The 144,179-nt window shown below is 38.0% G+C and overlaps 1 protein-coding gene and 1 long non-coding RNA gene across 8 annotated transcripts; one reads left to right on the forward strand and one right to left on the reverse strand.

Annotated features, from left to right (window-relative positions):
• The first annotated feature begins 7,045 nt into the window (after nt 1-7,045).
• LOC135321307 (uncharacterized) lies at nt 7,046-9,600 on the forward strand. Its single transcript, XR_010380968.1, has 3 exons — nt 7,046-7,113; nt 7,532-7,642; nt 9,278-9,600. It is a non-coding gene; the product is annotated as an uncharacterized LOC135321307 (long non-coding RNA).
• A 110-nt stretch (nt 9,601-9,710) lies between these two features.
• On the reverse strand, nt 9,711-80,318 carry DDHD1 (DDHD domain containing 1). Of its 7 annotated transcripts, XM_031453749.2 has the most exons (15): nt 79,303-80,318; nt 58,441-58,614; nt 57,785-57,805; nt 50,963-51,064; nt 48,540-48,668; nt 47,308-47,455; nt 41,909-42,015; nt 36,881-36,987; nt 30,671-30,933; nt 29,222-29,297; nt 25,466-25,615; nt 21,096-21,348; nt 19,909-20,100; nt 17,253-17,336; nt 9,711-12,278 (listed from the first exon to the last, which is right to left on the reverse strand). In XM_031453749.2, exons 1-15 carry the CDS (start codon nt 80,129-80,131, stop codon nt 12,097-12,099), a joined length of 2,817 nt encoding a protein of 938 aa, XP_031309609.1. In that variant the 5' UTR covers nt 80,132-80,318; the 3' UTR covers nt 9,711-12,096. The 7 variants fall into 7 exon arrangements, with proteins under 7 accessions (XP_031309609.1, XP_031309611.1, XP_064342035.1 ...); XM_031453751.2 differs by lacking the exon at nt 57,785-57,805; XM_064485965.1 differs by lacking the exon at nt 50,963-51,064.
• Nucleotides 80,319-144,179: the final 63,861 nt, after the last annotated feature.

The following is a 144,179-nucleotide window of genomic DNA, read 5'->3' on the forward strand; positions in this document are numbered from 1 at the left end:
GCATTTTTACTGAGGTTCCATCACATCAGTAGATTATTTAGGGATACTATTACTCACTTGTTAAAGCTTATCATTGAAGGCTTAGCATTTCTTGTCCATATCTTTTGAATAATGTCTTCCTTGTGCTTATAACAATGTCTTAAATAAAATGTTTTCTTGTTAATTCTTCACAGCATCTTTGGAAATAGGCAGAGAAGATAGAATAAGAGATTAGTCCAAGATTATATTTGATAGAAAATATTAACTCAGTTTTATATCTACTATTTAGTAATGCTTCACCAGTAGATTTTAAGAAAATTCAAAAACAAATCTTTCTACCAACAATTAAATTTTCCTATGGCAAAAAGCCTTCAGTATGGAAGCACAAATCTGCAGTCTATTTCTTGTGTAATGATCTGTGGCCAAGTACTGTGGAATGCATTCCAATCATGGAGTAACAATCTTAAAAGGATTTTGAAACCAGAGTTGGCTTGAATGCTGTACAATGACACCCAGGATCTTGGCCTGCTTCCCAGATTTTCCCTTTTTGGTTTTCCAGCAAGTTTGGTCATGCCTGGGAATTTGCTGAATATGGTACTTGGATCAGTGACTTCCTGAATGTTACATTGGGATCAATGGCATTTGTCTGCCCAAAGGGCTTTAGACTATAAATTTTAGATAAACCACTGCTGTAAGTAAATTCTCTACTGATGTTCTCAGGAAGCCCTGGCACCAGGGTGCAAACAGGAAGGGCAGTGTGTGAATTGATTATGGAAGGCAAAGATCCTGAGAAAGAATGTTTTACTGTGAATACTACCGAGTTGCCTACCTGGGCACACTGGTGTTCCAGCTAGAGGACTATCAAGTTTTAAAATAAATATCTAATATACTTAAAAGCTGTCTTTAATGCCACCGTTGCCAAATGGCCACTCGCTAAAGGTCAGCCAAGACTTGGAAACCAGTTGCTTATCTGCAGTAACCTGGGCATTTCCTCCCATCACCCTGGTGTAACTAACGTGGGGAGAGCTGAGAAAGAGCCTACATTAGTTACTGAATTAATTAGGAGACAAATATGTGTTGACATATATCTGAGTATATTTTTGGATTACATTTCCAAGTACTGTTTTCATCATTTTGTTTTAGTCCGCACTTTTCTCAATATCGTGTGTAATTAAGAGCTGATTCATGTAAAATATTTAAAACATGTATAGCAGTATGATACACATATCTTGCTCACAGCATAAATGAGAACGTTCTTTAGCCCGTCCCTCTGCAACAAAAAGACTACTGTGTTCTCAACTAGAATGTTATGCAAGAATTTGAATAGCATACAGTTTACTGAATGCTCAGCCTGTTTAGTGACATACCAAAGAGTAGGACAAAGGCGAAAAGCGAAAACGTGGGGCAAGTTTTAAGCAATGGAGTTAAAGGCACATGGATGACGAAATGTTTAATTATTAAGGCAGAGACCCGGCTGTAAAACCTAGTTAATAAAGTATAAAGATGAGCTGTGAATGGGATTGTTGTTTGATTCAATGATCTCACTGGTTTGTTGAGCATTAACAGTGTTGCCAAAATGATGCAATTAGACCTCTCTGAAGAGAGAATGGCGACAGAGAGATGGTAGCATGTATCACTTGCCTTTTATTCCCATTATAAAGGCAACTTCTTAGATCATAAATATTAGCTATTTATACATGAGAAATTAATGAAAGGTGAGGCAAAATGGGAAGCAAAGGTAAATTCTTACAGCAAACTAGGTAAACGGCCTATAAGGCTAGGAGAGCATTTTCAAGTCTAAGAAAATGATGTGACACGTTTCATGACTCTCCTTATATTAATAGAATTTGTGTGAAATAAGTCGTGTGAAGAATACTTTTTACAAACATGACCATGCTCCCGGGTCTTGAAATTTGCCGTAGTATTCTTAAATTCTGCGGTTAGAGGACTCAGCAGATCTTAGGTAAGTGGACATCTGAGTCTGCCAAACCTCTTAGGGAAATGCAAAACATGATTTAAAGGGAATTCTAGTTCCTTTTGATGACAGTTTTCATTTAAGATTTATAGTTCCTTAGGGACCTCTGTAGGGCTGAGACTCTGAGTGCCTTTATACATGTATGTGGAAGTTCTAGGGAACTGTCTGAAAGATTTCATCGTCTGAATTCTGCACATGAGTTCATGCCATTAAAAATGTGGTTCCAGGATGATTATAACAGATTGCAAAACAGGATATCTTCAGCCTTCTTAAACCTAGGGAATGTGAATTGACCATTCCCAGGATTATTTTATTCCTGGGTGAGAATATTTACCTGCAGCACATACTGAAAGGAATACAGATAAGGCTATCCTCATCAGGCAGCTCACCTGTCAAGATGTCAGTCATCAGCCCAGAGCCTTGAGGGAGGCAAAACAGGGTGTGATCACCTTGGTTTACTCTTCTAGGGAAATGTGCTCATTTTTATCCTACTTTCGAGCCCTGTGGCTAATTTTTACCAGCCACCGAGACCTCAAGCAGGGAAGAAAGCTAGAATTTTGGCTGAGTTACAATCCTCAGGCTCTTACCTACAGATAGTGACATGGAGTCTGGTCCGGAGGCCCTTCTTGAACGTTCTCCGACGCATCGCTGGGGGAGCGCGCCCACACACCGCAGCTCCACTATCATCCTGTAGCTGCGTGACCGGGGTCTGGTTACCTAAATCGTCCGTGTCCTGACTTCCTTGTTGAAAAATAAGGCCTGACAACTCTGTTTACCTCAGGAGGGCATCGTGAATTTTCAGTGAGGGAACACACCTAGAGCACCTGGGACAGCGCCAGGGAGAGAGCAAACTGGTAAATGTTAACAATGCTTGTAATAGAAGTCGCACGATTGAGGACTTAATAAATTCGGCAAGCTAGGGAGGTTCCACTCTTATGCATACAGACGTATCCTTAAGTCTTCTTACAGCTGAAAGGAGAAAAAATGAGCAGAGAAACCTTCAAGATAGGTGGAGGGAGCAAATCTTTACAGCCCTAGATCTAGCTGAGAAAAATTCCCAGGCTTTGATGTGTCAAACTGGAATGTTCTCCATCTTGGGGCTACTCTGAGGAGTCAGACAGCCCCAAACATGATGCCTCAGCTGTTCCCACCGCCTACGTCACTTTGAGGATCCTTTCCTGTGGGAGTAGCCCCTCCCCTTGGCCAGTCTGCGGCATCCCGTCCCCACACACGTCATCCTTAGTACTGCATGTGGTTGGTCACGCATCAGAGGCAAAAGCTTTGTGTAAGGACTGACACCAAACTTTGTGCGTTTACCTATAGGTATAAACTGGTGCTCCTCACCCTCCTAAAAATCTGTGGTCCCAAAGCTGATAGCTATTTACATGAAACTTGGAATACATCCCCTTCTATATAAACAAAACACAACAGAACTTTCCAACGTCTCTCACAAAAGCAAATTAATTGACCAACTACCATTTCCCATTAAGCCCGTCTTTTCCTCCTTTGCTTTTCTCTTCCTTATGTTTCAGCTGCTGAGTGTCAACTGCAAATGACTGTCTGGTATAGAGAGAAAACACTCTGCAGGTGGAAGGAACTGGGAGAGCACTGGAAAGTTCCTTCTCCTAATCCTAAGGCAGTGATTACTGACTTCAAACTAACTGGAAGTTCAATAAATGGGAAAAAAGTAGAACATGTCCTAGGGTGAGGGGACAGCACGTGCAAAGGTGGAGAGATGTGAACATGCACTGTTATGTTTGGGGAACAGCGTATGAGTCTGGGGAACAGCATATGGCAAGGAGGAGATACTTTCTGGTCTCCATAGGAAACACCACTGAGTCACTATGGGGTAAAAGTTGGGGAGAAGTTAGCAAAATCTAGTTCAGTATTTTTGTTAGATACAGTTAAATACAAGTCTTTTAATAAAGTATACCCAAGTTCTAGTTTCAAGTCCACCCTGACATACACATCCCACTCTTCTTCTGCATTATAGGAACTATTGACTTTGCTTTCTTTGGTTGTGGAAAAAGCCAAATCCCTTCTGTCGAAGCCCCTTGGTTCCAGGTAGTTTGTTTTTTCTCAGGGCCTCTCCCAACTCTGTAATTTCCAGGAATTTTGGTCACATAATTTTCCTACTAGAATGTATACACCATGAAAGCAAGGATTTTTATATTTATAAATTCATGGTTATTCCTAGCAGTTAGAATAGAGCCTGGTAGAGTATGAGTCATTAAATTTAAACCCCTACAATGTGGTGCCCTATGGAGGGTCCGATGATTAAGGTACATTCTCTACCTTTCAAGAGCTTGTAAACAAATGAAAAAGACATAGGTAATCAAACCCCAAATCAAGGCAAGATGAAATCCATGCAACTATTGAGGCACACATTATTAAAGGGAGTGCTATGGACTGAATATGTCTCTCCTAAATTCGTATGCTGAGACCTAGTCTCCAATGAGCTAGTGTTTAGAGGCGAGGCCTTTGGGAGGTGATTAGGTCATGAAGGTAGAGCCCTCACGAATGGGAGTAGCCCCCTTATAAAAGAGACCCTGAGAGCTCCCTTGTCTCTTCTGTCCCTTCTTCGTGTGGGGCTGCAGTGAGAAGTCGGTGCTCAGTGAGGACATGGACTCTCACCAGACACTGAAACTGCCAGTGCCATGATCTTGGGCTCCTCGGCCTCCAGAGCTGAGAGGCGTGTTCACTGTTTGTAAGCCACCCGGCTCATGGTATTTTTGCTACAGCAGCCCAAATGGACTGTGACAGGGACTCACAGTTATTAATTTCAACCAGAGGATGGAGGAGAGTCTTCAGAAGTCCTCAGAGACAGAAGGATGTGAGGATTATATTTGGTCAAATGACTAATCTGAACTCTTCTGGATCCAAGAGGCAGAAACCCATCTCAAAGCTGCGTGAGCAAATACAAGGAAAGTGGAATGGGGAAATGCGGAAGTGGCGTCTGCTTCAGTTCTCCAGGGCCCTTGGCTCTGCTCCTGTGTGCCTGCTTCCCTCTCTCCCACAGCACATGGACATCACCCATGCTGCAGGAGGAAGGGGTGGAGTCTGACTGCAGGTGGTTGCACGCTCACATCACACCACGTGCCACCAGACTGTATTTAATAGCCACAGAAGACTATCTGTGCTTACAGGTAAATCCTATGGAAGGCCTCTAGTCTGGGGCACGTGCCTAACTCTGGGCTAATCCCTGTGGCTCATGAGGCGGGAAATACGGTCTGACCTGAGACATGTACCCATTGCCTGGCCATGGTACAGACAGTGCTGTGTTAATAACAGGGACTCTTATGAAACAAAATAATTTTAACCAAGGGTGGGAAAGGTTGCAAGACTTTTATAGGATTAGCAACTTAGAACCATAGGCAGCGCAAGGACAGTACTTCATAAGGAGATGGGGAGGAGAGGACACCAGAGGAGGAGAAATAGGATGTTGAGTAGACAAAACCAACAGGGAACCACTACAGTAACTAAGATGCTTGTCCTCTTAGGTGAATGGTGTGTAGTTTGCTGTGACAGAAATACTGAAGATACGTATCAGAGACCAGGCCTGAGAGTTAGGCTGGGCTGGGTTGTAGGGAGCCTCCATTGACAAATGGCGCCATCACAGGGCTTCAGTTGAGGAAAAGTTGTGATCAGAGCCATGCCACCCTCTCACCCACCTTTCTCAGAAGATGAAAGGTCTAAGCTGTCAGACTTCCATGACCATGCACCAAGTCTCTTTCCTTCCCCGCCTTTGCCTTTTCTTTTTCCAGTTCACACACTGTCCCATCTCAAAGCTAAATGCAGTCCCTACATCCTGGCCATTTAGTTCTCAATCTAAAGTCAATACCGTTTGAGGGAATTACTTCTGTCCAGCACTGGAATTTTGGATTCTTACAACATACACCTAAAACCCTACTTTTCAGTCAGTCTGGCACCAACCAAAGGGTGAGGAAATGGGAAGTTAAGTGGAAATGTAGTAGTTGTTGGTCCCAGTTTTCACGGGTTCTTGGAGTTAATTTTCTATCAGTTATCATGTATTCAGATTAGCCTAAAAGCTTGAAAACTGTGGTCATCTCTTGAACCCTGGATCAACAAATGTGAATGGAGGGTACTCTACAAAATCAGAACATGCCCATCTCTTCCTATACTTGTACTTTATCCTCTCATGTTTGAGGGAGCCAGTGTGTCACAGGGGCCACCAACCCTCCTAGTGTGTGGTGTGGTGGCCACTGCTCGTGAACAGGTAAATACTTTCACTCTTCGTAAACTTTTTGGATTACCATAAACAAAGATCAGGACTGCGTTCCCAAGAACGCTTAGAAAGCCCACTCGCTGAGGTTGTTTGCCACAGGGCACAATTACTTGCTTTCGGTGAGTGAGCTAATGAATGGATCAGTTCAGCCAGAGAAACAGTGTAATCCAGGGGAGAACAGCATTTACCTCCCTTCCTTGAAATGATTAAACGTGCATCCACTAGTTCCAAACGAGAAAAATCAAAATTGGACAATTCTAAAATGAAAGTTACGTGTTTTTTTTTTTGCCATCCAAGCTGATCACTGCAGAGATAAAACAGGAAAAAGGCTTCAGTAAAATCGACCTTTCTGAGAAAGCTAATCTGCCTTGACTATTGAAAATGAGAGGTGACACAGGAAAGGAAAAAGAAAGGGGCCCTCTTCTATGAGTTGTTACTGCAGTCACTGGCAGTACTTAGTACTGCCGGGAGGGTGAACACAAGAAGAGGTGACAGAAGCTAACAGAAAGGAAACAATGTAAGGTTCTCAAGGGCGTCATAGTGTTTCGCCTCTGAGAAATGTACCTACAAGCAAAAAGCAAAAAACTCCCCAGACTCTTACTGGCAGAGTTTGGATTTACCACCACAGCCTTAGAACCAAAAAATGGTTATACCTTTCTCTCACAAAGCTCACAGGGAATCAAATATTTTCAGAGACCAAGGAGATGGCAGCGGGTGTGGGTGTAGTCAAGGGAAGGTATGAATGACACCCATAGATACTTGATGTCTTCCAGGAGAGGGCATTAGAGGTGAAGTATTAACATACTTGTTTCTTGTCTTACTCCAACAGGTCAGATGTAATCTCCCTGAAGAATAGCTTCCGAACACATCCTGACACTGTAGTGGGAAGGAAGGAAGTCGCACCCTGTTACACGTAAGTGAAAAACCGTAAGGTAACAGACAATACTAAGCGAACTCCCACCCCTATTCAAACACAAAGGCAGGGGAAAAGCTCATCCTATCTGCCAAGAGACTGTTTGGGGGGAAAACACACATACATACCAGCAAAAACTCTTCTTCTATTCTCCACATAGTACTTACATTTAGAAATGTGTATTAGTTAACCAATGTTGGAACAGTTTTAGAAGGGCCGTACTTGTGAACTGATAAAGGGCAACATGTACAATATGGAAAGGAAACAAAAGGAATATTAAACATTATTTAACACTGTGCAACTTGTTTCCCTACCAAGTTTGCCTTTGTCAACAGAGTGGAAAACTAACACAGTGCTTCCTGTGCATTTTTTAAATTTAATTTTTTTTCATTTTTTTGCTTTTCTTTATCCTGGGTAGTTTGAATCTGAGACAAGAAAGGAAGTCTGTCCTGCCCTGTACGCCTGGGAACAAAGGGGACCAATCGGGGAACTCTCAAGCCTACAGACACCCTTCAAGAGCTTGCAGCTTGTAACGCATCAGGTTACACTAGAGGGCTGGGGGAGGGGATGGGAAGACGTACACACGACCAGAGACAGGGAGTTTCTGCCCTTTAGGTGCTCCCTGCGTATTATGGGAAGGAAACGGGTGAAACAGGCAGTATGGCATAAGACAAAAGCTGAGAATCCGGGGACTAGGTCCTAATTTGGACTCTGCCATTGGCTGGCCACATGATCTTACACGGTAGGAGCGGTCACTAGTAAAATGAAGGGGTAAATCTCTGTAAAATACAGGAATTAAATGTGACAGTATTTCTCTAAGTATATTCATATAAAGAAAGTCTGGTTAAATGAGTCTGGAAACCACCCCCATCTTCCACCCTCACAGCACCGGAGAGATTCACGATGCATTTAATGCACTGAAGTCCCCTGAAGTCCTGCTGTAAAGGAATCTCCTAAATTTGGTATTTCCCAAACTTATTTTTTGAACGATCTGCAGAACATGTTTTGGAAAATGATGCTCTCTATACCTCGTCTAGCTTTAGAATTCTATCGTTAATATCTTTCTATAGAGACTCCATCAACTTCCCTCTTCTGCTGCTGTGTAGTCTTTCAGTCTTTGGGCTGAACCAAACATGCCACCCCGCACTTTACTTTTCATGACCTTTATGCTATTTAAACAAGCTCACATGAAACTAAAACAGCAGTGGACTAGCTGACCTCTAAAATCTGCACAAACCCAGAAATTTTAGGATCCTTTGAAAATTATCACAAACATCCAATGAAGACTAAACAGGCTGCACATAACCCAGGCGGTTATCCTGCTGGCACCAACGTTCACTAAATGAGACCTTTGAGATGAAGTTTTATATCCTGCCATTCTGCACACTGCTTCCAGCTCAAAACTATAAATATTTCCTTGGCAACTTCCTTCCCCCTCAACTAATGCAAAAAGAGACTGTAGGGAGACAGAGTGAGTTGTACAGCCTTCCTAGACCCATCCTAGGGGTTGAGAGTGCAGTGGGGGTGCCTCTTTGCCAAGTCTGCTGTAGATATAGCCGTAGTTTTCCTATGTAGGTAAATTATTATAAAACATTAGGAAATTGTGTATATTGCCCATACCTAACCATAAAAATATTTAATGCATGTGTTTTAAATTCAGCCAGAGTACCATCTGATTCCTGGCAGAGGTTTGAGGCGCAGGGATGACAGCAGAATCTGGATAAGAGATGCTTGAGAATAACCACAGAATTCAACTGTTAACACTCAGACTGTTTGGTTAAATTCTAGTTCTTTCTCCAGTAAATGATTGCTACATCCTCTTTCCAGCTCTGCCTTGACCTTTCTTTAATTATCACATTTCTTTTTTAGCCCCGTTTCCATGCTAACAAAAGATTATTCAAAAACAATTGTAAGATATACACTCTGATTAGTTTTCTCGTGTCCAAGTGCCTTATTCATTACAGCTGAGGAGATAGAAATGTTAACAAACCTAATTAATCAGAAAGCAATTTAATTATTTTTTCCTCTATGGTAGTCCTTATGGTGACCTCTCTGGGTTTGGTCTGACTCCACTTTAAGGGGCTCAAGTGCCATCACTGGGAGGAGGGGTGGAATTGGCTCTGACATTCCACTGATGGTTTCTTTCCCTCTGTCTACTCTTCAGGGGAAGGCAAAGCCAGGATACAGTGTGCTAAATGCCGTGTAGACCACAACACTCCAGTCCCCAACAAGGAAACAAAAGAGGGAAAATGAGAATGAGGATGAAGTTTACATGTCACTGTCTGAGGGCTTCTACAGAACATGTTCAGTGTGAGAATTTCCAAAGCTGACAGATGCATTTAATGGAAGTAAAACTTAAGATTCTTAAGGCTTGCTTCAATACAAAGTCGTTATTGGGAAACTGAGGGTATTTGTAATTATGTTCTAAAATGCTGCAACACGGGATTATAACATAAGCATAATTACTACTGAAAATAAAGTTAAGAACAAAACATTCTTATTCTAAATTTAAATAACCCTTGGGAACCTAACTGGATTAAAGTTGTTTGAACGATCTGACCAATACTCAGAAGAATCATCATAGCATGTACACAAAATAGAGAATAAAATTTTAATGGTATCAAAAACAGAACTTTTTGGCCAATTTAGTGCTTGCTGGAATAAAGTTGCAAAATGTTACTCAGTAACTGACTTAGCTTCTAAATCAAGCTAGAATTACACATACTCTGTATATTACTTGAGTATAGTACATTCCATGATAACATGCAGAGACATGGAAGCAAGAGTACTGCAAAATCAAAGTCACCATCTCTATTGACGAAATGAGCTAAAAATAAAACTAGGTCCAATAATCCAGAATGTTTCATTTTGTAAAGGGGGTTTTGGATGTTGTTCTTTTCAAGAATTCAAGTAACTTCCACGTGGTTAAATTTGATCTTTTTCCTCAATATGAAAAAAAAGGGAAGGTGACATATTCCTATAGCCATGGGAAAGTATTTCTTTTTATGAGTGTCATACCACCCACAGCAACACATGCTCAAGTACCTTTGATGAGATAGTCATAGGAGACATGAGAACAGACCTACAAAATAAACAGGGTATGAAAATGACCTGAGTTCACAGGAATCTCTAAATTTGAAAGACACAGCTTCAGCTTTGCTAGGACCGCATCAAAACCTTTTATAGCAAGGGTTTCTTAGTGAGTCACATATTTGGGCATGGAGCCTTGGGATCTTTTTAAGCACAAAAAATGAGTGCTTTATGTTGTGCAAATTCAATGAAAGGCCAAAACAGAGGACTGACAGTGCTGAGCAGAACCTACAACTAAGCCAAAGATTTTAGTATCTTATAAAGAAAGGAATGAGATGTGTGACTGACCCACTATGCTTCCAGTTTGACAGTGATCATGGGGAAGCTAAGATAAGCAAAGACAGCACCTTCAGTGGAACCTAGTGGAAGCCACTCGAAAGTGAGGGGTGGTTGTGGCAGCGATGGTTACTGACCCCCTCGAAGTAACTCCTTTGTGTGAGAACCCAGGAATGTATATGACTAGGAGGGTAAAGTACTGGCTTCACAGTCATTTCTCCAAATTAAGAACTGCAACTTGCTTCTGTTATTACTGTTTGAAAAATAAGAGGTCACATGTGAATTATTAGTCAATGAACAGCATCTAAAAGAATATGGCCTGTCTTCAATCTGAGTTCTTCTGACTTGCTCTGTAATCTAATTCAAGGCACTTTAAATGTTTTGGTGCCTTAGTGTATTAACAAGTAACATGAGAATAACACTTACTTACTTACCTCAAGGAGTTACTACATACATTATTGAATCTTAAAGCACTTTGAGCTCCTCAGATGAAAAGCACTGTGGAAAAAAACTACAGCTAAGAAAACTCTTCCAACGCCTCAATCCTGAACTATTGCTATTGTGCCTGTGTCTCAATTGCGATTTCTTAAAACACTTACAAATAAAATTTGTTAGTGGCACTCCATCCCCCTTTAATATGGTAATTGCTTGGCACATAGATGCTAATATATTTTAAATAGTTGTCATACTCCCTACTCCAAAGAAGTTTACTAATTTTCTAGTAGTTAATTAAATGTACCTATTATGGGGTACTTCATGTCAAAGTTAGAAAACTTTAGCTTTCTCTGAGGTTACGTGACATAATAAAAAAGTTCACTTTTTTCAAAAATAATTGAACTAGTGTTATTTTGTGTGAAACTACATGTTTTTAATGAAAAAAAATACTGAAAGTATGCCACAGTGTCTATATATTCATCTGAAGAGTACAAAGATGGAGTTCTGAGAAAAAAGGGTCTTCACACTATAGAAAACAAATGTGGTTCTTAAATCACTCAAAAGAAACATTTAAAAAAATGTCATGTTTCATACATTGACATAAAGTGATTAGTCCGAGATAATAAATTATAAATACAGTAGTTCAAATGTTGCTTCTTTTCTAGCATTAGTTTTTCTCAACAAGTTTAATTCAAGACATTTTAAATCTCTTATACTCAAGTTTCAAAGGAACTGTGGAAATGGAAGCTTTCACAAAAATCTAAAACAATGATACCACCTCGTGATCTTTACACAGAATACCCTGGACCTTCACCATTTTAGATTTAGAACATATTTTGGTTAACACATTAGATTCAACCCATTAAGATGCCTTTATATTTGGGAGAAGTGAGACTGTGATTTACAACTTTGCAGTCCACCCAAACCTTCCTTACTTCCAGGTCTTGCTTGATTTCTGTAGGGGGCTCTGTCGGACTCATAATTAAAATGATGAAAATTGTAAATTACTTATTTTGGACTTAACATATGTTTTTTTTTAAATAAAATAAAGTGCTTTTAAATTCAAATATTTCTTGCCCTAAACAAAACTGAAACATACTTAAACCTGAAACGTCCATATCTTGACACACATATTTTAACAGAAAAAAAATCAGCTTTGGGCCATTAATGTCCTTCAAGAGTTCAGATTGGATCTAAATTGGGTTTTGCATTATTATCATGCTCGTGTTTGTACATGAAGGTTAAAAGAAAGAGGGCAACATCCAAGGACGACCAATAGGCAGTATGCGACGTGACGGCTGACCAGTAGCGGCTCTCCACAAGGCCTTCTCTGAGCTCGAAATCAATTCTGTGATCCAGTTCCACTAGAAAGGAAAGAAGTCAAACAAGTGAATAGATGTTACAATAAGACCAGTTCTATACAGACTTACTAGAGTTGAGAATAAAAATTTACCTAATAGAATTGATTACTATTTTTTAAGAAGTGACTTTCCACTAATCTTACGGGAGAGAACACTCAAGAGGCTCAGCAGCTCAGAATTCTATCTGGTGAGTTTTCTCCTTGTGTGCTCAGGTCAATATGCAACAATGAAGCAGAGAAACAAAAATCTTGCTTGGTATCATAGTATATTTGTAGTAAAGAAACCGGGCTCAAATCCTGGCTTTCCCATTTAATCTTTGTGCCTAATCTGTAAAATAAGGAAAACAGCCTTCTCACAGAATCACGGGCCAGGCTTACAAGCAATAATGCCTGTAAGAATGCAGCACGTCACTCAAAGGCTCCTTCATTGGCAAGGCCCTACCCGTCAGCTGTCTCAGTGGGGACATGTTGGAAGATAACATCTACTGCAGTCCTGGAATGTTTCCTTTCCCACTTGGCTGAATTCCTCAAAGGCAGCCACGACACAGCCTAGCCTCCATTCAATCAGCAGGGCCTAACGTGCACCTGGGACATAACACGTGCTCATTCAATGTCTGTTCAATAAAAGAATCCACTAGGTGGCTGGGAAAATTACACTGGAAGGAACAATGTTGATCCTTGAGAGGAAGGATTTCATTTTATAGCAATGCTGTCCTCAAACAATTCAGTGATTTCTATTTCTAAAACACAGAGAAAGTCCTCGAAATACCTGCTACAGAAAAACCACCTTAAAAATCAAGGCTATAAGAAGACTGATATCAGTTCATCTCATAAATCCTTAAAACACTTAGAAAAATGGCAATTTCATCTTCGTGAACTCCTTTAAAGTTGTCAATGAGCCATACAGTATTTTGAAGGGTCTTAAAAACTTTTAAAAAGCACCCAAACCACTACCGTTCAGACACTAAGTCTGTTCTTTGCCCAGAGTGCCAGTGGATCTGAAAAGTAAAAACTAGCAAAAATTAAGGAGGTTGGAGAAAAAGTTGGGTTTTGCTTGTACACTGGGAATATGGTAATCACATGCAGGAAATCACATCGCTTTAGAAAATGATCTCATATAAATGTTTAGCTAATGCTTATTTTAAACATGTGTTTTGTGACAATACCATTTGGTGATTTAAAAATGCACTTAGAGTTATTTTTCTATTCAATTGTGCTTTTCTAACAAGGACTACCCATGGGTCTGACTATCCATTTTCAGATAAGGTTTACACTTAAACAGCATAAGTATCAATTAGGTTACAAAACACTTGTAAAATATATTGACATAGGCTTTTTACAAAGTTTTTTTTTAACTGCTATTTTTCTCATTTAAATTATGGTAATCTAATCCATAATAAGTCACAAATAGTTGTAATCCACATGTGGAACTCTGGGATAGTAATGTCTTACATCTTTTACCCTCTGTATTCCACAGGACATGGATGTTAATTTCATAGGTACATTCTGGTACCACAGACATGAAGACGAAAAGAGGAAACGAATTCTCAAGCACGAAGAGGAGTCAAGGTGAAGTTAGTCATAGAGATAAAAGGAGAAATAAGAGGAAAAACAGAAGAGACCAGAAACATATGCATTAATATTGGTGAAACCACACCACATTATAATTTCTAAGAATTGAATTCCACATGCCACTGTAGAATATCTTCCTAATCCAACAGTCTCAGGTTGAGTTGCTGTTTTATAGTCAAAGAAAGGGAGGTTTTTCCCTGTTATACCTAGTGTTATTTGGTTCCACTTTGATTTTGTCCCTGAAATGTATTAATGTGCTATTACTGTGCTACACTGCCTTTCAAGTACTATAAACTTGAATGATAAATTTATTGTCCCCTTATATTACATGTCCTTGCAATTCTTATCACCTATAGCAACTTGTGTCATTAACTAGACTGGCCCTCTCTAGTCCTTTGTAATTATCTGTAGGTTGTCCCTATCAACATGGGAATTAAGTAGCCAGTTTGTATCTGATGAACCTGTCTTAAGTCTCTCATCTTTCTTTGAAGGTCTACCCCAGCCAGACTGCCACAGCAGCTGACATTACATTTGTGTTGGTTTTTCAGGTGGATGGATGGAAGCAGGTGGGCCTATGTTTCATCTTCTCCCTTTATGCAGATCACAGAATCCCCAGGGAGTGAGATTATTACATGGAAGCACCATCCTATATGTGCTGTGAGATGTGCTTGTGACCTACATGGAATTGCCTTGGACCTACTTTCTCAGTATTACCATATCCAGAGAGGGTGGCACCATACAGGTTAGTAATTGTTCCTAGTTTCTCTCACTAAGTTAGGGCAAAGAGAAAGGAGAATATAAAATCATCACTTTGTCCTTCTCTCTCTCTCGAGTGCCTAAGTGTTAATGTTCCTCTATCTACAAAATAAGAATGAGATTCCTGAACAGTTGAGAAGTAAAAATGAGAAAAAGACTGTTGGCTTTAAATTACTGTTAGAAGTTTGCTTATACTGTTTTAAAACATGGATTATTTTCCTTTTTGGGGGAGTCGTGCCTATGGGCACACTTCCCTATTTCCCAAAGCAAATGTCTGCAGTCCACACAGTGAAGGGAGAGTGTCCCCAGCACTGTGCTTTCAGCAGAGAACTCTCCTGTGCACAGGGCCTGTCAGCATGGATCTCATGTTAAAAAGTAACACACATGAATAGAAAGTAAGCATCTTAGTATTACCAGGTGTACTAACTGGACACGTTTTTTTCTATTTAATGAAAGTCTCTTAACTTTCCTTCTGGAACTTTTAAAAAACTTAATAGTTATCTTATTTATAAATAATAATCATAGTCATAACTGCATAATTTTTGGCCCCAGGTATACTAAGAAACACACTTAGAGTACTAGTAAAGGAAACTGGGTTTCCAAATGACTGGTGAAAGTCATTTGTAGTTAGATTGTGCTCAGAGTTCTTGTTGATAAGTTATGTCTTCTTATTTTTGTGCTGCCTTGGAAAGACTATACATTTCATGTGCTTAGGTATCTGACATCCAGGGAATATTTACATTTTGTGACTTATCATAGCTCCAAATATATTTAAGAATATTTGCTAACCATCTTTCATTTGAAAAAAAAAAAAAAACCCTCCATACTGAGTTTTATCATCGGTTGTCATTTCTGTCTCCCCCAAATTTCCCAATACTTATCTACCCTGAAAGACACTCAGATACCTAACATTTGACAACAGTTGGGCTATTTGGGTAAATACAGGCTCTGTGGGTAACTGCTGGAGACGGCCACATTTGCCAACCCTCTACAGTCTGGTTTGAGAAAGCTTCCCAATCACATTCGGAACTACCCCCTTCCACTCTTCCTAGGTTCTTCTCAAGGGAATGAACTTCTGGTTCTCTGCATACCCTGTGCTCCCCACCTCTGTTTTTGCTTTTGCTGTTTCTTCTCTCTGCAATGTCTCTTCATCTCTTCTTGTCCAAATCCTACTTCCACAAAGCCTTTTTTGATTTCTCCAGGTGAAAGCATTTTCTCATTCCTTAGAACTGACAGAGGCTTTTACCTGTATCTCTGTTACGTGGCTCATCACATTCTAACATATATTATAATTATATTTGTAGTTACCTACATTTCCTACTAGAATATATGCCCTCTAGAAAACCATTCCCACATCAGCACTTAACATTTTTATGGGCAGCACTGAAGTGTTTTATCTTGGTATCTTTTCTAGTGACTACCTACTTGGCTCCTGGTAAACATTTAATAAACAACTGTTGAATGAGTAATAAGGGAAGGGAAAATAGAAGCCATATACATATTACCATCTGAATCAGTGTGGTGTAGTTATGATTAGTGGTCTAATTGCTTAGGTAGTTGGGATGGCTTTAAGATAGTGTAGGCCACTTGAATGCAGGACAAATATATGAGTAGATTAATTTTTCTTTTTTCAGCTAAATATGCAAAAAGCACAGATCAACTATTTCTTTATGGAAATGACTATTACATGAGCAGGGACCAGAGAGAGCACTTAAATAAGATCATTTCTTGAGGGGACCTCACAGAGTTAGATCAACATAAATGGCTGTTACGGAGCCAAAAAACAAAACAAAACAAAAAAAACAGCTTGTTATGCTGAAACAGTGTTTTGGAATCTATATCAAGTAAGAATTTTCTTGAAAATAGAAAAAAATTGAAAAAATGCATGAAAATTAGCAATTATAAATATGGAAATTGTAAAATTAGATGTGGTTAAAAAATCCAAGGAAAAACTTTTAACATAGTTTTTTGTTAAAGACAAAATCCAGTATTAAAAAAAAAAAAAGGAGAGGAACTGCAGAAAAAGGAATGAGAAGTTAATGATAAAAGTTATTTTAAACTGCTAAGATTAAGCTTTTACCAATGCATTTTCAATCTGCTGAAAATTAAGAGACTGAAAATATCTCTTGCATCCAATAATATTAATTTTTCAAAGTGTACCTATGCCACTAAAGAACATTAAATATTTGTGTTGAAACTAGATAGTAGCTATGGCATACCAACAGTGCTAGGGTAGTGTCACTGACATGTGAAATAACTAGGAATGATTAAATTCTTTACACTATGAAATCCTTCTATATCTAAGTATATTACATGAAAAGAATAGTGAACCTCTTTGAAAGCTCTAGGGCAACAAAGAAAGGAAACAGATGAATGCTTTTTTTCCCTCTCTAAAAGGCTTCTTTTTTGTAGAAGCATATAGGAGTATCACATAATTTAGTATGCTCAGTGTCTCAGCGGTAGTCGAGTTTCAGGATCACTACCATTTAAGATTAGAAAATAAAGGCAGAGAATATGTATAAAATAGTCTATAATGTTAACATTCAAGCTGATCTCATAGAAGAACTGCTTCAATTTTTCAATGAGCAGAAGAAATCTAGGTAGATCATTTTTGTAGTGTTCTGAATGCTATTCCTGACATATACCATACCGAGGGTATTATCTTTATTCTGCATTACATTTTCCGGAAAAAGAAGTTGTGGGAGATTAAAGAACGATCCTTGAAGTCTGAAATCTGTGAAAAAAAAACACAAGATGCTGTAAAATACTGGCTGATGGTTACAAATGGCCTTCAATGATGCAGCAGCCAGAAGTTAGAACAATACTCCCATGTAAGCTGATTAAACCCTGCATACATAAAAAAGTACACACTTTGGTTCTTGTGAAGAGCTCCTTCATGGAAAAGGCAATCATAATTAACGTTCAAATATAATGTCATCATCTGTTAACACCCAGATATCCTCCCAATTTATAGTTCACTGAAGTTCTAACCTAGAAGCATACCAGTGCTAAAAGAAACAGATCTTTTCTTTCCATATGTTACAAATGCAGGATAGCACAAGAAATGAAACAGTAAAACCACTGGAAATAAGCCTATAGTTTTCAAAAGAAATGAAGAACAGCTATGTAAGATGCTTCAACTTGATGTCAATAAAGTGGTTTCAACTGACAACACTAACTCTTCAAAGATTGATCATGAATTCATAGTCTGTGTCCATCTTACCCTCAAAAAGCAAGAGAATCAAAGTCGTAGCTTCAGAATAAAGGTTATTAAGAAGAACTGAGGCAATCAAAGTGAGCAGAAAGTAAGGAAGGAAGCCAGAATCACCTAATCACAGTGACTAAATTCCAGAAAGGAGATTTAAGGAAAAAAGGTTTTATGATTTACAAGATACAGCCAAAAAAGCAATTATGAGTTTAAAAATTTGTCTAAATCAAGATTACATAGAGGAGTATATTACCAAAACAAGTCCAAGAATTAGTAAGGCAATCTTGGAGATTTGATTTAAAAGTCATAATTCTACTGTAGTAAGTAGTCTAATTTTAAAAGTTGGACTTTTAAAATCTGTATCTAAAGGTGAATATATCTAAATAAGAAATCATGATTAGCTCATAGTTAGCTGAGTCTACAGTTGGCAAGGAATTTACCATTAAGACCGACAAAGAATTTATATGCAAGAATGACAGAAAAAGTATTTTGTTAAGGTATCGAGATATAATAATGTAATACAGGGAAGCATTTCTACTCATTTGTCTTGAAAGAAGAAACAGGTTTCTTTACTATCGTTTTGAAATTCCTATGTTAAATAGTAAGAAAACTAAAGGTCAGTTTTCTCCCCTCAGATCCTAGAGACTTCTCTGTATGACTTCCCTGGGGCTCAAATTCTCCCCTGTCCCTTCTCTTCCCTCATTCACACTAATGTTCACTAGTATCACTGTTGTGCACTAACAGTACAAGGAATTGTGACTTTTTACCTGGACTCTTATAAAATTCTTTGAAATTATTTTTCCTCAGAAGTTTAGAGTAGTTTTCTTTTGATATCTGCATGTTACACAGAATTTTGTATTTTTACAATGTCATGTCTGATATTAAGCAGAAGTGAGTTTTAGGTCAGCAATAGTATAGAACTCTCATGAGAGAACTATGAATTTTGTACAAACATCAAAATCTAAAATGAATTCTCTAGGCAGTGTTTAAAAGGCCTGCAATTATAAAATTTTCAGTACTCAGAGTCTGACACAGACAGCATTAGGTTAAAAAAAAATGCTATTGGCCTAAATAGTAATGTACAGTTCAGGAATGGCCAGGATAATTCACCCTGGAGTGGGGCTGACTATAGAGAGAGCCAGCCTCCAGGACTGCCACACTTGAACTTCCATTTTAAGTAAGTTTTATGAATGGCGATGAATGCTGGTCTTTTTAAAATTCAGAGTAGCAGATACAATAAGAAAACAAGGCTCTAAGTATCTGAAATGGAATGTACAAACATTTTTGGAGGAAGAAAGTAAACTTTTCTTCTTGTAATAGTTACAGAAAAGTAGCAAGTTTCAGAATCTACATTTCCTTATGTAAGTCAATGGAAAACTAGGTCTTAGTAGTCTTCTACTGGACACTTAAAAATAAGGTTCAAGTTTAGATCTCTGGAAGTAAACATATACTATGTGTAATTAGTGTTTCACAACTATTCAAGATTTTAGACCTTATAAATCCACTGGAAAAAATTAAATAAAGCTCTATTCTAATGCTAAGTGAGACTGAATTATCCATTCATTCACCCATTTCTTGAGTGTCTACTTTACCCCATATAGTTGGGATAGGATTGGAAGCCATACAGTGGATCCAATACAATGAAAGCTTTGAAGGTTTTATAATTAGGTTAAATGAAGGGAGCCCTGGGATTAGCAGCAGGATGGTTTTGGCACAGCAGTTTTAAAAAAGTATCAAGAGTAGATACAGCATAGGTTTGAAGCGATTACATGAAGTTTTAAGGCTGAGAAGACCATGTTTAAAAAAAAACTATTTTATAAAAATGAGGGATTTGTCTTACGCTTGACGTGTAAGACTTCTGTGCCACAGGACCCTGATTATTAATGTTCTTAACTTAATTCATCAAAGCAGAGAGTAAAACTGCATTTACCTGGGGATTATTCTTAAAAATATAAGTAGAGAAATCATTTTTTCTTTAAAAGCTAATCATGCTTTAGATTATAGAGTTGACAGCTAGTGTTAATATCTTAATCCTCTCTGTCCTCCTGAAGCTTTAAAAAGATACCAGATAAAGCTGCAGAGCACAGTATGAACTAACATGCAGAGTCAAGAAAGCCAGAACTGCTATGTGGGAGGGTCTGCGTTGCCACAGTGGTCGTAGGAGGTGAGGCAATCGGCTTCTTCTCGTCTTCTATAGTGTCTCTTGAAATCTCAGATGGCTGCGATGCAGATGAACGTCCAAATCTTGAGAACAACATTCCTCCAAGTCCCTTTCCAATGCTTGCAGCCCCTGCATTTCACAAAACAGGGCAATCATTCTGCTGAATTACACCACATACCAAGCTAAAGAGCACCACCCATAATTACAGCCAGTTGCAGAGGGACCAAGCCCTAGTTATGTTTTTCCAGGGTGGAAACATAAGTAAGTTACAATTTATATTGTAGGTTTCTAAATAAAAATGGTGTTGAATAGAATAAAAATTGCACAAACTCTAAAAAAAGCTTACAAAGGAATAAAGACTATTAAAGTGATCATTGTTTATTAAAGTACTTCATAAGATTAAAAATGTTAATGAAAGAACCATGTCATTCATATGCGCATAAATTTACTATCGATATGCTTACTACTAAAGTTAAGTGGGTATGTTATAAAAAGCTATGAATAAATCTGCATGGCGAAGTCGTTATCAATGAGTGCAGCAGATAAACCCTATTTATGGCGCCATCTTGTGGCATTTTGTATTAAGGCAACTCATAACCAAAAGCAATAGACAAGTTAAAATGGCACACAATTGAGCTCCAGTGCTACGCCAAACATTGTGGCTGGTACCGCAGATCATTCAAAGAGAAATTAAGTACCTTTGCTGCCCTCAGGAAGGACAGGTTGACAGACTTGTAGGACATGGATCAGAGAACTGGTTGGCAGGGGTACCCTTAGCATTCAAGTACTCCCTCATTTCATGGATGAGGAAGCAGAGTATTAAAAACTATGTGACTTCCCGAGATCTCATAGTAAGTGACGTGCTCAAGATTTACAATGAGGGACTTTATTTCCCAGCCTTTTCTTGTGCATCCAGCTATCTCATATTCTTTAACTACAGGATTTGATCTAGTACTTCAGGGATTTGGCCCTCAAATTTGAACAGTGAGAGGGTAGTTAATTCTAAACATGAATATTAACTGTTGAATGTTTTATAATACAGAGAGTATTTCCAAGTACCGAAAATCTAATGTCTATATAAATGTGCTTAAATTCATTGATAAGGCATACTGAAGAGAAATTACCTAATATACTTGCTTTGCCTATGTTTGTTATAGATTCCCCATAGTGTCGGCGGGACAGGACTGGCGAAGTCACAGGGCTTGGTACTGTTGAAATGCCTTCATTCTCTGTAACTGAGGTAGGTTCTTTTGCTGGGTGAAGATAGTTTGGCTTCATGGACTCATAAGGTAGAGGATTAGAAGTATTATACCAGTGGATCTGCACAGGTGAAATGTTGCTGTAGTGTTTCAGTATTAACGGTTCTAGTCTATAAGCCTTGATTAAAAAAAAAAAACACACAACATTAAGATACAATGCTTGGATTTTAGTAAGCTGTTTATTCTTATTCTATTGTATGCTCAGCAGACCTTAGGTAATATTTTAAAAACCTGATATTCCTAACATGTATTTCTAGTTCTTCACAGTTAATAATATGTAGTTTGTCTAATTATGTATCCTTAATGATCAGACTATAAAACACAATTAAGAGTTAGTTTAGGCTAACAGTGCCCACTAATTAGTCTTTCAGAGAAACGGATTCATTTTTATTATGTTCTGATATCATCTAACAATTAGATTTATGTTAGTCTCACAAGCAAAACTGAAGCAGTAAATGGTAAACTAGAACATAGGAAGTAAGGTCAGTTTTTAATACCTAAGTTCTTAGTAAACCCTATTTTCGAACAGATTAATATAGTAACACATAAACTGGATGGTGATATAAGACCATCCGCCTAATGTGAAGTAAGGATGATATTGCAGAAAAAGTAATGGATGTGGCATCAGAATTCCCCGAGTTCATATTCTGGCCTCTGTAACTTATTAATTATATGACACTCACCAAGTCACAAGGTCTCAGAGCCTCAGTTTCCTGAGCTGTAGAAAGGAGATTACACTTCCTACTACCTTACAAGGCTGTTGGAAAGAATAGATAACTTGGGAAAAACTTCCTAGCGCAGTTCTGACATGAGCTATTAAAAAAAATCACAGAAAAACTATAAAACGAGTAATAAAAAATTTTTAACAATGAGTTCAGAACCCTCCTATTTACAATACAGTTGACCCTTGAACAATACAGGTTTGAACTGTGCAGATCCACTTATATGTGGAGTTTTTCCCCATGAATACATATTACGGTACTACACAATCTGCAGTTGGTTGAATCTGCAGATGTGGAATCGTGCGTACAGAGGGCTGACTGTAAAATTATACCCTGATTCTTGACTGTGCAGAAGGTTAGCACCCCAACCCCTGAGTTGTCCAAGGGTCAACTGTATAACAAAGTTTAAGATTACACAAAGTATACTGAAAGCTCAGAGTTCACCTACAAACTCAAGTTCATGTTTAATTTATAAGAAAGTGAGTAAAATGAATGTACATAATGAAATACTGAAAGTCTAGCTGGGTGTTTATACATGTTTTACTTAGTCCTAACAAACTTATGAGGTAAAACAGTATCATTTGCATTACATAGATAAGAAATAGTCTCAGACGTGACTTGGCCAACACTATGCAGTCTGTCTTTGAATCTAATACTAGATTCCAGTTCAGTGAGATTTATTTCTTAAATATAGCAGTTTTGATTCTTTAACATATGGGAAATTTTCTAAAATTCTAGTGTTTAGTCAATGCTATATTTATTTGGGACTAGCTAAAAATCTTTTAGAAGACTTTACACAATTATATAAAGCTATTTTTCAGAGAATAAATGTTATTTAAAATCGCTTGTTTTAAATTTAGTTATAGCTAGACTTGTCCCCAAAAGGATTTAAGGAAGTGTTTTTTTCTCATCTAAAAACCTTACTTGGATACTTGTGGTCTGATCAACATGGTGGAGTAGCAGGACCACAAGCTTGCCTCTCCTCACCACTACAACAAAACCACAACTGACTGCTAATCAACCATTGGAAAAAAAGACTGGAACCTATCAAAAAAGATCCTCTTCAATTGGAAACATAAAGAGGGAAACTCAGCGGGAACCAAGCAGGCATACTTGCGATATAATCAAGCCCTCTGTCCCTGGGGCGACCCACAAGCTGAAGAATTAAGTCACAGAAGCCCTCCGACAGGAGTGAGAGTTCTGAGACCCACGTCACGCTCCCCAGACCACGGTTCCCCCATTGGGAGAAGGAGACTCCAGGACATCTGGTTTTGAACACCACTGGAGCTTAACTCCAGGAGCCCCAGAGGACTAGGGGAGACTTTACTCTCTTGGGAAGCACACACAGAATTTCACACGCGCCAGGTAAAAGGGCAGAGGCAGTGACTTAATAAGAACCTGGGCCAGACCTGCCTGGTGGTTTTGGATGGTCTCCTGGGGAGGTAGAGGTGGCTGTGGCTCACCTTGGGGACATAAGAGCTGGTAGACATTTGATATTCAGGGAGTGTTCATCTACATGAGATTTCCTGGAGGCTGGCATCTTGCTTCAGTCATTAGCACCAAGACCTAGCCCCAACAAACAGCCTGTAGTCTTGAGTGCTGGGAAGCCTCAGGCCAAACAACATAATGGGTGGAAAAGCAGCCCCACCCATCCCCATACTTCCTAAGCCCTCAACTGCCTCTGGACATGCCCCTAGACATGGCCTTCCCAGCAGAGGGCCAGGACCAAGCTCCACCCAGCAGTGGGCAGGCACTGACTCCTCCTGCCCAATCAAAAAATGGGCAGAAGACTTAAATAGACATTTCTCCAAAGAAGACATCCAGATGGTCAACAAGCACAGGAAAAGATACTCAACATCACTAATTGTTAGAGAAATGCAAATCAAAACTACAATAAGCTGTCACCTCACACTAGTCAGAATGGCCATTAAAAAGTCCACAAATGATAAATGCTGGAGAAGATGTGGAGAAAAAGGAACCCTCCTACACTGTTGGTGGGAATGTAAATTGGTGCAGCCACTATGGAGGACAGCACGCAGATTTCTTAAAAAACTGAAACTAGACTTACTCTATGATCCAGCAATCCCACTCGTGGGCATATATCCAGAAGGAATTCTAATTCGAAAAAGATACATGCACCCCAATGTTCATAGTAGCACTATGTCCAAATGTCCATTGACAGCTGACTGGTTTAAGATGTGTGGTGTATATGTACAATGGAATACTACTCAGCCATAAAAAGGAATAAAATAATGTCACGTGCAACAACATGGATGGACCTGGAGGTTGTTATTCTAAGTGAAGTAAGCCAGAAAGTGAAAGAGAAATACCGTATGAGATCACTTATATGTGGAATATAAATAAAAGGACACAAATGAACTTATTTATAAAACAGAAACAGACTCACAGACATAGAGAACAAACTTATGGTTACCACGAAGTAAAGAGGGTGGGACGGGATAAACTGGGAATTCGAAATCTGCCTCTCTTGAGGAGTGATAGAAATGTTGTGGTGATCTTGATTGTGGTGGTGGTTTCATTGGTGTATACATCTATCAAAATTCATCAAAGTGTACATCTGAAATATGTGTTGTTCACTGTACAGGAATCATACCACAATAAAGGTGTTAAAAAAAAACACACTTTGCTTGGCATTAAATTGTTTACCTGGATGCAAGATCCTTAGTGTTTACATTAAAATTTTTATTTACAGTACAAACGTAATAGAGAATGTAAAAATCCAAAATGTTATAATTCCACCAGGTTAAAATAAATTCTTACACTTTTTCAGGTTTAATACATAGTATTTAAATATTTTCATTTCTAAGAGGATCTATCAAACACATCTCAATGTTGCAGCATGCTTTAGAGAAAAAATACTTAAAATGGATTTTTAAAAATTTATGGTTGCTCTATTATTGGTATTACAACTGGTTAAGTTTTGGAAGTCCAGAAGACTCCTGTCTCTTGTATTAACTGTCCTAGAGATAGTATTTTTACATTATGCTTTTATCCTACAAGTACAATATAAACAGAACATCTTTAAGGTATTTTACTACCTGGGCCTTAAGTTAACCAAAACACAAATATTTCAAAAATATAACAGATAAAGGCATACCTCAGAGATATTGCAGGTTTGGTTCCAGATCACTGCAATAAAGTGAATCACACTAATTTTTTGCTTCCCAATGCATATAAAAGTCATGTTTATACTATACTTAAGTCTATTAAATGTGTCAGAGCATTACGCCTAAAAAAACCAACACATACCTTAATTAAAAAATACTGATGTTGAAAAAATGGCACCAACAAACTTACCCAATGCAGGGTTGCCACAAACCTTCAGTTTGTTTAAAAAAAAAAAAAAGGCAGTATCTGCAAAGAGCAATAAAACGAGGTATGTCTGTAAATGAACCCTTTCTCATAAATTCAGCAGTACCTTGCAAGATTTATTATAGATTCTCTTAGGAACAATTTAATATTGAGAGGAAAATGTCCATATTTGGAACTCACCACTGGATCTGTTGGATGAAAAATGTTTAGTAATCGGTTACAGATCTCTCTAGGCAAAATATGGTCTTGACTTCCAGTGTTTCCTGGGCGGATGCCACGCAATGCCAAAAAAACTGCTAGTGGGGATCCCATACAGAAGAAATTTTCAACCTAAAATGACAAAGTCATCCTAAATTTTAAAAACGACAAAAGGTTTTTCACAGAATCTGGGCATAACATAATATATGATAAAATACAAATAATAAAATTATCTTCAAATATATATATTTTTGAATGAGCTTTGTCTAGATGGTATCTGCATTATTTGTTAACTCTATAACAACCATGAATTATTTTAAGCAATCTATCCAGAAGCAACTTCAGTATCTTTAAATCTAAGAGAAAATGACGAATGAGAATAAGGAGAAGGAAGATTTATCAAGCTACCCTTTTTTGGTAAAGTCATAATATATTAGGTGCTCCGAAACATATAAAGACAATAAGGCTGAGCTTTTGCACTTAGAGTTTACAATCCTGTTGAGGAGGCAGAGTAAAATAAATGTGTAATAGAGGGAAAATGTGCTGTATGAGAGTAGAGAAAGGAGTAACTCATCCCAACTTCGTGGGCCTTACAAAGGAGGAAGCATCTCCACTGGCCATAACAGATGAAAAGGATTTCCAAAGTTGGGGTTGGGATATACTAGGGCTGGAAAGAAAAATATGGAATATTGATAGAACCACATGAAGTAAAGCAGAGGCAGGAAAGAATCTGGCTTAATTCAGAGAATAGTCTAATGTGGTTGAAAAATTGGGTGTGGGGAAAATGTTATTTGGAATGAGAGTGTACAGAACACTGACTGACTAAGAAAGTTGGATTTTATAGCTAGTGAAACATTTGACCCATGTTTTAGGAGGTTAGTAAATCTGGTAGTAGCTTGTAAATGAATTGGAAAATTAAGAGGCTGGTGACTTGGAGACAAGGTAGAAAACTAATGAAAGAGTCTAGGTAAAAGATAATCTGAGCCCAGAAGGACAAACTGTTCCATTCAGAAATGGAAATGTGAGAGGATAGGGTGGAATCAACATGAATGCATGGAGATGGGAAAAGAAGGCGCCAGAGGCAATTCACAAGACTTGGGTCTGGCTGACTGGGAAGATACTGGTTCCATTAACTGTAACAGGAAATTTTAAGTAAATTATGTTTTTGTTCATAATAAGTTTGAGGTATCTGTAACATACCTAACAGGTAACAGAAGTTAGGATAAGAGATGTAGAATTGAATATATCATATCCAAGGCTGTGTCATCATCATATAAGTGATGTATAAAATCAAGAGAATGGGTGAGATAGCTTAGGAAGTACACAGAATAAAATGGCTTTAGATAGAACTATGAGGAATGTCCACACTTGATTAGCAGGTAAAGGAGGTAAAGCTATAAAAGAGAGGTTGAAAGGAGAAAGAGAATCGGGATAATGCAGCATCATGGAAGTCTAGGGAGGAGAGGGCTTCAAGAAAAATAAGGTGGTCAGGAGCACTGGATTATACAGAACATGACAGCTTCCCCTCCTAAATCCACCCTACCTCTCTTGTATGTCCCATATCTTGATGCAAGTCATCCCAATTCATCGCTCCCTCTTATCCCCAATATCTAAGAAATCATCCCAAAAGATTCCAACATTTCATTTCATCACCTCTCATCTGGACTATGCTGTTAACAGTGTCCCTACCTTCAATTTTATACACCTTTAATCTTTAATCTCTTCACCACACCTCTGGGGTGATTATTCTTTTCTTTCCTCAAATGAAAAAATAAATATAAATGAACATGTATTCTGAAATGGTACCTTTACATTAAAGAAAGCTTGAGAAAGTGCTTTTTTTTTTTTAAGGACTGGGGAACTTCAACATGTTTGAAGGTTGAAGAAATCTAACTTGTGTTAAGATAAATTAAAAATAAAAGAAAAATCATTTGGACTAATAGTGACAGGGCTGAAATGCACACACTTACACATGTACACCCTAGTAAAATGCTTTATGCATTGGTCAAGCACTTTATAAATGTTTGTTAAATTCATAGAATAAACAACTTTTCTTTGTTTATGATTCGTTTGCCATTTAACACAGAAAGGAATTATTCTTTCTCAGATAAGAGTAATGACTGCTTTAGTGTAATCTACATCCATCAAAGAATTTTAAAGGTGAGGAAGAACTTCAGGTGTTTAGTCTAACCTCCTTGTCCAGAGATGAGTAAACACATGAATGCAGAGATTTGCCTAATGTTATATAACTAGTTAGTGGCAAAGCCTCATGATCAGAACCAAAGTTTCCCAGTTTCCAGACCAATGTTTGTCAATATTTTTTAACTTTTTAAAAATTTTAATGACCTAACACTTTCATTCTGAAAATAAATCCATCTGCCAGATAATAGACATACAAACACTTTTGTTCCTTTTTTAACTCTGGAGTCTTAAGTATTAATTTGCCAATTCATCATATATTCCTTTTTAAATTTCGGATTTCCATATTTTTTCTCTATGAGTAATTAAATAATTAAAAATTCATATTATTAGACTCCTGACTATGTGTTAGAAGGACAGACAGTTACGGAGAGCACAAATTCTAGTAACGTGATACTGAATTTTGAGATTCTAATCTACTTTGTGGATCATACTCAATTCTTCAGTACAAAACCCAGGATATGAAAGAGGAGAGTTTACTCTACCAGATCAATTCTACATATTTAACACTGAGTATATATAATAATAGTAGTAGAGACAGAACTCAAATTCCAGGAGGAGATGACTCCAAAGACTCCAATTCTCTTACGACTTTTAAATTTATCTTATATAACTTTTAAATGTGTAAGTTAAAAAAACCTTTATAAGTCATAGAGATAGATTCAGTAAGAAAATTCTTACTGCTTAAAACAATTTCTGCATCCTTCCATTACCTAACCTGTATTTAAGTTCCTATGATAAATGAAATGGGTATCAAGAAGAGATAATACAGCACACTAGACCCATGTGTACATTCAACTGGAAATGAGTATTAGGAAACTTAAGTCACGCTCCATTTAACACTGCAAACAGACTGTTATTTAGCTATAGGCTGTGTCCTTCCCAATAGTTAGGTCAATGTCAGCGTCTCCCTGCCACTTTTTATTCTTCTGAACCATTGCTTTTGACAGCTCTATTCCGATGCTCAAAAACCCTGAAAAGCTTTATCAAATACAAGTTCCCCCTTTTTTTTTTTAAGCTCTTCCTGTTTCCCCACAGCCCCCATGCCAAGTCCTGTATATTCTAGCCAGACTGGTTTGCCCACCTTGGTCCAAACTAACTGGTGCACCCTCTGCTTGTGCTTTTGTCGTACATTACTGACTGACCGAAATGTCAGCTTTCCATCCCTGGAATCACCACTGATAGAATTCCACTTATTTTTCTTACCATATACAACTAGTTGGTCAGTAAAGTTTGTTAATTCTAAATACTAAATATTTCCAAGATCTGTCTCTATGTTTCTTGTCTCACTATTTGAGATTATTTGATATTTCTTGGGGGTGCTATGAAGTTGTATCCCTCCACAACCAATAACACTGCGTTATGCATTTTGAGAGCTAGGAAACCATCACGTCCATTCTTTTCACACTGCATGTATTCAGAAAGAATCTTCATTTGAAAGAATAATTAGGATTTCATTTGAACCCTAACATCATGCTTCAAATGCTGTTTGAAAAACAACTGAGATGAAAAATGAAAATCTCATCTGTCTTTCCTTACCTTAAATTTTAAGGCAGGTGTTTGTGTCATAGACGATGCCTTCAATCCTTGTAGCCGTTCTTCTATTTCTCTCAGCCTAGGAAGGAGTATGAGATTATGCACACATTCATATTTATAAATTTTATAAGTATTAGATGCTCACTAGTTCCCTAAAGCATAAAGAAGACAATGAAGACCTAGTATCCAATCCCTCAAACTAATCCTTAACTGACAGTATTTAAAAATGTACCTGCTGTAGCATAGAAAGTCTATAAAAGTTTATAGAATAATTAGTACAAGTACTCCTACTCTTCACAATACATGCTGTTAATAGCTTTCTGGGGGAAATCTTTAGTAAAATGTTAAGGAACATCCAAGTATGTATATGCCTTAAAAAAAACATACCAAATGTTCATACCATATACACTATTTCTATGTCTGTCCTTTTTCTACACTTAATGATGAATCTTAGAGATCTTTTCACTTCATTGCCTCCTGATCTACTTCAATCTTTTTAACAACTGTGTAATTGTCCACGTCATACAGATTAAACCTTTCTTTGCTGATGAAGTTATTTCAATTTTTTCCTATTAGTGTTTCATATCTACTTACATTTAATAAACGATGGAACTAAGTTAAAAGAAAAGGTGCAGTTCATTTCCTAAGCCTGTTATAAAAATTCTTTTTTACTAGCTTTCACATCTAAAATGCAGCTCTGAGCCTTGCCAACATGACATTTTCTTTCAAAACTATCAATTATTTTGACACTATAAATGTGTGTATCTATACTATGGTATGTAACAAGATTGTAAATGAAATCCTTAGACAACTTCTATAAGACTGAAATTCAATGCTTCTTGAGTAAAAATTTAAGTCAACTAAACTGATTGTTTTTATATAATGCTAACTATCAAAAAGAGTGACTTTTCATTGTTCTATTAGAATTAATTGGATGATCATTAAGAGAACAAAGACTGAGCATCTAACTAGAGATGAAGATAGGAATGTAGCAAAGAATTAAAAGATGGTATCAGGATGGCCAAAAGTGATCAGGTAAATGTCAAAAATATATTTTTCAAGAAAAAAAGAGCTTTAAAATTATTTTCAGAATAATAAGAAAGGTAAAGGCCCATCTCTAAGATTAGTAAAACTACAAAGGATTACAAACTGGTAAACATTTTCAATAAGGACTCTAGAGAGTGACTCAGCTTTGAATAAGTTTTAGATTTCACTCTAACAAACTGTGAAGAAGAGACAAAAGAAAAAAAAGATGACTATTTTATGCTATAGGAAAACACGTAATTAGCATGAAAATTAATAGTCTCTAGCTTGATTAGGCGTTATCTAATAAACTTTGTACCCTAGACAATGTATTTTTTCTTTATTATGAAAATTTTAAGTTTTCTCCTTGGAGGTCCGGTAATTCCATGAAGATATTTAAAATTCCTTTAAGAGACTAAGGCATTTTACCGTCGTTTGGTCATATAGAGTTCATCAAGAAGGTGTCGCTCTTCATAGCTCATCCATCGCTCATCAGGCAACTCTTCTTCCTTCTGCAGCAATTGTTCATAGAGTCGAACTGGATTCCAGCCAGTCATTATGTCATAAGTGATGACACATCCCAAGGAATGTGACACTATTGAGACTTTACCCCCTTTTTCTTCAAAGTCCGGATTCCGAGAACAGAAAAGGGAATACAGTCGGTTCAGCTCTTGCTGAAGGCCTTTAACTAGCTGTTTGAAATAAGAAAACATCAAATTAGATGTCTAGTAAGATTTCTAAAGAGCCCTGGAAATTTCTTCTTTGTTGCAATGCATTCATATGCAACCCTAAATTCTTGTATCTTCTAGTTTTTAAGCCACAGTAAGTTTTAGGAAAAGACTATCTAAGTATATAGTAACAGTCACTAACATACTGCATATGCTACATATTATATATATTATTACCTTATGCACTTAAATAAGAGTAATGCAATAAAAGGCCACTGTATGATTGAAGAAAAAGCTAATGTTGATCTACTTGATATTCCAAAATTCCCATTAAGTTGGTAACACAGGTATGAGCAAAAAGTTGTTTTATATGGCTGGTAAGCAGGGCTTTTTTCAGGTTTAGAGGTTAATAAATAATGTGGGAATTTTTCTTTGTAAAACTGTTTCCTTTGAAATTTAGCTTTAGAATAAGGTTCTTTTGTTACTCAAATCCGTATGTGGCTCTGACTGAGTTTTAAGGCAGTCCTTTTCTCTTCCTATCATTGCTTACTTCTATTTGATTATAAACTTGCTGCCTGATATTCAGTTTCTCATTTCAGTACTTCTTAATATGCCAGCTGTTACTCTGGCATACAAACATTAATTATGCATTGTTTCCATTTTCATCTTGTTATTTTGTCTCAAGAGATAACTAGCCTTCATCAGGTTTCACTGAACATTATTTAGCAGACACAAACTGAAAATTATCTGAGCACTCATATTTGGCAGAGACAGGAGTGACACGAATGCAGTAACGTGAATGAAGGCGTGGTGCTCTCTCTGGTCGCTGATGTCTCAGTTCTACAATGCAATACTGAGGTCTGGTTAAAGCTACTGAAACCACGTATTGGGTCTGATGAAATATATTCAGCCAGTGAAGGAAGAGATGGACAAGATGAGCTGGTAACATGAGGAAGGATGACAAGCTGCCTTTTCTCTAGGGAAGAATGCAAAAATTTTACTTTCACTAAACATTTTACTTTTTCCTGGGAAAAGCAAAAGAATTCCATGCTTTAGTGTAATAATTCTCTTTCAGTGTGCTTGTTAAATACAGACTGCTGGGCTCCATCCCAGAGTTTCTTAGCCAGCACTTCTGAGGACTACAAGTTAGTGGCAAATGCATATGAAAATATTCTAAGACATGGTAATTCTAGTCAACAGAATTTAAGAAGTAGGCAGTGTGATGTGAAATTACATGCTCTGTTCAAAGGGAGCTATAACAAAGCTTTGGACTTGGCTTTGACAAGAACATGAACTAGCCCTTAAAATTTTTTCATTTTCCTGATTTACAATCTACATGAAGGGAAGTATAGAAAAAGCTAATGTTTCAAATAAATAAATTCCTTTAAAAGCAACATTTGCTAATAGTTTTTACTTTTGAAAGCCTTGATTTTAAGATTCTTACCATGTTAAGTCTAGAAATATTAAAAGATATATAATTAAGTATTCTGGCAAAAGGTACTCAATCTTTTTGTTTTTAAAAAATACCAGCCACCCCCCAAATTAAAGTTGAAAAAAGGGAAAAGATCTACCAGTGGTTAACCTATTTCACATTAAAAAAATTTAAAGCATCACTCACTATACCCAACATTTTCTTAGTCTAGCAACCATATCTGGTTAACAAAACAAGAGTAAATATCCAAGACAGAGAAAGCCTATTTGACACTACAGTATTTCACCATGGACTGAAACCTAGAATGGATAGTTTCTGAACAGTTGATGTTTTCATCTGTTTTAATAATCATATACATGAATAGAAATGGTCTTTTTCCTTATTAGAACATATCTAGATAGTATAGTATTTTTAATCTTTGCTTATAGCGTACATATAAAGAACATTTGTGGTCGATACATTATGATTTTGAAAGCTAACTTTTAAAACGGCTTTGCACTACCTCTAAATACTTTTATAAATCATCCACTCAGCAGCAAAAGGAGAAATCCACCTCGATTTTGTATCCAAAAAGTCTACTCTAATTAGGGTTTGTTTTTCCCCTTCTCCTTTCTGATCCAATTATATTCTCCCAGCTAGGATCCCCTTGTGACCAGCCATATTCATTTGGGATATCTGAACCAAGATTAATGATATAACTTGTGATCTTAATTTCATTAGCTCTACAATATTATCTAATCAAATCAGCTAACACAAACAACAGGCACTGGGTGGCTTTTCAAAAGTTTTTTTTTAAAAGCATTTCTAATTCTCATAACCACTGGATAAAAATTAAAATTTATGAAGAAAATCAATCCAAAAGGAAAAAAACCCAGTAGCTTCAAGAGAAAATCCAAACACCCAAAATATGGCTGAAGAATATAATTAATCCTTTGTCCTTCTCCCTACTCCAGGAAATTTTAATGAGAAAAAGTAATTTAAAGAGTTCATATACATCAATTAGATAATTTTCAAGTAACAATGGCAAGATAGGGCCATGACAATTTTCTTCATAGTTCTTTATTTTAAAAAGCCATTGACAAGAGAGTTCAGATGTACAAAAGATGTAGTTTTCTCTGGATTTTTCATGTTACTTTATTTAGGGTTGAAGAAAGAGCCAAAGGCTCTCGATGATATCCTGATAGTCTAGAATTACTTTCTTTTAAAAAAAAACTGGTCCTCAGGAAGTATGACTTGAGAAGTACTGATCGACATGCAAAACTTTCCCCCTAAACATGGCTCTTTAGTGATTATTTGCACAATCACTAACTGGGGTCCTCACATGAGCATCTCAGAATCTTGAGTAAAAAGGGGCCTCAGAGACGATCTAATTTAAACTACTGTGATGATAAAAGTTGCCTCCATAACACCTATGGTGAGCCAGTCAGCATCTACCCCAGTGAGTATCTCCATACTAAAGTGGTCACTTTCATTTAAAAACATTTCTTCCCCAGTTTTATTGAGATATAATTGACATATAACATTGCATAAGTTTAAGGTGTACAGTGAAATGATCTATGTTTATATTATGAAATGATTACCACAGTTAGTTTAGTTAAAATCTATCACCTTATATTATTTACAATTTTTTTCCTTGTGACATTTCTATATTTTTAAGGCAGGTTTAGTTATTACCTAGTTCTTTATTAGAGTAGGAATATTCTCTTCCACAATCATAGCATAGTTATCAATGTTATAATTTACTTTGACATAATATTTTACCTAACCTACCATCCACGTTTTAATTCTGTCAGTTGATTTAATAATATCCATTGTAGCACCTCCCTCATCCAGTACAGGGTACGGCTAGGATGAGGTGTAATTAGCTATCGTATCTCAAATCTCCTTATTTGTAACAGTTTCCATATCTATTCTTTGTTTTTTATTATGTCAACATTTTAGAAGAATATAGTCTCATTCCTACTTTTTTTTTTTTAAGAATTCTCTCACTTTAAGTTTGTCTGATGTGGCCTCATAATTGGAATACTGCGTAAATAATGCTGTGTCTTTCTCTGGGTGTCCCTCAGAACATTCAGTAAAGACATTGCTTGATTTCCCCATCATTTACTTTTCTGCAGTCTGAGAGGATACACTTTAAGACCATGCAAATAATCCATTTCTCATAAAAAATCTGCCCTCATTTCAGCATCCACTGATGATTCTAGTCCAGTCCTCTTCCTGATCCACCACGATAGCTGCAAAATGAGACTCTTTCAATTCCAGCATTCCTTCCACATTTGCTAGTAAGCCCCTGGCATTCTACTGTAGGCAAAGGACCTCCTTGCTCCTCCATTTATCTATTTATAATCAATATGGACTTAGACATTTTTCAATGATTAAGAATTCCTTAGTATATCATCTTTATTATAATCCTACATCCTTATTATAATTCTATATTTAATATAGAATTAAAATCTATATTAAAAGTACTACTAACAATTCCTTACAATAAGTAATAACAATTACTTAATTTTTTTGGTGCTCAAATTGTTCTAGATTTGGCCAGTGGGATCTGTTTTTTTAATTTGACTTTTGTGTCCTTTTGTTTTGAGCATTTTTCTACTTTTTGTCAAAACAAGTTGTTCCAGCTTTGACTTGGACCTATCCTGCTCCTGCCCAGCAATCAGCCATTTTCCTAAGAAACTCTAGTTTTTCTTAGTGGGGAATAACAGTACCAGAGGCAAAGATCTAGGTGCTAGTTGTGCTCATTAGACTGGGGTGTCTTTGCTTCTTGGCCTTTTCAGTGGACAAAGGTAGGAAATATATGCATGTATATACTTCTATGTGCTTAAAAATATGTTTAAATTACATAGATGTTATCTATATACATTCACGTATTTTCAAAATCATACATTCACATTAATACTCTCAATTCCAGTGCCCCCCATGGGGTTCTTTTTTTGCCTGTATTTTTAATAAGCACCACAAGTGACTGTTCAAATTAGGGATGTTTGGGAAACACTGCTGAACACTGCTGATGAATCTCAGTCACAGGCTGTCAGCACTTTTCCAGGAAATTCAACTGGATCAAAAAACCAACAAATTTAAAACACTTCCATTTCATTTATCTTAGCTATCAGTTTCCTTTTCTTACTGAGTATCTGTCTTATTTGACCCCATCCTGAGGATAACTATCTTTGAAGATATAAGAGCAAAATAAGAAGTGATCACTTTCTCAGTCATCATTTGCCAATGGCCAGAGCTCTGAGCCTGACACTTTAACCTTTTTAGTTTTTCCGGATATTAATTCCACTTAAAACTTTTAAAAAAGCACTTATTATTACTTTTGGGGGACATGACTCAGAACATTTTAGTTTTGAACACTCAGGATACCTTCTTAGGAGTACTACTCACTGTATGTGTGTGTGTGTCTGTATCTGTGTAAGGTATATAGAGATGGATGGGTGTGTGTGTGTGTGTGTACACTAATATGCTCTCAGCCAATCTCTTTCCTTCCCCCCACCCCCTATGTAACAATGCCCACTGTACACTCTAAAGGACTATGAACATGTAAATTATTAATACTCTGCTTCACCAACTAGGTCTACTTTGTTGGTTAGAATTAAGTCCAGAATAGCAGTTCTCCTTGTAGCTTCTTTTACTGTTCTCTATCACATCAAGGCAGACTTTGCCCAATGCTGGTATGTGGCAATGAAGGGAATACAGCAAAAGGAATGAAGACAAATCCTAAGGGGATGGTAGCTGGAAGAGAAGGAAGTTTCTATGGCAACTAACAAACATTTCTGTAGACTTTGTAAATGAAGATACGTAAATGGTATCTTGGATGAAGTTAAGAAATTACTTTGAATGAACAAAATCAGAAATGGACTGGCTTGGAGCTGTACAGTTCTACTGGTAATTACTCTTTGTACTAGTTTCTTCATCCTTCAAATGAGGATATTAATCATACCTACTTCATAGGGTAAGGATTAAACAAATTAATACGTTAGGTAATTAAGTTATTTCCACGTAACACAATTCTTCTCTTACCGATAAAGTGACAAACTGCGCTAGCAGAGATTCTCTCATCCCTCTGAGCAAACTTTCACCCCTCACCCCCACCCCACCCACCACTGCCACTTTAGGGTTATTTTTGTGATTTATCAGCAACATTACTACTTGAGAACTGTACAAATCCACTACAGAAATGACACGATAGGAGCAAGTCTATTATATACAAAACATCTAAAGGACATTTCTAAGTGTCTAAAACTCTTGTGAGGAAAATACCCAGTTATTAATCAGATTTATGAAAACTGGTATTTTTTAAAGACCCATTTTCTAACCAATCTCTCACTTCCAAGATTATCCATTTTATTAAGGGTACCAATGTGTAGTTTAAGACTATCAAATACACTATGAATTACAGGCTATTTATAGATTAATGGATTCCTATAATTTTTGCTTGTGGGAAAAAAAGCATAAACTGTTAAAATTCAGGACACATATGCTATCACTCTAAAAAATACCCAATAGAAAGAAGATAATCATGATACTTACTTCATCTCTATAAAGTGGGCTAGTATAATACATTATGTCCATTGCACTGCTGTTTAACATATCCCTTAAACCTCGTACTTTGTCTGGAGTAATGGAATCAACAGTGTCTACAAATTAAAAAAAAAATTAAACTTACAGAAGATCTGTTTGAGGAAAAATTGTGAAAAAAATTACATTCTCTGAAATAACAGTGTTTTAAGTTAACATTTAAATATTCAAGACTAGCTATGAATCTAATGAACCTTCTCTTCTTGAAATTTTACTATTTATTTCACTATATATATATTTTACTACAGATATTTAAAAATAGTGAAGACAATTTACCTACCACAAACATCACTTCACTCATTGGTGATGAAAGGTTAAAAACATTTCCTTTAAATCAGGAATAAGCTAGGCGTATCTCTCTTTTTTAAAAATTAAAAAAAAATTTTATTGAGGTATAGTTGATGTACACTGTTATGTAGGTTTCAGGTGTCCACCATAGTAATTCACAATTTTAAAAGGTAATATCCCATTTATAGTTATTATAAAATATTGACTATAATCCTTATGCTGTACAATATATCCTCATAGCTTCTTTATTTCATACAGAGTAGTTTATACCTCTTAATCTCCTACCCACTAAACTTGTTCCTCCCCTACTAGCAACACTTATGTTGCTTTCATATCTTTGCTACTGTTAAATAATGCTGCTATCAACACTGGGGTATACATATCTTTTTGAATTAGTGAGGTTGTTTTTGGATATGTACCAAGGAGTGGAACTGCTGGGTCATATGATAGTTCTATTTTTAGTCTGAGAAACCACCCACCATACTGTTTTCCAGTGCTGCACCAATTTACATTCCCTCCAACAGTGTATGAGAGTTCCCTTTTCTCCATATCGTCTCCAGTGTTTGTTATTTGTGTTCTTATTGATGACAGCCATTCTGAAAGGTGTGAGATAACAGCTCATTGTGGTTTTAATCTGCATTTCTTTGATGATTAATGATGTTGAGCATCTTCTGATGTGCCTGTTGGCCCTCTATCTTATTTGGAAAAGTGTTTATTCAGGTTTTCTGACCATTTTTTAATTGGGTTGTTTGTTTTTCTTGATGTTGAGTTACATGAACTGATGGATATTAACCCCTTATTGGTCATATCTTACGCAAATATTTTCTCACATTATATGTACAGGTTGTCTTCTCATTCTGTTGATGGTTTCCTTTGCTGTGCAAAAGCTTTTAAGTTTACTTAGGTCTCCTGTGTTTATTTTTGCTTTTACTTCCTTTGCTTTAGGAGACAGATCCAAAAAAATATTGTTATGGTTTATGTCAAAGAGTGTTCCCCTTATGTTTTCTTCTAGGAGTTTTATGGTTTCTGATTTTACATTCAGGTCTTTAATCCATTTTGAGTTAATTTTTGTATATGGTGTTAGAGAATGTTATAATTTCATCCTTCTACAGACAGCTCTCCAGTTTTCCCAGCACCACTTATTGAAGAGACTGTCTTTTCTCCATTGTATATTCTTTCTTTCTCCCTTGTAGATTAGATGACCATAAGTGCATGTGCTATATCTGGGCTCTGTATTCATTTCCACTGATCTATGTGTTGGTATTTGTGCCAGTATCTTACAGTTTTGATGATGGTAGCTTTGTAGTATAAAGCCAGGGAGTGTGATTCTTCCAGCTCTGTTGTTCTTTCTCAAGATTGTTTTGGCTATTCAGGGTCTTTTGGGTTTCCATATACATTTTCAAATTATTTGTTCTAGTTCTGTGAAAAATGCCATTGGTATTTTGATAGGCATTGTGCACTGGATGTGTGTATTGCTTTGAGTAGTATGATCATTTAAACAATATTAATTCTTCCAATCCATGAACCTGGTATATCATTCTATCTTCTGGTTGTCGTCTTTACTTTCTTTCATCAGTGTCTTATAGTTTCCTGAGTACAGATCTTTTACCTCCTTAGGTAGGTTTATTCCTAGGTATTTAACTCTTTTTGATCGGATGAAATGGGATTGTTTCCTTAATTTCTCTTTTTCGACAGTTTGTTGTCAGTGTATAGAAATGCAACAGATTTTGGTATACTACTTTGTATCCTGCAACTTTACTGAATTCATTGATGAGCTCTAGTAGTTTTCTGGTAGCCTCTTTAGGATTTTCTTTATATAGTATCATGTCATCTGCAAACAGTGACAGTTTTACTTCTTTTCCAATTTGGGTTCCCTTTATTTCCTTTTTTTCTCTGATTGCTATGGTTAGGACTTCCAAAATTATGTTGAATTAAAGTGGCAAGAGCGGGCATCCTTGTCTTGTTCCTAATCTTAGAGGAAATGTTTTCAGTTTTTTCACCACTGAGTATAATGTTAGCTGTGGGCTTGTCATATATGGCCTATATATGCTGAGGTTAAGTTCCCTCTATGCTCACTTTCTGGAGAGCTTGTATTATAGGATGTCTACTATTTTAACATATATTCTACTTGAAGTCTTAGCCAACTTAGTACAATAAGAAAAAGAAATAATAGTTTTAAGAAATGGAAAAGATCTGTTTTCATTTGCAGGTCATATGGTTATCTACAAAGAATATACAAAAGAATCTATAGAAAAATTTAATGCATATATACTTTTGCCTAACTACCACTATGATCAAGATACAGAACTGTTCCATCACCCTAAAAAACTCCCACATGTATCCTTTTGAATTCAACTCCCCCTGCCCCCAAACTCTGGCAACCACTGATCTGTTCTCTGTCCCTATAGCTTTGTCTTTTCCAGTATAACATAGAAATGGAAGCACAAATTATATAACCTTTGAGATTGACTTCTGTGATATTGTGATATAAGAAGAAATACACATTTGGTCTTTGCCCTTGGTTCTGGCACTGGGTTCCAAAAACCCTTTTAAGTTGCTGAGTGATAGGGGTAAAACAAATGTCTTTTATTATTCATGAGACTTGGTCAATCATACCTGAGTTTATGCTAATGACGTGACTCTTGGAGAATGGGGGCTGGTTGCCAGAGGAACCAATTTTGAACTTTCTGCCCCATCCCCTAATCTCTGGAAAGGGGACAGGGGCTAGAGGTTAAGCTCAGCTGCCAATGGCCAGTGATTTAATCAATTATGCCTACATGATGGAACCTCCATAAAACCCCTAAATAAACAGGGTTTGAAGAGCTTCCAGGTTGTTGAACAAATGGAGGTACCGGAAGGGTGTGTACTTGAAGGGGACAAATCTCTGCACCCCTTCCCTATACCTTGCCCCATGTAGCTCTTCATCTGTATACTTTGTGATATCCTTTAAACTAGTAAATGTAATTTAAACCAGTAAATGTAGGTACAGTTAATCCTTGAACAACATGGGTTTGAACTCTGAGGATCCACTTATATGTGGATTTTTTTTTTTTGATAAATACATACTACAGTGTATTAGGCCATCTGCAGTTGGTTGACTCTGCAGATGAGGAACTGTGAATACAGGGTCAGAATATAAGTTATACTTGGACTTTTGACTGGGGTAGGGGGATGTCAGTACCCCTAATGCCCACATTGTTCAAGGGTCAACTATAAATGTTTCCCCGAATTTTGTGAGTTGTTCTGATAAATTACTGTACCTCAAGATGGGGTAATGGGACCCCCCAATTTATAGCCAGTCAGTCACAACTACAGGGGACAATCTGGAACTTGTGAGCAGCATCTGAAGTGGGGGGCAGTCCTGTGGCACTGAGACCTTAACCTGTCTATATTATCTTTGGGCAGCTGGTATAGGAAAAGAGTTAAACTGTAGGCTACCCCACTGATGTCTATCAAGAACTAAAGATTTGGTTGGTATGGGGAAAATCCCCAACACATTTGGTATAAGAAGTGTTGAGAACAGAAACAAACAGTGGTGTTCTTCCTTTAACCTCTTTCACTCAGCATAATGCCTTTAAGATTCTATTGCAGTAGTTTAAACATAACAGAAAATTATAGACTCAGCGGTTTTATTAAATGTTAATTCATCCATGTTATCTACGTTCCTGAGCAGCCTGAAAAATTTATCTGGGTGGATGGGAAAAGCTCAAAGACAGTGCTATTACCCCAGAACTTTACGTGTGAGCTGTTGCTGCTGAGAAGCCTTCTTTGGTCACTAGCATTCTTTTTAAAAATCTCATTACAACTTTTGGGTGTCATTTTGGTTTATAAGCTATAACTGACATTCCTAACTGACCATGAGGCAGAATCACAGACTAGGAAGAAACCCTGGAAATCATCGGGGGGGGGGGGGGGCGCAGTTCAGCACTGTGATGAACACAGGCTCTGGCATTGTGCAGACCTAGATTCTATCTGCCATTCTTAGTTAAATTCACATTTTACTGAGTTTCAGTCTCCTTATCAGCAAAACAGAGAAAATAAAGTATGTATTTCATAGATCTGTGAGAAAATTAAATGAGATACTCCACGTAAAACAAACTGCAGAGAACCAGGCACGCAGTAAAGGCTCCACAAACAGCAGCTGCTACTATGTCTAGTACAACTCTCTCATTCTTCACATTATGTAAATAATCAACCTAAACATTCTATTTTAATGGTTTTAACATTCAAAGGACAGAGTTTTGCATAAAGAAAGATGCATATATTATAGAATTTCTTTATGCTAAATTATAATTCACCAGCCCAAGGAATGCAGGTACAACAATAAAACCAAAATCCTGAGATTTTTATCTTCCAAATATAAGGGAAGAAAATTATTAGGAAGAAAATGTAAGATCATATGAAATTGTGGACAACAAATGTCTTAAAAATATTGACAAGTCACTTTTCTGTCAAAAACTCCCCCCACCCCAATCCACAGAGGGCATGCATGAAAACTATGCTATCTGTGAAATCTATATGGTAATCCAAATGGCCTAAGTTGATGTAATTATTTTTAAAAGTCAATGGACTTTATTTTCTTTAATAATCTAGAACAAGAGTATACCTTAAGACAAACAAAGACACTTCATTCCCAATGAGCAACACTTTGTTGTCAGTGACTAAATCATTCAATTTTTAAACAAAATGTACCTCCATCCAGAGTAAGTTTTGACCGCCACTCAACAGGCAGAAATTCAACGTGTGTTGCATGGTTGGAAAAATGCCTTTCTTCTATTTTTCTTGCAGCCTCCCTCATCCTAAAAAAGCAAAACAAAAATAAAACAAAACAAAATCTTACCAGAATAATTTCACATATGTATTAACATGGTATAAAATGTCTTTAATTGTAACACTTCCATTTGCTTATAGCTTTGTCCAATTTTGTTTCAACTACTGCTATACTATGCAACAGTTTGCAATACTAAGACATCTTCATTTCAAAGCTATTTTCCTAAGTTTGCCGTCTATTATTTCAAATATTCCAAGCTTCCATACTATATTCTAAATAATTACATGTATAAATCCTCAGTAGAGAGAATAGTATAATAAAATATCCCTGGTGCTATCACCCAGCTCCAAATGTTAGCATATCGCAACCTGTCTTATTTCATTTATTCCTCTACTGGTTGTCCTCAAAGTATAGATTTTTAAATTTTATTTCAAAAACTAAGGTACAGCAAAACTGACTTGTTTCCCTTTTTGGTGCCACACAGATTTACGGTTAGCCCGCCATAATGAAGGTACAGAATACTTCTATCACCTAGAAAACGCCCTCATGCTAACCCTTTATGGTTTGGTAGCACCCTTCACTCATATTTTAAAGCAAATCCCAGATATCACAAATGTAGATAGCTTAGTTTATATTTCTAAAATGTAAGGAAAACATAACCTATTCAATACTATTAGCATATCTAAAAAGTTAATAATTCTTTAATTTCTGCAAATACATAGTTTAGCAATCTCATTTTACCAGTTAGACTATAAATGTTACCTTTAATAACATAAAAATATTTTTACACTTTTGAATTGAGCTCCAAATGCAGCTCATGCATTGCCAATTGGTAGATTTCTCTCTTAAGTGTCTTTCAATCTAAAAATCCCTTTCTTTTTTGGCTTTGTAATTCTTTTTGTATCCTGTGGAGTTTCTCAGAGTCTGATCTTTAATGACTGCATCCCCATGGTGTTATTGAACATGTTCTTTGCTCCCTATTTAGCAGTGAGGCCTCATCAGACTGGGGCCTCATCAGACTCAAGCTGTACTGTTTTGGCATCAACCAGGTGTACATACACCTGGTTTTCTCTCTTTTTGGTGATACTAGCAGTTATAATCATTGCTTAGATCCATTAATTTCCTATGCTTGCAAAAGAATGCTTTTGAAATCCCATCATTCCTTATACTTCTGGAAAGAGAAATTTCCTCACATCAAACACTGGCTGCCTGGCAATACACAGTTTCTGTATGAATTGAGAAAAGGCAAGATAAATGGTTAATTCTTCCTTTTTATTGATAATTTTCAAAATACTGAGTTGCTAGAGGTTTTATATTTTTTGACATCATTACTCATAGATTTAAACATATTTGAAGTATTCCAACCCACTGTAGTTATTATCCTTACTGATGCTCAAATTGTTTCCTTTTTCAGTCAGTGAGTCTCTTCAAACTGGCTTCTATGTCTTTTTGACACAATCTCAGTAGCTTTTTTTTTCTTTCTTTTTTAAAAAAAAAAACAACAGTGGCTTTCAGTATATAACAGAATTGTACAATCATCACCGCTAAATTCACTCCCATAAGAAACACCATACCCATGGTAGTCACGCCCCATATCTCCTCCCTCCAGGTTCTGGCACCATGAATCTACTTTCTGTGTCTATGGATTTGCTTATTTTAGATATTTCAGATAAGTGGAATCTATTATATATGGCCTCTGTGTCTGGCTTCTTTCATTTAGCACAATATTTCAATGTTCATTCATGTCGTATCATGAATCAGTACTTCTTTGCTTTTTATGGCTGAATAATATTCTGCTGTATGAATAGACCACTTTTGTTTATCCATTCACCAGCTGATGGACATTTAGACTGTTTCAATTTTTTTGGCTATTATAAATAATGCTGCTATGAATATTAAAAAGTTTTTGTATAGATATATGCTTTCAACTCTCTTGGATATACACCCAGAAGTGGAACTGCTGGCTCATATGCTAACTCCACCTTTAACTTTTTTGAGGAGGTACCAAACTGCTTTCCAGAGCAGCTGTACTATTTTACAATCTCATCAGCAACAACACAGGAGGAGCCTAATTTTTCCACATCCTTGCTACTACTTGCTATTTTCCATCTTTTTGATAAGAGTCACCCTAGTGGGTATGAAGCAGTATCTCTCCGTGGTTTTGAATTACATTCCCCTAATGACTAATAACACTGAGCATCTTTTCACGTGCTTACGAGCCATCTGTTCATTTCCTCTGGACAAATGTTTATTCAAATCCTCATCCATTTAAAAAATTGAGTTATTTCTTTTTTATCATTGAATTATAAGTGTTTTTTAATATAAACTAGATGTTAGACCCTTATAAGACATATGACTTGCAAATATTTTCTCCCATTTTTTGGGTTGTCTTCACTTTCTTGATGGTGTCCTTTGAAAAACAAAAGTTTTAAAGTTTGGCAAAGCCCAATTTAGCTTTTTTTCTTTAGTGGTTTCTACTTTTAATGTCGTATTTCAGAAATCAATGCCTAATCCAAAGTTATGAAGATTTACTCCTATGTTTTCTTCTAAGAGTTTTTCAGGTTTAATTTTTATATTTAGGTCTTTAATTGATTTTGAATTAGCTTTTGTATGTAATATAAGGCAGGGGTTTAACTTCATTCTTTTGCATGTGGATATCGAGGTATTCTAGTATTTGTTAAAAAGGCTATTCTTTCCTCATTGCATTATTTTGGCAGTCTTGTTGAAAATCAACTGAACTCTCAATTTTATTCCATTGATCTATATCTTTATGACAGCCAGTGCCACAATGTCCTGATTACTACACATTTGTAGCAAGTTATGAAATTCTCAGTGAGGTTTCAGGAGGTAATAAAATAAGCTTCTGTGTTAAATCCGCCAGGCTTAACTAAATGTCTCTTCATATTCTTCCAAAATTATAGCCTTAAAATTATGAATTTATTATATTGGATATATAAGATCAATGAAAATTTCCCTTGCAATAAAATGTCACAAAAAATAAATCCAATTGTATTTAAAATACATTCATCCAATTTAGTTAACAAATTCTGATATTCCTAGAAGTTGTCTATAAAACTTTTTTCTCAATCCATATAAAATAATAAACATATTTTGCTGGAACAAAATAGATTAAAATCAGTTTGAATTCATTAGCATATTCACTAAAATAAGGTGAGAGGGGGAAAAACCTCTATTTCCAGGCATCTGAGACATGATTTCAAGAGATCCTTAGAGAACAAAAGGTTGCCAAAGAAGTGGAGTGTGGTAACCCCTGATTCCACGTTGCTCTTTTCAATAGCAGTCTCACAAATCAAAACGTAAGTAAAAACAAGCTTCAGAATGGCACTAACAAGGATGAAGCTAATTGTACTTTCTTTAAAGTCCTAGACAACTAACTTAGGAATGGTAGAAGGCATGGGGAAGGGTAGGAAGTCCTCTAGACTTTCCCATCTGTTATTGAGCAGAATTCCTTTATTTATTTTCCATCAATCACTAACATATATGAGGCGTTTCTCATCAAGTTAAACCTGTCTCTGAAGGAATGATGGCAATCTTCCCTGTAGTGAACACTGTTGGTTTTTTTTTTTTTGAGCCACCTTGTATTCATTCAACCTACTTCCAATAATAGCTCTTGATTTTTATCTGTGGCTCTACCTCTCCCTATGCTTATGATGAAGCCAACTTCCAACTGACTCTAGGGTGGGAAGATGATGAGTTTGGCTGATCGTATCAGGACATGTACAGATTCAGGCAGTTGGATGTGACACCATCAGTCACTGAAATGCATTGACTAGTAGGGACTTCTGGGGAAAAAAAAGACTTATTCTTCCTTTTTGAACTTGAACACAAGATAATATAAACCATATCTAGAGCCACAGGAGATGTCTGAAAATAGCTCAAAAATGAAGCAGGATAGAGCAGATAGAAACTGGATTCTGATGACTTGTTTGGCAAATCTTAGAGTTAGTCTTCCCAGTTTTATGGGTACTAAATCCTTCCGGGTTAAGTTTTCCCTCACTTGCAGCCAAAGAAATCAACCTGATACCTTCCCATTTATCAACAGCTCCAGTGAGAATATGTCATTAAACCTACTTCTCAGGTTCCCAGATATCCAAGCAAAAGATTAGCATCTTGACATAAGAAGTTAAATAGTGTGGGAAGTAATGTGCAAATCATCAGAAAATAAAATCAGAATCAGAGGGAGAGATTTCTGTAATATAAGCTATTTGTTTGACAAGAATTAGGGTGGCCAGGCAGGATCTGACAAAGATTTTTTTTTAATTGAATTGTATTTTTACTTTAATCCATCAGCTGGCTTTAAGAGGTGTTTTAATAAAAAGTGAAACAAAACTCAAAACTCAACACTGAATTATTATAGAGATGTTGCAAAATAAATTTGAAGCTTCAGAACCTGATAAACTGTGCTTTCACCAATGAACTCATTTGTTCTCATCATGTCATAAATCTGATCAGATTTTTCTTTTTAAAAAATATTTTATTTATTATTGTATTACTTAATTATTTTTTATTTTGGGAGGGGTAACTAGGTTTATTTATTTTTAGAGGAGCTACTGGGGATTGAACCCAGGACCTCGTGCATGCTAAGCATGCATTCTACCACTTGAGCTATACCCTCCCCCGATCAGATTTTTCTTTATACTGGTTGCTAGAGCCAAATTTGTGGTGGAAACCTTAACCCTAAGATTTCCTTTTAACAGAATCCTAAACATTTATGAAACACTCACAAACACCTCTCCCCACAACATATTATATATATTTTTAGAATAAAGCTGAATATACATATAAATAAATGAGGTAAATAACCTGCCTGGTGTGTTGGTAAAGCATCCACTGTTCTCTGTGTAAAATTTAGAGTTCAATTTCTCTGGTTGTAATTAATTGGACAGGTTAAGCTGCTAACTGGCAACTTAAACAATTCTTAGCTTTCTCAGAATTATGTGACTTTGTGGTATTCTCAGTATCTGCCATTTAGAGAGGAAGATACAAACTTAAAACTAGATTTTTTTTCTTCCATTCAACCTCAGTTTAATGTATATGAGCAATGTATTAAGCTAAAAAGGCTTTCCTTTCCCTCCTCTTCTCCATGTTGTAGGGGTAAAAAATCAAATAAACATCAGTATCATCATCTAGACATAATAACTCTCAAAATTTGGTCCAGAAACTTCACACATTAACTTAAGAAATAGTAGACTAGTTGGTACAGGAGAAACATGTGGTGTAGTGATTAAACTCTATTATCCTCTGGAAACAAAAGTATGAATTCTGACTAGATGGAGAATGCATTCACCAAAGAACTCACATGGCTGTATTTTTGATAATTCTTCCTTGGTCCATTTTCTGCCCGATGCCATGCACAACAAATACAATATGGGTAGTCTGCGATGGCTTGTCTTCTAATGTGGCTTCTTCTACATAACCTCTATGAAGTCTGGTCCCACTACTTGATGCTATAGAAAAATTATGATTCTAAATTTATTATTTATTATAGAAATAGCATTTTCACAATATATTGTAAGAAATAAAAGGAATATTATGAACAAATTTCACTGGGTTGGGGAGGGATATAACTTGTAAGATGATACATATTGATCAGCTCTGATACAAAGTGCTGAACTGAACATGACAGTAGAGCCAGAAACCACAAGGCAAAAGGAAGGGAAAATGGATGAACTGAACACACAAAAATTAAAAACTTCTCTATAAAAAAAAGTATCACAGAGCAAAGATAAAAGATGAATGACACACTGGGAAATATTTTGCAAAATATGACGTACAATAAGGTAGCTACCTAAGCATAAAAAAAGAGCTTACTAATCAAAAAGTGAAATGACAATTAGCCAAATAGCAAAATGGGCTAAAGATAGAAGGTAACTCACAAAACAACTGACTAATAAACATAACATATAAATAGGTATTCAAGAACATCTATTATCAAAGAATGAAAAATGAGACAGTATAAAAATTATCAGACTTCACAAAAAGTTTTGAAAAAAATTATTTTTTGATAATTCTTTCACAACTTCTCCAGGTACCATACCATTCCTTCTTTTCTTTAAGTCAAACTTCTTTAAAGATCTGTCTATTCTCACTGCCTCCATTTCTTCACCTTTTACTTAGACTTCAACCCCATGCCAATGTGGCTCTGCCCCAGCAATCCATCTAAGTCATCAATGACCCACATTTCACTAAATCCAATGAAAGATCTCCCGTCTTCATCTTCCCTTACACTATGTTTCAACTGTCATATTTTATCACACATCACTGCCTCAGGTTTGACTGCTTTGTGCTTTTAGAAGTAAAAAAGTTATTTATTAATCTTGTCAGATCATTCTAAATATATAATTATTCATTAACGAATACATGTCAACTCAATCACCTTAATAAAAGTTAGCTTAACAGGGTAGTAACTGTCACTAAATTTAATATATATTTAAAATATACTAAAAATAAAAGTTGAATAATCTATTTTGAATATGAGAGAACGTCAGATTCCCAAAATTTTGACAAACTCTAGTAATATTTAACAATTACCTTTAGAAAATCCCAGTTTTTGAGTAACTGTTCTTGCAATTTTAGATGTTGTTGCATCACTATAAAGATATACTTCATCCATACTGTGCCAGTCCACATGGTTTCGACTCAACTTGAAACTATGAATAGCTGTTGCAAAAAAGAAAAACTAATTTGAAGGTCCAAGACAAACTTCATTTGAGTGAAAATTATAACACACAGATTTTTGAATCAATATTTGAACTCAGTTCAATAAAAAAACTACTTCATTGAAACATATATTTATGTGAAACAAGAAATGGATAGGGACTTAGAAACAACATGAAATAAAATGGCTTAACTACTACAATTTTAACCTCTATAGTTAATGTGTTTTGATTATTAAAGAACTGCTTTCCCAGGTGATGTGACCATTCCTTAGGTATTAGGGATATACACCTTCATGAAAGTCTCCAATACCTGTGACATAGAAACTTAAGTTCCATTTCTTTTGTTGACTTTATTTTTCAGTCTGTGAAAATTTCACTCAGTACCAGACAAGACTCAGACGAAAAAAATTTACCTTTAATAGAATAATCTAATTTACTGGAATATAAGGTATTTTGGGGATATTAAAACCAGTTACCACTGGTTATTGTTGACTATAACGGAACTCCAAGGTTGAAAGATGTTTTAAAAAGAAATCAAAGAGGTTTTTTCTGACGATGGTGCTCAAATCAATATGATTATCTCATTTCTGTAACTGAGGTATGCTTGGTGAAAGTGAGCTCTAAAAAAAAAGTCAAACCTATATACCTCAGGAATACATACACTCTGTAAGGCAGGGACTATATTTTGGTAATTCTGTATCACTAGCAACAAACACAGAGCCCTAGTACAGTGCCTGAGGTATACCACATTTAGCAATGTTTGTGGAAGCAACAGATTAAGAACACTGTCATAACATGTCCACCGATTCATAATTTGATAATTCTTATATTTTACTTTTTCAAATTGAAGTATAGTCAGTTTGCAATATTGCTTCAATTTCTGGTGTACAGCATAATAGTTCAGTTATACGTATACATATATATATTTGTATGTGTATGAGAAGACATGGGAGCGATGGCATCCACTCCCTATATACATTAAAACACATTTTCTAATTCATTTTTGCGATCAGTGAAGACTCACTCAACGCCTGCCGTGAGCTTTGGTGCCACCCATGGTTTTTATTAGTTTGATTTGTTGTTTTTAATAAATGCTAGTGTCATCTTCAAAAAACTTTTTTCATGAAAAATTTTTTAAACGAAAATACTTTTTCATTATAGGTTACTACAAGATATTGAATATAGTATCCTGTGCTATACAGTACTATGTTGTTTATCTATGTTATATACAGTAGTTAGGGATAAACTGGGAATTCTTATATTTTGAAGGATTTAAAGTTTTCCTCTTTATCTCTGGTACAAGGGTAAGAAAAATTCACATACTCACCTTCAGAAAATCAGGCACTTTTAAATCACCATGCCTAATTTACTTTCTTAAAATCCTCTTTAAGCAAAATATTGTCCCCCATTATATATAAAGATGCTGAGGTACCAAGAAATTAAGTGACTTGCCACAAAGCTAGTCAGTGGCAGAGTCCAACAATTCTGATTTGTAGATGGGTTGAAAATAACTTCAAGCTAAATATGAAAGGATATAGTCCTGATCAAGATCTAAGATCCTAAGACATTTCTGTGAAAATCTATTCCCTACTAAAATACAGAGAAAAGCAAATACTTTCTAGGAAAATGTACTTCTTAGTCATGTTATAAATGCCATTTCAAAAATTTATGAAAAGCCAGTTTTTATCTTACTTACCTGCCAGGATACATTACTAACATTTCACATAAGACTGAGATGTAATTAACATAACAAACATGAATAGTATCTTCAGTTGCAAACAAAACATAAAACCAATGTACAAACTCGGCTTTTTAAATAAAAGGACTTTTCATAAATTAAAAAAATCTTTTGCAAGATTTTAACAATGATTTACTTTTCTAATTCTGTCTGATCCACGTCAGTATTTTAACTTACTGTTTAACTTAATGTTTCAAAACCACATTTTTGTCAAAATAATTTTGAGCAACATATGCTTAAAACATTAACATTACAAGACCAAGATATTAAGAGAATAATGTTAAGCCAACAAAACTTCATTCCCCCCTAAATCATCCAAATGCTGTCTTAAAGTAAAACATTTTAACATTGGTGAATATCTCATTATCAGACTATATACATCATTTACAAGTGTTCACACCACTTATAATTAACACTAAGCAAAATAACACAATGGGAATATTTCTAAAGAACTAGTAATTTCTATGCTCTAAATACAACTGAATGCTATAAACACAACTGAATGCTACAAGCCAGGAATGTAACTACACGGAGAAATAAAACTACAATTACTGTACCTTGGGAACGCTTTCGTTTAAGACCTGCTGCATCTGTACTCTCCTTAAATCCTCTCCATTTGAACAGAGAAGGGAGGGAGAAGGGAGGGAGGTGGTAGACAACTAAGAAAGCAAAAACACTGAGCTTCAAAGTAAATTTTAAATGAGGTCTGCCATTTTGCCTTTTTGCTACATTAACTTAAAAAAAATGAGTTGTATTTGACAAACATTATTCTAAATGCTTATTTCTATAATTTCTAATTAAAAATCAGTGAAGCAAAATAGTTTAATAATGTTCATCAAATATATGCTCTACTTCTACTGAAAGTAAAAAGGCAAATGATACCTAAATGAATCAGTTAAAGACAACTATGTGATCACCATTTTTAATGCCTTTGTATAGATAGGATTAAAAAAATCGAATGTGGCATTTTTGTATGCTTAAGAAATACTAAGGTTATTTACTCTCATCAAATTTGTGACTATGACACAGCCAACATCTGATGTGCAAACTGAAAATGCAGTAACATTTAAAATACCTAATGCAGCCTTCCTGATACCACAGTATACATTCCGCTAGATGCTTTCCCTCTATTACACTGAAGTGTAATAGAGTCTTGCCACAGAAACAACATTCTTTTCACAACTCTGTTCAAGTTGTTAAAATACTTTTAAAAAATGAAACTTCCCCCTCAAAATTAAACTTTGAACTGATTTATCAGTGATAAAATAATGAAAGATTTATTAGTGATAGAATGACAAAAAAAAGTCATTAGTAAAAAATGTATGCTGTGACATCCTGAAAGCATAACACAGAGTAAAGCCAGACATAGACTTGTTATTTGGCAAATGTAGATAACCTTAAAGACAACATTTTCCCTCTCAAATATTGCTAGTTATGTATCAATAAATTTCTTTACATTTTAAATAAGCAATTATTTAAAAAATTCACTTAAAATTGAATCTTATAAATCAGTTTCTTAACAATTCAGTTAATGAATCACAGAATTTTATAATTTGGTTCAAATTTATATTTTAATACATTTGATTTTCATCCTCACTCCCTTCTACACTAATGTGACATTCAAAGGTTCAATACCTAATTCTTGTACAGTACTACAAATATTTTTTAAAAACCTGTTGTATATATAGATAAAGTATATTTAAAGATATGTGATAATGATAACTGAGAAATGCTTACAAGACATGTAATACCTTTAAATGTAATTAGTTAATTATAAAAAAGTACTGACAAGGATTAAAAGCTGGGCTATAACATCAGGATTATAAAAACAGTTCATTGTCATAGAGGTGTGGAAAGTGACAACCGAAGCAATTTTCTTCACTGAACATATTCCTTCTTTCATGTGCCTTCTGGTCAGTTACTGAGGAGTAGAGAGGTACCATTTGCAGGAAACATTTTTTAACCAAAAAATTATTAGGAAAAAGCTAACATATCCAAGTAGATCAAATCTGGCATAAATTTGAGACTTTACTATTCAAGCAAAACCTCGATTTTATAAATCTACTAGTAAAACTAACATATAACAATTCCATGTTTATTAAAAGAACTAATGAGAAACATATGGACCATCTGATTACACTTTACAATTACATAAACACTTTCTAAAAACTAGTCAAGACACAAAAAGTAAAAACTTTTTTCCTGAAGGAATAGTATAATTTAAGGACTAACAAAAAGACAAATACAATATACTAAAATCAGATAAACATTTATTTAAAACATTTTCACAAAATTAAATAGACATGGTTCTTTACCTTCTTCTCAAATTTAATTCTTATTTTCACTTGAAAATCATTTGCTTTGTTATAACATTCTGTAGCAGAGAGGTTAATTTTTTTTCAACCCAAAGCAAAGAATTAGGGGAACCACCATTAGTTTGTACAGTGGGGACAAAAAGGGTTCACTATCATTCCAAACAAAGGTCACTAAAAGAAAGTTTAGCTAAGAATTCTTATATAGTGTTAGCAAAAGTATGCATAAATGCAAAATACAACTGAAAATGCTAACACAATAAAAATTTTCATTATGTTTTAAGGTCTTACACAGAAATGAAAAAGATTAAAAGTACTAAAACAGTGTTTTCAATAAACGTCCTTACTAGAATTCATCTCTTAAAGAAATGTTCTTCATTATATAATTCCTAAAGCATCAAAAAAGGGGGTTGCTGATGATATACTAATCTGTAGAACAGAACAACTCTATAGCTGTTCCCTTTATAAAAGCTGGCAACCTGGATAATCTCAATTTCAGGGGAAGCAGGCTTGCCCAACTATGAGAAAACACCTGTAAATCTTTTTGGGCTTCAGAGAAATTAAATAAATTTATAAAAATTAATAACTAAAAGCTAGAAGGTAGGAATCCTCTCAGTCACCAAAGAGAGTAAAAGAAAAGCTGGTAAGAAAGGGTTAACATCCTCTTTCTCTTCATCACCTTTCTGACTTCTGAAATGATATATTCACAGTTTGGGATATCTTTATTCAGGAGTAGTGATAGAAATATACACTATATGCCAAATTGTTAAATGTTGTAAATCTTTAGAGATCCACCAACACTTGTGGTGTCATAGCACCCCAAATTAACTTGAACAGTTAAGTCCTTTTTTACTTTCAGCCTGTAACTTTATATTGAGTGTAACTCCTCTGTAGTTGGATCTTGCATTTCTAACAAATCTGTCAATTTCTGCCTTTTAATAGGAGTGTTAGTTCACTTGTATTTACTATAGTTTTTGATATGCATGAATTTAGGTCTACCATTTCCCATTTATTTTCTTTGTTCCATCTGTATTCTTACTTCTCTTTTTGTTCTTTCTTTTGGATTTATTTTTATTATTATTATTATTATTTACCATTTTAATTCCTCTACTGGCCTTAAGAAAAAACAATTTTTTATTGTGGAATAATTTTCAACCTACAGAAAAGTGCAAAAATAGTAGAGAGTTATTATATACATATATATATATATGTGTGTGTGTGTGGATATATATCTCCTTCATCCAGCTTCTCCTAATGTTAGCATAACTATAGTACAATTATCAAAAGTAAGAAATTAACACTGGTACAATACTATTGACTAAAATACTGACTATATTCAGATTTCTCCAGTTTTTCTATTAATGTTCTCTTCTGTTCTAGGATCCAATCCAGGGTGCCAAGTTGAATTCTGTTGTCATGTTTCCTTAGTTTCCCCTAAACTATGGCAAATTCCTCAGTCCTTCCTTGTCTTTCAGACCTTGACACAAATTTTTTTTTTATCTTTACTGAGGTACAACTGACAAAATTATAAGATAGTTAAAGTGTACACTGTGGTGATCTGATATACACTGTGAAAGGATTCCCCCATCTAGTTAATTATGACTTGGACACTTTTGAAGAATACTGGTCAGCCCATTTTATAGAATGTCCCTCAATTTGAGTCTGTCTGATGTCTTCTCATAATTGGATTGAGGTTATGCATTTTTTGACCAGAGGGAGGTGCAGGACTAACCCATTTGGTTCAACCATTTTTTACTCATTACTGCTTGGATAGAAAAATTATAAAATAAGTGAGGTACTACTCTAGTACTAAGCTTAGGTATTTATAAAATTACTTATTTGAAGGCCTGATTTTATTTGTATGATTTCTCCCCAGTGAACTTCTAGGCTTTCATTTGTTAGGGTGCTAGATAAGTGCTTCCTAGCCTAGGAGGTGGGGTGGGAAGAGAATCATTTTTTAATTCTCAGAGAAGATGAAAGCAAAATAATAAAAATGATTATATTTTAGGGGATTACCTTTCCATGATAAAAAGAGTTATGCTGAACTTTGATCAATCTTTTTAATCCAATGCTTACTTTAAGATTAGTAGGAAAATTAACACAGAGAAAATAATAAATATATCCAGTGTATTTGTGGCTACAGTTACCCTAATCAAGACAAGATAAGGTCAGAAGGAATTTGTATTTTATTTTACTGACCTTCAAGGCAAGAACTCTGTTTAGTTTCTTAGGAATTCCCCAGAGCACTTATAAAGAGTTTTCTTTTTTTCAAAATTAATTAATTAAATTTATTTATTTTATTGAAGTATAGTAAGTTACAATGTGTCAATTTCTGATGTACAGCATAATGTCGCAGTCATGCATGCGTGTGTATATATATATATACACACACACACACAGTCGTTTTCATATTCTTTTCATTAAGGTTATTATAAAATTTGAATATAGTTCTCTGCGCCATACAGAAGAAATTTGTTTTTTATCTATTTTTACATATATTAGTTAACATTTGCAAATCTCAAACTCCCAAATTTATCTCTTCCCACCCCCTTTCCCTGGTAACAATAAGACTGTTTACTATGTCTGCAAGTCTTTCTTTTGTAGTCTGCTTCTTTTAGCATTTTTTAAAAAAGAGTTCTTAAATATATTTCAAAATGTTTTAAATTATTAAATGGGATTTTTCCAGAAAGCCTCATTTAAGTAACTCCACTGCACTGTGATTGCCAACTTTATTTTACATCCCTTTTCAGAATGTATAATGTGCACTGTCTACTGTGTCATCTTGCACTTAACTGTTGGTAATTTCTCATCTGTCAGCTTTGTCATCCCTAATAGTTTTAAAACTCTGAGGATCAAAACTCTGCTTCTTTCACAAAAGTGCCTAGCAATAGTACTATCTGCACAAGCAAGCATTCCAAGTCTTCTAGCAATATGAAAAATCAAGCCGTTATCCTATATACATGAGAAAATTTAGGTGGAAAAGCTATTCCTCCCCTTCAAATTAACAAAATATGAAACTTCAGAAGCTTGGAGGTAAGAAGCAAAATAATCAAAAGATTATAGTATTTTTTACCTTTGTATTGTAAATTTGAATTATTTTTCCAACAATGGTGGCTTTTTGGACAGCAAATGTTCTTTCCTTAAGACCTGTGATAATTTTCAAGTATACTACAGAATTTCTCATCATCTTTAAAGTCAAAAGTCCCATTTTTACACATAAATGTATGTTTTACATAATACTGAATGACAAATAAAATGGCTGGAAATTCATGCAACAGTATCAACACTGAATCAAACTTACCATCTTTGTCAATAATAAAACATGCTGATGCTCCACCTATCTGTCACAGTATATTTAAAAACTTAAATTTTTTTCTAATGAACCTCAAAGATGATCATTTTGAAAGATCACAATACAAAAGTGTTCTTTTCTATAAAAGTATTAAACATTTTCTATTATTACTAAGTAGAATTCTATCATTCAATGTATATTTTTAAAGCTGGAAAAAAATATTACTATAATATCCTAGACTGAAACTCTAGAATTGACATAGACTCAAAGATGTATTGAAAAAATCTATTCTATACAAATAAACCATGTTCTTTTATCAGAGTTATTTTACTAACTGGCTTATAAAATTAGGGTGCTTTTAAGAAAACTGAAGTATGCTGCTCCATTTAACATTTTAGTAGGGAATGAAAATAAAAAGGACACATGAAATTCAAACTTTTATTGTAATAGAAGATTCCAACTAGACGGGATCTAGAGATAAAACAGCTGATGACTTACTCCCACAGGATGAATCAGCAAGTGGAAAAGAAATGTTTTGAACACAGTATGAGAAAGGGGGACAATCTACTTATATTTTTATTTTTCACGTTCATCCCTTTCCTCCTTCAAGCTCTTGGGTTATTTTTCATGCAAATAGTAAAGAATTTGGGTGGATAAACTGGGACTGTTAAAGTGAACTGCCATTTTTGATGCAAGACATTAAGGAGAATTAATAGAAAGGAAAAATTCCAGAATTCAGCCTCCTCCAGTAGCCATAAAATCACGAAAAAAATCCAATCTCTCAAATACCATCAAATAGGCTTTTGTAACTATTTTGGTGGTGGTGATGAGAGGTTACAAAATACTTCAGGCACTAATAAAAGATCATATACATACAAAATCTGCTATTTGTGCTTTAACCAAAGTATTATCTTTGTTTTTTGCGGGGGAGGGTCATTAGGTTTATTTATTTATCTATTTTTTTTTAATGGAGGTACTAGGGACTAAGCCCAGGACCTCGTGCATACTAAGCATCGCACTCTACCACTGTACTATACCCCCCCCACCAAAGTATTATCTTTATGACAATCTGCAGGAATGTAGATACTGCTCTGCTCTGTCCATAATGAACTGCTCTTTACATATTGATATGTAAGAACCCTGAGCTTGTATTTTACAGTGAAATAAGACCATATCTTACTCTACAGATTAGGAGAATGAGATATTTAAAATTCCTGGAGAACAGTATCTGGTACATAACAGACAACTATTATTACATATATTTGTTAGACTGAACAACTACTATTTATGCAGAAGTCACATCTTTCCTCAGTTATGTAGACTTTTAAAGATATAAAAGATAATTTTAACTAGGTATAAGCTAAACTGTACAGTTTCCCTGCTTGTGGGGTATGTGTTAAGTGTTGAGAGAGAGAGAAAAGAGTAAAGAATAGAAGAGAGAAAAGACTTGGAATGTTACTAACAATAAGAAAAAATAAGCCAATTTAAAACTTATTTTTCTGCCATTATATAAACAATTGCTTCCAACTACATAGTTCACTTTTTCCAAACTGCACTGTGAATTACTTGATCAGTACTGAGTTTTTCTGCTTTAGAGATGTTTTACAAGGGGAAGGAGAAAATCACTTAATTCATAGTTTAATTCAACTAGATTAAGTAGGGCTTGCCAAGCAACTTCCCAAACAAAGGCAAACAGGGGTGAAGAAACACTTATAGGGAAAAAAAAAAATTAAAGAAATCTACAAATTCTAATCTACCTGTACTGTTATACTCACCAGAATAGTTGATCCCACTGCCTGCAGTAAATGGAACAATAGAAGTATTTTTAACTTTACCACATATTTTGAGTTTTACTCAAGATCACACACATAACGAAACACGGCAATCTTGGCTAATATGCAAATATTTTAAACTATTGTAAACATATCCAAATGCTGAATAAGGAAATATAAGGAGGAGGTTGTTTCAAATTAAAGGCTGATATGCTTAATATGGAGACAGCTAATAGGCCCTTACACAAAGGAAATTAATTTTTTAAACTTCACAAAAAGAACCAACATTAAAATATTAACAAAACTGCTCTTTTGATTTAATGACAAGGGATATTTTGTAAGTTCATTTCTCTTTGATAACTAAAATAAGCTACTAAAAAGGACTAATTCAGAGAACACATTATAACAATTTGTACACTTACAGTAAATCATTTTAGCGTCATGCCAATGAACATACACATTCAGTAAAATAAAAACTGAAATAGTTCAGAAATTCAAAGCAGTTTTAAATTCTAAAATAATAATTAAATATTTGAAATAATCAGAAATTTCGTAAATTCTAACACTTCTGAATTACTATGTCAAACTTAGGATCTACTCTAAACTTTATCAACAACTTACTTGGTTTACAAAACATTAAGTGTATTCATTGGTCTTACCATCTTTTCCATCTATGGGTTTTGACACTTCAATATCAAAATTTTCCTGCATCTGCTGACCTCTAAAACAGCTAAGATGTTCCTGTTCAATTTTATTACTTTCTTCTTCTTCTAGAGGCTGCCAAGTACCATCAATAAACCATTGTCCACGCATTACTGGTATTTTATCGGCCTCTGAAAAGAGAAATCACAGAATTAAACATTTTAGGATCCAACCTCCAAGGAAGTGACACAGTAACTACAATTCTGTATTTTGCTGCTGCTGTGGCAAAAACGGACTTTTGTGACCCAATAGAATCATTTAAAGTTCTACATTTCAGGTTTCAAGCCACAGGGTATAACTTTTTTAGCATATAATTTTACTTGTATTAAATATTACACATAAAAGTTGCTTTGGCATTAAAAAGGAAGACCAGTTATCTATAGAACGGAGGCCCCATATAACCAAAATTAGTAGGTCAATGGGTTGACAAATTTCATGCAAAACTCTGGTGATAGTTCCAACATCTTAGAAAACATTGATATCAATTTCCAGAAGTAGTTTAGAAATAGTGTGTATCATAGTAGCGTGGTACACTTTTTAGGGCTGTCTTGGAGGTCAAGGGTTCCCAGTGAGTATACAAAAATAAATGAAACCTTTAATTACAATAAATTCCTTACCCATTTTAGGAAAAAGTTGAGAAAAAATTTTGTGAACAATTGAACATTTCTTTTATTAAACACTCTCCCATAGGCCTAAAATTTTTAGTTGCTATTTATTTATTTATTTAAAATAAACTATCAGCTAAGCTATCTCCAATCTTTTAAAATTAAAAAAAGGAAAGATAAAATGGAAACAACAAAACCCTAAAAATAAAAAGCAAAATGAAAAAAAATGAAGCTAATTATGTAGAGTTGGTGGTTTAGTCACATTTCGAGAAATTACTTCAAGGAGATCCCAAACACAGCAATTTGTATATACATTTTAGGATATATCCTATGGACAAAAAGAACTGCAAACATATCTTAAACCTTTTGCAGTAGCTACACTGTTATAATTGTTAATAACTGTAATAGTATTGGTATTGTTAGTTTCAAACTGTAGACTAAAATGAATATATTAGTTTTGTTAATATAATTAGAAGCCAAGATTTTTAACACAAGTACTAAATGATACAAACATAAAAATCAAAGAAATAAAAACTGTACTTTAAATTTCAACTGGAAACAATCAGCATGAACTAATGGTATATTTTTTCCTTAAAAAAAAAATTCTAAGCTTTGTCTACTGAAAATGTCCAGAAATAAAGACCAATCCAGTATAAGTAATCACTCCCGATATAAAGATCGTGATCTCTAGATACTATTTCCCACTAAAAGAAACCAAGAGTCCTGAAAGAAAGGGCTAATTTCAGGTTTGAAATAAGAAATTTACTAGGTGATCCTGAAACATCTTGTATCAGACTTGTTCTGTGATTTATTAAAAATCTCCTGTTGTGTGTTTCTATTTCTTCTTGCATTACCACATATTCTGCTACAGCAATTCTGCTATAGCCAGGTCTTTGCAATATTATTTGGTGCATAGATACTCAAAAACACAAATTCATTGTGAATTATGGCTTTTAACATTATAAAGCATATTCTGTTTATTGCATGATTTTTTTGCCTCACTCTATCAAGATCACAACCCCCTGCTTTCCTATTGTTTCCATTTGCCTGTGATGTTTTTACACATCCCTTTATTTTTAACCCTTTTCACTGTTTTAGATGTCTTTTAACACAGCACAGAATTGGATTTTGCTTTATAAATCCATCTGAAAATATTTTTCTTTAAATAGGTGAGTTAAGCCCATCTATGCTTATTGATATAGCTGATATGTTTGAACTCTATTTTTCTATAATTACCACTTTTATTATTTATACTTTCTTTCTCTAGTTGGTATTTTTGTTTTTAAAAAATTATCTTTTGGTATTTAGGAATATTTGCATTTTTGGTACCACTGGTTACTTTCATACATGTATGCGGGTGCACATATGTATTTGAGTGTCCTTAATCTTTTTTGTTTAATTAACCTTTTACTACCTAGTCTGTCCCTTTTAAGTGGTATCCAAAACTCCCATTTATTACTTATACAATAAGGAATGATCTTATAATATTTTCCCTTTTCTCTCTTCACCCAGTTATTTTTAGTTTTATTCTTCCTACTTTGTCAGAATGTGTAACAATTACTGTTTTGGTCTTGGATCCACAATATATTAAATTCTAAGTATTTCCTAAATTCTTTCATGTTCAAAACTGTTTATCTACAGCCCTTGAAGGACAGGTTGGCTAGCCTGAACTTTGTTTCTCCGAGTTTTAAAATATGCTGCTCTACTGTAGTCTTACCCTGTATATTGTTCTTGAGAAGTCTGATATAAGCCTAATTTTTTTTTTATTAGTAACGTGATCTTTTTTCTACCAGGAGGCCCAGAAAAAAAAATTTAAAAATCTTATAGTTTTGCTAGTCTTTAAAATCTAATAGTTTATGACTCAGAGTTCATTGCTCTAGATCAATCTGTCAAGGTGGGTTCTTTTAATATGTAGATTTCAGGTTTTCTCTTACTTCTGAAAAGTTTCCTTGGATTATAGTTTTAATAGTTTTGTTCCACTGATTTTCTTCTTCAGAGACTCCAATTATAACTATGTTGGGTTTTCCTTTGCCTGTATTGCATTTCTTAAATTAATTTTATTTTTAGGGTTTTTTTGGGGGGGGTAATTAGGTTTATTAGTTTATTTTTAACTGGAGATGCTGGGGATTGAACCCAGGACCTTATGCATGCTAAGCACACACTCTACCACTGAGCTATACTGTTCCCTGTGGTATTGCATTTCAACTATCTTGTTTTTCGTCTGGTTGTTTTCCTTTCTTTAATCAATGCCTTTTACATCAATATTCCTTTCATCAATGTCCTATTACTATATCCACAAGTTTGTTGGAGGATATTTTATTTCGTTAGAGTTTTACAGTTTCTCTTTGTTTTGTGTTTGTTTGGGGGGGGGATTTTAATCAGTGGAAATGCATTGATTCACATTTTCTGTATTCCTCTTAAAGTAGCTATATATGGCATTTGAGTTATTTCTATTCCTGAGCATTGTATGGATGGTTCTTAGGTCCAGAGTGCTTGCTGCTGATTAGTAAGCGCAGCTCCTTTAATGGATGATGATGTGGTGATGGTAGGGATGGTAGCTGGGGGTGAAGACTGGGTTGGTGTGCCTTTTCTTTCATTTCTCCAGGACTCTCAATTTTCTCTTTACTTCATTCTTTCCTCTCACTGCCATGGCTCTAAGGGCACCATCCTTTCTCTTTCTCCTCTCCCACCAGCAATGTTTCTCTGATGCTGCTACTTCTAGTCCCTCTCACTTTCACACACCTTCCCCACAGTTAGTGCTATGAATTACTAAGTTCCAGGACTGTGTTCATATTTTGCCAGTTTTGTGGGGGACATTTTCTTTTGAGGGTGGTTCTATGCTTCATTTTAACTTCTGATTTCCTCTCTTTTTTCACTGTCTCTTCAGCCTTTCCTTGTCCTAGTCTCCAGATTCAGAGGTTTATAGCAATAACAGGAGCAGTTGTAATTTGCTATTTCTTTACTTACAGGTAACTGAAAATTCAAGGTATTGTCTATCTTGTAGTAATGCTGAAGTGAGTTATATATGGTTTACGTATTATGTGCGCCTATGGCTTTTTGGGAGACTGTGTGGAGAGATTTAGATTTGGACAGTTGCTACTTTCCTCCAGATCCAAAAGCTCATTTCATTAATCTTAATAAAAATCTTCCAAGGTAGCTAAAATTTCCTCAGTTTTACAAATGAGTAAGCTGAGTTTTAATGAACCTAAATAATTTTCCCAGAAGAACACAGCTAAATATTATGAAAACCAAGATTCCAACCAAAATTTAACTCCAAAGTTCATTCAAACTCTTTCTACTAATACAATGCAACCTATATTTCAAATAGGAAAAGTCCCTTTTTAGCCTTCTCCCCAAGAAATGCAGGCTATTTAGTTGTGTTGATAATTTAAGAATAAATAAGTTGGGCTATTTCATATTGCCAGTCTATTATGAGACTTACAAACCAGAGCCAACCATGCCTTGCTCATAAAAACAACGCAAGTAAAAAGCAGAGTTAAAGAGAGTAAAACAAGTTTACAGCACAAATCCAGACTCCCAAATCATTTCCATTCTTGAACCTAATAAAGCTAAGCATGTATTCTTTGGATAAATGGTTTGCAAGTTTTACCTAAGCTTTAAATTCCAGCAGTATGCTGTCAAATACTATATCTTTCTGGTTCAGGCCTCTGTCTTGAACTCCAGACCCAAATATTTAACTGCCAACCAATCATCCCCTAGTAGGCAGATCAACAGTTACCAGAATCACAAATAATCATGGAACACATTGGGTTCCTGGAAGAAACAAAACACAAGACCTGTTACTCCACCTGTGTTCCCTATCTTGGTGGATGTTGTGCTGACAGTATTGAGCTGTTCACTCCAGACAGAAATCTGGGAGTCATCCAAGATGTTGCCTCCTTACATGCATCTTACAACTATACCTAGACACACACTAAGTACTATTTATTGTATCTCCTAAATTATCCTCAAAGTCATCCCTTATTTATCAGGGTTTGGGCCTATGGTGCTAATGGCATCTAGGCCAGAAACGTTGCTAAATATCCGACAGTGCACAAAACAGCCCCCCATCACCCCACCCCAACCCGCCCAGAAACAATGAGTTACCTGGCCCAAACTGTCAACAGTGGTGAGGCTGAGAAACTCTGGCTTAGCAGTACCTTTTAAAACCTAAAAACACTTCTATTTAGAGTAATACCAGAAATACACTTTATAGAAACTCTTCCAAAAATTTCTAAAGATACAGTACAAAGATGTTTAACTAGGCATTTTACAACAGAAAAAGGAATAGAAAGAAACAAACAAAGTGACCTACATTTCTACCAATAAATGACTGGATACATACATGATGCTTGGCACATAGTAGGTGTTAACATATTTATTAAATAAATTAAAATATGAATAAATGAATAATACATCCATAGTAAAATAATGTTCAGAAGACACAGAATAATGTCTAGAATAAAAATGACATCATAACACCATATGTATATATATTTGTACGTGTATATATATATATATGTATAAATAGTATGTCTTATAAAAATATACATGGTATATGTGTTGAAAATAAGCAGAAAAAAACACATGAAGCTATTATTAAAAGATATCTCTAGGAGGTGGGAATACAAGGAACTTTCCATTTCTATGTAACAAGTGTGTTTTATATTCAGTACGGTTAATCTTATGTATCAACTTGACTGGGCCACAGGGTACCCAGACACTTGGTCAAACATTCTGGGTGTTTCTGGGAGGGTGTTTTTGCATGAGATTAACATTTAAATCCATAGACAGAGTAAAGCAGATTGCCCTCCATATTCTAGGTGGGCCTCATCCGTCAGTTGTAGGCCTGAAAAGAACAAAAGGCTGACCCTCCTTTTGTCTGACAGCCTTCAGACTGGAACATTAAGCTCTTCGTGCCCTGTAGCCTTTGAACAGAGACACTGGCTCTTCCTAGTTCTAACAGTGGCCTCTGCTGGCCTTCAGACTTGAACTTGGATATGTCCTCTGCAGATTTTGGACTTGCCAGCCTCCATACTGCATGAGCCAATTCCTAATAATCTCTCTTATTCTCAGGAGAATCCTAATACATTCAGCAAAAATAAAGATCACATATATTGGAAGACACTGCTGTGCCCATCCTATACCTGTTCTCCCCCTATTCCAATTTATTTAGGGCAGTGATATGCTTAATAAAAATAACTATTTCTAATCACCTTGGGCAGCTAAGTTTGGTCATGTGATTGAATCTGGATTAACAGGATACAGCAGAAATTACTGGTGGTACAGCTCTTTGGCCTTGCCCTCTTTCTTTTCTGCCACCCATGTCTTGAGCTCCAGCTCTCTTAGATCAAGTCACTTACAAAGAATGGAAACCTGCATAACAGAAGGAGCCACTGCCCCTGATCACAGTGGAGTTGCCACATATGTTTGAACTCAGGATATCCACACTTCTTTTATGTGGAGAGAAACAGACCCTTTTGTATTTAAAGCCACTGTTATTTTAGCTTTTTAAAATCATATGCAGCAGAATCTTATGCTAATAGGGACTTGCACAGATATAATTTAAAATGTCCCCTTACTTTGTTACAGAATGGAAATATCCGGATATATAACATAATAGACTACACAGACAGGGACTAGAGACAAACTTTTTACAGGACTGATGGATTAAATTAATATGTTGGAAATAGACTAACAAAGTATTATCTTTTCACTTATAACAACACTCATTGAGAGTTAATTTAAACTTAATATAAAGACTAGTACTTACCATTAAAAATACCTGTCAGAAAATAACTAGGTCATTAATCCTAATTATAACTCATAGGCAAATCACAATAAAAAGCATGACTTGACTGGAATCAAAAGAAAAATGGGTGGTTCTTGACTAGAAAACAGTTGCAAGGTCTACTGTCCATTATGAACACTTCCTTCATTTAAGCAAAACTCTGAGTGGATCTCTTTTATGTGGGTGGGGAAATTTGGTAAAAAAGATTTTTATGTATTAAAAAGCTATATTTACACTAGGAGGCAGAAGGAACAATGATAAGATTTCTAAAAGACTGTTTTCAAGGACTATTTCAACCCATATAGTACTTTGCAAAGCATGATATTTAAAGAGAGAAAGTCTTGGCCCTTTCCCTCCAGCTTAGCTATGCCTTTACAGCTTTACCTACTTCAGGTCCAAAGCATGCCTAAAATTCACTGCTCGAGAAACTTACCAACCAAATCTGACCACACAAGACTTAAAGAGGAAGGAAGTCACAGAGTAAGGGGAAATCCGAATGACGGAGTATTGGCATTCAGAGGAAGATGAAATAAGCAAGGATTCGATAAAAGAAAAGCAGAAGACACACAAAAAAGGGGAAGTAGATATGAGACAAGGAGGATGGAAAAGTAAGAAGTAGAAGATTAAGAAAAATATTTGTCATTCATTCTTACGGTTTGTTGTAAACTTACTACCTAGTACTATATACTCTGACTATACTTCTCATAGAATCAATGCTATAAATGGTGGCTAGGGTCCCAGATCAGCCCCACGGAGACCCACCTAAACCATTACGTAGCTAACATATTGATGAATCAATTCTACCAAACCATCCTTTATAATGGAAGAGGAAGGGGTTTCTCTCCCTAGTTCCAGTGTGTTTACCTTATTGGATTCTTGCAGGGTACACATTTCATTTTTTCAGCAATGCCCAGGTACTAAGCAGTGGCACCTTCCCATGGGCAGCTCTGCCCAGCATCACTACCCTCCAGGCAGTTTCACAGTGGAATCTCACCTGCCAGGCACATCCCCTCAGGCAGCCTGTAGTGAGTTCTGAAGCTAGGCACCTTCCTGTGGAAGGCTTCTCCTAGCACTCCAGAGGGCAGATTTCCAGTAGTCCCTGTGGGGTAGCACCTCAGTGACCAAGGTCATTCTCTCCAAGGTCAGAATCTTAGCAATGAGAAGAAATGGCCTCTTCCTTGGGTGCTCTGTCTCAGTCCTAGGGGTGGTGGCTGTTACCTGCATTTGCTATTTCTATATTTTTCAGAGTTCTCTTTGTCCTGTGACTTCATTCCTCTGTTAGTAATTCTTTATATTTCCTCTGTTGCAGTTACTGTGTTTCTGTCTCCTGATTGGACTCTAACTGATACAACAAGATTTTCACAGAACAGGAAAACCAAATAGTCAATAAACCTATAACATGAAATATGCTCAGATTCATTTGTAATCAGAAAACAGGTGCATTCCTAGGTATATACCCTAGAGAAATTCTGGCACATTAGTACAAGGAGATGTATAGAAAAAATTTTATTACACTACTGTTTATAATAGCAAAAAATTACAAAAAACATAAGTATCCAAAGAAGAAAACAAACTGTGGTATATTCACACAATTGAATACTATTATACATAGAGAAAATAAACAGCTAAAGTTATATGTGTCAGCCTGGACAAATCTCAAAAATCTAACCTGAATCAGAAAGCAAATTACAGAAGGATACAAATAAAATGGCACTATTTATATAAAGTTAAAACAAGCAAAAAAAAAAAAGCTAATGGGAATAATAATCTAAAAAATGCATGGGAATAAACAGTAAATTTAGGAGAGCAGTTACTTTTGGACTTGAAGAAAAGGGAATGGGAGAAGTTGCAGAAGAGACTTTGATTATATCTGTAATGTTTAATAAGCTAAGTGATAGGAGTACTGATTATTGGTTATGTTATCTAGACTTCTGTATATACTTGAGATATTTCATGATAAAAATCAATATTAAAAATAATAAACTAAGATTTCTCAGAATGCGGGTGAAAAAAACATTATATACAAAAATAATGTTTAATTGGTAAATGGAATGAAAGGTAGTAAACTAGTTCCTATACAACAAAATGCTACCTTCCATTCTAATATGTGAACACTTGCTTATTCACTGGACAGAACTACAATCTGGAGGAACAATGTAGGACAAAAGTAACTAAACAGCCATTATTCTAATCAGAATTTAGCTTGGCTACAAATGTTGTAACTGCAAAATCTGGTTAGTTGTTAGCAATCATACAAAATTCTGCATTATGAAAGAAATACCTATACCTCAAAACATATCTGGGATCACATCTGAAAGTAACAATTACACTAAGAATGCTAAATTATGTTTAGACAAGAGCTAGTGTCAATAATATTTATGACTCGCCAAATTTAAACCAATTTCACAGGGGTGAGAAACTCTGGACAATAAAATTATACCCTAAATTCTGTTTACTTATTTTGAATCAAGAAACAAAGCCATAAGTTTTTAAAAAACTGAATATATTTCTTATTTCTTCATTAATTTAAATGTAAAGTTAAATAAATGGTTTACTATCCTTAGATTAGTCAGCTAGGGCTACCATAACATAATAGCACATTTTGGGTTGTTAAACCAAGAGAACTTTTATTTTCTCACAGTTCTGAGGCTAGATGCCCAAGATCTAGGTGCTGGCAGGTTTGGTTTCTTCTGAGGCCTCTTCTCGGCTTGCAGATAGCCACCTTCTTTCTGTGGCCTCAAGTGGTCTTTTCTCTGTTCACGTGCATCCCTGGTGTTTCTTTGTATGCCCAAATTTCAGCTTATGAGGACACTAGTCAGACTGGATTAGTACTCATTCTAATGGCTTCATTTAACTTAAGCATTTCTTTGAAGGTCCCATCTCCAACCACTGTCATATTCTGTGGTGGTGGGCTTTAACATATGAGTTTGCGGGGGGACACAATTCAGTCTATAATAGTGTTCAAAAGTTTTTATTACATGACCCTTTCAGGAATTCACATGAGACTACCATCCTTTCCTCAAATTTTAATTTACAGAAGACAGTTTTTAGATGTTAGCAATCTTTCCATCTCAAAGTGAAGAACAGGCTTTACATTACAGGCCCTTTTGTCCTCATCTTTCCAAGGTTAATATTTTGATCGATAAAGCAACGCAGATTTTACATGCTTAGGGAAAAAGTTCTCTCCAGGTACTTGGCTAGTCAAAAAATGTTTGATACAATCTGCACAGATATGTGAGAGAATCCTAGCCAAAAATGGACTATATAACATTAAAACAGACTTTAAAATATTTAATGTTAATTTTAGCTTAGTGGAGATAATTAATTCAATATTGATTATGGCCATTCTATCATACAACAAGAATCAAAAGAATATGAATTAACATAGTTGGAGCTTTTAGAATCAGCAAAATGTCATTCAAACCTATCTACCTTCTCCCTATCTTCTCCTATATCCTATGTATTTTCCATGGTTTTAACCTTTGATTCTCAAACCTGGCCAATTATCAGAATCATTTGTGGAATTAAATTAAAAGATGGATTTTTCAGATTCCTTGCTACACACTTAATAAATCAGTCTCTGGAGATAGGGTCCAAAAGCATGTATTTTTAAAAAAGTTCTCCAGGTTATGATTGCAAAGCAAAATGCTCAAAATCACCATTAGTTCCAATCAGTTTAAATTAGTATCTCCAAAAATATTTTAAGCATATTCTCATACATAGATACCTATTTATAAATCATGCATATGTATTACTGTTCTAAAATGTTTTACACATTACAAAACATACAAAAATTGAAAATTTGAGAGGATTAAACACAAAGTAAATACAAATTCAAACATTTTCTTTGTAATACACCCAATAACATGCTTGCATACTCCATTTTAGATACCATTGGTTTAAATTCTGAGGATCTCTGCATCTTTAATTGCAGCACTGTTTTCTTGAGCTCCAGACCTATATACCCAAATGCTTAGTTGATGTTTCTACCTAGGTGTGAAATAGGCACCTTAAACACAATGTCATCCTATTATCTGGCTTCCTTCTGTCACCCCAAAGTGGACTTGGGTGGGAAACCTGTTCTTCTTCCACAATCCACCCAAGTTAAAAACATTAAGAGATAACCTGGACGACCCTACATCTTACTCATACTGCACTGATAGCATGCATTACACTTCCTTAATATCTTCCTCCACTAGAAAAGGGAACCCTGCTACACTGCTGGGAATGTAGTTTGGTGCAGCATTATGGAAAACAGTATGGAGATTCCTTAAAAAAATAAAAATAGACTTACCCTATGATCCAGCAATCCCACTCCTGGGCATATATCTAGAGGAAACTCTAATTCAAAAAGATACATGCACCCCAATGTTCATAACAGCACTATTTACAACAGCCAAGACATGAAAGCAACCTAAATGTCCTTCGACAGATGACTGAATAAAGATGTAGTATATTTATACAATGGACTACTACTCAACCATAAAAAAACAATAAAACAATGCTATCTGCAGCAACATGGTTGGACCTGGGGATTGTCATACTAAGTGAGGGGAGCCAGAAAGAGAAAGAAAAATACTGATGTTTATAATTGCCAAGATATGGCAGCAACCTAAGTGTCCATCAACAGATGAATGGGAAAGAAGATGTGGAGACCTGGAGAGTATCATGCTTATTGAAATAAATCAGATAGAGAAAGATAAATACTGTTATTGCTTATATGTGCAAACTAAAAAAATAAAACAAACAAATGAATAAAACAAAACAGAAACAGACTCCCAGATATAGAGAGCAAACCAGTGGTTGTCGGTGGGGAGAGGGATGGGAGGAGGGGCAAGACAGGGATAGATGATTAAGAGGTACAAACTACTATGTATAAAATAAATAAGGCACAAGCTCAGGGAATATAGGCATTATTTTACAGTACCTTTAAATGGAGTATTATCTACAGAAATGTTGAATCACTATGTTGTACACCTGAAATTAGCAATATTGTAAATCAATTATACCTCAAATAAAGAAAAGTTTAAAAAAAAACCCACAAAAGAAATGAAACAAAAACCAATAGAATTAAAAATAAATAAATAAATCCACAATTATAGTTGGGGACTTCATCTTCCATCTCAATAACTGATAGAATGAGTAGACAGAAAAATCAATAAGGATATACAAATTTCAAACTGGAAGGACAGAGCAGAAATAAGTAGGTAAAAGGAAAACAGATAAAATAAGATACAAATGTGGATTTAAAGCTAGTTCCTCTAGAACTCTTTCAAATGCAACTTTGGATTGGCTGGACTGGTAGTTTTCTGAGTGTATGTGAAGACAACTCAAGATGTGGCAGCTTTGGGTGGGAAGGGATAAATTGGGAGTTCAAGGTTTGTAAATACTGACTGGTATATATAAAATAGATGAACAAGTTTATACTGTATAGCCCAGGGGACTATATTCAATATCTTGTAGTAGCTTATGGTGAAAAAGAGTATGAAAATGAATATATGTATGTTCCTGTATGACTGAAGCATTGTGCTGTACACCAGAAATTGACACAACATTGTAAACTGACTATACTTCAATTAAAAAAAAAAGACTTGATAGAAAGAAAAGAATGAAATATATCTCATGAATAACGTTTATACTGATTACTTGTTGTGATGGTAATATAATGTTAAATAAAATATTTAAATAAAAAAAAAGATGAGGCAGCTTTGAGCCATTTAGAGCAGAGGAATTAATGAACTAACAGTGTCATCAATGTGAGGTCTATAACCACCACCCTACTCCTTGCAATCAGAATTACCAGGGATACCTACTGAAGAGGCAGACCCCAGGCTCAGATCTCTTGAATCTAATTTCCAAGGATGAGATCTGAGAAGATGCATTTCTCTCAATCCTCCCAGTGACTGTTAGGCTCAATGAAATAGGTAAACTGCTAGTCTAAGACAAGATGCCATTCCACAGGCAAGGGAATACAGCAGAGGGGAGTCAGAGGCTGAAGAGTATTCTGCCGTCCTCACTTCACCTGGAAAGGTGTTCATATTGTTCAACCTCAGAGTCTACAGGAGGAACTAAGGTTCTGGCATTGTGATACTTCATTGTGAAGTGGGTTTAAGATGAGCGCAAAGATGTATATACAGAGAGAGAGAGAGTGGGGAGAGGAAGGGAGGGGGAATATGAGTGTATGTATGTGTTATGTGCATATATGGTCATTAAATTTAGGCTTAAGTACTTTTGGTAGAGCCACAGCCTTCCATCCTTCTTTTTCAAAAATAAAACAGGTCAACCACATGCTTTTCATTTCCAGAAGCTAGGCCTGACTTCTAGTTTAAGAGCTAATATACGAGCTAGACTTAAATACAATAGCTAACATGTACTGAACCAGGTACTGCGCTAGGCACTCTACATGTGTATTTCATCAGAATCTTCAATAATAACCCTATTATTATTATCCCTATTTACAAAGAAGAAGCTGGCCGCACAGAGATTGTAACTTGCCCAAAGTCATGCAGTTACAGGAAATCAAAGATCCAAATTAAGGGAATTTGACAACAAAGATCTGTCCTCTGAGCCCACTTGGGTTTTACTGTCAATGCTGGATAAAGAATGGTTGCTTCAGATCCCTAAGAGCAGATTCATATTTGAAGCTAGATCTTGTACCAGGTGCCAGAAACTAGCTGCCATCACTAGCACTGCTGCCTCAACTGCAGGTCACTTGAGAGGAATTCCTCAAAGTTTTCAAGCTGGGGTCTCCACTGTAAAAAGATTTATAGGCCACTTCTTTCTTGCCAACATGGCAGAAAATCCAGACTACTTACTGGCTCTGCCTCAAACGAAAACTGAGCAGTTATCTGGAAAGCTGTAAAGTCCTCCATTATATCAAAAATCCTGGGAGCTAGTAGAGATGTTTTAAGTGAGCTTTTTGGGGTGGAGTCAGCACACTGTACCTCTGGTGACAAGGTCTGTATCCCCCCCAAAAAGGAGATGCTTTAAGAATATAGAAGGCTTTTATGGAAAAGAATTCCTCCTTCCCACTGGCAGTAGCTTTGTAAGATAATGACTGGTGCATTCCTCTGCCATCCAAGCCAGGAAGACTCAAGACAGCACAGCTCCTTCTGGGGCCCAAAAGGCTAGGCAAAAATCAGTTACAATTTCTCACAAGAGGAGGCAACAGTTAATACAGGTTCAGGGGCTGTACCTAACAGAGTCAGTTATCAAGACAGCAAGCCAAGAAACCGCTTTGTCAGGAAAAAGACTATGAAATGAAACAGGAGAGTTGAAAGCCAAGAATGTCAAATGAGTTATAAATTTCAAAAGATAAAAGAGGCAGGAAAATGGAGAAATAAAAACAGCTAACTGATACGCCAGAATTTACTATTCATCATGGGATGTTTCAAGATCTTTAAATATCTTACTTATTACAACAGTCCTAGAAGGTAGATACTATTATTCACATTTACAGAAGAAGAAACATAGTTTAAACTGCCCAAAATGACACAAATAGTATATGGAAGAGCTGGGATTTGGACCCAGTTTACCTCCAGTGGTTACTGACATTCCATAAACACTATACAATGCTGCCTCTCTAGAAACACAAGTAAGAGCTGAAATGGAGGTGGCAGGGACAAAACTGATAACCTAAGGTCCACCCTTTATGTTGTGACCTACCATACACTTTGATGGGTTCTAGGTCCATCTATAAAGACAGAATCTTGGCAGGCAATCAGAATTCTAAACAATTCAATACAGTATTCTAGAATTAGGGTCATTCACTATATATGAGGTAGTTACACCCTTCTCCCAAACCAAAGAAGTGTATCATGTAGTTTACACAAAATAATGTAAGAGGATAAAGAGTAAGCAGGTTAAAGAACAAACTGCAACTATATCCAGAAAGATATTCTAAAATATAAAGTCCCAGTTTTTTCCTAGTGAGAAGCAAAGAGCAGACCCATTGGTAGTGGTGCTAATTTTAAACAAGAAGAGTTAAGAGTGGTCAGCTACACAATGAAAATGTAGAGCAAAGGCAAGTATCTGTTCATCAACATGACAGACACGTACTCCTGTCTCACTTAGTGCCATTCGTGGAGAAGGGCCCATTTCAGCAGCACAGAGCCAGCGTGGAAGGAGCGGTGTCTCTGCAAGGCCTGCGCAGCCACACTGCTTCCCTATGGGGAGTGGTCCTCATCAATCTTTTTTAAGTAGACTCTACTGCCAATGTCTTTGGAGTTACAGTAAAGATTTCATTTTTCCAAAGAATAAACAAACTTGGGGGCACTTAATGCTAATACATATTCAAGTTGTTAAAATGTACGTTTTCCTGAAGATCTGGGTGGGTGGATCAGGCAGAAACAGGATACCCTGGGCCTACCCAGAAGCAATTTTATAGAATGAGAAGAAAATACTATGTTCAGTCAATAAAATACTAACTAAAAGTGGATCATTTGTAGTAGGTAGTAAAACACAAGAAGGGATTGCATTTAACTACGTATATCAAGGCTCAGAAGTAATTCCAACTGTGCTTGCATCGCCTAAAGTTACTGAGCAGCACCTTCCATGGCCCATGATTTAGAATCTTATGTTTTAGCACAGTTCATCCAGCATCGATGTTCAGAATGAAGGTTCACTGAGAAATAGCCACAGGGAGAATCAGTACTATTAGAGAGTTTTCCATTCACATAGTTAAAATAATACTCTAGCAAATAAAAGCTTAACTCTCAACTATTTGGAAAAGTCATTCATTCAGATGGAATTTATATTTCTCAAAGACTCCAGATATCTGAGGTCTTGGGGTACAGAAATACCATTAACAGTGTAATTTCGAAAGGCGAGCCATGCCCCCAACAGTCAGTCAACAGAATTTATTTGAATATACAAGTGCAGTAATAATAAAGATTATGTAGATACGGTTTGATGTAACCAGACACAGAACAAATACTGATGAGTATATCATTTACTCTTATATAATAGAAAAATCTGGCAAAATTAGAAAGTAGTACATAAAATAGAATTACTCTTATATCATCATATCAGTATTTCTACTGTTTTTTCTTAGTTCTCTGGCAGAGGCAATTTCTACTTTTTACCACTTTGAATTTCACTTGTCCCTAATCCAGCGGTATCAAAAAGTATCTGTATTATACTCTTCATCCAATTCATCCACTCTTTTGTCAGAGATTCAACAACTTTTGCAGGCGCAATTCCCCTTTTCCAAGGCAAACTCAAAAAGGAATTGTAGGTTATATACAGTGGCTATAAAAATGTTTTCCCTGTTTTGCTTTTTAACTGGGCTTTTAGGAATGAACTGTGGCAAAAAGAAGAGACTGTATCTATACACTTTACCAGTGGTGAAGTTTTTCTTGATAACATGTACAGTTTAAATTTCATCATGCTCATGAAAAGATAAAGGTCTTAGATTTCCCAGCAATCAGGGATTCTAGAACTGTGTACCTCCCCATCTCTTCATCTTAAGATTCCTGTGAACACATTCCCCATCTCTCTCTCTCCTTTCTATGCCCCTACTCTCCTTACCAGGTGACCATAATTCTCAGAGGGTCCCATGACCAGTGCAGTACATCTAGTTTTCCCTTGTTCTCCACAGAAAAGGATCAGCCCTAGGGTTTCAGAAATCAAAGATTTAAGCAAAGCAGAAATTATAAGGTGTGATGTGGAGATTAAAGACCCAAGAAATAAAATTTGGAAGAGGGAAGAATACAAAAAATATTTTTTAATGATAAAATAGTAAAGGAAGGAAGAAAAGAAGAGAGTGATGACAGATGGAGGGAAGAAGAACGTACCAATCTGAAAATTTATATAAATTAACTTGCACAACATCATTATTACATCTGAGCCATACACAAACAAGGTGGGTTAATAACTAATATTAGATCAGTTTTTAAACTAACAGTACAATGCAAAGGGAAAGAAAAGTCCTGAATGTCTTGTTCAGGTAGTGCCAAGTCCTGCCCTCCACACAAATACACTCACTAGTCATTTATATCTTTGTGCTGTTTTAGTAGGTCACTGAAAAATAGTCTAAAGCAGACCTGATCTGGAATGGAGCTCTCAGAGAATCTCTGTCACTGTTCGAAAACAGTAAAGTCAGAATTCCAATGCAGCCCACGGCTGCTTTCCAGGCTGGGCTAGTGGGAGATAAGGTAGTTAAAAAGGCTAAGAGATATAAGTCTCCAATACTTTTTTAGAGCCAGGCATTCCTATAGTTCTGCTTTATTAGAGGCAGAAACTGATGAAGAAAGAGTGTCTTCTGCTAGCTTGAACTCCACTACTTTCCCATGATGCCCTGTACCTCATGAAGGATTATTAAGTATTTAGGTTATTAACCCTCGAATGAAACAGACCTAAGAGATGGCTACAGCTATGCCAAGTTAATAAATATCATGTAATTTAGGTACTTGCAGGAAAAGCCCTAATTTTTCTACCTTCTTATTGGGAGCAACATTTTCTCTTCAATATATCATGAAAACCACTTTCTAAAGCATCTGAAACTGCAAGTCCTTTAGAATTTTAATAATGCAAGTAGGCTTTATAAGTACACCAAAAGGCGGAAGGGTAGGGGTGGGGGAAGCTGTGGTTAATAATTAGTGACTGCTTCTGGAAACTATACATTCACATAAAATATTTGGTCAATTAAATACCTTTATTACTTTAGTCAATTAATAGAAATGACATATTCCCTAGTGTACAATGCATACATCATTGCCATCAGAGCTGCTATGAAACCATTCTAAACTCATCAAATACCTCTAACTATATTCCTAATGCCTTCCCATAGCTATTTCTAAATGCTTTGGCCACTTCCCTACTATTATTCTTGACAAACATTTCATCTGTCTTGAGGTACAGGCCAATAACAAACCCTGGGTACGCAACAATTTTGCACTGATCAGTCTTAACCTTCATGTGAGTTTCCACAAATAAGGTATCCTGTTTTCTGACATCTACACAGAAACAGTTAACACCTAGTACTTTGTGCCAACCGCTGTTCTACACATGTTATATATAATAATTCTCAAAACAAGACTATGAGGTGGATACAAGGAGCTTAGTTAAAACACAGGGAGCAAGAGAGTTCACTTAGCCATTACTCAGCAATGATCAGTTTTTATCTAAAATGTCCACATGTGGTCAGAAAACTATCTGAACAGTCAATAAAACAAATACATGTTTCCTATAATTAAAACCTTTTTCATATGTAATAATACTGACTTCCTATCAATGGAAAACAAAACTTCTGTTCCCCTTCTGATTCATGTACCCCAAACTGGTTCAAATTTTATCTGCTAGTACGAGTTCAAAAGGAAGAGTAAATATAAATTTAAATGAACACCTTTCTTTTAGACTAGGCATAGCTAAATTGTTGGCTTCAATATCCAGATAAAGTGGGCTCAGTTAGGTCACAAAAGTCACAATGGCCACTGGAATCCTACCACCATTCTACGAGGAACTCGTTGGACTTTGTTGTTTTTTTTTTTTACCTTTCATCACCACTATTCAGAAAGCTTCCAGAAAGTTTAAAAAAGAAAAGTAAAATGGTCAAAAGCTGCAGAGTTTGTTAAGATTCCTTCCATTTGAAGAAAGGCTAAAGAGACCATACTAGGACTGAACCCTCTTGAGAAGGCGTGAAAACTTACATAATACACAGAGACCTAAAGCACCAATTAGCGCAAACTTACATGGGATTTTGTGAGAAGTGGTAAATTATGGGCAAAAACCACTATTGTATTTTCAGTGTAGTTCATATGAGGGCTTCGGACACCCACAAGATTGTATCTTGCGGGAAACTATTTAGAAAATGCTAAAATGGAGTCCAAATAGGTGTTGTTGTTATGCTAGTTAAAAAATATTAATGTATAAGCTATAATTGGTCTATTGGCAATCTGTTTTAGGAAAGAAGATTTGAGAAGACTAAGTTCACAGTCCTCTCGGGTTAACTTTTTAGGCCCTGTTTCTCACTTGATTTATGACACTAACATTCTAATGACATTCTCCAACTGTCCAGTTCAACCTTTGTGTTGTCGCTAATCACTGAAGTAATAGAGAATGAACCTTCAGTTGTTTGGTTCCCTGATCCTTACAGGATAAAGTCCAACCTGCTTAGCACTGCATATCTACCCTTGGTCCTTTTCTAGCTATTCTCCCAAATGCACCATTCACAGGTACGTGCTCTGCTCCCTTCATGATCTCCTGTCCCTGATCAAACACCTCTATCTCTGTGGTAGTCAAATCTCTAACCTAAGCTGTTGTGTCTTGACCCCTGCAGGTGCAGTCCTAATTTCCTCAAAAATGCCACGCAGTTTTGTATTTTTGTGTACTTGCATAGATCACCTCATGTGGCTGGAATGCCCTTCTCCCCACCTCTCCATTTCTTCTGTCTGATTAAATTCGTCCTTTAGGACTCAGTCCCATATTATCTGGGAAGCCTTCCTGACACTTTTCACCCTTGGGTAGATCAGATGCTCTCTGAACATTGCACTGTATTCTCCCGAAAGACTCTGAACTGCTTTACCACTTTCTAGCTGAGTGACCTTGGACAAGTTCATTACCTTTGCTTAGCCCGTTCTTCATATATACAACATCAGCATTCATTTGACATCACAATGAAATAATGAATGTAAAAAATCACTCTGTTGACAGTAAAGCACTACGCAAACTAACAATTTCATCATAAACCACAAGAACACACAGTATCCCAGGTGAATAAGCTTCAGTTGATCTAAGTGTAAGATTCACCTCTTGGTTTCCAGTTCCCTCTCCAAGGATGCCCTGGATTTTATTCAACTTTCTGACTCCACTAAGTCCTTCTGCTCCTATCTTCAAAGGAAAAAAAAAATCTATCGTGATGTCTAGGTCATTTGAAGAAAAGACTAAGTGGGAAGCTCCTGAAGGGTGAGGACTGTCCTTTTTTCCACTCTTCCCACTGCCTTTGCAAGAGGACTGGGTTATGCACAAATACTGGTAGAAATCACAGATGAATGAATGAGTGAATACAGCAAATCTTGTCCTTAGTGAGCATATAGTAATCAAAAGGAGTGATGTGACAGATCCCACATGGATTTGGCCTTGTGAAAATGGTGACAAATGCCTTCAACTTTATCTTAATGTGTAGTGAGAAATTAAATTTCCTGCTATGCTTATTTTATTTGGTGATTTGATACATGTTGTAATTGCTCTCTGAGTCACTCACGCTTAACATATGTTTTAACATTATTGGAATCACTAATGCAATTCAATACTTATTTTTAAAATATTTTCTGCACTAGGCCCTAAGAGAATACAAAGATAAAGGTGACAGACTTTGCCCATAAGACATTCAACATACAGAAAGGAAGCTAAGTCATCAATACATATAATCAATACAAAGCAGAATGTTATAAGATGTAGAGAAGCCCTAGGGCTAGTGACAGTCAACAAAGACATCTGAGTCAGGGCACTGGGCCCATAAAGAATATAACTATAAATTACAAATTACTAGGGGCCAATAGCTTCTGTTACTATAGAATATGTAACATATATTTCATATATAACATTTGCTACATGCAATGGCAGATTTCTGACGGCCTTCATCCTTAATCTAATTACAAACCTGATTGTGTTGTTCTCTAATGAATCAGGACTTAGTGTTAACACGTGTATTACACATGTAGGCCAAGCACACATCCAACCCCTGAGGTATATTGCTTCATTTAATCTCCACCTAAGAAGTAGGTTCAATTATCCCTATTTTAGAGAAGACGAAAACAAGGCATAAGCCTTGAAACTTTTCAAGGTTAAGAGGCAAGAATAAAAATACGTAAACAAGGACCTCAGAGAGAAAAAACGAGTATTCCACAAAAAGGGTGAGCAGATCCACTTGCCAGAACTGCTTCGAGCAGTGCTTTCCAGCTCTCCTGGACCCGGTGGGTACAACTCACCTCCTTTCCTTTCCCGCCAGGGATTAATTTTCTTTTCCTGAGTCCGTAAGTGAACTGTTGAATCTCGTGCAGATCCTCTCAAACACTCCCAACCCAGAGGACAGGCTGCTATTTAAATCACAGGCAATTCAGGGTAAATGAGACCGAATCAGATCCCCGGGTGAACAAAGCTCAGGTAGGATAACGAAATTAAACAGTTCGGGCTGGCCATCCGTTCCTGGATCACATCCAGAGGATGGCAGCAGCACCCGGCTTACCCAGGAGGCGCTACCCGGGCAGTATCCTCTCCTTCTGACCCCAGTCGCCTGGGGTTTTGCCATCTGCTCGTTTTACCCTTCACCTGCCGGCGCTGCCTGCACTGTCTCCATCCCTCTCCCACCAAACGCCAGGCCTCACGCGCCTCGCTTTTCCCTGGTCCAGTTCCAAATCCACCCGGGTGCGTGTCGCCCCTGCAGAGGCAGCCCGTCCCACTCCCTCTCCCGGCCGGCTACTCACGGTTCCAGTACACCGGGTAGCATTCTCCTTGGTTCACATCCACCTCGTAGAGGCCGCCCCGCACACACACCCGCTCGACGTTCACCAGCTCCTCCATCTCGCGCCCGTGCCCCGCAATGCGCGGGCAGAAGCCGCAGACGCGGTCCTCGTCGTCGTCCTCCCCGGAGCTGGAGGCCGGGCCGCACACATGGTCGCCGTCCGGGTCCTGGGCCTTGGCCCGGGCACCCGTGGCCTGCAGCAGCGTCCGGAAGGCGAGCTCGATGCGGAGCGAGTCGTAGCCGATGAAGGGCTTCCAGGTCTTCTTGTCTTCCTTGTAGAACCAGCGCACCTCCTCCGGGCCCAGCTCCGTCACCACCTCGTAACGGTGCCGGGCGGCCGTGCCGCCAGGCCGAATGCGCTTCCTCTCCCCGGGCCCCACTCCGGCTGCGCCGCCGCCCCCCGAGTTCGACGGGACCAGCGGCGGCTGCTGCGGCGGGTGCAGCGACAAGGAGCTGCCGCCGCCACCACTCTCGCCCTCGCTGTAGTAGCGCAGCGAGGAGCCCGACTCGGCGGAGCTGAAGTCATAGTTCTCGTCACTGAGGCAGGGGTCCAACGCCAGGTGTTGGTTGTGGTCCTCCGCGCCCGGCGCCAGGTGCAGCCTGGGTTCCCCGCGCAGCAGGGCAAGGGGCACCTCATCGTCGCCCGGGTCCCCAGCCGGCAGGTGGTCGAAGCAGCGGACGCTACCGCCGAACGCCGGCTCCGCATCCGAGCCCAGCTCCCAGGCGGCGCCGTCTCCGCCCCGGCCGTTACGCTCGGGGCTCCGCGGAGACCCGTAGCCCGGGTAATTCATGCTGTTGAGACGCCGCCGGCTGCCCGGCCCGGCGCCGAGCCGTGGCCCCTGGCGCTTCCGCCACACATTCAACGCCGCCGCCCTCTCCTCGGGGAGTTTTAATCTTTCAAATCCCAACCGGGGCTGCGGCGGTAGCGGCAGCGGCTCCGCCCCCCCCGAAGCCCGCGGCCGCCGCAGCCGCGTTCCGCCGGCCGCCTCATTGTCACGCAGCCCGACGTAGGCGGCGCTGGCCCCGGGCCCCGCCCCGCTTGCAGCGTGCGCCCTCCCGGAAGCCCCTTCTCGGCCGGCGCCGCGCGGGAGCTCCTCCTCTCGCCCCTCCCGCCGCCGCAGCCGGGTCAGCTCAGGATTCCGCAATTCCCTTCGCCTCCCCTCCTTACCTGCTGCGCCGCCTCAGCCCCCGCCCTTCTGGGGGTCAGAGCCCAGATTTGGAAAAGCTTTACCAGACTCATCCTTACAATCTGAGTCATGACCCCAAAAGTTTAAGTTGCCCGTCGAGATGACCCCCGGAAATTGGATTCTCCTGACTGATTTTGTGACCTTAGGCCCTCCTGCGACCCCAGCTGAACCTTATCAATCATCTGGTTCTGGTCCCTCCAGAATTGTCAGCCCACGAGAGGGCACTCCACCCCGATGCCCACTAATTCCTAACGTCGGAATCACCACTCCTACTCAAACCCAAGTGTAAACCTCCCTTCATATGCAACCTCATATTATTGCTTGTCTTTCAACACCTACTTTGTTTTCTCAGCCTTATTGAAGGCCCTTGTTGGAGGCCAAGTCTGTATGTCTCAACCTCTCCCACACAGTGGATGCACAATCGGTACAGATTATAATGTCAAATCCAGCCGGTTGTTATAGAGATTACTAGATTGGAAGCCAGAAAACAAGGCTCTAGACTTAGTTCTGAGAACCAACTGCAGGCAGGTCACTTAATCTCGATCTTTTTGGTTTCCTCATCTGTAAAAATTAAGTGATCATTGGACTAGATGACCTCTTAAAGTCTCTTCCAGCAATGGAATTCTGTGACCGTCAAGATTTCTTCCTGTACTCTAAGCATCTCTGATTCTTTAGCTCATTTTCTGGGATCAGATTAAACGCTGAGGCTCCCCTATGTGGTTCTTTTATGTTAGAAAAAAGTTTTATAAGCCAGTCACCCTATGTTGAGAATCCAGAGAATAACAATTTCCAATGTCAGTGTTCTCAATTCAAGATCAGAAAATATTCACTATTTCTTTTTCTTCCATTTGTGGTGGAATCAGACTGATAAGAGTAGCTTTTCTTGCCCCTGGGATCTAACCTGTCAGAGATTAAGCCACTATTTAAAGCAGACCCTTCTCTAGCTTGTACAGTGTATTTGTTTGCATTTGAAAAAAAGCATTGCTTCATGTGGGCAGATACAAAGCACTATTGGGGTTCATAGCTTGATAAGCATAGGCTAGATTTCTGCCCCAATTTGTGCCCACAGCTGGATAATCTTGTGCAGTGAACAACCTGCCCAACTGAACACTGCAGCCCTGACTCAAAGCATCTAAGATCAGAGCCCTCGTTTCCATTTACACTGCTTTCTGAGTACCTGCATATCAATTTCTTCTCCAGTCTTTCTATCGATGATTTGCAGAATATGAAATTGGGTATGAGCTTTGGTCTACTTACTACCCATGACAGTGGTTTGATGGTCACCTATGTACCAGGCATCTCTGTGCTAGCTTCCAATACAAAAGAGAATGGTTCTTGAAGGACCTTACTGCCTAGTGGGGGATACAGACAAGTAAAAAAATACATTCCAGTACAGTGTGAAAAATACTATAAATGGAATTTAATATAAGGAATATCACAACATCTAAAATATCTCTAACCTTTTAGGCTTCTTGATGGAATAAGAACTACCTGTATAGCTGTCTGGTCAGATTACTTTAGCCAGGTTCTCTCTCTCAAGGACAGTACAATTCCCACTAATGAGTATTATCCTCTGTTAAAAAAAAAAATTACTCTCTTCCCTGTATTGAACGAATGCTTCTATTGCTTAAATGTTGTGCTTATTAGGTTATATTGAGAAGATTATCCTTTTGTGAACTGTATGTGTTAATTTCATTATTATTCCTTAGCTATATCAAGGCAAAAGTCACAAAGCTTCTCTCTTCAACTTTCTTTTCTGCTTTAAGAAGTCATCCTTTATCTGATTCTCCTACTTTTGCTTTCTAGAGCATCTTTTCAGATCATATGATCCTGACAAGAGGGGCAAGGGTTCCAGGCCCCATCTGTTGAAACAGGTATCAGGTGGCTCCTCACCACTCTGCGTTACTAGTGTATGCAATTACCACAGCAGAATCTGAACCTCCATGGTTGTATGTAAAGCATTCTACTTCATTTTAATAATTCCCTAAGACCAAGCCTCCTTCACATAAGCCAAATAAGTATGATTGCTCCAAGCTTTTGGAACTTGTGGACCTATGCTGCTGCAGTAACCAGGTGAATGTGAAGCCAAGCCTGAGAAAGTTCTCATACATATAGGACAGAAAAAGAGGCAAAGCCAGCTGGTTTTTAATATGAGACTGAAGCAGCTCACATGAACATCCTGCCACCCTCCCTTCACCACTGGCCATGTGGCAGGGGTATATCTCTAGCAATAAAGGCCATCATCCCCTCATCACCTCTCAAAAGTTACATGGTACAATTTTGTGTCACCGTTCCCTTTTCTTGTCTTTTGAAGGTTGTCCTTGTTGTCCATGTTAACCAATTTTGACCTGTGTAAAAATATTAGGAGTAGCCTATGCCATATAATTTATTCTGAGCCAATAACCCACACCTGTACTTGAAATGGCTTTGTCCAAAGTATATGATGGAATATTTAGAATGAAGAAGGAGGGAAGTATAACCATACTCCTAATCCGCTGTACTTCTTGTTTGATAAGCCATCTGCTACATTTTAAATTTTATTTTATTTTTTATTTTTAGGATTACTATTTATTCGGTTTCTTAAAATGAGAGTGTCTTAGTCCATTCAGGCTGCTACAACAAAATACAATAAGCTAGGTGGCTTATAAACAACATTAATTTCTTACAGTTCAGGAGGCTAGAAAGTTCAAGAACATGGTGCTGGCAGATACGGTGTCTGGCGAGAGCTTCGTGGTTCGTAGATGGTCATCTTTTTACTAGGTCTTCACATATTGGACAGGGCTAAGGAGCGCTGTGAGGCCTCATTTATGAGGGCCCTCATGACCTAGTCACCTGCAAAGGTCCCACCTCCTAATGCCATTACCTTGGGAATTAGGATTTCAACATATGAATTTTGGGGAGACACAAACATTCAGACCATACAGAGAGTATCTTCTTTGGTGCACAAGGGATAGAATGATAACATACCCTGAAGCAGGAAACATTCATTGAGCCTGTATAAGGTGTCTACTAAGTTTTGGGCACTATGCTACATCCTACAGTGAAGCATTCATCAGTCTAGAGGTATCTTTAGACAAACCCAGAATGCCAACTTTTTAGTTCCTGTGAGGAATAGAGTTGTAATGCCAGAATGACCACAGGAGTCATTCTTTCTCTAAGGACAGATCAATAGAGGAAGCCAAGTTACAATCAAAAGGCAGCGAGGTAAGCAGAAATAACAGGCATACATAATGAACAAAGTCATTCATCCTTCTGTTTTTTCATTCAACAAATATTTATCGTCTAGTACTGTTTTACTGATGATTTATTGTTTTTATGTTTAACTGGAGTCACACTTAAGGTGTAGAATTATCAACTGCATTTATAAAGATTTGTAAAAAGTCTGCCCATAAAACTGTGCTTACCAAAACCTCATAAATTTTTTTTTATATTCCTGCTGGAATTAAATGTCAACTGTATTGAAGGTCTATATTCAAATGAAAGAAAATGTAGATCAATACAATATTGATGTGTCCTCTGTGGAGGCAGCCACAAAATCCCCATCAGCTTCTTTACACCAGAAAGAGCAGATTTGGCTTAGAAAAATAAGTTGGATTGTAACTAGGCTGCTGTGAGGTCCACATTATGCATCCATCATAGATGCAGTTGATGACTTTGGTGCTCCAGGATGGATGCTTTCCTATCTCACCCTGGAGCTAAACTGAAAGCACATATTTATTTATCCACAAAGTATCATATATAACTCATGTGGGCCTTCAATACAAAGTAATTGATCAGCATAGTATAAAACTGAGAAAGACTTGAAACCGGCATCTTATATGTGTGTAGTTATTCTGGCTTCCATATAAAAAGTATAAAAGGAGAGAAGAAAGAAGACGTTTCAACAGGGATTTCCATTAGAGCAACTCTGGGTAATTCGCTGAGTTTTTAAAGGACTGAATGGCAAATCGATTCACTGTTTTTGCAACTGCTGCTTAAGAGACTGTGTTTCTCCTTGCACAATATGTCAGCACTTCAAATGCAAGGCTGTAGTTTGAGCAATATATGACTCTAGACTCACAAGCCCACAGACCTCTTTCACAGCTTTCCCACTGGCTTTTTTAACTATACTAAATGCCAAATTACAATGGGCTGGTAGGAATGCAAACTTCTTCAGAAATGTAATCTTCTTCAAGATTCAAGAACCTGTACTTTAAATACAGAAATGAGTAACCATGGCCTTGAATTTACTTTCTTGCTTGCTTGCTTGCTTGCTTGCTTGCTTTCTTGCTTTCTTTCTTCCTTCCTTCCTTTCTTTTATTTATTTATTTATTTATTTATTTATTTATTTATTTATTTATTTATTTATTTATTTTTAAACTATTTTTTTTGTTATAGTCATTTTACAATGTTGTGTCAAATTCCAGTGTAGAGCACAATTTTTCAGTTATACATGAATATACATACATTCATTGTCACATTCTCTTTCGCTGTGAGCCACCACAAGATCCTTTATATATTTCCCTGTACTTCACAGTACAATCTTGTTTATCTATTCTACATTTTGAAATCCCAGTCCCTTCCCAACCCCTGTCCCCCTGGCAACCACAAGTTTGTATACCATGTCTATGAGTCTGTTTCTGTTTTGTATTTATGTTCTTTTTTTTTTAGATTCTGCATATGAGTGATCTCATATGGTATTTTTCTTTCTCTTTCTGGCTTACTTCACTTAAAATGACATTCTCCAGGAACATCAGTTTTTATGGCTGAATAGTATTCCATTGTATAAATATACCACCTCTTCTTTATCCACTCATCTGTTGATGGACATTTAGGCTGCTTCCATGTCTTGGCTATTGTAAATAGTGCTGCCATGAATATTGGGGTGCAGGTGTCTTTTTGAGGTAGGGTTCCTTCTGGATATATGCCCAGGAGCGGGATTCCTGGGTCATATGGTAAGTCTATTCCTAGTCTTTTAAGGAATCTCCATACTGTTTCCCACAGTGGCTGCACCAAACTGCATTCCCATCAGCAGTGTAGGAGGGTTCCCTTTTCTCCACAGCCTCTCCAGCATTTGTCATTTGTGGACTTTTGATTGATGGCCAGTCTGACTTGGTGTGAGGTGATACCTCATTGTAGTTTTGATTTGCATTTCTCTGATAATTAGTGATATTGAGCATTTTTTCATGTGCCTATTGATCATTTGTATTTCTTCCTTGGAGAGTTGCTTGTTTAGGCCTTCTGCCCATTTTTGAATTGGGTTGTTTGTTTCTTCATTTCTTATGTTTAGAACTTCAGCTTCAGAATGATTCTTAATCATCAGTGAGGGAGCACAACAGTCCTTCTTCTGATTATTTGTAGGACCATGCTTCTCAAGTTAGGGATTATAAACCTTGATCCCTCGTGTAACTGTACTTCCAGGTTAGAAACTGTAATCCACAGGTGCTCTTGAGATAATTTTAACAAAGATATAGAGGGACAGTGTATTAGTTTCCCAGGGCTGCCATATCAAATTTCTACAAACTCTGTGGAATTTGAATAGAAACTTATTCTCTCATAGTTGTGAATGCTAGAAGTTCAAAGTCAAGGTGCCGTCAGGGAAGTTTCCCCCTGAAGGCTCTGAGGGAGACACTTTTCCATCTCTCTCTCCTAGCTTCTGATGGTTGCTGGCAACCCTTGGTTTATAACTGCATCACTCTAATCTCTGCCTCTGTCATCATGTGACCTTCCTCCTTGTGTGCCCTTGTCTTTGTGTGTCCTCTCTTCTTATAAGGACACTAGTCTTTGGATTTAAGCCCTCCCTCTAATCCAGTAAGACCTCATCTTAAGTAATTACATTTGCAAAGACTGTATTTCCAAGAAAGGTCACATTTGAATGTTCCAGGTGGACAAGAATTTGGGGAGACACTATTCGACCCACTATAGACAGTGAATATAAACATGCAAACACATGTTTAAACAACTTTGTTGAACATATATGTAGACAGTGACTAGATGAATTTTTACTTGGAGAACTTGTATATTTAAATGAAAATGCTAAATGTAGAATCATAACTACGGATGCAGGAGTTCAGCATTGCAAATGCCGAAAAGGATATGATACAAAGGAGATTTTGCAATACATTTACTACAGTAAAGGCAGTGATTCATTATAAAACAAAAATGATATATGACAGGGGTAGCTTAGGAAAAGGTGTCTTTTAACTTACTCAACCATTTCCATTATCCACTCATCCAATTATCTGTTCCTCCTCACACCTCTTCAAAAAATTTAAGGTGATTTCTAGAAAAGCATTCAAAACAATGAATATAAATGAAAAAATTGGAGAAAGGGGAGAAATGAGTTTAGAAAAATAAGAAGTCAGGGAATAAAACATATTGGGGAAAGTCTTGTGGATTTGTGAACTAGAGATAGACCATGGTTTGGCTCTAAACTTTCCAGTAGATTATTTATATGATCCAGGGTCTCAATAAAATGAAATGGTGAGTGGTATTTTTCTTTATATATAAATAAGGAAATAAAGCATTGTTTAGTAAAAGGAATTACTTATTTTCATCTTTAGAATTTTAAGTGATAAATGTATTATTGTAATACTTTACTATGGATATTCCTTTCTGAAATTTCTCAGATAAGTCACAGATTTTCTACAAAACATTTGCGGGTGGGAGGCAATGGGAGAGAGAGTATCTTTCCTAAAGACTTACGAACAGAGACCTCGTACCCAAAAATACAATTCAAAGTGTGTTATCTCTGTTTTGAAAATAAAATAGTAACAACAAGCAAAACAAAAAACCATCCCATAGTAGGAAATATCTTGGGAGGAAAATAGCAGAATGGTTAAATAATCTGTTGTACATCTATGACTATGGAACATTACGCAAAGAGCAATTAAAGAGAATGTACTGGCACAAGTCATATTACTAAGTGAAGATAACAAGTTACAGAAAAATGATCTGTGGTTTGATTGCATTTTTACCTCACAAAAGCAAGCAAACCCACACTCTGTGTATATAGACTCACGTTTGTATATATTCATTTACCTACGTATGTGCTTCATTCCATGACCTGTACTGATATTATCATCACTCTCATGTAGTCCCACCAGGGGCTCATCCTCTGTAAATCTTTGTTCAGTTTTGATGGGAAAGGCATTGCAAAGCTCAATCTGCTTTAAAATATTTCCTTAATAGCCTGCCAATGTGAGTCCTTCCTTCCTACCTGGTCTGACATACACCCATAATTTGAGATACTTTCTTGGAGCTACATAATAAAGGTTGGAGCACTGTTTTCAATGTATCCTTAAAATGCGTGCAAGTGGTATGGCCAGGCTTTTCACTAAGTGAAAATGAGGTCATACTGGTTTTAATGTCCAAATTATAACTTGAGCCCCCACTGACTTGACTGCTAGTCAAACATTTCTCAACTATTTCCTATTGTCCCCAGAAGGATGGCTTATATCTGCTCACAATCTGTTCTGTCCACTACAATAATCATCCTTTCCCACCATGTTCTGTTTCTACTGCTCTGGCAACACTGTGTCTATCCACGTGCCCTTACTGGCCTCCAAGGGTCTTGAAGGAACCTCACTGTTGCCTTGCTAATGGAGCCATTCCCTCCTGATGCTGGCAGTGGCTTTGCCAAATTGCTGTCTCTTGACTCTCCCCAAGCCTCCACCATCCAGGTACCAAAGCAGCACCAGGTGAGTTGAGCGGAAGGGGAGATCAACCTTCTCCCCAGCTCTGAGCCACATCTTTCACCTGGAACTTAGAGCAGTACCACTCTGCCTTGAGTCACAAAGCTTCCCCTTCAACATCTCCCTTCAATTTCCAGTCCCCAGGGCCAAATCTCAACTTCATTCCTCTTCTTTCTCCCTCTCCCCTCCACAGTATAAAAGATAAAGATAAAGCTTGGAGTCAACTAGTACAGAACATTTTGTGATCAGATCGGAACATCGAGCATCTGTGGTCAAGTTAACACACTAAACCCGTGAAGCACCTTAATAGTTTATCTCAAGAACAAAGGAATAGTCTCCTCCAAAGGCAGAGGAAGAAGTCTCCACTTCTGGGTACAAAGGAAACTGCAACTCTAAAACGACAACTTTCTCACTTATACTCACTGCATAGGAAAAACCCAGTTCTCCCCAGCTGCAGTTCTCCCTCGTGGGTCTCCTTTGCCGTCACACAGGCCACTTCACTTCTGACACTTCCAGTCACCAAATGTGTGGCGGTTTTCCCCCCACACCAAGCAATTCTCCATGACACTAGCTGGGTGTCCAACAATTTAACTCAATTCTGACAATCTCCACCTGGAGATAGTCAGATCCCACAGGTTAGGGGCTCAGTCGCACAAGATTGCCCCTCCCACCACACTGCAGATGCCAATCACGAGTAGTAGGCTCCCAGGTTACCCAGGCTTTCTGTCTAATTTGGCTGCAAATCAGAGGTTCCCATGACCCCTCCACAGTTTCGATTAATTTGCTCGAGCAGCTTACAGAACTCAGGGAAACACTTACGTTTACCAGTTTATTAAAGGAGATGATAAAGGCTACAGATGAGCAGAGTCAGATGAGGAGATGCATAAGGCAAGGGATGTGGGAAGGGGCCTGAAGCTGCTGTGCCCGCTCTGGGCCCACACTCTCCTGGCACCTCCATGTGCTCACCAACTGGAAGCTCTCCGAACCCCATACTTTCGGAATTTTATGGAAGGTTCATCATGTAGGCATGATCGATCACTAATTCCATTTTCATTTCTTCTCCCTTCTCAAGAGGATGAGAGGCAGGGCTGAAAATTCTAAGCTTCTAATCAGGGCTTGGTCTTTGGGGTAACCAGCTCTCACCCAGGAGCCATCAAGGACCCATCCAGAGTCACCTCATTAGAACAAGACACCCCCATCACCCAGGAAGTTAAAAGGGTTTCAGGAGCTCTGTGCCAGGAACTGGGGGCAGAGACCAACACATATTTTGTATTATCTCACACACATCCAGGTTCGGAAAATATTAAGGCCCAGGCCCAGCTAGGGCATCCTGGGCACAAAGGAAGCTCTGCCTTCCAGAAGGAAAAAGATAGCTTTTTTTCCCATTAACCTAATAAATTCCCAATGGTTTATCAGTTTGGTAAAGGCACAAAGTATTAAAACTCTAACGACCAATCAATGTCAGTGTATGAAAGAGCCGGAACCAGAAAACGCTAGGCAGTTCCATATGGATTTGGTAGAAAACAGGAAGGGCAGAGGACGAGAGAGAAAGCTTCCAAAAAAGAGATTCTAGACATGAGTTGTGTGGAAGACAGACTCTGCCTCTATTAATTAAGTGATTAAGTTTTGACTTTCTAAATTCACCCATAAGTTAATATCATCAACAAACAGAAAACGTTGTCATAAAGATGAGTGACATAAGATTACAAATCTTAATAGATAAAGAGTTGTGATTCACAGATTGGAAAAACGAATAAGCCCCAGTCAAAAAACTGGGCAAAAGTTATGAACAGAATATTAGCTAAAGAGGAAAAGAAAACTTAAAAATGTTTAAAATAATCAGATAAAAGATTTATCTGGCACATTAACAGAAACAAAGTAAAATAATAATTGCATGCCACTCTGGGCTAAGCAAAGTTTGTTTGTGCTAGATCACAGAGGCCCCTGAGTACCGTGGTCCTGAGGTTAGAATTTATTCTGTAATTCTAGAAACACATTGACAGACTTTTTTTTTTAAGCTGGAGAGTAACATCATCTGGGCTCCCTCCCTCTTTTTAAAAGGAAGATAAATTAGTCAATAGGGGTATAGGATAGATTAAAGAATGTGAAATTGCCTCCCACAATTGTAAAGAGGAGGGAACAGTTCCGGAAATGATCTGTGCAGGCATATTGTCGAAAATCTAGCTTTGGAAAAACTCATGAGAAAGGACTGAATTATGCACTGACTTCTCCATCCATTACATTGTCTCTCAGTAGAGCTTGCTGCTTGATAAGTGATGCTAATGTACCATGAGACTCTGTCTAAATGGATATCACACAAGAACACCCAGAACTCATCTTTCAAATTGAACAGAGGTGTCCTTTTAAAGAAAATTTGTCTTTCCACAAAAATCATGAGACATCAACATCAAGAATTAGGGGAGTTCCATTTACAGAAAGTGCTACTTTTTCCTCTCAATGTCCATGACACATGAAGAACAATTTTCTTAGCCTCCTTAAAATTGTTATGCCATCCATTTTTAATGGTCCCGCTTCATTGCAGAGATAGCCTTCCTTAATGAGGCGTCCTTAATGTTTGGCTTTACTCCAAGAACAAAGAGTTTTCTGATACATATTTTTTAAAATACTGCAATCCTCTTAGAAGATGCCTTTTCCCCAAATGAACATAAATATTATTTCCTTCTTTCAAAGAAATAAGTGAACAGCAATTCTGTTTGATTGGCAATCACATTGAGCAAAATCCTGCCCAAATTTTTTCCTGCCCAAATTTCTGTTTACTTCCTATGTTTTAACCATGTTTCCCACAGCTCAGCAAGGACATGGTGATGCAATGATGGCTCACTCTTTGCCCAACTGAGACCTGCTGTCGTCCAGTCCATCAGCTGTACTCAAGTGACTACAGAACCAGTTAAGTGGGTTTTTTAAATTATTATTATTTGTCACCATTACATGAAGTCTCTTTCAGAACTTTTGCAGGTAGAGATCTAGGTGTGGAAAAACATAACATCTGGGCTAGCATGAGTTTCTTTTTCTTTTTGTAGGGGATGAGGTAGGCCTTGAGGATCCCAGCTGTCCTTAGCAGGGTCCCTCACAGAAATGGAAGGGAAAGAAGTTGGTACTATTGACAGAGATCTGGGAAAGCGTGTGTGTTTCAAGATGCAGAGTGAATAGCAGCTGATGGGAATGAAGGGGTGGAATATGGGGCAGGAAATTAGGAAACTGGGATTCTAGACGTGGGTCTGCCACCAACTAGACATGTGACCTCTGGCAACCCTTTTAGCCTCATTAGTAATATGAGGAAATTGGGTTAAGGTCATTTCTGGTTATGATCCTCTATGGTTATTTTACCTCCTCCCAAATTCAGCATCAATGACCACATAAGGTTTTTGGCCCTAATGCCAAATTATTCTTTGCCAAATTACTGTTATTATTAGCACCAACCAAGAAAGCAACTAAATGGATATGTCACATTAACCTAGAGGGAACTAAAGCTATTGGAAGAGCAGGATTGCCCTAGGGGTTGGGGAGATAATGGATATGACTTAGTGACTGCTTACACGATCTTATATATTATCTTTTTTGTCTATGTTTCTCTCATTTTTTCAATTCTTGTGCTTTACAGTGTTCTATATTCCTCTTCCAACTCTGATCCTTTTCTTTCCTTCACATTGTTCAGGCTTCAGTGTTCTTGCAAAGGAATTTCCAGAATTTGGAGTCTGAAAGAAATATCTGCTTGTAACTTTTGCTAACTGAAATACAATCCCGGCCAACTTCATGCATCAGTTCACACTGGGCAAAGCCTCTGGAGCTGAGAGTGGGTGGTGCTGCCCCTGCAGGAGTTCCTGGTCCTGGGGCTCCAGGGAGAGGACCCTTATGCATGTCATCCAGTGCAGGTGCATGTGACTCACATTGCTCGAGGCAGAGGCTCTTGATTTGCTTCTGTTCATGTCCACCTTGTGCCCTGTCTTCCTGTTTCTTAAAAATATTTTTCTCTCTGTTTAAATTGCAACTCTTTCCCTCAGCCCACTGTGGAGTGTACACATTTCAGGCTACATATGCAGTTATGCAAGAACCATACCCTCTTCCTTCTCTAGTCTGCCAGGTGGTCAAAAGTAATCTCAGCGTCTGAGTCCTTGGGTGCTCACTGGTGCCAAGGCATCAGACTAGAGGAGGAGTCAGGAGCATCTGTTTTGTGTTGTCATCATTTGTCCATCCTGGCATCTGCCCAGGTTATCAGCTTTCCTGTCTGATCTTTGATGGATGGTCAGTGGGTCACTCGTGTCCCTTGTCCCAACCTCAAGGCGTCCCCAGGCCTGCTAGCCCTCTCTCAGCTGTATGTTGGGCATTGTTCAGCTTGAGCACCACAGTGGCACATGCAAAACTCTGTGAAGTTGTCTTAGGCCCTCTCGAACATTTCCTCTCCGACGCCAGGTCAAGTGGGCAGAGATGAAGGACCTAGCAGGCTTCCCTAGGCTCCTCCCTGAGACAGTGAATGTAGAAGGACCTAGATCTGGGGCCCAGGGAAGGGCCTAGGGGTACCAGGCACTACTAGGTGGGGGAGTTGGGGGAGGCAGTAGATGGTGGGAGTAAGGGGGAGAGCTTTAGGTTAGTATCTCAAAATATTATCCCACTACACCAATATTAATGAGTCTACATTTAATCCTTGATTTGGGGCACGACAATAATAAGCCTGTAAACTATTGTGCCTTTTTCATTCTAAAGATGTAGCTAAGGTAGGGTATTGTTTTCCAACCTCCAAGTCCACTGCTGTGCATATTCAGTGATTTTGCAAAGGGCTGATGTCACCTGATGCTTCTATTTTCCTTTTCTTCTCTCTTTTTCTGTCTTTTGGGGCTTTCTTTTCTCTGAGTTGCTTCTGTTATCCGATTCCTTCCGTCCCAGGGAGAAAATAAGAGGTTTCATTCATGCTAAAAATCTCTATCCTATGAGAGTATTTAAACTTTAAAAGAGGGTAGTAGAGATAGGTCAATGTTTTACACAAAGGAAAGGATCACTACAAATGGAATTTAAAATACCTGTAGGGGAGAGATTTTTACTTTTTTTCACTGCAGGAATGACCATTCCACAGTTTAGGGTAAAGGAATGGGTACTGTCTCCCCGCTCCCTGAAAGGCTGGGACAGAGCAGGTAAGGGAGGAAAACTCAGATAAAGGAGCAGCCCCCCGAGACAGAACGAACTGATGTGAAGGAGTATCTGCAGGGCTGTTGTGGGTAGAACTGCAGACCTGCTGTCAGAAAGAGCCAATTAGAGACAGGCATGGAAGCCGGCAGGTAGACAGGACCATGAGGACGGATGGAGAAGCATGGGGAGGGGCTGAGGGTTTCTCAGGTGAGGTCTAAAACTCGGAATGGGAAAGGACTTTGCTTTATGTGGTGCTTGGCATTTGCTGTGGGCTCAGATATACTGAGCCAGTCTGGTCCATGGTCAGGACAATATGATGAAGGAAGTGGACTCTTCAGTGTTCTTGGGAAGCGCCTACCATGTAAGTGTGCTGTTTCTTGCTTTTTGAAATACAGTCAGAATTTATTTTCAAAAGTTGGTATTTGGCATATTCCTTGAGTAACAAGCAAAGTTCTTGACATTATGGTTTTCAGATGGATCTTATTACCCATATTCTCAGCGCAAAAGTTGTAAGAAGTCTGTCTTAGTTGCAGCTTATAAAGGACAGAAATTTATTTCGAACAGCTCTGGAGTTGGAGAAGTCCAAGATCAAGGCACTGGCAGATTCAATGTCTGGTGAGGGACTGCTTCCTGGTTCACAGACGTCTGTCTTCTTACGGTGTCCTCACATGGTAGAAGGGGTGAGAGAGCTCTCTGGGGTCTCTTTTATAAGGGCACTAATCCCATTCGTAAGGGCTCTACCTTCATGACCGAATCACCTACCAAGGGCCTTACCTCCTAATATGATCACACTGGGGGTTAGGATCTCAACATATGGATTTTAGGGGGACACAGACAGTCAGACCATAACACGGTTTTACCTCTAAGATCTTCCAATGTAATTGGATCCTTTCATTCCACCTTTGGCCCAGCAAAGTGGGCCAGGGTCAGTGCACAAGAAGTCACCTAGAATATTCTCAGGCTCCCACTGTCCTGCCTGACCTGCCTGCACCTGGTTCAGTGTCTCCTTATGAGACTTAGCTCGTCCCAGCACATCTGTACATGCTTAGTCAACCCTCAGCTGATTGGCTGCTTAAGAATCTGGACTTTTGTACCAGTCTCCTGCCTTTCTGATTGCAGGTCTTTGGTCTTGGACAGATTTCAGATATGTATGTCAAGCCCTAGGACCTCTCTTTGGTTTACTGTTGCCCAGAAATGAGGACTTTGAATTTCTTAGGATGATAGGGGTCAGGACTGGGACATTTAAGCTATAATTGAATTTCCTCTACTTGTCTTCATTTATTGAAAAAGATACTATACTTGGGATCTAATTAAAATCCTATAAAAATTTCTTTTCGACAGCTTGTTTGTAGTCCTTTCATCAGTGATGGCTAAAGGCTGACATAACTTGCTTGGGAGACTCTCCTGAGGTGAAGTGAGAGGTAAGATGAATCAACTTCAGACCAAGGAGGAAATAGATGCACTGAAACAAGTATGTTCACTATTCCTAGCTTTAGATTTTGGAAAAATGACAGGAACACACAGGCCAGTCAAACTCTTAAGAATCCCTGATGGTGTGGTCCTCTCTGAGAAACAGTTCAGGACAGAGGTTAATTAGAAAGTTTCACAATCATGCTCCTGTCTTGCGGAGCGCAGCCTTACCTTGCCCAGACTTGCTTATGGAGCAAGCGGTCCGTCGGCATGAGGCCAGAGCCTGAGCCTGGGAGCCAGGCAGGCCTGAGTTGGAACCCCTGCCCCTCCGCTTACCAGCTGTGAGCTCTTCTGTGAGATGAACAAATCTTCCTCCGCTTTGGTTTTCTTCAGCCAGAAAACAGGGATAGTAATCCTTATTGGACGGGTTATTGTAATGATTAAAGACAATGCATATGAATCAATTGGTCAATAAATGATTGCTTTCATTTCAGTGAAGGAAGGTCAAATTCTAGTCACTTAGAAGGCTTGGTGTCTGGTTATGACAGATAATATGCATGTATTCCTGGATTCTGAAGGCATCACTCAGGATGGTCTGCGATTGTCAGCATGTTCCACAGAAGCCCGTTTTTAGACTTCCCTTTTTTTTTTGCCAGGTAGAGACAGATGCTGATGGAAACTGTCACTTGTCACATTCCCAGAAGCCAGGCATCTCCCTTATCTCTCTGTTCCTTTTCAAAAAACGCCGTCAGGGAAGGCAGATCAAGAGTTCCCACAAGGGACTGCGGCTTTGGCATCACTCCTTTGCCCACTTGTGGAGATGTATCAGGTGCTCAGAGTTGGCTGGGGGCGAGGGGGCTCAGATATTTTAATAGTAATAGATACCTTCACATATTCATTTTAAGGAAAGGCTTACATGTTTGTATGATAAATATTACCCCTTAAGTATGGCTAGAACTAATCACAGTTTTAATCTGCAATGCTGAGTGTAAGCAAAAGGCTGTCCTGGGAAAATGTGCTGGACTTTTCAAATTGATCTCAGTAGAATTTGTAGAACTTCTGGGTGTTATTGACAACGTGTAATCTTCCTTACTCCATGGGTTTTCGTCTTCTTCTTTAATTACCAACTTATTTCAAAATAAGAGTTTACCTCCTGCTAGTGACCATCAGGTGACTGATTTCATAAGGTCAGACCTGGAGATAGAAATGAGGTTCATTTTCACTTCGCGTCTTCCACTGTCTTTCAGTGAAACGTGTACAAATAGTTTGTTCATTCAGTACCTCCATTGCCTCAAGTCGAGTGACAGAGAGTATCAGAATCACTGTCACCACAGACATTATCATCATGGAATAGTATTTCACATAAATTCACGGCTGCACGATGCCAAGGCAAGACAGATAGGCAACATAACTGCCCGTGAGTCAAGACTGTTTAGCACACACTTTCTCAGAGCCCTCCAGACCCCTGTGTGAATACCCAATGCGACCTTGTTAATTTGCAACAAAGACAAATTATATAGATAAAGGGGCAGGAGAGTTGGTAATAGTCTAAGTTATTTAATTACAAAATATATTTTCCTTTTTACCTTAAAGGTCTTCAAAAAAGGAGAGTGGGAGGTATTGTACTAAAGTTTAGTGATTTTTAGATTTTTTTTTCATAAGTCAGTTACATTTAAAAACAAGAAATAGAGGGATTAACATAAGGATGCCAACTTTTTTGAAAATTTGTTGTCAGGAAATTTAAAAAGATATTGACTATAAACTATCGCTATTATTTCATGAAGAAAGACATTTGAACACCAAAATAAAAGGGTGGATATAATTTCAGAATAAAGAATGGTCTTTCACAGTGAATAACAGTGCCTAACAGTTATTGAACAGTCATTATATGCAAAGTACTGTTCTAAGCCACTTGAACTATTTTAGTCAGACAACGATGTGAGATGGATACTATTATTATTCCCATTGTGCAGATGAGGACGTTGAGATACAAAGAGGTAATGTGCCTAAAGGAACACTGTTAGGAAGGGTAGAGTTTGGAGTCATCTTTCCAGAGTCCATGGTTTAAAAAAGTGGGTGATATGTCTTAATAAGGCCTTGCAAACGTTTAACTTCACTAGAAATATAGCTACATGACTTATTTTTCTAATTTTGATAGCAACACACGTTTCCACACAGGGATGGATCATCCGTCTCCTTCCCAGGAGTAACTGGCCCCGTCAGGACTCCTTTGATCTTTTGTTCCTGCCCCCTCCTCCCCCAGAGAGATGGGATAACCTACTGGACTGGTGATTTGACTTGGCTTTGTACCTTGGGGGGTTATCTTTCAGAGTCAGTCTGTCTCCTGGCTTCCCACATCTTCTGCTCTTCCCTGTGGTTCGCGCACTGAGGCAGCTCTGCCTCTAAGGAGAGGTCTGCTACCTCAGAGTTGGGGTGAATTCCATTTGGGGAGGGTCTTATAAACCCCTTTGGCATCATATCTAAAGCCACTTTATCCAGTCAGCTTTATCTATTATAAAATTAACTAATATTTATTTTTCTGTCTCTTGTGTTTTACTTCTTATTTGATTGCAGATTTTGGAAACAAAGAAAGGAGCTCTTATTTATTTAATCCCTAAACTCCAAAACTGTATGGTATCATACAACTGTAAGATGGAGTTTAGAAGGGACCTTAAGAGGCCATTGGAATCACATCTAAAGACTTCTGCAAAATAATCATCCTTCTCATTTTTCTTAGCACTTACTGTGTGATAGGCACTGGTTCACAAGCCCATGCATGAACTATCTCATTTAATTCTTACAGCCATCCTACAAGATGGGTCCTAGTGACATCATCATTTTACTAATTAGAACCTTAAAGCTTAGAGAAGTGAAATAACATGCCCAAAGTTACAGAATGATTTGGCCACAGCGCCCTGTGGAAGGGTGAACAAGGTAGATTCCATCCCAGCCCTGCACAGAGACTTTGAGTAATTAACCAAATACATAATTGGTGCCAGCTGTGATGGGCATTGTGCCTGGTGCTGAGAACACAGAACTTCTAGCCTGAGGGTCAAGGAAAACATTCTTCCCTGACAAAGTGACGTTTAGTTTAGTTGTGAGCCTCGGCACTGCGTAGGAGTCAGCAAGGCAAAGGGATGAGTGGGAGGGTGGGATGGGAGTCAGGATGAAGAGTGGGAAGAGGGGTACCACGGCTGGGAGGGTCTGAAGTGAGAAGGGTGTGGTGGTCAAGAGCTGAGAGAGTGGAGAGAAGAGGGACCACCAGATGAGGTGGGAAAGCCAGGCTGGGGTCCTGGTAGAGGATTTGCAAGCCATGCTAAGGATTTTGGATCTCATCTCCAGAACAACGTGATGCCACCGAGAGGTGTACATAAAGGGAGTGACAGTCGTTTCTCTCCATAGCAACCCCTGTGGCTAAGCTTTGAATTCTGACTCTGTCAGAGAAAATTCCTTTTAGGTGCTAATCTCTCTTCAACACCTTGTGGCTTCTGATGAACAACTCATCTCCCTCTTAATAAGAGGTAGCGTGTGTGAAGTCTGTTCAATAGTTCTCAGCCTCGGCTGTGCCTTCTGATGACCTGAAGAACTTTAAAATATTCTGATGCAAGGCGGCACTCAAGACCAGAATCTGATTTAATTGAGAGTCGAGCATCTGTATTGCTCAGACACAGCAGCTTCTGCAATTCAATTTAACAAGCATCTTCTGATCCCAAATCCAGGCTCTCCGTGAAATGCCAGGCATACAAAAATGCGTAAGTGTGAACAGTAGTGAGCAGCTGTGATCTATTCCGAAGCTGTGCTGTTGCTACAAAAGCTAGCAAGGCTGAGGCAGTCTCAGATATCAGGGGGCAACTGAAAGAATCCTTGAAGTCAAAGTCAATGAAAATAATAAACCACATGGGTGCATATCCACGTGGGTGCATATCACCTGGTCTTTTCACTGCATCATCATTTGGAAGGAATCCCCAGAAATCAGGAACTTAGACCCAGGAAAGTTGGCTGCTCACTGTCCTGGTGCCCGGGATGAAGATTCAGAGCGGCCAAGGCACCTGCTGCTTCCACTGTTCTCCCTCCTTTTGCCTTGGAGAATTGGCCAGAGATAGGAGGCAACACATCCTTTTATTCATTTATTCAAAGATTATTGTGCACCTGCGTCATGCCTGGGAGTGGGCTAGGCATTGAGGCTATCAAAATTATCTACGTTTCCTGAACTCAAGTTGCTCACAGAAGACAAGGGATCCAATCTGTTTTTCAGTTTATGTATCGAATCAGAATGAAAATGACTTCTGAGTGCATTTCAAAAGGCTGATCTGTGGGGGGAAAAGATGATAATCATTTCAGTGTTTTGGAAAATAAGGAATTCATGATAGGTCAAGAGAAAATTCTATACCTTGAATTATGAAACCATAAACCTTCAAGTTTTGCTATCCATGCTACTGATTTGGGGACGTATTTTCAGAGAGCAGCAGATTTCTTTTTCACTTGTTTTATGTATCTCCTAGCATTGCATTAGACATAAAATTGTATTTAACAAATGTTATTTTGATTATGATTAAGTGACTCTATCCAAGCTAGGAAGGATACATTTTCCTTTTCTGAACAAAGTTAAGGGGAAAAAAAAGAAGACATTCCAGTATGAAAACAAGCCAAGTGTTGAGACCAATAAAGTTTAGACAGTTTTAAAAGAATATGGAATCGTGTCTCATTTTTAAAGCTCTGGGGTAGCCTAAGTTTTGTTTTTTTTCTTTTTTTTTTTTTTAACACCTGTATTGTGGTAAGATTCCTGTAAACTACACACATTTCAGATGTACAATTTGATGAATTTTGATAGATGTATACACCAATGAAACCACCACAAGACAGCTACATTTCCATCACTCCCCATGAGGTGCAAATTTCGAACTCCGAATTTATCCCTTCTTACCCCCTTTACCTACTGGTAAATGTAAGTTTGTTCTCTATGTCTGTGAGTCTGTTTCTGTTTTGTAGATAGGCTCATTTGTGTCCCTTTTTTAGATTTCACATATAAATGATATCATATGGTATTTTTCTCTTTCTGGCTTACTTCACTTAGAATGAAGATCTCCATTTCCATCCATGCTGCTGCAAATGGCATTATTTTATTTTTTTAAGGCTGAGTAGTATTCCATTGTGTGTGTGTGTATACATACACATCTTCTTTATCCAGTCAGCTGTTGATGGACATTTAGGTTGTTTCCATGTCTTGGCTATTGTAAATAGTGCTGCAATGAATATTAGGGTGCATGTATCTTTTCGAATTAGAGTTCCCTCTGGATATATGCCCAGGAGTGGGATTGCTGGATCATAGGGTAAGTCTAGTTTCAGTTTTTTGAGGAATCTCCATACTGTTTTACATAATGGCTACACCAGTTTACATTCCCATCAACAATGTAGGAGGGTTCCCTTTTCTCTACACCCTCTCTAAATACAATCTGTTTTGTTCTACTCTAACTTCTGAAATGAAATATGCTTAGAGTAGTTAAATAAAATAAAAAGACTATATTGTGTATTGAGAGCCCATTTAACATTTTCTTTACAATATAATAATTTGGGTATAGGTAACTTTTTTCCCCACCTGCTGCTAAAACTTAAGATACTTTTAGTGAAATAAGTTAGAAAAAGAGAGATAAATTCCACAGGATCTCGCTTATATGTGGAATCTGAAAAAACAAAAAACAAACTAATAGCTACAAAGGACAGATTGATGGTTTCTAGAGGTAAAGGTTGGGGATGGATGAAATGGGTGAAAAGGGTCAAAGGTACAACCTTCCAGTTATAAAATAAATAAGCCCTGGGGGTGAAATGTACAGCATGGTGAATGTAGTTAATAATACTATATTGTATATTTGAAAGTTGCTGAGAGACTAAATCTTAAAAGTTCTTAAAACAAGAAAAAAGATTATAAACATGTGTGGTGACACATGTTAACTAGACTTATGGTGGTGATCATTTTGCAATATCTAACTATATTGAATCATTATGTTGTATACCTGAAACATATAATTTTATATGGTCCATTATATCTTAATTTAAAAAGTTTAAGATACTTTTCTCCCCATCTCAATTTTAAGTATGATCACAAACTTGTATTTTGTCACATTTTGGATTTCACACATATTCTCACTTATATCTGTTTTGAAATACTCAAGAGATTGGTACATACAATGCTATTCATTCTAATACTAAATACAAGTGCATGTCCCAGTGGAATTGCAAGTACGTTTGTTCCAACAGCTCCAAATTATAAGGTGAGCAACCTGTTTTTATGCTCTTCTTCTCCACTGTTTCTAAAATTGCAAATTGCCCGGCTAGCTTAGCCCATGAGCAAGCTGAAAACGGATAGTGTGGGTGGAGGGCTGTGTTGTGAGAGATGGAAGGGGAAGATACAAGGTTAGAGGAGGGAGTCTCACTGAACTACTAGGCGTAACCCGTAACCTTACTGTCATTTCCTGGTTCCCATTCGGTAAGTAGCCCTTCACTTTCTTCTGTCGTCTGGAGCTCTCTCTCTTTTTATTTCTTAGGGAGACAATGTTATACTACTAATGTTAGGTTAATCATTCATAGTACCATAAAAGGCACTAAACACCAAGTGACAAAGGGTCAAATTTCCAGAAGCTCAAAACCTTAAGAATTCCACATATAAGTGATATCATGTGGTATTTTTCTTTCTCTTTCTGGCTTCATTTAGTATGACAATCTCCAGGTCCACCCATGTTGTTGCAAATGGCATTATTTCATTCTTTTCTTATGGCTGAGTAGTATTTCATTGTATATGTGTGTGCATATATATGTACATCTTCTTTATCCAATCAACTGTTGATGGACATTTAGGTTGCTTTCATGTCTTGGCTATTGTAAAGAGTGCTGCTGTGAACATTGAGGTGCATGTGTCTTTTCAAATTATATTTTCCTCTGGATATATGCCTAGGAGTGGGATTGCTGGCAATACCTTGTAATAGCCTATAATAAAAAAGAATATGAAAAGGAATACACACACACACACACACACACACACACACACACACACATATGTATATGTACATTATATATACATATATAATTGAATCACTATGCTGTATACCAGAAACTAACACAACATTGTAAATTGTATAAATGCATTTATATGATTTACATTTATAAGTAAATTTATGCATTTATAAGTGCAGTATGGATGCATTGCGGCCAGTGTATTTAAGCATCTACATTTCCTGTAGCCCTTAATCTGGTACCTTGTGCATGGTAGGCATTCATAAAGGAGTATCAGAAAACAGTATCTCTAAGATTAACCTAAGGGGAGGGAGAAGAGTCACTACTTGATAAAGGATGTGGCATAAAACATTCATGTAAGGCTTGAACATACCCGATTCATTAAGGAACTATTCTCACATTACATAGCAATCAGGCAGATGCTTCAGGAGGGAACAGGTTTCTTTCAGTTGGTCTGTCATGTCATGGGACTTTGAAAGGAGACATACCTAATGCTTTAAAAACCTCTTAGGAGAAGCTCCCTCCCTCTCTCTCTCTCTCTCTAGGAAAGTTAAAAATAGGAAAGGTGAAGACCACAGTGAAAGCCATTATGGAAACTCTTTTCACCTGCAGTCTCTGTTACAGCAACGCCCCAACTTGACAACCTCAGAGGCAATACTATCTGACTCCTTGAGAATTTCTTCCTCAGTGGTTCTCAAAGTTTGTTTCTGAACCAACAACTAACAGTTTAAGTTGCCTGGAAACCAGCTAGAAATGTAAAATTTCTGACCTTCTGGGACCTACTGAATCAGAGACTCTGGGGTGGAGTCCAGCAATCTGTTTTTTAACAAGCCCTCTGGGGGATGCTGCTACAGGCTAAAGTTTGAGAACCACCGCTGCACCCAGGCCCTCCCACACTGCTGTGTACCGGTGGCTCAGATCACCTGGGAAATCTCCTTTGGGCCCCGGGCTCTTGGACAGTGGAAAGGTTGAATGTTTATGAGGCTTACGATCCTTTTTTTAATCCTATTAAAATAAAAATACCCCAAAGGTCTCTCCATGAAAATAACACTTAAATGAACAATTCTAGTCTTAATAGGAATTTGCTAATTCAGCTGAGAGCTGGAATGGTACTTTTTTGGATACTTGATCTGGTGCATTGGGCTGAGTCAGCTTGAGTTGACATTTACCTTCAGTGATGGCTATGAAGGAGGGTTGAATAAGATAATCAAGAGTGTAGGAACTATTTTAAGAAGTCTGTTTAATTTAAATAACAAAAAATATCAGAGTTGCAAGAGGCTTTAGGAACTGGTTGTTTTTCTGATCTCCTTATTTTACAGAGGTCTCCCTGTGATAGAGTCAGCACCACATGCTCATTTATAAATCAGTCGTTACCATTCATAAAGAGTGCCTGTTCTAGGGGTGCTGATACACTGTCTACAGGGCCAGGAATACCTCACAACTCTCAACATTTGCCTTACACGGAATGGGTGGTAGTGAGACAGGAGGGAAGGGGGCAGGGCACAGCCACTCAAGGAATGACAGCAACCAAAATGGTGGAAGATTCACCTCCTAGTTGGCCTTAAGGATTGAGAGGTTTGACTTCTAATAGAACTTGAGCTTCATTATATGCTCATTGTAACAGCAAGATAAAATAACATGCCGGCTGGCGCCATGACAGCCCCAAGGCTAACTGCAAATGGCCAAAGAATGGGTGGTGGCCCAATCCCTGGGAATGCCAGCCCCTTCCCCGGGGCAGTTAGATTGATCCCACCTGCAGGCCTGTGAAGCTACTGAGACCATAAAAAGTGACACCACCACACCTAGTGGCCCTTCGCACTCTCTCCCCCTTTAGGAGACGGCCCGCACTCCGTCTATGGAGTGTGTACCTACTTTTACTTTAACCTGAGCACCCAATTCCCACACCTCTTTCCTTGTCTTTCTCTTGCCTTACACTCTATGCAGTATGTATCTCTGTAAATAAATCTGCCTCTTACTCAACAGTGGCTCGCATTTGAATTCTTTCCTGCACGAAGCCAAGGACCCACACTTGGCAGGGCACGTCCCAGGGGCTCAACCGAAACCTGGGACTCAGCCCTTCTCACGCCCCACATCCAATTTCCTGCATCAGTAGGTCTAAAATCTGGGTAGACCAAACACCATGATGATATCCTGTTCTCAAGGAATTCAGTCGGATGGTTCACAGTCATCTTAACATCTATTCAAGTTCTAGATGAAGACCTAATTAATTCATTGTTTCATCAAAAGATTTCAGAAAATTCTCCAAAAATCTATTGTATTAATTATAATGATTTTGGTTGTAAGAAATAGAACCTACTTGAACCAACTTAAGAAGGGGGCATTTATAACACTGAGATCAAAGAAAGAATTGGATGAGTAGGCCTTGAGAGGGTAGGACCCAGGGTCTGGAGCCCAGAAAGTCCTCTTGCTGGGCATCTTTTTTGTCTGCTTCTTTCTGCTGGTCAGTCTCATTCTCTCATGGAACAGAAAGGAATTTTTCTGTTTCACAAGATGCAGGGGAGGAAAAAAAAAGCTATAGAGTGTCATCAGTTTTATATGTTACATGTAGAACTGCCCACTGAAATACCTAATTTTTTTTAAGTTAAAAAAAAAAGTTTTAATGAGATACAATTTTTTAAAAAAGCACATAATCTTGAAACCGAGCAGGACACTATGGGAGCCTCCTGGATACAGAAGACCTTCTGTGTCTCCTGTTTCTTGTTTTTGTAGGAAAAAGGCTTTAGCCTCCTAGATCTTCTCTGAGTTCCAAAGATTAGAGCAGTTACTAATCAGGGAAGGGAGGGAATGCAGAAACAAAGGAGGAGCAGTCAAGAAACAATAGTGCAGTCATGGGGCACGGTCCTGATTCCTCTTCAAGGGACACACACAACAATCTGATACATACCTCTGAGTTCTTCTACAGAAACAAAGGCCCCCACCCAGGTGGAGGATGGTGACTTCAAGCTGAGCACAAGCACTTGGACCCCAGACTGACTAGAACTGGAAGACTGACTATTGACATTCCGGGAGCATCACCCTGTGAGCTCCCCACCAACTAACCAACCAGAGGAAGGTTACACACCACACACAGCCTTCCCTGCAAATTTCGCCTACAGAATCACTTTCCCTGAAAACCATCAGGGAGTTTGGGCTTTTTGAACAGGAGCTGCCCACTCTTCTTTCTTGACCCTGCACTAAATTTTTTTCTGTTCCAAATTCTGACATTTCAGTTTATTTGGCCTCGCAGTATGTTGGGTATCCAAGTTGGGTCCGACAACACTGTAAATTTAGCTTTTAAAGTGTACAACTCACTGTTTTTTTTGTACAATCGCTGATTATAGACATATGCAGAATGTTGAAAAATTTGAATTGCTGGAATACGCTCTCATACTAAAGACAAGTACACATTTTTTGGTCTATTTAGGGCACTTTTGGTTTTTTTTAGCATTTTTATGCTTTTTGTTGGTGATGTTGCTGTTTAGAATGGCCCCCATGTGAAGAGCTGAAGCGCTGTCTGGTGTTCCTAAACACAAGAAGGCTGGAATGTGCCTGATAAAGAAAATACGTGTTAGATAATTGTTTTTCAGGCATCAGTTATAGTGCTGTTGGCTATGAGTTCAATGTTAATGAATCAACAACGCATTATATCCAGAAAAAGGAAGAGGACATTTACCAATCTGTCCATGAGGCTGCTCTGGAAAGTGCTGATGTAACAACTATAGTGTGTGATGAGGTTATGGAGAAGTTGGAAAAGTGACTAACTTTGTGGATTCATGAGATGATAACCAACTTAAAAAAAACATAAAATATAGGAGATAGCATAGTTGTGAGGCCGAAAGCCAAAGAAATTTACTGTCACTTTACCCAAGTGAGGAAAATGTTAAACTCTTCTTGGCCAGTGTTTTAGTATAAATACTCCATATAATTAATTATAAGAAATCTACATTAAGTAGGGTGTCTTTAAATAGAAACACACACAAAACAAGGTACTAATTGGTTGATGAAAATGTTATAACTAGAAGCTCTGGGAACCAAATCCTAAATTTTCCTTAGGAGCAGTGTCTCACTGTTCACGAATTAATGTTTGTGGCAACTTCATAGGACATAATTACCATGAAAAATGAGAATCTATTGTATATTCACAAAATTATGCATCAATCACCACTATCTAATTCCAGAACATTTTCTTCATCCCCCAAAGAAGCCCTGCACCATCAGCAGTCATTCCCATTTCCCCTCTCCCCCCAGATCCTTGCAACCACTAATCTACTTTCTGTCTCTATAGATTTGCCTATTCTGAACATATGATTTAAATAAAATCATACAACATGTGGCTTTTTGTGTCTTGGTTCTTTCATTTCATATAATGTTCTTAGAGTTCATCCATGTTTTTCCTAGGTGGCTGTGCCATTTTTCAATTCCACTAGCAATGTGAGAAGGTTCCAATTTCTCCACATTCTTGCTAACACTTGCTACTGTTGGCTTCTGATTATAGCCATCCCAGTGGGTGTGAAATGATATTTCTTTGTGGATTTGTCTTGCATTTCCCTGATGACTAATGATATCTGATATCCTTTTGTGTGCTTATTGGCCATTTGTATATCTCATTTGGAGAAATATCTATTCAGATCTGTTTCCTGTAGGATGCTTGTTGAGTGTAAGAGCTCTTTTTATATTTTGGGCATAAATCCCTTATCAACTATATGATTTGTAAATATTTTCTCTCAGTCTGGGGGCTGGCTTTTTATTTCTTGATGCCTGAATAGACTTTTGATCTGGATGCTAGGGTTTCACTGGTTCAGTTTGCATAGGTGTCTACTTTTCAGACGATGGAGAGACGCTGGCATTTCCTCCCTGTGTAACTGTGTGAAGTGGGGAAAAGGACAGTCCCCAGAAAGGGGGCTGGGCAGGGCAGATGATCAAATAGAGATTGCCTACAATTATATGGTTGTTTCTTATTACTCTAGAGATTACTAATCACTAATGGTTAGTGGGCTAAAGATATGTGACTTAATTAATAATGACTTTTTAAAAGACAACCACACTTCTTGAATCAAAAATGATTTCTTATGAAAGCGTGCAAACTCAGGAAAGATAGTGATATTTCAAAATCATCCATCTTCATTATTTTTTTAATAAAGAAAAAACATGTGGTATTTACAAAAAGCTTCTCTTCTTCAAATAACTCCCTCTTCAAAGTTTCAGAAGCTGCTCAAATAATGCTCCTAAAAAATAGCATTGTCTAGATACAAGGTACAATCATAGGCAAAAAATGTTGAAGAAAATTCAGATTTGTCCTAAATAGTTACTTTGAAGTTAACTACTTTGAACAGATTTCAAAAGAGACCTGTATTGTACCATATAGTCTTTGTCCTGTGAGGCTTAGCTAAAGAAAGATCTTGCTTTTTATCCCTTGTCAATACAAATATCTTTCTTTCTAAATTTGACTAATGTTATGAGCTGAGTTGTGTGCCCCCCAAATTTATATGTTGAATCCCTAACCCTCAGTTTGGACTACTGAATATGACTGTATTTGGAGGCAGGGTCTTTAAGGAGGTAATTAAGTTAAAATTAGGGCAGGTCCTAATCCAACAACTGGTATCCTTATAGGAAGAGGAAATTAGGACACAGACACATACAGAGGAAGATCATGTGAAACACGGGGAGAAGACGGCCACCTACAAGTCAAGGAGAAAGGCCTCAAAAGAAATTAACCCTGATGACACCTTGATCTCAGACTTCTGGCCTCCAGAACTGTGAGGAAATGTTTCCGTTGTTCGAACCACCCAGTCTGCGGTGCTTTGTTACGGCAGCCCTGGCACACAGACACCATCTGTGCTGCCATAGAGATGATGCTTTTAGGTAGCAACTTTCCCTCTGTATCTGAAAAGGGATGTTTTAAGGGCTTTGACTTTGTTCTTATTTATGTGCCAATATCTACTAATTAAAAAATGTCTTTAAGGCAGATCCAGGGGAACGGCTGCCTGGACATTCTGTTAAAAGAATTGCTATTTATGGTTGTAAGTAACAAACTTCTTTTAAATTACATGCAAATGTAACTTTACTGACTGGCCTCTCCTTGATGAAAGTGAATTAAGGAAGGTTTAGGTTTGCTAATTTAACAACTGAGATTTTTTATTTTTATGTCCAAAAATTATTTCTTCTTCTTTCTTTTCTTCTAGATACTCCTCCTTGAGAACTAACACTTACATGGTACTGACTACGGGCCCTGCTGTCTGAGCCTCTGGACCCCTCATGACAGTAAAGTCAGAGCACAACCTGTGCGGAAAGAGCACAGGCCGTGGGGGTCCACCTGCAGCCTGCAGCTCAGCCTCTATCTCGACCTGTCATTGATCACGCCAGCTAAAGCCTAGGCCAAATTTTACACAGTCTTTTCTAGCTCAGTGATATCCCTTGCAGAGATAACACTGCAAGGATGCACGTAAATAACGAGTCAGTTGTCCCTCTGGGAAACTCCTCCCAGTAAGCAAGGGCAGCCTCATTTTGGACAGATCTTCGTTGTCATCTGAAGGCTACATGACCTACAGGTGGTGCTTCCTTAAAAACTTGAAGGTCTCTTATGACAGCCCTTCAGGGGCAAAGTCACCCTGATTTGAGAGGCGAGCAAGTTAATGCCCACCTTCTGCATAAGAAGTATAGTCCTGGAGGCTCACACAGGCTCCTGAAAGGTCCGTGTTGTTTATGATTGTGAGGTTCCTCCAAGTGGGACTTCCATCAGTCTGGGGCACAGGTGGACAGCGCCCCCACATAGAGTCTCTGTCACCTCACGGGCCTTAAGGTTTCCAGTTTAGTTCCAGTCAATGAGTCCAATCCTTGCTTTTGGAGGGACTGTCTGAAGGCAGTCAGTCCAACCTGTCCTGTTTGTCCAGCCATCAGCCAGGTAACATCTGTCTACCCCACAACACGACAGAATGGAAGCGGGGAAGACATCAGAGGTAGTGATTAGTAATTTGCATGTGAGATGCGGGATCAGGGGTCATCCTCTGCTCTTTCTGATAGGCTTCTGGATGACATTAAAGGAAACGGCAATCAAATCCTGGGCAGAGCCGGCGGGTGGGGGGCGACAAAGCCAGCAGCAAGGTAAATTTAAGGTGCTTGTAATCAATTTCCAACCAGGTACTTTTTCCTTCTTATAATTGAGGCATTTTTGGGGGTGTGAAGAAGGCCCCTTGGGTGACTCTAAAAAACAAAGATCATTAAAATCCCTCCTCTGTGTCTTTGGAGTCTCAGGTGGTCCCTCCTAAGGGCCAAGGTGTTGTTCTCCCTCGACCCCACAAAACCAGTGTGACCCATGCCAGTAGCTGTAACTTCACTCCCCCTTTCTTCCAGTCACCTGCTACTGCACTCATTCTGTCTGAAAGGGTCAGTTACAAGATAGACAAAGGAGTTTTATAAAAATCAGCGATACCCGTGATATCCCCTAGTTTGGCCCATGTGGGTAGAAGGACTTGGTGAGCAGTGTATTCAACAAAGAGGTTATTATCCTTATGATGTAGAAGGATGTTGCTCAAACAAGAGAATCTGGGTGGCTGACCCAGAATAAGTTTGAATGCCCTAAGCCCTCTTTTGACTGGCCATTTTTACCCGGAAGATGTACAAATCAGGCCAACGTGTGGTTGCCATTAAGGAAAGAAAGAAGTATGCCCAGGGGTCAGGGTTGAACCCTGGGTTTTCAAAATAGGTTTATATAAGCCCACACTCCTTTCATCCTGACCATGGCCGTGGAAGCAGCTGAGCGATGATGATCCCTTTCTAGAGTGAAGTGACCAGGAGGAGGTGGGGAAAGTCAACAGAGTCTCTCTGAGCCGATTTTTATGGAGGTTGTTCCAGGCTCAACAAAACCAGATTCTTGTGCACGGTACAAAGTGTGGAAGATTCATCAAACACCTTTGCTGAGTGGCTTTGGTGACAAAAGGCACACCATGGTCCAAAAAGCGAAAAACATTACACAGATTAGTTCCAAGGGTCACAATGGTGTGCCCAGAGTCAGATGGTCTAACTGCAACAATAGCTGACCATTTCCAGGCCTTCATGGGTTTGTCTTAGTCTAAACTGAGGGCTTGCTAACCTTTTCTGTAAAAAGTCCGGTAGTAAATATTACAGACTTGTGGGCCATACAGGCTCTGTTGTAACTACTCAACCCTGCCACTGTCCTGTTCTCACAGTCATAGACAATGTGTAAATAAGTGGACAAGGCTGTGTTCCAATAAACCTTTATTTATATAAACAGCCAATGAGCTGGATATGGCCCAAGGACCCTGGTTTGCCCACACTGGACTAAGCTTAAGTTCGTACATCTCTTGAGCCAGATTCCTGCTTCTTACATATGTTTATGCTATAACACAATCTTGTATACTTATCTTTCTAAATGTACAATTTCACCAATGATAATTTAAAATTACCGTGGCCACTTTGGGGACACTTCGATATGGACAAAAGCATTCATTTGAGAGGTGCCTTAGTGGACAAAATCTAAAACATCTAATGTTCTACATTTTTTGATTGGTACAAAGAAGCATCAAAAGAAATTCAGATTCCAAAATTGTTTCCTGAAAGGATTGCTTGGCCAAGGCACAAAACACAACTGTGAAAAACATAAAGTAATCTCCACAAATCACAGTATAACTTAATGGCCTTTATCTTACTATTTCTGCTCTTCCATTTCACTCTGCCCCTGTATCTCCTGATAGGCTCCCCCTCCCTCTTGGCCAGATAGAATCTCCCCAAATACCAGTTATCCCTTAAATAAGAACAGGATAAAAAACACCGATGGCTGATTTTATTCCCTAGTCTCATTCTGGCCTGAGAGCCATTTTAAAGACTTTCAAAAGCCTAGGTAAAATGGAGAAAAAATTGCAAATAAATTTACATTGCTGTTGGAATGTGTAATAGCTCATATGTTAGAGGAAACCTCAAATGCAAAATAATTGGATGGAAAAGATAGAATAAGATGACCCTGGGGTGACTTAAAAGATGCTGACTGTGCAGGAAATTAGAGGAATTTATAGAAGCTATAGATGTTGTGTCTATTCTTTTGCAGACTACCCCAAAGTCTTCCCTGTGAGAATAGATTGGGCTCTGTTTCAGTCCTGTAAGCAAAGAAAGGATGTGTCTTATTTGAGATGTCAATAATCAACTTTTTAACATCTTAGTAGATTCTAACACAAATGCAACCTCAGTTCTCTCCTATCTTTTTGTGAATGGACTTAAGCCAGAAATAGGGGATTTAGTAAGCAATAAGAACCAGAATGGGAAAGAGCTCCATTGTCAGAACTCTAACACCTTGCTGAACATATTGAAAAGAGTCTTAAAATAAAAACAGAATAAGACTCAGAGTAGATAGATAGTCTTACAGATAAAACAACTAGATGTACTCACCCCCTGTCATTAACTATTGGAAGCAAGTCTCTTGTTAAAGACACTTGTGGTTTCTGTAAATAGAAAAGACATTGGAAAAAGACTTGTCTGTGTTAACTAAGAAAGGAGAGGGGAAAATAGTGAAGTGAGTGATCAGTGAAGGTGCTCTAAGGGAGAATCAATAGCCCAACTTTTTGTTTTACCCTTAAGCTCATGAGGAGAAATTTCTCCAAATAGGACACTACAATATCAACCAAAGACCCTACCATTGTCACACAACTGCTTCTCCAGGGTCAACAAACTACTCAGTTAATGGGGATCTCCAATAATTCTCAGATATTCTTCATGGCCCAGATCTTAACTCTTACCAGAGGACCTTTAACTGAGGAAGAATCTTTCCTCTTTGGTGACACTATACTCACTTAGTAGGGAGGGATTTATTATGCAAATGAAATTTCCAGTTTAAATGCTTTCTCAATTATCTCTTCTTTGAAACTGCTAGACACTTCTCTATTTATAATGAAATTATAACTAATTTGGACTTTGACTTTCAGGTATCCTTGAGTCTGAATCAAGCCAAGACTGAGGATATCAGAATGCCAACAAAAAGTTATACTGATGTAGGCAGGATTACTAGGTTGAACCCACCAAAGTTCAGACTGACTTGTTTAAACCTCTAGCCAAGCTTGCACAATACACTTGTAGGGAGGAAGACTTTTCCTTTCTTCTCTTCTAGGTTCTTTGGCTGGTCTAACAATTAAATTGACATAAGACAGATTAACAGGAGGAAAACAAATTTAATTACATATGTACAGGAGCCCCATAAGAATATAAGACCCACAGGCAGTCAGGAAATTGAAGCTTATATGCCATCCTGAGCTAAGGAGAAGAGGGTAGAGATTGGGGACTTCAAAGGGGAGAAAGATGATTTATAGGAAGACAGGGAGAGCAAATGTTTGGTGAATAAATATTTGCCATGTGATGCAGAGACAATGGACACAGAGAGGAATTTGATCTCCAGGCCCTACGCAGCTTCCCCTGCAGCTTACCGTATCTAGTCTATATTCTTTGTGATTATCTTTAATGACAGTTCTCTTCGTGGACCAGACTCTCTATCTAAATTCTTTTAGACAGTTAAGGAGGAGATAAAAAGCTCTTCTTGAGTCTGTTGGGCCTTGATCATCTCTAGCTTAAAATAATCCACATGCCTAAGTGGCATGTTCTGGGGTGGCCAGCCCTGAACTGCATCACCCACTAAAACCAGAAGCTAAAGAAAGACTGAAACCAAAGGTTTTAGTGGCCCTAGAGACTCTCTGAGAGGCTCACAGTGAAGGGACTCATTGCCCTTTGTTCTTGTCTTTGTCTCTCTCCCATCTTCTGAGTCAGAAAACTCAGTGGGCAGGGATGGAAATTCATTCAGGACCTGGGGGTCATAAGACAGTCATTCCACACTACCCTGTTACCCAAATACTGTGATGCAAAACTATTCAACTCTGATGCTAACTACTCAGAATTAGCATCAGACTCTGCAGGTTAAAGGAAACAGTCCATAACAGCTGCTCCACTTCAGACTCCAGCTGCAAGTGAGGGCCCCTGCTTTGATTATTAACCAGCTACAAATCCAGGGGTTTTCAACAAATCCACCCCCAAGTTTGATAATTCACTGGGATGACTCAGAGAGCTCAGGAAAGTGTTATACATACAATTACAATTTTTTTTTTAGAAAAGATACACATCAGGACAAGCCAAAAAGAGACATAGAGGGTGAGGTCTGGGAGGGTCTCAAATGCAAAGCTTCCATGCCCTTTCCCAGTGGAATCAAGGTACCGTCCCCTCACGGCACATTGATGTGTTCACCAACCAGGAAGCTAGAGTTTTATTGAGGTTTCATTACAGAGGTGTGATTGACTGAATCATTGGCCATGTGATTGAACTCAATCTCCAGTCCTCCTCTCCTCCCCTGAGGGCAGCTGGCTCAAATTCCCAATCATCTAATCACAAGGCTGCTTCTTCTGGTGACCAGCCCCCATCCTGAGCCATCTTGCCTCTTAGTATAAACTCAGGTGTGATCCAAGGGGCTCACAAATAACAAAAAGACTCTTATCACTCAAGATATTACAAGAATTTGGAGTCCCTCTCACAGGAGACAGGGGTAAAGGGAAGTGAAATTCTTTATTATACAATAGGCCACCCCTTGGCCTTTGGCCATCATTCTTATTAAATGCCTAACATTTGGAGCAGCCAGTGTGGCATAAGGATAGGAGGATTTTAACTCAATCTCCTAATACACTTGACTATCAATGCCAGTATTATACTCAGTATCATAATCTTACTGATAATGCCAGTGTACAGTATGGTAGATGTAACCAGAAAAATAAAGTCAAAAGAGATCGGCACATTACTACCATCCCATTTAGTCTTTAATAATTGGTCCAGCCCATCATCATATCACATGATAAAAATGTCTTCCAGGTGTGGTCACTCCGGTTTGCAGGCTTCCATTAGATCTTGTCAGGTTCTAAAAGCAGGAATGATCTCAACAATATATAGCTTCACCTTTAAAGGCATCTGGTATGATTGAGCTAGGAGTCAATATCATTTCTTGCCCTGAGTCTCTTTAGAAGTGTTGATGATGTGGCACTGTATTTACCTCATTGCATAACCCCTTTATTCATTCCTTTACCCTCAGCTATGGTTCCTCCTTCTCTGTCTTTACAGGCGAATGTTTCCACCTTTGGAAGGGATGTTAGGCCACTGTGCTGTTCTAGATGACAGTCAGCAATATCCACCTAGCAAGTGCCTCCCCCTTGTCCACATCTACTCATAAAAGATTGGTCATGTAAAAGGATTTCAATCTAAATATGAAAACAAATATATGTATGTATACGTATGACTGAAACATTATGCTGTACACCAGATATTGATACTTTGTAAGCTGACTATACTTCAATAAAAAATTTAAAATAACAAAAATTCATAGAAAAGAAAAAAAAAAGTGGAACCTGAGGATATGAAATGGAGAATCTCACACACACCCACTCAGAAAAAAGGAACTTAACAAATGAGAGACTGATTTCCCTAAATGCCTGATTTTTCAGTTATACATGAACATACATATATTCATTGTCACATTTTTTTTTCACTGTGAGCTACTACAAGATCTTGTATATATTTCCCTGTGCTATACTGTATAATCTTGTTTATCTATTCTACATATGCCTGTCAGTATCTACAAATTTTGAACTCCCAGTCTGTCCTTTTCCATCCACCCACTTGGCAACCACAAGTTTGTATTTTTTTTAGATTCCACATATGAGCGATCTCATATGGTGTTCTTCTTTCTCTTTCTGGCTTACTTCACTTAGAATGACATTCTCCAGGAACATACATGTTGCTGCAAATGGCGTTATGTTGTCAGTTTTTATAGCTGAATAGTATTCCATTGTATAAATATACCACCTCTTCTTTATCCAGTCATCTGTTGATAGATATTTAGGCTGTTTCCATGTCTTGGCTATTGTAAATAGTGCTGCTATGAACATTGGGGTGCAGGTGTCTTTTTGCAGTAGGGTTCCTTCTGGATATGTGCCCAGGAGTGGGATTCCTGGGTCATATGGTAAGTCTATTCCTAGTCTTTTGAGGAATCTCCATAGTGTTTTCCACAGTGGCTGCACCAAACTGCATTCCCACCAGCAGTGTAGGAGGGTTTCCCTTTTCTCCAGAGCCTCTCCAGCATTTGTCATTTGTGGACTTTTGAATGATGGCCATTCTGACTGGTGTGAGGTGATATCTCATTGTAGTTTTGATTTGCCCTAAATGCCTGGCTTACAGAAAACTGAGACTTATCTGCTGACCAATAAACATCTGACAGGAATCTCTCCCCATCCTCAGGCCAGTGTACTTTCTGCTTGGACCCTGGCTGGACTCCCCCATCATTGTACTCCTTGCCTATAAATATAGCCCACCCCAAACCCTCAACAGACTTGCCCGTAGCTTGCTACAGCATGCATTTTTCCCAAATTGCAACTCCTCTGCTATTCCTGAATACACTCAATCTCTCATAATTCGAGCTTCCCTCAGTGGACCTCTTTATTTAGGCTGATAGTTAAATAGGTACAGAACTAGTGGGCTGTTTCTATCCCTGGACAGTACAACTTCATTCAAAGGCCAGCTGAACTTTCTATTATACAAAATTGTGGTAACAAACCCAAAGACGATTTCATCTTTGGTGCCTCAGAGGCTGTATATTTTATAGCTATGGGTCTGTGTTCCGCTTTCTTTAGTGCTCCTTTAGATCAAAACTGTCAGTACTAGTTTGCCTTCTCCTGGGAAAATCAATAATATACCTGAACTCTCGGGCCCCAAGGGCTCATTGAGGTGTCCTCCTACATTTCAGAAGTCCCCAGTAACAACTCATGGTTCTAGTCTCATGCAATATGTGGATGACCTTTTGGCTGTGTTTCAAAGATTAGTTAAGCTCTAAAACTAATCCTGCTATTAATTTGCTGTTTTAGCTCAGAAAGACACAAGATTTCCAAAGAAAGAAAGTTACAACTTTGTCATGAGCTGCGACATTAGTTTATCCAGCAGTAAATCCCTTACTTTTGACAGACTACAAACTGTTAAAAACTTTCCCATCTGGTACGAAGAGACATTTAAGATGAGTCCAGTATCTCACTGGCTACCGAAATTGCCATGCCATCACATGATTTTAAGTCATGGGTACCCAAACCACCTCCCCATCACCTGAAACATTAATAGGCCTGGCTTTGCCTAATTATAATTCTTTCTACCTTTTTTGACTTGAGAGGTCTGACCTCCACCTTACTGGCATTTGTCAAACACCAATGCTCACTATAGACCCTTGACTCAGTGGCAAAACCTGCTGGACTTGTCTAAGGGCAACAGCTGCAGCAGCTAAACTAGTGGTTTCTGTTGACTTGGTTCCAGGGTCTCCTTTAAACCCTAAACATAAGACAAGACACTATAAACCTCCTAGAAGAAAACATAGGCAAAACATTCTCTGACATAAATCTTAGTAACGTTCTCCTAAGGCAGTCTACTTAGGCAATAGAGATAAAAGCAAAAATAAACAAATGGGACCTAATTAAACTCACAAGCTTTTGCACAGTAAAGGAAACTAAACAAAATGAAAAGATAAACTATGGAATGCGAGAAAATATTTGCAAAAGATAAGAGGGCTTAATTTCCAGAATATATAAACAGCTCATACAACTTAATATCAAAAAAACAAAACAAAACAAAAAAAACCCAATCAGTAACTGGGCAGAAGACCTAAACAAGCATTTTTCCAGTGAAGACATACAAATGGCCAATAGGCACATGAAAAAATATTCAATATCGCTAATTATCAGAGAAATGCAAATCAAAACTCACCCCAGTCAGAGTGGCCATCATTAAAAAGCCCACGAACGACAAATGCTGGAGAGGCTGTGGAGAAAAGGGAGCCCTCCTACACTGCTGGTGGGAATGCAGTTTGGTGCAGCCACTATGGAAAACAGTATGAAAAGTCCTCAAAAGACTGAAAATAAACCCAATGGTCCTTCATGCTGTATAATCTTCATTGCACATTGAAAATGTGCAACACTCTGAGCAAGCAGGGTTACTTCTTATGAAATCCTAGTATGTTCTCCCAGTCATCATTGTGGTTTTTAAAATTGTTATCCTTCCATTATCTGAAGAAGGAGAAACTCATAACTGTTCAGCCTCTGCTTGTGGACTGTGCCCCAAACTGATTTACTAAAATCCCTTTAGAAAATTCAGACTTAATCTTGTTCGTTGACAGGTCATACCTTAAAACTGAAACAAGTGGGATGCATTGTGATAGATGTCACTTCGCCTCCAAAATATGACCTCTTGCCAGAGGCAAAAACCTGTGTAGGTGGCAGGACTCATGGCACTCATCAAACTTTGTCAGTTAGCTGGGGCTAAAAGAGTTAACACATACACTGAAAGTAGAAATGATTTTGGATAAATCCAAGGTTTTGGAATGCTTTGAAAATAAAAGTTTTTAATGTTAGTAGGAAACCAGTCTAAAAATGGTCAGCAGCTTAAAGAACTTTTAGGTGATCTAATGATTCCTAAGGAGGTAGCTACTATAAAGGCAGGCGCTCCTGCAAGAGGGGATAATACGGAAGCTACGAGAAACGCGCAGGCTGATCATTACGGCTCACAGGCAGCCCTTGCTAATACCCCAGCACCTATGAAATCCTGAGACCAAGTTTTTCAAGAGGCTCAGAAAGTCTATTCTAAAATGGCAGCGGTTAACTTCAGAGTCAGAGAAAGACACTGGGAGAAATCTGGATGCAAATCACGTGAGAACAGTCTCTGGCACTTTGGCTTCTTGATAGCAACAGAGGTTCTCAAATGGGACTTTGCAAAAAATGTACATGAAGAGATCCACCAGAGTAAGGATGAACTGGGTACTGTACTTACTGCATATTGTTGCCAAGCTATGGAGGGTACTTCTGGTTCATGTCTCATTTGTGACCAGCATCGTCTTGGTAAAGTTGTGAAGGTAGACTGGGGAGCACACCTCCAAACAGATCTCTTGTAACTACTCCTGGCAATTTTTAAGTCAGATTTATTGAGCCTTACTTTGTATTCAGAAAAAGTTGCCCTTTTTAGTGTACAATTCTAGGAGTTTTGACAAGCACATACAGTAATGTAATCACTGCCACAACCAAGATACAGAATATTTCTATCACCTGAAATGATTCCCTCATTACCCTTTGTCATCAACCCTCCTTCCAGCCCCTGTTCCTTGAAACTACTGATCTGTTTTTTTTTTTCCAAAATAACTTTGCATTTTCCAGAGTATCATAAAAACAGTTCATAGGAGCCCCTTTTAGACTGGTATTGGATCAGTAGAGAAAGGACTACCATGTAGTCAGATTGCTAACTTTTCCCCTTAATTTTTCTAGATTCAATATCATATTTAGAAAACCTTTTCCACTCCAAGAATATTATTTTTCAAAATTTCAATCACATTCTATTATTTTTGTGGTCTCTTTTTTATGTTTAAGTCTTTCATATATTAGAAAGTCATTTTGATATAATACGTGAGGTAGTGATCCAGCTTGTTTATTCCCCTGCAAAGTCTCTCCCTTTCTACTTGTTCAATATGGAGTATACTGGGATTAATCGCTAACTTGTTTGGAATCTTTAATGACATTTCCCCAAGGCTTTGTTAATGAGAGTGCTTAAAATTCCACTTTAGGGGTAGTCTTTAGCAATTCATTCTGCATATCCTTTTCCCACAAATGCTGGCTGACGGCAGTGAGAAAAAAATTCTATTGAAACTAGAACAGACTGCAGCTGCCTTCACGTGGTGGGGGAGTGGCGTGATTTACAACAGGAAAGATGGCTCTTTGTTTTCAAAAATATCTTGGCTGACTTGGGATGGGAAAGGTGAAGCCCCTCTCTCTCCATCCTCCTTACCCCAGGGCAGGTCCAGAAGCTGTGGGTGAATTGCTTTGCATGAGAAAAGTAAAAGAAAATTGAGGGTCGGAGGCTGGCAGTTAGGAGAGCCAGGGGCTGGGAAAAGGATCTTGGGAGAGAGGTGGGAGAAGACAGCAACAAGCCAGAGCCGGAGCGAGGATATGGCCAGCAAGAAAAGGCCCATTAGAGAGAATAGGTAGTGGATTTTTAGATCAGCAGATTTAATACTCCGTTTTAAGTTGGTGCTTGCATGTCATTATGCTATGATCTCCGTCTGTTACCCTTCACCTACTACAAAAACCTGTTATACACACTAGCTGGCATCCGTGGAGAGTGAAGAATATGGGGGTGGTATTTCCCACCAGGGCAGGGAGAGAGAGGAGCAGCTACCAGGATACAGGAGACTACAGGTTTCAGAATGGACTCACCAGAACAGCCTACCCCATCCCCAACTCCCCTGCTCCAAGAACACACAAAGAACATAAGCTCCATGAGGGTAGGTCTTTTTTTTTAACCTGTGTTTTGCTTGCTTTATCTCTAGTGCCTAGAATAGAGCTTGACACACAGTAGTCACTCAATAAAAAGTTGTTAGAATGAATGAAAATCCCACCAGACATTCTGGATTGCCTACAATACTTAGAACGGGGGTTTCAGCCAGTACATTTGGATGTTAGAGAAAAGGTGAACCCAGAATGTGGGAGACTTGAGATTCTGGCTTTGATTTATAGCCTGGAATCCTGGCTGCTTTAGCTCTGGTCTCCTATGTGAGATGTCCCTGCATATGTTTGAATCTACTCCTTGTGGATAAGCAATTGGTGACACTGCAGTGATGGAGAGGTCTTTAACATCTTCCTTAATTACTTCATAAATGTAATCTCAGCTGAAAATGGATTTTCCACTGCATATTACCATGACACTTTCTATGTAACTCAATTGAATTAGTCCCTGAGGGGTGTTGTTCTTACAATGGGGTGGCTCGGGGGCTCAAAGGCAGGAGTGTATTCTTATGGGGTCATTTAAGTTTTGGAAGAGAAGTCACAGGAAAGAGGGCTTACATCTGGAGTCCTAGTGTGACCAGGGTGAAGAGGTGTCACTGTCAGTAAGGACTGACCTTTGTGAGGCCAGAGAGATGAGAATTGGAACTTTAATGAAGAATTCTTTCAGAATCTTGGATGCCTTCACCACAACTGTGATTCGGGTGACTCTCAGGGATCAGGTGAAGCTATGATTGTTCTGCACTGAGTGTGAAATGCATCTGTGAAAATATCCTATTAAGGTTAAGAACTGCTGCGGAACTTGGGGTTTGGGGCTTGGAGGGGAGGCTACCATTCCAGGATGGCTAAAATATTTGAGGACAATTATCTGGCCTCAAAGAAGAGAGAGAAGGTGACTTTGGGACTTGACAGCTGATTCTTTGAACATACAAGCCTCTAAGATCCTCTGAGTTTCAGTTTCCTCGTGCATAAAATGGAATGAATAATACCTACCCCACTGGGTTCTGGTGAGGTTTAGAGATTATCTGTGGATACCTTGCTGAGTGTTAGGTGCACAAGAAACACCGAATAAATGGTAGCTATTATGTTTATAAACATTTTTCAGATTTACTTAGAAATAACTATACAGCAGGAAGTTCAGGAAAGTCCAAATAAAGAGCTTGTGGGAGGCCAGATATTAACACATTAACCTAGACAGAAATTGCATAATTGGCACCCTTCTTCTCCAATGTAGGAAGCTAGGCAAGAGGTCATAGAGTCATTCATTCACCAGAGTGAAAACACAGCACGGAATGAAGGGCAGGACTCTACTTTTCAATTGTCTGAAACATGTTTTAAAAGATAGATTTATTTTCCTGGCAGAGCCTCATGAAGTAAAGGAAATAATGATGAATAATTAAGACGATAATAATAATTAGCATTTTGGGGCATTTAACTACGTGCCAGGCTCTGTGCTGAGCATTCTCCTGGATGTGTTTTCTCCCATCCATCGGTTTTTAGAAAAAGTCATATTCTGCCCTTTGTTGAAAGTCAAGAATAAAAAAGGGTACTCTTCAGATTTCTGGTACCTCTTCTCTTTTTTGCGGGATGCTACTGATGATCTTGGAAAAGTTTCAGAAAAAAGATAAAACTGGAAACCAGATTTTAAGGTGTTGGATTAATCAGAAGGGAATAAAAATCAGAGCTTAGATTTCAGAATACCTTTCCTTAATGTGTTCAAAGCACCTTTGTGTTTTGAGTTCAGCCACAAGAATAAGAATTTCAGTCCATTAGGCAATTTATGTATAGACAGTTCTGGGCTTATTTGTCATGTCTCCTTTCTGTCAGGTGGTTATTTTCTACCAGAACAATTTATTGAACTTGGCACCATTCCTACTCAATCTTATATGCAAATCATGCTGTTTCAAATGTGTCTTTGATGATTACAATTGCCTGGATATTTAAGATTATCAGAAAAGAAACATCCTAAGAGCTGGGACCTAATAAAGAATTTTAACTATTAGTCTTTCAAAGCTTTTCATTCCAATCTTTTATTTTTGAAGAATCAGAGGCCTGCAAGAGGCCTAATTCATTGCGCTCAGCTTTGGCTTACCCAAATGCATAACTGAGCTTCTCTTTCTTACCCTGAGAATTCGGCACAGAACGCTGGCGGCTGCAGCACTGGCCAAGTACCTACCCAGTATTGTGCGTGACGTTTTAACACGCATTCTGGCAAATGGTGACTCTAGAACTTGTCGTTCGGAGCCTGGGTGGCAGGGACCTGGGATGGATTAGGCAGCCTATTTCTAGAGCAATATCAAAACAGATCACCACAATTCTGGAAAGTTTAGTACTCTCCGGCTGCTTTTTAAAACACCATAGACGCATTCCTTACATTGTGGCATGGATGTGTTTGTGAAAGTTGGTAGAAACTGAGTTGCAGTTTGGATTCTATTTTAAAGGCACTCTGGTGGCTTAATTGTTGAAAGTATGTACTAACATCTTCTGTAGTATGAAAGAACACTCGCTAATGTATCTTCTGTGTAAATATGCACTTTTATCTGATAATTTTTCTTAAAATGGATTAAAAAAAAAAGAAAAAAGCCCGACTCTGCTTCATTAAGACAGACTGTAAAAATAATGGTCCTCTCTGGAAGCCAGCATTTCAGGGCCAGATGCCCTGAAATCTGACATTTGGCATCGATTAATGTTGAAGGCACTTTCTTTAGGGATACATTGCCCTACTTCTAAGAAAAATACATATCATAATTATAATTGTCTAAAATAGTTACTGATCTTTTAAAACGTGGTAGTTTGAGAAACACGAAGTAAATATTAGGCAAAGCTTTATTTTAAAAGCTGTCAGAAATTTCTTTTCTAGCTGGATTTAGATGATATCTTCTGAATGACAATATGATTTTATGCTAAGTGATTTAAAGAAAATAAAATGATATATTTGGTTTTGTCAATATCAATATAATCATAAATAATATAAAACTCCAATGATTTGAATCACATAAATCTGGATTTTAAGGTAATGTGACTATATCATATGTGATTATTTTAGGTATCATTTGATCTCAGCTCTGGTTGTGTATTAAAATAACTGAAGGGCTTTGACAAGACACTGATGCCTGTGACCCACAGCTTAAGATTCTGACTTAATCGGTCTGGGAAGTGGACCCGACGCTATGCTGTCACAGGTCCACAGGGGACGCTGATGTACAGTCGAGGCTGGGAACTACAGTTACAGCGTCTTCCAACCTAAAGTGTGGTCTGGGAATGGTATTAGCCTGCCTTGGAACTTTAGAAAAATTCAGACTCTCGGGCCCTGCCCCAGGCTTTCTGAATCAGAATCTGCATTTATAACTAGATCTTAGGAGATTTGTTTGCAGTATGTTTTTCATAGCACTTAAACTGTAAAAGTGCTTTCATAGTCTTTTTTTATGCATTCATTACTCAATTTATTATTACCATTTTTTCACTTTTTTTCCTCTCCTTCTCAAGTTGAAGTGCTAGTTAGTACCTTGGAGGCCAAGTGAAGGTCACTGAGAGAGGAAAAGGGCCTAAGGGCCTGGATAATAAACCATGACATTGAGCGCAAAGCCAATTCCCACCTGAGAGCTGGAAGGGACCACAGAGGTCAGATCATTCAGCTGTCTCACATCGGAGCCTCTGAGGGCTTAAAAGAGTTGCTCACAATCACACGGCTGATGGGGAAGCTGGAAAAAGAAATCACGTTTCCAAACTTCTTGTTTAGTGTTCTTTCTGTTACATCATGGACGCAGAGAAGACTGTATCCCCGAGGGGTAAGCACAAACTGTGAGGGCCTGTAGAACACAGTGACTGATTTTCCCTTTGCAGTTTGTAAGGGGCTAGTCATTCACCAGGTCACATCGTTTGACGGCTTTAGCTATGTACTGGGTGTTACCTCCAAAATCCTCTTTGGAAGGAGTTAGATGTGAGTAGATGATAAAAAGAAAATCAATCATGTTAATTATACCTCAATAAAAACACATTTAATTAAATTAAAAAAAAAGAAAATCAATCAATCCAATGCTGATTTCCTTGCTGAGGCCCAGGCTTTATGTTCAATAACCCCCGGACAGGTCCACCTGGACATACAGGCGTTAACAAATAAACCTTTCATTATTTGTGTGCATATTCTCTCCTAGACCTTGCTCCTCCCACTCCTTAGATTTTATCATTATTCACTCAGGACCTTTAGGATCATTCTCAACTCTTCTTCCTTCTCTCTCCCCACACAACCACTCCATCACCACCTCTGTCAGTTTTATCTCCTGTCAATCTTACACCTTAAATAGATCTCAAAGTCAGTGTTTCCTTAATGCCTGCACTTCCATTTTCCTACATCAGGCCATGCTTACCACTTATCGGAGCTGATGCAGCAGGCTTCATCCTCATTTTCCTGCCTCGTCTTGCAGTTGGACATTTCTCCTTCACACTGTTTTCAGACTGATCTTTCTAAAGTGCAAGGTGGATCACCCCACAATCTATGCTTAAAACCCACAATAATTCCCCTTCAACAAACTGCCAGATTCTCCCTAAAGTGGTTTTATCATTTTATAATCCTACCAAAAATGTGTTGCTTCATATCTTCACCAGCATTTGGTGTTGTGAGATTTTTAAAATTTAGCCATTCTGGTGGATGTGTAATGGTATCTCATTCTGGTCTCTCATATAGTTTTTGGTTTACTGGTCCGTCTCTATAGACTTTGAACTGCCTGCAGACAGGCACTTCAGTCATTTCTATATTTCCTGTGCCTAATAATGTCTGACACAGAATAGTGACTGCAGTGGGAGATCATGCATTTATTTGGGCGGTAATCCACCTGGCCACAGTATGCAGGAGCATATACAAGTAGAAAATTGGATTGATCTGTGGGTGAAGAAAAAGGGGTCTGAGGATTCTGTCAAGAGCGTACTGGAAATAGAGAACCTGTGGGTCTGTCTGGGATGTCTGTGGAAGTAGAAAGCTGATAAATTAGATCAGGAGAGTGGGACCTGTGGGACAGGAGCTCCCTGGGATGAAAGGTAGGAAGTAATGAGGTCAGATTAAAGGAGTGAAGAACTGGAAGAACAGTGGTCAGAGAGAGGGAGTTAGGGGGATTTTATCAGACTCGGCTAAGAATTCTGAAATAATGAAGCTTTTCCAGGTAGATCAGATCAGAAATATCGATGTTTTCTTAGATTTTATAGAACTACTATTTTTTCTCATTTCTGCTGAAGGGAAATGGTAGTTCATTTCTTTCCCCTCAGAGATTTCTGTGTTTTGAATAAACAAAATTAAGAAGTAGCTATTTTCTAAGTCTGATAATAAACACTGGAAAAAACTAAATCCTACATTACTGAATTGAAAATGTGAAGTAGGTCTTCATATTACATTGCTAACCCTGGTTACAGCAAGTGTTCTCTTTGACGTTTTATTATTAATACTTTACTCCTTTTATCCTTACAGCATTCTGATATTTAGGATAACATACCATTTTATATCATTATCTGATAATTAGGTAATTGCAATGACATACCATCAATTTTCACAGACGGAGTTAAAATTGGCTAATGTACACACACAGAGAAAAAGTTGGCAAATATTTGACTGTCACTAAATTATCTGAATTTGGTTGTCTGTATTGATTAATTACTGTGACTGCTCTGTCCTTCCTTTCACCTTGAGCTTTACGTATACGAGCAGAGCCACGTATCTTCAGAAAATATAGCCTGGGCTAAGTCCCCTGAAGCATTTTGATAGGCAGACCTTTTCTTTCTCTTTTGGTTTTGTTATTTCTTTGGGGGTGGGGAGGTATTTATTTATTTATTTGAATGGAGGTACTGGGACTTGAACCCAGGACCTTGTGCATGTTAAGCATGTGCTCTACCACTGAGATATCCCCTCCCCCTGATAGGCAGACTGTACATGGTTACTCCCTATCTTCTCTCCCTACCAGCAGTGAGAAGATGGAATATATGTTCCTAATATTATTTGCTTTCGAAGTGAGACACTCTCACTCTAACTTTCCCTTGAAAATTAGGATGGACAGAAAAATGAAAGCTGTTTTTACTTCTATTTTAGTGACTTCATTATGTGTGTCTTTTACCCTAAGCTGCCTCAAATGCATTTTAGAAAAATGTACATTTACATACGAAAAGATTAAATAAACTCACAGAGGAAAAAATTCCCCTCCTTCGTATCTCTGAGGTCCTAATCCTTCATCCCTCAACTCTTGGAAATCTTATACACTGGTTCTTTCTCACTTTCAGAATGGGCAACAGGTTAGATCAGGGGAGTAATAGAGCATACGAACTTATTTCATTTTATTACTTTTGTATACCCCAAGAGGATGATGACTGAAAGGGGAAAACATATTTGTAACTATTACATATTTGTAATAGTAGCTGATTATGTTGCACAGTTCAGTTCACAGCAGGATTTTCTTTTGAGATGATAAAAATGCCTGTGATAGAATAGTGGATAGAAAAACAAATAAACAAAAAAATCCTTTAATCAAAGTACTTAGACATGTTTCACAAGGGAGAAAAAGAGGACTGATTTATTGGAATCAGAATGATTTCCTGGCTCATAAAAATTCTTCTTTGGAAGCGCTCAACAGCTCCTTCTTTCCTGTCCCCTGCTTGTCATTACTCTCTCTTTCTCTTCTTCCTGTGTAATTACATAGCCCCTTCTCCTATTTCTGAACATTGGCTTATTCTCATTTCACTTCTGTGGCCTTTGTCCTAAGAATGGTACAGGTAAGAAAAAGAAAATCAAAACCAAGGACTTAATCTCTCTTTTCACACACAAATAACTTAATCTTACTTTCTAGGAACTTTGATCAAAGCATCATAGGGACTGAATCATGTTGGGTATTTATCTGCTCATTAGGGCTTAGCAGAGTTGGTTTCAGACTTAGAAGACCTACATTTGAATACCACCTTCTATTTAGAAATTGTATGAACTTCAGCCAAGTCATTTAAACTCTCTGAGTCTTAGTTCCTCATCTCTAAAATGGGGATAATATTTGTCTAACACACTTCACAGAGTTGTTGTATCAAAGTATGTAAAAGGACCTTGTAACCATGAAGCTCAGTACAAATATATTATTATCACTGCTATCATTTGACATATGAGAAAGCTGACGCTGCTCAGAAAGGTAAGTATTTTCCCTAAGGACACACAGCTTATTAGTAAGAGAGCAGGAACTAAAAGCTGAGTGTCCAAATACGTAGACTGAGTTCTTTCCTGTCGACTCTCTCTGAAGTGCTTTATTTCAACTTGTAGGAGCTGTGTTTTTTCTTTCTCTTTCATTTTGTATGATTTGGTTTCATTGAATAGTAAATAAGGTAAACATTTAAATTGTGTCTTTCTACTTTACAATTTTAGAGTTGGACTTGAGGTGCATGAAAATTTTCTGAATTTAGAGGAAAGAGAAAATTCATAGGTACTATTTCCCTTTTGCAGGCTATTTGTTTGCCCTTCTCGGGAGTGGGACATATTTTTATATCTGGGGAATTCATCTTTACCTTGCCTTCTCTGCTACAATAGGTGGTGACAGAGGATATGAAGGAGCTTGTTCCACAGTATTTGATCACATACCTCCAAAATACCCAACACAATTTTAAATCTGAAAGATCATCACGGATGGAGGTCCTCCAAAGCATCTCCTTGAGGTCAAGACATTGGGTTTAAACAACAAAGTGTCCTTTTTTCCAGATGAGCAAGTTAATGTCCTCTCTACATGATGTTCCCACTTCTCGTGTTCTAGTTAAGTGAGAGTAGAAATAAATGAGAACAGAAGAGAACTGTGCCAGAGAGATCTGTAACCAGAGGGACAAAGTTCATTTTATGTAGTCATAAAGCAGAAAAAAGTGAAAAATATGTAACATAGACACAAAGTGGGTAGGAATCTGTCTGAAGGTGATTTTGGCAGTATTGAGAGTATCTCAACTATGTATCTCTTGTTACCATGTTAGATTTCTTTCAGATTGTTTCCTTTTTTAAGCATACAGCAGGAGGATATCACATGGGAAACAAAGGACTGCACTGGAGGAAGTGTAGTTTCAAAACCAAAGGCATATATATAGTGATTGAATACATTGAATAAAGTAAAGATTCATGTACAATTTGTTGAACTGAACAAAACCAAGTGATTTTTAACCTAGTCAGAAAAAGACATGTTTTGGGGGTTATCATTCCTTTCTCAAACACCTACCTGCAAGATCACTGTATCCAGACACATGCCAAAAGGGAGTAATATTTACAGACATTTCGGAAACACCTGTAGCAGAAAATACCATCTGTCAAATTAATGAGGGAAGTTGACAGGCATCTAAGGTAACAAGGAGAGAGGGAAATGGATTTTGTTGGCTGTGCTGAGAGTGCATGTGCGAATATAGGAAATAACTTGCAGGAAAAGAGGGGAGGGGGAAATGCCTTGATTTTTACCATACTGTGGTGGAAGAGAGAATTCTTGGACCTTAGAACAGAGTAACCTGGTTTATATCCCAGTTCTGCTTCTTACTAACTGGCTGTGGGGCCTCTAAAGGAAGGATAAAGTATCACTTGGGAATATCTTTAGCTCAACATGCAGAACACCCAACCAAATGTGCCTTAAGTAGTAGAGACATTCCAGTATATCAGTTAAAAAGGTTAGCAGATAAAAAAAAAGAAGGTAAGCAGAATGTTGACGACGTAATCAAAGGTCTAAGCTCGCTCTTTCTTTCTTTCTTTCTTTCTTTCTTTCTTTCTTTTCCTTTCTTTCTTTCCTTCTTCCTTTCTTTCTTCCTTCCTTCCTTCCTTCCTTTCTTTCTTTCTTTCTTTCTTTCTTTCTTTCTTTCTTTCTTTCTTTCTTTCTTTCTTTCTTTCTTTCTTTCTTTCTTTCTTTCTTCTTTCTTTCTTTCTTTCTTTCTTTCTTTCTTTCTTTCTTTCTTTCTTTCTTTCTTTCTTTCTTTTTTCTTTTCTTTTCTTTTCTTTTCTTTTCTTTTCTTTTCTTTTCTTTTCTTTTCTTTTCACATCATGAATATTTTCATTATGAGGCTGGTCAAGTCATGGTGCCAAGATGCCCACCTTAGCTCAAAAGTAATGCCTCACATAATCATATCCATTGCAGAAAGGCAAGGCATGGGGTGGGGGGTGGGGTGGGGTGGGTAGAACTCTATCTTTCATGTGGGAAGAAACCATTTCCCAAAATCTAGCTGACTTCCCTTTACATCTCATGGCCAGAATTGGGTCATATATGAACCCATCAACCAGTGATTTAGTGTTGGAATGGGGTGGGGCCTCTCTTCTTGGCAGAGATCTGTTGGCAACTAACTCTGTCTGCTGCAGGTAAAATCTATCTGACAGAGTGGTTAGCATTAGAGATCAAGTGTATAAAGCTCTTAGCATTTTGGCTAGCCTATCCCAGACAGGATTTAAATGATCATTATTATTAGAACTTTAAACATTATTAGTACTTTTTCTACAATCTTTTATTTTCCTGTGAACATTTGAATATAATCATAATAAGTATATAAAAATTCGGATGCTGCTTTTATTCCATCATATTCATAGTTTAAGTATTTTCTAGTGTTTCCACATAGTTTCAGTGGTACCAGTTTTAAAATGACTGCATGAAACTCAGTCTATCAAATGCCTGTAGTAAGAATTTAATTATTTTTGCATCTATTGTATGCTTCCAGGTTTTTTTTTTCACTATTATAAGACTTCTTTGTGTAAAATTTTCTATATTTTGGATTGATTATTTAGGATGGAGTCCAGGAATGACATTATTAGGTCAAAGCATAAGACAGAGATTGGCTGTCTACCAAACCATTTGGTTTTACTCCTGGGCCCATAGGTGAACAGTATTTCTCAATCTCCCTTGCAGCAAGGTGTGGCCAGTGAGCAGACTCTTGCCGGTGGAATGAGGGCATGGGTGATGCCCTCATTTTGGGGTCTAGTCCAAAAAAAACCCTTTGAAATCTCCTTCTGTCTCTTCTCCTGGATGTCTGTGCCTTACATGACCTTGCGGTGAGGATGGCTGACTGACAACAGCCTACGACCCTGAATGACTACATGGAGCAGAGCCTCTAGTTCACTCCCTCTCTACTGCTTAGAATTGAGATGAGTGAAAAACAAATTCTAACATGTAAAGCTAGGATAGATTCTGAAGATACTTGTTACAGCTGTTGTTACCACAACTAATATAGAAATCAGTACCTTGAATGGTAACCCTTATAATGACTAAGGCATACATCTACTTTTATTCAAATTTGCTCTCCAGAGCGCAGTCTTTCAGAATAAAAAAAAAAAACAAACAAAAAGAATTTATTTAAGTGAATGCATTAAAATAGTTAAGATAAAAAATTAATGTGCATACAGGAAGACAATAAATTCACATATGCAAATTGCTTGGAATAATCCATAATTAATGTTACTATAAATCAATTAATAAGGTTTATTGACCACAATAATTTCTAAGCAATGAATGTATTTAATCATTTTAGTTTGAGAATATCAATTAAGTAATAAATTAATAAATTATTTTGAAATTCTGCTGAGTGTTTCTTACATAAAATATTGTAGTGCCCCATGTCTGGGGCACATTACAGCCATGTGGGCAGATAATCCAGGATATATGAGGCCTTTCAGTAACCCTGCTCTGCATCTCCAGAGTCAACACCCTGAAGCTGCAGTTCTGATTCATTCCAGCAAAGGAGGCTGCTTTTATATAAACCGTTGAGTAATCTGGAGAGCCTCAGGGAGACTGCTGTGATTCTGGGTCCACTAGGCAGCTGGGAACTAGGTGGAGGAATAGTGGCAGAGGCTGATACATTAATTTTTGTTCCCTGTGGGAGGCACAGCCTGAGAAGGATAGCTGGAGAAAAGCAGGTGGTCCAGGAAGCTCATTTCAGAAGAGGGAATTTGCCTGAGCCTATTGGCATATAATGAATTAACCATGCTCAATAGCTCTGAGTCAGCCAGGTATTTCCCAACCATTTAATGAGGAAACATAGATCAGGATATAACTCCATACCTGGTGTGTGGTAAGCATCGTGTGGTGATGACAGTAATAACCAGGCCACTGGAATTTTCTGGTGACTTTGACTTTCAACTGCTGGAAGCAGGGAATCAAATCCAAATTTAAGTTGTGTTCCCTGCTGGTGCTGGCTTGGTGGGCCCTGCCCCAGTCTCAGTGAGGAGCTGAGAAGGTAGATGGGGTAGTTTTGGGAAAGAGAACCCGACCCTTAAGTTTGATGCAGGGGCAGTGTTTCCCAAGGGTGTGAGTTGCTGCTCTATTGGTTTTGGGAAAAAAATATGTTACAACTTAACTCTCTGTCTAGAATGCTAGTTAAATAAATTGTTGTCGTGAATGAAATAGCATTTGGTGGGAAAAAAGAATGAGGTGGACCTACTGTTCTGACTTAGGAATATCTCCAGAATATGGTCTCAAGTGAAATAAGCGAATTTCAAGCAATACATAAGTATTCACAAAAAAATCAAGTATGAAGAAAAAAACAATTTAGCCAACTTTGTCCAAGTGAATAAAGTCTTCCCCTCCCTCTACCTTAAATTTTTTTTTTAAATCAAAGTGTAGTTGATTTACAATGTTAGTTTCAGGTGTACAGCAAAGTGATTTAGTTATACATATACATAGATATATTTATATTTTCTTCAGGTTCCTTTCCATTATATGTCACTACAAGAAACTGAACATAGTTCCCTGTGCTACTCAGTAGGTCCCTGTTGTTTATCCATCCATACATAGCAACGTGTGTCTCTCTATCCCTAACCCGCCCTTTCTCCTTTGGTAACCACAGTTGGTTTTCCATGTGAGTTTTTTAAAATAAATGACAAGTCTTTCAGATTCCCTCTCCTTTCCTTTCTCCTCCCCAGTGTGGTGACTCTACATCTGGAGAAACTTGCCAGGTCCTTGTAGTGAGGAGGAGCAGTGGTCCATGCGGTGTCCATGAGCCTCTCTCTAGTTCTTGCTGTTCTATGTAGAGATAATGTCCCTATTTGTGGCCACTGCTCACCCCACTGGCATCTGTGTCCTAACTCGGCAGCTGGCACACCCTTGATCTCTTCTTCCTGCTTAGCTAGGGCCCTATGGTCCTCCCTGGTATGCTAAGTGCTGAATGTCCCTTGAAGTTTGACTGTGATTCCTAATTTGTCCCCAGTCAGGGATATTTATCCTTCTGCTCCAAGTCACCTGGCCCTCTTAAGACAACTATCCTGTCTCTGATCTTTGACAGCAGCTGCATCTCCTCTCTGGTCCTGGTTCTTGCTCACAGCCTGCTCCCATGTTCTGTTTGCTGGTCCAGCTCCCATCAGGGAGGCTCACCAGCGTCCTGCCAGGTGGGGCTGGATGCTATATTCCTGCAGTCCTAGGACTGGTAGTAACTTTCTATTGTTGCAGACCTCTGGGTTGCCTGATGGTCCCCTGTTTAACTTCTCAGCCCTTTCATCATCTGGTTACCTCACACGCTGTATTAAATATCCTGTTTGAAATACGAGAGTGGTTTCTGTTTTCCTGACTGGACCCAGACTGACACACCCTCCAAAGGAGGCAGACTGTATTCAGAATCCACTTCAGGGCTGAGGAAGCTGATGCTTGGGAAGGTTAAGTGATAAATTCAGGTCTCATCGCTACTGAGTGGGAGCCCAGACTGTGCCAGCTGGAAGATGGCCTTGGATTGCAGGAATTGGGTTTGAACCTACAGAAGGTGGAGATCAGCAGAGCTTTACTCATAAGACTGACATAAGCAGAGTGGTGTTTTAGGACAGAATCATCTTCCATCTCCAGCAGAGTTGCTTATCTCAACAAACTACCTAGTTTCACACACATCTAAGTTGCAAAAAGGTACAAAATACCTTCATTGATATTGCCTTTCTGTTCTTTTGATTCTCTTAACTATATTTTTGTGTTATATTTTCCCACGGATTTAGCTAGGAATCAGCTCACTAATGAAAAGTCTTCTGTGCATCAAACCCAACTATTACCACATGACCAATCAAAATCTTTTGGTTAACAAGACCGTTTTTCTCTGTATGTTCTGTGACAATCTGCAAATTCTTCTTTCCTCAGGAAAGAATTTTTGGTCAAAGGGTGCACCAAACGTACAAAATGAATCTACAAGACATAAATTATTCACGAGAATATAAGACCTACTCTATGCATTTATACAAATAAATAAATGTAAAAATATGTTTTAATACCTACTTTTGTTTTAAAGGTATGCTAATAAGTACTAGTAAGTTTAATTGTAAAAACTTAGGCTGTATTTGCCAATCCTAATATAGTTTTCCATGGAAACACTGTTTTTTGATATGTTTAGGTTCAGCCAGTTCAAAGCATTTCTTGATATAAAGTCCCTAAGCATTAAGATTCCACAGTTCTTTATTTATCTGGATAAAAACTAGACTCATATAACTTGTGAGCTGTCTTTTCAATTCTAGCCTTTTTTTGTGTGTGTGTCATACCTCTTTTCTAGCTTTCTACCTGTTTAACCTGGCATAGGATTATACAAAATGCAGGTATTGATCAATGGGAAAAATTGTGGAAAATGAAAAAAATATCTGTAATCTTTTGATGCCTACTGGAATGAAAATTCACTCTCGTATTTCACATTTTTAGTGAAGGGTCTTATGAGCCCATGAGAAACTGCATGTATAGTGATTAAGAGCATGGATTCTGGAGCCTAGGTGTAAATACAGACTACCTGCTTGCTAGCAATTTGTAATTTGAACTTGTGTACGTTACTTAACCTCTCTCTGTGTCAGTTCGGTCATTTGGAAAATGAGGGTAAGAATAACCCCTACGTCAGAGCATTGTTATGAACATGAATTGAGTTATCAGGCAGGAAGCACATAGTCAACATTATTTGTTATTATGAACTCTTATGTGAATCGGACCATGGTTTGGCATGGAAAATTTTTATCTCCACCATGTAAGTCAACAAAGGTGGGAGCACTGGTATATTAACGGGAGGAGGAAAGACAAGGGTATGCGGTACAGTTTTCAACCCCCAACTGATAACATCAAACGATTTAACCTTCATTTTAGTGGATGCCAACACCATTCACTCTTCCCTGCAATTGGAATGGGGATCTTTATACTCTGGTCACTAATGGTTGCTAATGCCCTGAGGCAAGTCTCCAAATTTGGAGTAAAAGAGAGGGTGGGGAAGGGGTTGGAGCCTGCGTACAGTAGGAGTTGGGAGAGGGGTGCTGGGGACCTGCTGTGGGATGCTTGTTACTGGGTGGATTCCCTGGAGGTCCTCTTTCTTTCCTCCTAATGTCGACAAAGACAGGGCTGCTGCTCCTATTCCCTCTGACGCTACCTACTAGTTTTGCTCAGGGTTCCTTGTCCCAGCCAGATGTGGAACACAACACAATCTCTAGGTGTCTCTATCCCGCTGAGGCTGGCCCATTCACTTTTGGAATTTCTAAGTTCAGGAACACATGCTGGTAATGGAGGGAAAGCAGTGAGTTAAAGCAGGACGTGGGGCTCCCCTCTCTGCCCCTCCTCACTTCGCGGCTGCTGTGGGTGCCCTGATTCTGCGCTCTGGCTCCTCACACCATAAGGATGGTGGGGTTTTAAAAACTGGAGTTTTAGCTCTCCTGCAAGGATCTGACTGGCACCTTTCCTCTAGCTAGAAATATTAAAACTGGAGAACTCACTCAGTGCCAGCCCGTTCTTCCAAGTGTGGACTCCCTTTCAGAACCTGCCTACTTTCAGTCATTCTCTGGTGCCTGCAGAGAACTGTTTTATAATTTGCCTAGAGTTGTTATTTCTGAAATGGTGGGTGTGACAGAAATTTACTTGGCTATTTATTCACAGAAATGGAACCCCTATACCTGAACCAACCTTAAAAATCCACCCACTGAGTTCTTAATTTCATTTATCTTTTCAATTGTAGAATTTCCTAGTTCTTGAAAAATAGTTAGATTTAACTGTTAAAATGTCAGGAGTTCTCGGTGATGACTAACTCACATGGGTGGTTAGAATTTGGGGCTTATACACCTAATATAGAGGAGAAAGAGAGCAGGGAGTAAAGGCTCCTAAAGAAAGAGCAAATAGGTTTCTTTAGGAAAGACAAATGGGCTTTTTGGGAGAATAAACGAAAGGTAAGAAGGTCTGTAATGTTCGCTTATGCAGGTGCAAGCGGTCTTTCTGTTTCATGGCCATGCAACTCTTCGGAGAGGAGATTTACGGTAGGTTTACTCTTGGTCTCTCTCCTGGGAATAGACCTGCCCCGAAGAGGAATTTATAGCAGCCTCATTTCTCGGAAGTTTCTGTTTAGTCAGATAAATGAAGCTCCAAGAAAGCTTCTTTCTGCATCTGTTGAGTCTCAACTGTTTTCCTCTTAAAATAATCTTTATACCAATTTCGGGGTTCTGAGTGAGTTCCCACAAAGTCTTTATTCAGCTACTCAGACTTTCAGATGCTGTTTTGGGAATTAGAAAATTTGGAAAAGCATCTTCAAATGCTACACTATCCTCTCTTGGCTTCCATCCTCTTCTGGATTTTGATTTTATAATCTTCTTCAACTAGAGAGATTTCCAGTTCCTTTCAGTAGATTCTAAGAAAAAAATTCATCTAAACCTTCCCACTTGTTCTTTGCAAGAGAGTTGGTTTTAAAGTGGTCTTCTCTGCCATTCCAAGAAGCAAAACATTTCAGGTATCATTTGAAGGACTCAAAAAAAAAAAAAAAAAAAAAAGGCTAAGTACCCAACAGTTCTCAGTCCTGCTGTATCTCTTTATAGTTCCAGTCGTTAGCATTCCCTCACAGTCTGCAACTTCTAATACTATTTCTTTCAGTTCTGACGGGAATTAGTTCCAGGCTCAATCAACTGGAGGTAGTGTAAATATATCCTCGGTTTCTTGCAGGAGCTAATCAGAATATTCTCCTCTGGCTAACATAGGACAGGGATGGCTCTTGTGAAATCATGTTGTCATACTTGCTGCAGATGAACAAGCCAGTCAGCGAATAGGATGTGGGAGGTTATCCCACACTTATCTCCATTCTCTTGCAAGACAACCTGTACTCTACTTAGGTCTCTGTTTTCCTCTGATTCCTCCATTGATCTCTGGTGTCTATGAGGCTCTGGTTACCTAATATATTTCAGCTTTAATACTCCTTTAATTTAACCATTCTCTTAAAATCTTCTTTCTTCTTAACTGTGGACCACTAATTACAGACGTACTTTGTATATATCATTTTGGAAGTTATTATTGTTCATCATAAGAAGATCTATATTATTACTTGGTTCTATTTGTTACCTTTTCATATCAATTAGAAGGTGACTGCTTTGAAAAATCTACCTTTTCCCCTAATACTTTGCTTTTTTATATGACATTTGTCCAGGCAAACTAATTTCATTTTAATTGCTCAGAAGACTCCTTATCTTTTGATGTCAGCTAAATGGTTCAGAATTAGGTAGGACAACAAAACTATCTAAGTAGATCTGACTATTTCAGAACCTTTTCCATCAGATTTTGTATCTGTACTGGTCTTCCTTTTTTCTATATATCATATAAATAATTTCATATTTCAAAGTTATAGATCTAATAATTGCTAAATGTTAAATAATTTATGTTATAATGTATTTTCTTAAAGGAATAGGTGAAGTCTTCCAGTTACTGGAACTCTGATGGCCATGTTCCACCTCTTGCCCACGGTTTTGCCTCTGGTTTCAACTCATTCCCTGTGGGTTAAGGGTGTCCTCTAGGATCTTACATGATCCTGTGTGAGCTAAGAACTCAAGGTAAAAGCCAGAGATTGAGGGAAAATGTGGGAATTGTCAATGTATATGTAACAGAAGGTTATGGAACTGTGTGAGGTCATTAGGGATGAGTGTAAATGGAGAAGAAGAGAGGTCCAAGGCTGACTCTGGGGAATTCTAACATCTAGAGATCAAAGAGAGGAAGTTTCCAACAATGGAAACTGATACACAGCTGTCAGTGAGGCAGGAAGAGAACCAACAGAGACTGGTGTCTTAGAAATCAAGAGGAGAAAGTAGCTAGAGATCAGTGGATCAAATGTTGTTGTGAAGTTGAATAAAATGAGGTCTGAGAATTGACCATTAGACCTGCGATCACCAACAACCCTGACAAAAGCAGTTGCAGTGGAATAATGGGGACAGACTTTTGTCTGGAGTGATTTGAAGAGAGAATGATAGGACAGAAGGTGGAGACTAAGTATAGACAACTTCTTCAAGAAATTTTCATGGAGAGGAGAGCACAGAAATGGGATGGTGACTAGAGAGGTCAGTGGGGCCAATTTTTTTTTTTTATAATGGGATACATTTTATGGCATATTTTTGGAGATCATCCAGTAATAAGGAAGCATTTAATCATTTAGGAGTGAGTGGGGACATTTCCTTGTGTGATGTCCTTGAGTAGGTGAGAGGGGGATCTGACCTGGTGACCTTAGCTGGGAGCTATGGGTTAGCTAACTAAGAGCATGTGTAATCCATCCACAGTAACAGGAGGAAAGTCAGAGTACAGTAATGGGGATATGTGGTGGGGAAATCATATAGATGTGCTCACAGTGAAGTTTCTCACTGAACTAGGTAGCCAGGTCATGAACACCAGGCAAGGAATTTAAGGTAAGAGGAGATGTGACCTCTGGAGGTGGAAAATACAGTCGGGTTGCCTGGGAGCACAAATGACCTACTTGAGGTTAGGTATCAAAATTTTACATGAGACTAGTCAACCTATTTGTGTGCTCTTCTCCACCCACACTCAGCTACAGGTACAAAGGAGGTGAAGAGTTAGATATACTCACAGTTGGATTTTACTAGGTGTGATGTTAATTTTATGTGTCAACTTGACTGGGCTAAGAGATACACAAATAGCTGGTAAAACATTATTTCTGGGTTGTCTGTGAGGATGCTTCCAGAATAGACTAGCATATGAACTGGTGAACCCCAATGTAGGAAGGCATCATCAAATACTTCGAGGGTCTGAGAAGAACAAAGGCAGAGGAAGGGTTAATTCTCCCTCTCTCTCTCCCTTTCTCTCTCTCTCTCTCTCTCTCTCTCTCCCCGCTTGAGCTGAGAGATCCATCTTCTGCCCTCAGATATCAGTGCTCCTAGTTCTTGGGCTTTTGGACTCAGGTGGGGAATGATACCATCAGCCTCCCAATTCTCAGGCCTTTGGACTTGGATTGAATCACCCCACCGGCTTTCATGGCTCTCCAACTTGGAGATGGAAAATCATGAGATTTATTGGCCTCCCATAACTGCATAAGCCAATTCCTATAATGAATCTCCACTTAAATATATCTCTCTATATAGCCTATTGGTTTGGTTTCTCTGGAGAACCCTGACTAATACACTAGGGGAATGTGATGGATGGAGAGACAGACAGACAGAGAGACAGACAGACAGACAAAGACAAAAAGCTTGAGGGTGTATGACAGGGAGTGATTATAATGATGGTCCATGGCAGCTAAGCTAAGTATGAGGGGAGTAAAGCAATGTAGTTATGGATAAAAACATGGTCTATGGTATGTCTATGAGAGTGTGTCACTAAGGCAGTATGGAGGATAAGATTGGGAAGTGGAAGCTAAGGAATTGAAATGCTAGAGATTAGAAGAATTATCAACATGTATATTGAATTGGCAAAATATGTCAGGAATAGTATAGGAGAAAGTGATAGTGACAGGTACCAGTAATCATCAAGGCATGTGAGGGGTGGTCCAGGGGTATGTAGATGGCTACAACAATGAGGAAGAGAAAGTAGTGGAGTCTGAGGGCATAGTTTTCAAGACAAGATTTTTTTTTTAGGAAGAAAGTAAAGACAGCATTATGGAAGTGGCACTGAGGAGCAAGCAGTATAGATCTAGACCATTAGACTCCAGTATAGTTAGCATTTTATCCATATTCCTGACCCAGGTACAAAGACTGTGGGAAAGGAAACAGCCACCACCTGAGAGAGTTGAAGGGAAAAAAATGTGTCCTCAGGAAAAAAGCCAATTTCAATTAGAGCAACAAGGTGAAGGGATTATTCAGAGAAGAGGTTGTATTTACAAGTGGTTTAGTTGACAGTGAATTAATTTCCAAAGGGCAGAGCTGAAGGTTTTTTGAAAATCGGAGAAGCATCAGAAATGGAATTCATTTAAGGAATGTTCAGAACTGTGTGGAGATGAGGGTGATGGGAGATGATCTTGGGCTTCAGGTGGTGACTGACATAAACAGGGATCTTGAAAATGATGGCATTGGTCCTCCTCAAAGCAGAGCATGATAGTGAGGATCTGAGCATTGAGGTGGAGGGATGGAGGAGGATGACAGGGTTTTGTGGAGCTCTGGGCATATTTGGAAAATTCACTAGCAAAGCGACTGAATCTTGGAGTTTCTTTGTTGGAAGAATTTTAATTATGGATTTAATTTTTAAAATAGATATAAGACTATACAGATTTTCTATATCTTCTTGTGTCAATTTTGGTAAGTTTTAATTTTCAAGGAATTTGTTTTACCTGACTTTTCAGATGAAATTATTATTATTATTAACTTTGGCACCAAAATGCTCACAATAGCCTCTTACGATCTTTTTAATATCTATATGCTGATGTTTCCCTTTCATTTCTTTCAGATTATCAAAGAACCAACTTTTATCTTTGTGGATTATCTCTATTATACATATATTTCCTCTTTCACTGAGTTTTGCTTTTATTTTAATTTATTATTTACTTTTTTCTACTTTGGGTTTAATTTACTATTCTTTTTCTTGATTTAGGGGGTATATTATAGATTTTCAACCTTCCTTCTTTTCTTATAAATGTGTTTAGAGCTATAAATTTCCCCCTGAGCACTGTGTTACCTGCATTTCACAAGCTTTGATGTGTCATGTTTCATTTTTCTTCTGATCAAAATATTTTCTAATTTCACTCATGATTTCTTGTTTAACTCAATGGTTATTTAGAAGTATGTCACCTAATTTATGAACATTTGGAGATTTTCTAGTTATCTTTCTGTTACTGAGTTGCAGTTTAATTTAATGATGTCAGAATATATGCTATATGACATAAATCTTTTGGTTATTATTGCATGGTGTCTTTTCACAAACTGATTGGAGATACATCTTTAAGTAGAAACCACATGATTTAGTGATGGACTAGTTGGTGGAAAGTGAGGTAAATGAAGTAGTCAACTTTATGAAAGCCATGTTTTTTGGTTTTTATGATCCTTATACGAGAATTACTTATGAATCTATAAATGAGAATCAGTATTTCTAAAACTTATTCAGCCATGGAATTTTCTGAATTTGGAAAACTTTATGCTAGACCCTCTCTTTTACATATAGGAAGGGTATTCTATATTAAAAGTAGTTCATATGTTAAAATTCCACAGTTGTGAAAAACCTCCCTTTAAAGCAATTTGCTTTTTTCTTTAGGGAAGAGTTTATATCTGTATTTTTTTTTTTACAGCCTTCACTTATGTATGGTGCACACCCAGTAAGTATTTACTGAATGAATGTGTCTACTAACATAAGGTCAGAAAAATATTTGAACTGCCAGCAAGTAGAGTTTAATGTTTAAAATTTAAACATTAAATTTAAAATTTTATACATCTAAGCAAACTTGAAGTTGCTTAGATGTATAAAAAAGCAAACATGAAACACAAAATATAGATTATAATTTCTCTTCAATGTAACAGAATTTATATTGCTTAATATCTACTAATTTAACATATTTCAGTTGTATGAGATAAACATAGAAAACTCTTAGGATTTAAAGATTCATGATCTTTATAGGAAATTTTCAGAAAATATTTTGGGAAATGCTCTCCTTGCATTTAGGGAAGATGTCTTGCATTTAGGATAGGTCAAAAGTTAAATACACAGTTATGAAAACCTCCCTTTAAAGCAATTTGTTGTTTCTTTCAGCTGTTCTCTATACATTTCATCTAAATTAGTTTCCCAAGCTCTTATATTTTAAGCTAAAATTTCAGAGAGTGGCTTCTTGCTGCCAAATAACATTTTCATCCTCACATACAAGCTTAAGCATCAGAATTAATGGAATATACAATGTGCATTTCTAATGCTGTAATTATGGTGCTGGTTTTTGCAGTAAAGCCACTGACTTGGCAATACAATTCTACAGCAACAGCTATCTTTCATTAGATAACGGACAAACACTGTCTTTGTGTTTCAAGATCAAAATGTCCCTGCTTTTCTGAATTAAGTTTCCTCTTTCATTTCAATGACATGATCCAATTATTTTGATACATTAACAATAAAGTGCCTTTTTGCATATACCCTATTAAATGTAAACCTTAATTGTTTGCATCCTAGCAAATGTAATGACACCATTACCTTTTTCTCTTAAGTCACTTAATTGCACTAGCTAATACAAAGCACAGTGGTTAGTCTTATGGTCTGAGCAGTCACAGGCTGTTGATTTGGAAATCAGTTGTTTTTGTAAATATCTTCTTTATTGAATACATTTTTATAGTTCTTACATATCCAGTAAAAAGAAGACACAGGAAGCACCCTGAGCTCTCTGAAAGACAGGGACTTCTATATAACTATTTAAGGTAATGTCCTGTGCAGTTCTATGCTGTTATATGCTACACAATTTAATTTTAGTGCCCAATATATGATAATGGCCCTGTTGTGGCCTGGCATCTTCTGGGCACTTACTTTATACTTCATCTGTAGAACCTAATATTATACCAGCATTAGATTCTAAAGGCAACTTGGAGGACAAAAGTAAAAGGGGTGGGCAAACACTTTCAAACAGTTCTCAGAGTGTGATCCACAGAAAGGCACAACAGCATCGCCTGAGAGCTGATTGGAACTGCAAATTCTCAGACCTACTGAACTGGACTTGGTGGTGGTGGTGGGGCCTAGGAGTCTGGTTTTAGCAAGCTCTCTGGGTGATTCTGTGGTATGCTCAGGTTAAATTTTCTTTGAGGGGGCTGTGAAATTACTAGGCCAGTGGGCTGATCATTTTTATGGTTTCTGATACCATTTAGTATCGGATGTATGCTTAGAAATGGGAGTGCTGACTAAATCCGGAACCATATGAGGCCATCACAGCATGATCTCTACGGAGATGTCTTCCCAATATAGCAGTTTATTGCTTACAATTGATGTTAATTAGAGATTTATTCACCTAAAATGCCTTAAATTCTTGGTATCAGCTCTGGTTGTTCCATAGGTCAATGTGGTTAGCTCTGGGGCATGACCCCTAAGACATCTATCTGACATTTCTGCTCCTGGAGTTGCTCTAATGTTCACTGTGCATTTAAATCAATGAAATAATTACAGGTTTATTTATTCCTCTGGAAAACAACCATTTGTTAGGATTCAAAAACTTGAGAGGACAAAATTGGATTACATGGCAGAGAAATAGAACACAGAGGCATGGACAAAGGGAAGGGGCATGGCTTGCTGTGATCTTCGTCCTGTGTGCTCACCCTACTTGCTGCTGACCATTGCACTAACCCATGAGGGCTGCAGAGGCGGGCACTGAGTGAGGTATTCATGATTTACTAATGTCCAGGGATAACTTATGCTGCCATTAGCTATAAATGCATGTGCTGAGTTATCCAAACCACACGTGGGTTTCACTGGAAGGTCCTCTCTACCTTGTTATTTTTGCTTCTGCCCTTCCTCAGCTCGCAAGCCTTGAACCCAGTTGCAGCCCGCCGAAGCTAGCTGCCCTCTGGGTGCTCTGGTCCTGCCATCTCCATCACTTATCCCCTGGCTCCAGAGCCTTGATAGGCAGCTTCCGCTTCCTTAGGGAAAGCAGGTGTCACTAAGCTGTTAGTGGGGAATGAAGCCAGTATCTCATTATGCATCTATGGTTTTAGAGATACCAAATCTAAGATACTCATCAGTGACTTGACAGCTTGGAATTTCGGCTTCAGTATCAGACTTCTCAGGGAGATATTTCGAGTGCGGGTGTTTGGTGGCTCCTTCATGTTATACCATGTGAAGGTAAGCGTCAAAGGTTGCTCATGCTTTGTCACAAGCCCACTTCCCGTCTGCAGTGCTGGGCGTGGCTTCAGTGGCTGCTCACAACTGCACAATGCAGATCACCTGCTCCGGCCCTCTGCATTGGCTGCTTGCTCTGTCTTTTGTACTCAAAACTCAAGAGCTTGATACTTGTACCCTCTAGTTCCACTTCCCACTGAGCCCTTCGAGGTCTCAGGGCCTGTGATCCCTCTGGGCAATGGTCATACTATGTGAACTGAGCCAGGAAGAGAAAGAAAAATACCATATGATATCACTCATAAATGGAATAAAAAAAAAAAGGAGGGGAGGGACACAAGTGAACTTATTTACAAAACAGACTCCATAAAAACTGGAGAACACAACAGATCTGGGGAAGAAGTGTCCAGCCTTTAGACCTAAAACATATTTGTATCTCAGCCTCACCCCATACTGCATGCCTTTGATATTCATGAAGTACTTAGCATAGCACCTGGCTCCCCAAAACATGCCACAATGGTGTATCTTATTCATATTGGTGCCTCTTATGTGCTTGGCACAGGACCTTGTGCTATCTAGTGTTTATGTTTTAAGTGAATGAATAATACTCAGTGAAATAAAGGTATGCTTTAAAGACAAGGAAGAGAGTTGTTTACAGCAAAGTTGAGGTTGTATTTCACAAGGTTTCAGTCTGTGCCTTCACTTACAGAATTATTCAGTTCCTAATTTAAAATGCTTGAGGGGCTTTTAAGTCACCCGAATGTTTTCTGGACTAGAAAGATGGAGGCTGGATGGCACCCAAATATGGCAGAGCAAGTCCTTATTAATTAATATTAAATGAAAATTTAGGTTTAAAACAGGATATATAGCATGGTGCCATTAAAAAATGTATTTGCAAAGAGAAAAGGACTAAAGGACTTACAGCGCAAGTATTAATAATGCTCCCCACATGGTATGACTATGGTTACTATTTATCTTTTGGATTACTTATAATTTCCTATAATTATAATAATTACTTTTGTAATAAAATGTTAAAGATAATATCTCAAACATTTTTATTTTATTATATTTATATTCTATTTTAATATAAGAAGGCAACAGAGTGCAGAACATTGAGCTCCTCTGGGCTGTTCCTGGAAACAAATTGGCTTGAAAACAAAAGTTTATCTAAATGAATTCTATTGCTAAAAGTTTCTAATAGAAAAGTGTATGAAGCATCTCAGATATTCCCCTGGGAGGAAACACTGGGAGGTGATAATGTCTGTCAAAGAAATCGTTTTAGCATCCTCTGTCTAAGATAGAATGGGTAGCTTTTCACTGTGCTTTTTGTACACTGGAGGAAAAAGAGAGAAATGTTCTCATGAAATTTCCAATGACCTTTGTACAAGGAAAAGATATTTTTATTAAGGGAATCCCACGAAATATTTTTATCATTATCAAAATTACCACCGTGATCATTACTCATGATCATAGCAGTAGTTAAGCATAGTGGTGAGGCATTGGCACAGCAGAGTCAAGCCTGAATTCCGGCTGGGATCTGCTGTATGATCCTGAGTCAATCATTTAACTTACTGTTAGCTTTGTTATTTTTAAACTGATAAATAATAATGCCAACTTGATAGGGTTCTTATGAGAATTGACTGAAGTAATATAGGTAAAGAACATATGCTTTAGGTATATAGTAAGCATTCAATACATACAAACATAACGCTGATAAAATGAGAATGAGAGCAACTATTGGTACCACTTATCGATGTCTACTCTATCCGAGGCATTATTTTGTTCACTTTATGTCTTTCCTTACATCAACTTTATGACATGGATGAGAAAACTGAGCCCCAGAGAGTTTGAGTTACTGGTCCAAAGTAAAGAAATTGGCAACAAAAAATACCGGAGCTGAGATTTGAATCAGTATTAATCTGATTTGAATATTTCCTCCAGCAGCTCAATACACCACAAGACTAAGAGTTGATAAAGTATTAGTGATTTTAATGCAAAAATATATTTGACTAACTTCTCAGAAAAACCGGTACCTATGGAAGGAAAATATTTATCTGACCACCAGGTGGCGCGTGACCAAGATTCTCCAATTACACTCACTGCTCAGAACCCCTCACATGGTTTCATTCCCAAGTGAAATAATTTGCCAGGTTCCATGCAG

This window comes from Camelus dromedarius, chromosome 5, assembly GCF_036321535.1.
Source record: "Camelus dromedarius isolate mCamDro1 chromosome 5, mCamDro1.pat, whole genome shotgun sequence".
NCBI classification, from domain to species: domain Eukaryota; kingdom Metazoa; phylum Chordata; class Mammalia; order Artiodactyla; family Camelidae; genus Camelus; species Camelus dromedarius.

Bases quoted from the DNA above. Each gene is read 5' to 3' on its own strand.
- DDHD1 (XM_031453749.2), bottom strand. From the start codon at position 80,131: ATGAATTACCCGGGCTACGGGTCTCCGCGGAGCCCCGAGCGTAACGGC. The intron at 57,806-58,440 runs GTAAGACCAATG...CATTTACTGCAG, and splicing joins ACCCATAGATGGAAAAGATG to GCAGTGGGATCAACTATTCT. The intron at 25,616-29,221 runs GTAAGGAAAGAC...TTGTCATTTTAG, and splicing joins CACCTGCCTTAAAATTTAAG to GTTGAAAATTTCTTCTGTAT.